The sequence below is a fragment of the Aethalodelphis obliquidens genome, unplaced genomic scaffold (genome assembly GCF_003676395.1).
Source record: "Aethalodelphis obliquidens isolate GAN/ISIS:26980383/991018 unplaced genomic scaffold, ASM367639v1 scaffold12, whole genome shotgun sequence".
Classification (NCBI taxonomy): Eukaryota; Metazoa; Chordata; class Mammalia; order Artiodactyla; family Delphinidae; genus Aethalodelphis; species Aethalodelphis obliquidens.
The window spans coordinates 35,270,994-35,413,851 of record NW_020837956.1 but is presented as its reverse complement, the minus strand read 5'-3'; the positions used below and the strand labels follow the sequence as shown (position 1 = coordinate 35,413,851).

General features: G+C 48.4%; 1 protein-coding gene and 1 pseudogene across 1 annotated transcript; one reads left to right on the top strand and one right to left on the bottom strand.

Annotated features, from left to right (window-relative positions):
- Nucleotides 1-12,817: 12,817 nt before the first annotated feature.
- Nucleotides 12,818-13,626, bottom strand: LOC113624204 (FMR1 autosomal homolog 1 pseudogene; annotated as a pseudogene).
- A 57,947-nt stretch (nt 13,627-71,573) lies between these two features.
- On the top strand, nt 71,574-141,243 carry GREB1 (growth regulating estrogen receptor binding 1). Its single transcript, XM_027113798.1, has 32 exons — nt 71,574-71,746; nt 76,631-76,738; nt 79,141-79,317; nt 84,666-84,848; nt 87,102-87,245; nt 88,614-88,742; nt 92,415-92,528; nt 93,007-93,150; nt 95,805-95,990; nt 98,808-99,158; nt 100,232-100,360; nt 101,080-101,208; nt 101,854-102,051; nt 102,776-102,956; nt 104,689-104,884; nt 106,329-106,465; nt 111,840-112,179; nt 113,986-114,101; nt 115,404-115,603; nt 117,828-117,917; nt 120,666-121,279; nt 123,769-123,871; nt 126,127-126,285; nt 127,575-127,717; nt 129,920-130,081; nt 132,340-132,544; nt 133,423-133,597; nt 135,177-135,395; nt 136,367-136,502; nt 137,698-137,898; nt 138,331-138,469; nt 139,613-141,243. The coding sequence occupies exons 1-32, from the start codon at nt 71,590-71,592 to the stop codon at nt 139,774-139,776; spliced, it is 5,829 nt and encodes a 1,942-aa protein (XP_026969599.1). The 5' UTR covers nt 71,574-71,589; the 3' UTR covers nt 139,777-141,243.
- Nucleotides 141,244-142,858: the final 1,615 nt, after the last annotated feature.

The window sequence follows — 142,858 nt, the reverse complement described above, 5'->3', positions numbered from 1 at the left end:
CTTCCTTCTTCCTTCCTCCCTTCCTTCCTTCCTTCATTCCTCCCTTCCTTCCTCCCTTCCTTCCTTCCTTCTTCCTCCCTCCCTCCTTTCCTCCCTCCCTTCCTTCCTTCCTTCTTCCTCCCTCCTCCCTCCCTTCATTTCTTCTCTTTTCTCTTTTATTCTTTCTTTCCTACTTTGTTTCCTTCCTCTCCACCACCCCCCCCCCCTTTACTTTTTTAAGATAGCAAAGACCTAAGGTTTTCATGTTGATGAGAAGGAGCTAGTAGAAAGGGAAAGCTTGAAGATGCAACAGAGAAAGGGGATAACCCTGAGAATGCTGTCAGGGATTCCATCCAGAGCTCCAGGAAATTGGAAACAAGGGGAGGGCTCCACCTCCACAGTGATGGGAGCAAAGTGTAAGGACAGAAGCAGACAACCTTATAAGGTATTTTTAGCAGGAAGTTGAAGGAGTTCATGCTCTGCTGAAGCCAAGATCATCTGCTGAGAGTCAGGGGAGACGGTAGAAGTGGAGATTTGGTAGACATACCAGGCACTCAGTAAATATGACCCAGCGATTCCACTCCTGGGTGTACATCTGAAAAAAATGACAACACTAATTCAAAAAGGTACAAGCACCCCAATGTTCAGAGCAGTTTTATTTACAGTTGCTAAGGTATGGAAGCAACCTAAGTGTCCATCAACAGATGAATAGATAAAGAAGGTGCTGTGGATATGTACATGTATATATATATATACACACACACATGCACAATGGAATACTACTCAGCCATAAAAATAATGAAATATTGCCATTTGCAGCAACATAGATGGACCTCGAGATTATCATACTAAGTGAAGTAAGTCAGAAAGAAAGACAAATACTGTATGATATCAGTTATATGTGGAATCTAAAAAATACAGCAAACTGGTGAATATAACAAACAAGAAGCAGACTCAGATACGGAGAACAAACTAGTGGCCACCAGTGGGGAGAGGGGAGGCAGTATAGGGGTAGAGGATTAAAAAAAGGGTTATTATGGGACTATAGGAAATCATGCGTGTGAAACTTTTGAAAATTGTAAAGCACTATAGAATTTAAACAGGTTTCATTAATAATAATAATAAAAAGATGGTTTCTAGCAGAGCTGCAATCCAAATTCTTGTCTTTTACTTTCTAGGTCAGTACCCTTTTTAGGAAGGTGATGAGGCACGAGGACAAACACTTGGCGGGAAAGGAGTGTCGTAGAGATGGAAGGATGCAGAAAGAGGAGAGGTGGCACGGAGGAAGGAACAGACGAACCTGGACTGGAGCAAGTCCTGCATCCACCCTTATTAGCCTCACTGGCAAGCATCTTAACCCTTAGGATCCTCAGTTTCTCTGTTTGTAAACGGAGGGTAAACATACCTCCAATTCTGCTGTATTAGAGACAATGGACGTCAAGTCTCTGGTGCATTGAATCCATCTTCAGTGGTAACACAAACTTCCTAGCTTCACAGGGGCTGTTTCTAACCAAGTCTTAAAGCTCCCTACCCCAGTGACTAAAAATGGTTCTAAAATGACATCAAATGGAACAAAGCCGGGCGGCTGACTCTTTGTTCTGAGGTTTTGTTCAGAGTTTGACAAGCTTTCCAGAGAGCTCCCAAGAAGATGCTAGCCCACGAAAGTTGTCATTGGTCCAGATGCACGGATTCAGTCTCTCCACTTAGCAACAGTATTTGCCTCCTGCTTCAGAAAAGGAAACAAAAAAGTAAGCCTGCAGTTAAATACACCCACAAGGGCAAATCCCCATGAAAGCCTGTCAAAAAAGAGCTGTGGGAAAGATGAGCTATTGCTGTACGCCTGGGTGAACTCCAATGAGGAAGCCACAAAGGGGAGGGAGGATGGGCACAGGGGCTTGTCAGTTGCAGCCCCCCAAAGGGTTTCAGCCTTTCCCTCCTCCTGATTCCCTCTGCCCCAGGACTGCCCTCATTGTCATTGTTCCTGGACTATTTTAACTGCTTCCTAATGCATTCGCCTGTCCTGCCATTTCCAAGGGACTCTATACTATCACTGTCAAATTAAACAACTGCCTTTTGGGGGGTGGCTGTTGACCTTTCATTGCAGGAGAAATCTTTCTAAAGCGTGGGTCTGATCTCATCACTCCTCTGCTTAAAAGCTGTCAGTGTACTTTGTCTGTATTATGCTCGAGGTTAGTGGTTTCCCCTGGGCACTGGTCACTTGCCTGCCTAGCTGTCTCCCGCATCACACTCTTGGAGGGAGGGCAGGGGCTGGGTCCTGGGCACTCAGGGGCCCCCACCACCTTATCAGAGCCATTGGATGCATCACTTTCTCTCAGTCACATTAATCTTCATTCAGTTCCTCAAAAGCTTTCCCCCACTGCTGAGTCTTCTCACATCTTGTTTTCTTGGCTAGAACGTTAACCCTTTGACACCTCCCCTATCAAATGCCTCACCCTTAGTTTGCACATTCTCCCCACCCCCCAGAAAGGCTTCTCTGAACCCCCAGTTGAGGCTAGCGCCCCAGCCTCCTTCCCACGTGTTGTCTGATGAGCCCCACCACCTGGACTGATGCCCCCAGTAACCTTTCACCATCCATAGACACATTACATTATAAATAAATAGCATTTGAAAAAAAACTAAACTCTTTACTATGTTGACTTCAAAATGTAAATTCTAAAGCACAACATGACAACCCAAATTATAGAGGTAATAGTTTGTCTTAAATCTTTGAAGCACACCTCAACGCTGGATTTTGTTTTAATTCAGCATTATCAGACGATTAAGTTTAGCAACTTTTATTTTTCCTCCGACTGAATTTTATGATGAATGATACTAATGTTCTTAGTATTTCTTAAATATTGTAGGTTTACGTTAGTTTCATTTTGGGAAAAGAAAATCCATTTTATTCATTGTGTTATTGTGTTATTAATTGTGCTTTTATAAAATCCATTTGTATTAATTGTGTGGAAAGAAGACTCACAATCAGCCAACTTGAAACCTTTTGTTTTCTTTGTTAGGTAGTTACACATCATTTTTATAATGAAAAAGATAAATGATAATACCTTCCCCTAAAAGAAAAGAAAGTTGCCAAATATTGGAGGATAACCACGTTGGTTTCAGACTTCTGATACCAACAGTACAAAAATATCATTAGACCTCTGAGAAATTTTGGACAATGAAAATTAAACAAGAAAACTGTTAATTTTTTGAAGAGGCTCATTTATATGGCTCAAAATTCAAAAGGTACCAGAGTAAACAGTGAAAAATGTCCCTCCCACGCCTGTCTCTCAGCAGCGAAGTCTAAAGTCGTCTCTGAAGCTCACGGGTTTTATATGGATTGTTGCAGAGATATTTTACGCACAAATAGTGCTCTATGTTATTTCCCCAAGCCTTGTTTGCACACGAATAATCATACTATTTCTCGATTTTTTTTTAACCTAGCAAAATATCTTGCAGATTGTTCCCTAACAGTGCAATAAAAGTTTTTCTCACTCTTTTTCATGTCTACACAGTATTGCATGGTGTGTATGTACCATAAATCACCCATGCCCTCTCCAACTCTGGACACTTGGGTTATTTCCAATATTTTGCAACCATAAACAACACCAAACATAGAACAATCTCATTCAGCCTACCTTTCACCCAGGTATGTGTATATCTAAAAAATAAGTGGCTAGCAGTGAATTACGAGGCCAGAGGTGACTTTAATAGATATTGTCAAATTATCCTTTAAAGAAGTTGAATCAATTTACCTCCCCTTTAGCAAAGTGGGAAAAATATGATAAATCAATTTTCACTTGGCCTTTAAATTTGAACTGCTACATTTTATTCTACTTGAATTCTATACAAGCACAATTTAGTTTGTTTGCTAATGTGTTACTGATTGTTACATGTGTCCTACTTAAATGTTCACCTTCCACGCACTACCCCCAGGAAATACATCAGTTGCACCAAATTTGTTTTGCCCCTCTCACTCTTTCCTTTGTTTATCTAATATTTGATACCCAGGCAATGCGATGCTGGCAGCAGGGTTGTAAGCCGACTTACCGTTTGCTGAAGTGTAGCATCTTGACTCTCCACCAGGTGGAGCAGTCTCACCTTAGGGAGCGCATCGAGTAGGGCCGCTGAATCTGGGGTGGTCAATATTCCTGGTGATATGCAGGTGGAGTGAAGTAGAGTGGAATGCGATTGGAGTTGAATTTAAGGTTTCAAAAGAGGTTGTGGCACATCTAGTCCTCAGATGTATTAGTGATCCAGGTGACGTTTAGTATCTCTGGTCTGAACCACCTGTAGAAACAAGTCAAGTCCTACAGTTAGGGGTTGATTTGTGTTCCCCATCCCTGCCTCCTTCCACATTCATACATTGAAGTTCCAACCCCCAGCACCTCAGAATGTGACCTTATTTGGGGAGAGGGTCTTTACAGAGGCAATCGAACTAAAATGAGGTCGCTGAGGTGGGCCCTAATCCAATATGACTGGTGTCTTTATAAGAAAGGAAATTTTGGACATTGACACACAGAGAGGGAAGAGGATGTGAAGAGACAGGGAGAAGACAGGCATGCAAGTCGAAGAGAAAGGCCTGGGACAGACAGATCCTTCCCTTGCAGCCTTCAGAAGGAACCAACCCCCTGACGCCTTGATCTGGGGCTTCTAGCCTCCAGAACTGTGGATGATACATTCCTGTTGTTTAAGCCCACCAGCCTGTGGTCCTTTGTTACGGCAGCCTGAGCAAACCAATATACCTACCCACTCACATTCTGGGAGAATTTAAGTAAGCTGGGTTTAAGCACTTACTAGGCTAGAGAAACATTTCCTCCACAGAAAGTGATAGCTAATAACAGAAACTGGGTTATAGTTTAGAGATATTTATTATAAGTGAATAAACTTGAAGTACCCTTAAGCCATTCAGAAATTGTCTTCACGTAGAAACAAGCGGTACGCTGATAACAAATGACTCTACGCTGCTTGACACGCACAAATGGCAGCTTTTAAAGGCTGCAGCCCATTCCACTCTACCGCATTTTAATTGGGCGCTGTGGTGGATGTGAAAAGAGGAAGCTGTTTTGCTCAGGCACAAAGGAAGGAGATGGCGTATCTACTGGTATGTGTGATGAGCTCAACAAATATACATAAAACTGAAAGTGTGTGAGAGGATGAGTTTGTGTCTGGGTGTAGTCGTGAAAATGTGTGTATGTTACAAAGAAAAAGGTATGAGAAGAGTTGGATTTACAAGAAAGAGAAATATGGGTGTAAGCAGAATCTATGTACCAAGGGGAGAAATGTTTGCGTGACAAGGTGTGTGTGTGAGTGTGTGTGTGAGAGAGTGAGAGAGAGAGAGAGAGAGAGAGAGAGACATTCGGTGTTTGTTGGAGAGAAACGTGTGAGAAGGAAACGTGTATGTATGTGAAGAAGAGTCACATGTATGTTTGAAGTGTGTGTGCATTTAAGGAGGCAGATATGTGTGTAAGGAATACGTGTGCGCAGCACATGCCTAGACGTGTAAGGGGGGGACGTATGTGTGAGGATGTGTGTGTGGGGAGAGAAGAATGTGTGTGTGTAAGCATGTGAGGAGAAGTACCTGCGTGCGATTCTTTAGGATAATGCTGGTCAAAGAAGCAAATGTGCCCAGAAGCCGTGTCTAATTGCCTTCCTGACCCCGTGGCCTCTGCGAACCCTGCTTACTGAATGAACTTAGAGATTGACAGCTCCTTTGTAGGTCTGAGGTTGGCCACCACAGTTTTTTAGTTCAGTCCCATGTTTGTCAACAACATTTTAAACTAGCTTGATTCCCCTCATTTAAGAAAATATCTTGAAATTACTTTTTCAAGTTTTGGTTCAAGTTCAGTAAAGACATAAAATGAGTGGGTCAGGTTCGGTTCAGGAAGAAAAAAGCTAATCATTCGTATTTGCGTGCTGGTGTTTAAATCAATGAACTGGGAGCAGAGAGATGATTCATCCAGCAGGAAAATAATACATAACTTTTTCACTGAATTTCATTTCTTGTCTTATTAATCCTTAATTGATAGAAGTCTGTACATTTCTAAAATTTATCATAGATTAAAAAATGGGATTAAATGGTTTCCCCAGAGTCACTGTATCAATTAGCTAAGGCATGGGACAGCTTCCTAAGAATTTTTCCCTAGCAGGAACCACGTATTCACTTTGATTCTTCTGGTGAATCAAATTATATTTTTGTCTTTATTAAAAGTGACTTCCTTTTTAATGTTGGGTTTCAAGGAAAGGAATTAATTTTTGGAATGACTTTCATATAATGGGGGTTAGGCAGGCTAACTATGGCCCATGGGCCAAATCTGTTCAGCTATTTAGTTTTTTTTTTTTTTTTTTTTGGAGGGGGGTATCCTTTTTTATGGCCCATGAGGTAAGAATGGTTTTCATATTTTAAAAAATATTTATACTTTAATATAAATGGTTATACATTTATACTTTAAATGGTTATATAAGTACTTTTATAATCGAATAGTGTGGTTTTGCCTCTTGGCTGGCAAAGCCTAAAATATTTCTTTTAAACCTTTAAAAAGAAGTTTGCTGACCCTGTTCTGTAGGATTTTATTTGCTTGCTGAAGTGTAAGCTGTCAAAATGTAAGGGAAAAAAAAGTAAGTACAGTGATTATTGGTCTAGCAATTGCAGTAAGGAATCTAAACCATAGAACCAACGTATTGGTAAACGTGAATTCAACACAGCTATTCTGTACATGTGTTTACTGGAGTGGTTGAAAAACTGTGTATTCCCTAGAAACACAAATTCAGTCAAGAATGTTCACTGCAGTCTTGTTTCTAATCATGAAAGACAGATCAACTCAAAGGTCCATCAACAGAAGAATGTCTGTACAAGTTGTGCCATTCGTACGATGGAATACTAATTAGCAGTTAAAATGAATAACCTAGGGCTATATGTATGACGAGATGGCTCTTACAAACATCATATTGAGCAAAACAACATAAAACAAATGACTGGGTTACAGAACAAAACGCAGAATATGATAACACACAGAAAGTGGTAATATTGGAAAACATGCTATAGTTCAACTCAGGCATACGTAGTAACATGAACACATGCATATGTAGTAATAGTATGAAAACTTGATGGGATGTTTTAGGAAAGTACTGGGGGTTGGGTGGGCGGTGGTGGGGGAAGAATTGGGATCAGGGAGGGCTTTCCGGGGGCTTTAACTGTATCGCGATATTTATTTCCTACATGAATATCTGAAGTAAGTATGGCAAGAGGTTAGGATTGGCTGGTTCTTGGGCACACAGAGAGGGGCTCGTGAAGTTACTTTCTCTTGTGTGCGTTTGAAATATTTCATTATAAGACAAGGAAAATGATGGTACTGCCAATCAGAGTACAGGAAATCTACGGAGATTGATTCAGGCAACGTTTTTACCCAGGACCTGTTGTGTGCGGGCACTTGCTGGGGGCCAGACCCTCATTCCCTCATTTCCTCATTTAACCGCCCAGCTCACTGAACTGTGACTGTCTCCCCCATCCTCAAGGACACTGTCAGACTGGCCCAAGGCCACAAGGCGAGTCATGGGGGTGAGTGGCGGTGAGGGCGCCGGGCTGGTCGCCCGATTCCAGCTCTGCGCCTCGCAGGTTCCTGAAATCACAAGGGCTCCTCTCTTGCTTAAAAAAAAAGAAAGAAATACTCCTGCCCTGTGCTCATTGCTTGCTCGGTCTACCTGTGCACCAGCCTCCTGCGAGATCTGCAAAGATTTATCAGAGATTCTTTGGTTCGTTCCGTTCCTCAAGGATTCTTCCCGACACTGGGGCCAGGGAGAGTTGGCTGGGTTCCCCCTGCAGGTGCCCACCGTTCCAGAATCTTTCTCCTCTGTTGGCCTCAGACAGGCTCCCTGGTGGGACACTGGCAGACCCCAGCTGCTGGGGACCCGGGTCCCCCTATCACCCCCTTGCTTGAGCCGGTCCGCTGGGGGCCGGAGAAGGGCGCCCCGCCGACGCGGCCCTCCACAGGGCTCAGCCCGTGCGTCCAGGGGTGGGCGTTCCGGGGCCCTTGGCGTGGAGCCTTTGGGAAGCCTGGGCTGCGCTCCTGCTGCCTCTCAGACCTGCCTTGTCCCCTCTGGGCGTCTGCGTCCCAAGCGACAAAATGACCTCTGTTCTCCGAGGGTTCTTCCAACGTCTGTCCAGACTCCCTTCCCCGCGGAGTCTCCGTTGGTTGGAGGGGCTCCCCGCGTGGCCCTGCGGGAAGGTGGGGAGGTGTGCCAGGGGGTGGGACGGGGAAGCTGGCGGAGGAATCCCTCGGTGAGATCAGAGAAGACAGCGACGTTTCCCGAGAGCAGGCGGCGACCCGAGGCCGGTGCCACGCCCTTCGGGTGAGGAGGTCGGACTTTGGCGAGGGGGTCGCAGGGGCAGGGAGAGGGGACCGGGCACGCGGAGCGAAAACCCAGGCCGGCGGGCGGGCGCGGGGCTTGGCTCTGGCCCTCGAGCCTCCTCCCCTCTCCCGACGCCGCCCGGTCCGGCCCCGGCGCCGCCCTCGCCGCGACCCTTCCTCAGCGGGGTCCCGGGTCGGCCGAGCCCACCGCCGGACCTTCTCCGCGGTCGGCCGGAAGACCCGGAGAAGCGGACTCCAGGGGGCGGCCGGGGTCAGGGGTCAGTCCCGGGCGCGGACTGCGCTCCGCGCTCCTCAGATCCGGGCTTTGCCGCGCGCCCCCCGGCCGGCCGAGCCCGGGAACTGGGGGAGTGAGCGCGCGGGAGGCTGGGCCGGCCCTCCGACGGCGGCGAGCGCACCGGAGCGGGGCCGCGGCGGCGCGAGGACAAAGGGCCGAGGTAGGAGCGGCCGCCCGGCGCGCCGGGGGAACGCCTCGCAGCGCAGCGCGCGGGGAAGCGCGGCCCGGGGAGCGCGCGGGCGGACGTGGGTACTTTTTCGGTCGGGACCCGCCGGGAGGCTACGGAAGTGTCGGGGTTCAGCCTCGAGGGCGCGTGGGGGTGTGGGTACCGCTGCCTCGTGTGCGTGCGCGCATGGGAGTGTGTGTGTGTGAGTGTGAAAGAGAGTGGCCGGCAGAGTTGGATTTAGATGGACTTAGAGCGCGCGCTGAGCGCTTGGCACATGGTGAGCGCTCCGTAGGTGAGAGCTAATAAAAATGACAATGATGGTAATAATCACTGTTCTGAGGGTGTGCACGCGTGCGTGCATGCGTGTCCATGTCTGTGTGTTTAGAGAAGCTGGAGCCGGTGGTGGCGGCCCCAACTCCCCAGCACTTGGAACACGGGAGAAAATGGGGCTTCTTTCCAGAACCGCCCTGGGACTGTCTCTGAGGGGCTCCGCCCCTTGGGAAGGCTGGTTCGGGGGAGGAGGAGGCTTAGTAGCTGGATCCCAGTTTTGGGTCTTGGGAACAAAGGCTGCTTCCCTGAAGTCCAAGAAGGTGCGTGTGTGTGTGTGTGTGTGTGTGTGTGGCCGCCAGGGCGCCAGGCGGGGTGGAGGCGATGATGGCCATTCATGGAGAAGGCTGTTGGGCCATTTTGCTGTCAAGCCTCTTTTGATCCCTGGTCATGAAGACCAGCAAAAAAAAAAAAAGAGGAACTACTTAATCTGTATACTGAAGCTTTTCTTTAAGAAAGTTTTATTATAGAGGTAAGTGTTACTCAGGACTTGGAAGATTTTTTTAGTGTCTCTTTTAAACAATATGTGCATTTTAACTTGATAAAAACTTTTATTCCTAGCGAGAGCATTTTAATTTTTCCAGTTAACACTGCGTGTTAGACATGGGGAAAGGTGGAGGTCTGGGACGGTTCTAACTTCATCTTACCTAAAGCGTTGTTTTAATGTCACGGGGTTTGCAGCACTTTGTAGGAAAACACTCCTGGAAGTTTTAAAGGCCAATTAGACTCCTACCCCTGTCTTAAATCTCCGGGCAGATTTGAAGAATTCCTTATATGCAATCCGTTGCTTCGAGAGTACTGTTTTTGGGTTTGCTCAGGAAAGTTTGTTTCTAGGAAACAAAAATCAGATTAAAAATGTGAAACAGTGAAATGAAACACAGGTGAGGAGATGTTTCTACAAGTCTGTTCATACTGAAATCTGGTTCATTTAAAGTTTACATTGTGATCTGTGACATATTCCATCCCCACAGCAGTGGATGAGGTGGTCTGCTGTTCATTCTGGAGCAATTTTTTTTTTTTATTTAAGTATAGTTGATGTACAATATTATATAAGTTACAGGTGTACAATGTGTTGATTCATAATTTTTAAAGGTTATACTTCATTTATAGTTATTATAAAATATTGGGTATATTCCCTGAGTTGTACAATATATCCTTGTAGCTTATTTTATACCTAATAGTTTGTATCTCTTAATCCCCTACCCCTATTGTGCCCCTTCCCCCACGACTCTCCCCACTGGTAACCACTAGTTTGTTCTCTATATCTGTGAGTCTGCTTCTTGTTTGTTATGTTCACTAGTTTGTTGTATTTTTTTTAGAGTCCACATATAACTGATATCATACAGTATTTGTCTTTCTCTGTCTGACTTATTTCACTTAGCATAACACCCTCCAAGTCCATCCATGTTACTGCAAATGGCAAAATTTCATTCTTTTTTACGGATGAGTAGTACTCCATTGTGTGTGTGTGTGTGTGTGTGTGTGTGTACACCACATCTTCTTTATCTGTTCATCTGTGGATGGACACTTAGGCTGCTTCCATGTCTTGGCTATTGTAACTAATGCTGCTATGAACATTGGGTGTGTGTATCTTTTAGAATTAGTGTTTTCTGGAACAAGTATTCTTTAAAGAATAAGAAGTAAGTTCAGGTTGAAGTTGAAATTCCATCCTAGCCTTTCTTGTTATTGATTAACAAATGGCTTATTTGTGGTTTAAGATGTTTTTAATCCGTGAAAGTAGCCACTTGCACCAATACGTGTAATCTTTCAGTGGGTGGGTAATTTGAAGCTACACTTTAATATCTGTAGTTTTGTCTTGTCATTTTTAATAGGAGAGTTTATAATGTAGAGCCTGTCTAAAGGTTTCTATGCTTAGTATAAAGTTGGTTCATTTAGTAAGCAAGTGACTGAACTATGGCATTACAGATGTTCATGCTGCTACTACCGTTTTATTTGACATCAGAAAACCCCATTTTAAGAAAATCGCGTCTAGTTTGTGGATTCAACATTTGAATTACTTAGTGATTCCAGAGTGTTCAGAGGCAATCTCAAAGGAGAGCTAATAAAAGGTTCATTCATTCAGAATGAAAAGAAGATAGACTATAACTTAGAGAGGCAGACCCCCTGCACCCCGTGCCATGCCCAAGCACAGTGCTCAGAAATGAGCGGAACCAGGACATTTAAACAAAGGCTGTGATATAGACCCTTCACGCATTAAGTGGGTAAAGGGAGCTTGCTTTTAATAATCGACACTTCCCTGTCCAGCATGCTTCAGCGGTTCTGTTCTGTTTCCCCTAGGAAGCCTCTAGGGCTTTTGTGGGAGTAACTGACCATTGGGGCTGGCCGAGGGCAGCTCATGGAGCTCTGATCTGGCCATTGCAGAGGGTCCGTAGACCTCTAATCCCTTCAAAGGATTCTAGTTAATCTCTGCAGTTTGTACACTGCTTAATGGGCACGCTTGTCTTTTTGGTTCAGTTTCTGAATATACAGATAAATTATAGTACTTTAAAGCTCATTGCCCTTAAAAACAAAAACACAGAATGAGGAAGACTGTTGTAGAAGTTATATCTGTGACATAAAACTTAAAAACCTGCAGAAGAGTTAAAAAAAAAAAAGAAGGAAAACTGGAAATCTATGATCCAGATATAATTACTGTTAATACTTTGGCATGTTCTGGTCTTAAAATTAAGTTCTATATGCTTCTAAACATTGGCCAAAATTATATATATATAAAATATATGTCATTTTGTATCTTTTAAATATAAAAGTTGTATTATGAATATACTTATTATTTTGTTTTTTTTTTTGAAGGCAAAAAGAAAACTTTTATTTTGGCATTAATCGCATCAATTTGTTTACATTTATGACATGTTACGTATATTATTATTCAAACAACTAACAAAGTCATCAATTTGGCTTTTATTTTCAAGTTCCTATTTGTTCAAAAGACACCTGTGACTTGAAGATTCTTTTAAAATGAATATTCTCTTCACTGAAATAAAAAGTTGACATTTAACAAGTATTACATTTTACACCTGTAAGTTTTTAAAGTACTGCAGAACTGTACAACTACATACAACATGTATATGGTTTGCTGTCTTCCTAGATATGAACTACTGTAAAATGACATAAAGTTCAAATTATTTACCTTGTCCACACTTAACTTGTGAGTCTGTCAAATAGCAGTTGTTGAGTGTCCAGTAATTAGAGGAGAAAGTAAAAGGAGGACATGAAGATGCTCTTCCCCTTAGGAACTCACTTGCTATAAAGCTAACATACGCCCATAAAGTAACAAAGCAATACTGGGTCGTGTTACCTGGTAACAGAAGTAGATGTTCAGGTAACTATTGCTATATGGAATAGATGTATCCTAAGTTAACAGCAACATCTTATTTGTTAAGTCCAAATCCTCAGTTAATTAAAATTTTATACTGTATCAGCAATCTATTTCCACAATAAATTAATTTTGGTTGCAAGAGGTTAAAATGTAAGTTTCTTCTATTGCATGCTTGAGAGAACAGTTCCCAGTGAAGAATAAATAAGGGGGGAGGGGAATAAATAAGGGAACAATGGCAACAATAAGCCGGTCAATACAGCAGACACTATTAGAGGATTTTCAAACCTCCTTGCCCAGTAACCCTAAATTTAAAAGCAGCAGCAACTGAACAGGTAAAAAGAAAAACGCAGAGGAGTAGGACTGGGAAGTCACATGATGTATGTCTTCTCTGGGCAGCCGTAGCAGCAGCACATAAAAGCAACCTTCATGTTAGCACAGTGAAGCTTAAGGAGCAACTCCATCCTTGACGCTGCAACAAGATTCCTAGGAACCTGAATAAAATCTTCCACAAATTCCAAAAAACCTCTAGCCCTTTTTACAGCATCAGCACTCTCTCCGTAGATTTAAATGTTCCAGTATCTTCATCTAGCTCAATAGCTGTAACTCCAGGAACCTTTCTAGCTTGCTGTATGTTACTGCCGTGTGTTCCTGTTGGCAGGCCCATCCAATGTCCTCTCACAACAAATTCCGCATGAAAAGCTGCTGCAAGTTGTTTTGTGCATTCTAAATGCTTAGTGGCCTCTTCATTTCTGGACATAAGCATCAACTTCGTACGAATGCTTCGCAAATGCACGTCACTCAGAATGTTTACCCTCTTCACGATTGCTTCACTGGCAGACGGTATCATTAGCTGTGTGGTTTCTGGATGGTAAAAAATTCTGCCTGCTCCTGCTGCTTTCTTAAAATCTTTATGTGCATTTTCACTAGCGCACGTCTCTCTCACATCCTCAGGAACATCCACTGTGCATTTAAAGAAGGTATTTTTTTTGACAGTTTTATTTTGATTGACAGGCCGAAGTCATTCCAATGGGACCATTTCATTGTAAGTGGCATCACAAGCAGCATATTGAATGACATAAAATCCTCCTTTCATCATTCGAAGTTTAGCCAGCCACCATCCGCATGGTTCTTGATCATTTGCTCTTGAATACACCTGTGCTTCATCTCCTTCACTAATTTATTTATTTATTATATTTTTGTGGTACGCGGGCCTCTCACTTTTGTGGTCTCTCCCCCTGCGGAGCACAGGCTCCGGACACGCAGGCTCAGCGGCCGTGGCTCACGGGCCCAGCCGCTCCGCGGCATGTGGGATCTTCCCAGACCGGGGCACAAACCCGTGTCCCCTGCATCGGCAGGCGGACTCTCAACCACTGCGCCACCAGGGAAACCTCAATAATTTCTTTTTTTTATATCAGGTGGTTGTGGTAATCTAACTTCATTAAATGGAACCTGGCGTTCCGGTTGCCAGTTGTTCTCAAAAACAACTGTGAGGGCTTCCCTGGTGGCGCAGTGGTTGAGAATCTGCCCGCTAATGCAGGGGACACGGGTTCGAGTCCTGGTCCGGGAGGATCCCACATGCCGCGGGGCAACTAGGCCCGTGAGCCACAACTACTGAGCCTGCGCGTCTGGAGCCTGTGCTCCGCAGCAAGAGAGGCCGCGATAGTGAGAGGCCCACGCACTGCGATGAAGAGTGGCCCCCGCTCGCCGCAACTAGAGAAAGGCCTCGCACGGAAACGAAGACCCAACACAGCAAAAAAATAATTAATAAACTCCTACCCCCAACGTCTTAAAAAAAAAACCAACAACTGTGAGGGAGTCTTCATGAACATCTTTGATAAGTCCCTTGTCAAAAGCCCCGTTGGAGCCGAGAATCTCCACCGTCACCTCCGCCGTCACCTCCGCCGTGTTGGACCCGCAAAGCGATATTGTCATTTTAAATTACAATTTTGTGTTCTCTTGTGTGGATAAATTATAATTTAACTATTACCCTAGCAGACTCTTGGCCTTTTTCTTTTATTTGTGCTTTTGATGTTCTTTTCACTTTGATAAAACATCACTGGTTGATGGTAATACACATTTCTGAAACTTGACCACCCTTAGAAAACGGCACAAAAAGTTTTACTTCAAGGATATACAGTGGGAAAAGATGCAGCCTTGCCTTAGCCCTCTCAGTCTCGTAGCCCCTTCTTCATTATCTTTTATGCCATTTATTTGTCTCTGTAACACAATAATTTGCATTTTCTTTACACCACCAAATTATGGGCTTCTTGAGGACAGCAATTTGTGCCTTAATTTTGTTTGACTCCCTCTAGTGGCCAGCCAAGACTTGGCATGTCACAGATGTTCAAAATATTCCTTTGGTGGGCCGGGGCGGGGGGGTGGGGGGATGGGGAGGGGGTCGTGTGGGGGGAGGGGGGGGCGGGCGGGGGGGGGGGGTGGGGGGAGGGATGGGGGAGTATATTTCAGGGGCTGTGTGGGAACCCAGGTCCTCTCAGAGATGTGCAATGACAAATCTTGATCCAACTGACTCCCATTACCCTTTCATAGTGGAAAACTTCAAACGTCTACAAAAGTGGAAAGATCATATGCTGAGCTTCTGTGTGATCTCATCCAGTTCAACAACTGTGAACACTTGATCAATTTTGCCTCTTCTTCCTCCTCCCTCCCCGCCCTGCAACCCTCCTGGATTACCCTGAAGTAAATCCAAGACATTACAGCATTTCATACCCTTGGATTTTTGATGATGAGTTTACCTCCGAATCCACCGAAAAGGGCATGTTTTCAGGAAGGTGGGCTTGCTGGGAAGCTGTGTAACAGACATGCCAGTGACCTGCCTACCTCGTTCTGCTTTGACCTTGAGAAGGTTGGCTCTCTGGCTCACCTATCTGTCACCTGAGGAGCTGGGCCTAGGTAATCCATGAGCTTCCTTCCAACTTGTACTTTGTTCCAGCTCAGGTCTGCCTTGTAGTCTAGTGTGGTAGTTCTCAAATTGTCGTTGCTGGGCCAGCAGCTTCGGCAGCACCAGGGAACTTGCACAAAATGCAGATTCTCAGGCCCCATACCCAGCCCTACTCAGAAGCTCTGGGAAGGGGTAGATTTGCCAATAATTTGTGGTTTAATAAGCCCTCCAGGTGATTCTGATGAACAGTCAAGCTTGAGAACCACTAATCTGTGAAAGTATACAAGAGGTCTATAAGCTCTTAAAAAAAAAAAAAACGAACAGGGGACTTCCCTGGTGGTCCAGTGGTAAAGAATCTGCCTTACAATTCAGGGGACAACGGTTCGATCCCTGGTCAGGGAACTAAGATCCTATGTGTGGCAGGGCAACTAAGCCCGCATGCCACAAGTACTGAGCTCACGCGCTGCAAACTGTAGAGCCCGTGCGCCCTGGAGCCTGCGTGCCACAACTAGAGAGAGAAAACCCACACGCCACAGCTAGAGAGAAGCCCTCACGCTGCAATGAAGATCCCGCATGCCACAAATAAGACCCGACACAGCCAAAAAATAAATAAAAAGAAAAGGAAACCCTACTGGAAATTGTGCATTCACCCATCATCGAGTTCGATAAGTCAGTACAATGTCAGCTTCTTCCCTTTGTGCAGAATGAGACCAATGGTGGAGTGACTGTGAGATCTTTTGTTGATCAGGAACTCTGATGGATAGTTACAGTTCTTGACTCAAAAAGATTTGGGAAAGAAATGATTAGATAAAATGTTTCTGAACTGAAGTATATGTAGGCAATTTTCATTAAAAACAAAAAAAAGAAAAGGTCGAGAACCACTTCATGGGACACACCACATTTGTCATTACATATTTATTTGTTTGATGTCTTATCTCCCCCGTGGCACATGGTAAGTGCTGTGAAGGGTCAAGTCTGCTTTGCTCACCGTCCTGCCCGGGCACCCAGGACAATGGCTGGTCAATAGTATGTGTTCAGTAAATATTTGAGGAATGAATGAGCTTTGTTCTTTAGGGAACTTACAGAACTCTGGACAGAGCCAAGCCTAATACTGGTAGAAACAATTAGAGAACAATTAAGGGTTCTATTTTGAGGTCTTGACTACAGTGTAGGAGAATTTGAGCCAAAAGTTCAGTTAGTTTTATATTTGTCACATAAAAGTATCTATTATGTGCTTAGCAATAACTTGGCCTCTGGGGAGAAGTATGGAAGGCAATACAAGAAAAGAGTAAAACAAGGAGCTCGTGCTAATACAACTATTTCATTGGTTGGTAACTACCTTGCATTCCAGTGCTTTCAGGCATAAGAGTTAGACAAATAATAATAATTATTAGAGCCACCGCAATCCTTGGGCATCTACCATGTAAAAAGTATTTTTGAGAATCGCCTAAATATCTGTTCCCTGACATGAGCTTATTGGTAAATTTTGAAATTTTGTATTTTAACAAAATAAAAGCTCATTGACACCTTCATTTGTAAAAATTAAAAACGAGGTTAGAAAGTTGTTTCCAAAATTTAAACATCTGCAGACATCATGGTCTGTAAAGGTAACACGAGTTTTAGCATCATTTATTTAATACATACCTATCTATTGAGTATGTACCATGTGCCAAGTACTTGTCTAAGTGCGGGAGATACAGCAGTGAGCAAATCAGGCAATTCCTGCCCTCCTGGAACTTACATTCTAGTGGTAAGATCGGCAGTGAACCTCTGTGCTGTAAGTGATTTTCATTTTCATAGAAAATGTGGTAAAGATTCTATTATCTAAGATCACAATCTGGCCATATATAAGCTGTAATATGTTACAATCCATGGAGACCAAGCAGACAGGTGTGGGCATTCCTGCTAACCCCTCTGAGCTGTGAGATGCCCACTCTTTCCTCATGATACCTTTCCTACCCTATGTGACACATGCATTGGGGGTGGGGAGTGCCAGGGTCGATCCATTACCAAGGCTTAAAGTATTTATGATTTTTAAAGTAAGATGCATAATAAGAAAGATCCAGTATTGCCTTCTTGCACTGCCCTGTATTAGCTTGGGCTGTCATAACAAAATACCATAGACCAAGCAGCTTAAGCAGCAGAAATTTATTTCTCACAGTTCTGGAGGCTAGAAATTCAAGATCAAGTTTCTGGTTGATTTGGTTTCTGGTGAAAAGCTCTCTTCGTGGCTTGCAGGTGGCCACATTCTTGCTGTGTCCTCACATGGCCATTCCTCACCTCCTCCCACAGGAGTGTGGAGAGAGGGGGAGAGAGAGAGAGAGAGAGAGAGAGAGAGAGAGAGAGAGAGAGAAAGAGAGATGGGGCCCTCTACTGTCTCTTCTAATAAGGACATTAACTCTGTTGATCAGGGCCCCACCCTTATGACCTCACTTACAACACACTGGGAGTTAGGGCTTCAACATACGAATTTTGGGGGGACACAAGTCTTCAGTCTATGGCACACTCCAAAGAGTGCCCCCTTAGGTGAGCATTCTCAGTTTTGGAGCCTGCAGTTTTAGGGTTGGTTTGCAAGAGCACACAGGGGCTCCCAGCACTGGTTTGGGGGGTTTAGAGGAGGAACGAGACTCTTCTTCTGAAGTGTGTGAGGCTGGAGCACACATAGGTGACACCATTATTGTCGGTAATCCTTTTTGTACCTGGCAGGGAGACTGAGTGTGTATACCCCCGTGCAGCCCCAGGGCAACACATGACAGGGTACTCACCTGTAGGTGTTTGTGGGTTGTTGGTAGACAGTTCTGGACTGGAAACAGCACACAAAAATTGCTAAGTCCTTCAGAGGGCAAGTTCTTCTGGATTTGAGCCATCAGATGAATTCTCTGCCATGCTAATAAGATCTACCACCATTATTCACACATTTCTTAAATGTCCTGGTTTATTTTGATGTTGAAGGCACACGTATAGACCACGCTTTACAAAGGATTCCGTTTGGCCCTCTCTGCTTCTGGCTTGACAAAGGATTCTGTTCATTTCCTGTGCCTCTGCTTCCTGCTGACATTCTTGTCTTCTGCTAGACTTGAATGTGACTCAATTTAGGAGTAATATATCACGAGACCCATCTGGACCTTGGATTTACTAGGGCTTCCTTGCTCTTTGGAATCCATCATTCCCATGTTTTAGATTGAGAAGCTGTCACAGAACTGGTCAATCGCAAAAGTGGGACCTGATCCTCAAACTCTATCTCCTAGGTAGTGAGGGATGATCTGTGTGCATGTCTGTGCCTTTCTCTTCACCCACATTCACTCTGAAGGTGATTCTGCAGGTGGCCATTCTATTGCATTGCTTTTTCAGTTTTGCCGCCCAAGGGTGAGCCTGTGAGTCAGGGGTTAGAAATAAGAAAATGGAAGCCCAAAGAGGAAACCTGGGAACAGCTTTGAGTAGCTAATTCTGGCGCATCTAGTAAGATTTAAAAATTAAATACCATTTAACTACGCGAAGACATTTAAATAACAGGGTCCTGCAAAGTTAGTGACCTTCATTATGGGCTCCACTGAGTTTGGTTGTATTTTCACATTGTAAGAGTTTCACAGAGTTTTCATGTTAGTAGTGTAAATTTTTTCAGTTGTGATAGGAATATAACTTTGCAGTTATTTAGTTAGGTACATGGAAGTAAAACCCAGTTCCTCCTCTCTTATGATTTTAAGTGGAGTAAAGGCAATGGGAACTAACATTTCATGGCTGTTCTGGCCAGATTCTGAGTTGGACTGATAGCACCTATGAGGTGTAGCTCTTATCATTTCCATTTTATATGTGGGAAAACCAAAGTCCAGAGAAGTTCAGGAACTTGATCCAGGTCACGTAGAGGTGAGATGCTGTACCAGGATTTGAATGCACATCTGTCTGACCACAAAGCTATACAACTGTGAAGCCAAATCTCAGCCCCACGCAAAGAGTCTCTGTCCATTCTGTCACCTGTCCAAACTGTCATCTGTTTCAAGTTAATTTCTACTTGTACTTTTCATTTGTCTGTCATTCAGTCTCCCTTCTCTTAGCCCTGACCCCAGGGCTGGTCAGAGTAACAGCCATATCTCAGGATAAACATTCTGCCTTTATCCTTTCTATCATCTTCCCTGTTTCTTTCCGAGAACCTGCACTTTTTCACAGGCTTTTATGGGGTGTTAGCCTAAAAGAAAATCTTCATTTGGCCCTCTCTTTTGCTAAGAGATTGGTTGGTTTTGTCTAGAGAATTAGGCATTATGATTTCTGTAGCTCTAAGAGAGATCCCTTTGCCTGACTGCATCCAGGATGCTGGCGTGATTTTACCTTCATCTTCTAATTACAATCTTTCTTCTGTTCATTCATGGCTGTTCGCAGCATCTCTTAGACGCAAGTAGAGGAGAGAGATTCTTGGTTGAACAGAAAACCGGAACTACTGTGAGCTCACATCTCTGAAGTTTAAATTGTCTTCCCAAAATGTTAGTTTGAGAGCAAATTCAGTCAGTGTGCTCGATCAATAAATCCATATTAAATGCTCACTGTGTCATTGTACATCGTATTGCATTAGGCGTGGCAAGGGACACCCAGGGGCAGTGCGGACCTTGCCTTCAAGGGGTAGTTTGTAAACTATAGACATATGAAGTATTGCTGCTATCCTTACTAATGGCTACAGACATGATACAAGTTTAGAAAAAGTAGTATTTGGGCTGGTGTGTTTGTGGACAGAGAGGAAGTGAATCTGATTGACAGCAGATGAGAGGAGAAAGGAGCAGGTAGACCTTGACCTAAGCTCGGTTATCTTACATGGGCCATATCACTCATCCTTACTCAGTGAGGTGGAGGGTTGGACCCATTGTAGACATGAGGACATGAAGGTGTGGAAAAGCCAATGGACTTGCTCAAGGTTACATGGGCAGCAAGTGGTGGAAAATCCATTTTTATCTGACTCCAAAGTGGGAGTGAGGCCTGGACAGAGCCAGGCTGATGAGATGGGCTTGTGTATGTGTGTGGGGTGTGGTCTGAGGGCACCCCAACACCAAGCCACTTCCCCCGACTTCTTACCACACAGACTGCGAAGACTTTAGCGTTGTAAGATACCTTCAGGATTCTTGGGTCCCACCCAGACCTTATGAATTAGAATCTTTGATGAATCTGCATTTCAAAAGCCCTCCAAGGGAGTCTTATGCATGCTTCAGGGTAAGAAGCACTGCTCTGTGGAGCTGCTCTATCACTGCCCTGGCAAGCGGTCATTGGAAGGGCTTTTTGGTCTAGAAAGCTGGAGTCCATCCTGACACAGCTTCCTTAGTCAGACTTGCCTTTAGATGATGATGATCCTGCATCTGTTTACATGGCAGTGACCTGAGTGGTTAAGCTAATGAGAGTATACTTAAGAGCTGGTATCTGGAGTCATGCAGACCCAGGGTCACATGTGAACTCGGCTATACTTGGGCAAGTGACCTAATCTTCTCTAGGTCTGTTTCTTCATCTATAAAATGGGGTCAGTGATAATAAACACCTAGTAGAGCAGTGGCAAGAATTCAGCGTGTTACATGTCAGGTGTTAGAATATTGCCTTCTACATAGAAAGAGCCCCAACGCCTTCCCCTCCCCCTCCTTCTCCTGCTACTATTACTACTCCTCCCCATCTTCCACCACTTCTTCCCCTTCCTCGTCATCGTGATGATGATGATGATATTATCACCCACATCCTGTCTCTGGGTCTTAACACAGCGGTGCTCACTTCCCACCGCTGTCCACACCTCTTGCTCAGTTCCTACGGTGATGATGCCGGGTCATCCTGTGACCTCTAGGCTCCCCCCATGTGACACGGCTCCACTTGCATGGGGAACTGGGCCTGTACCATCATCTGCTCATCTCACTTATTTTTCTTTAGCGCTGCTGCCTGTGAGTGGTGTTCTTTGAGCGTCGTAACTGGGAAGCAGTTGGTAGTTTTGCACAACTGGCTGCTGTGGTTTGTGAAGCTCCTACGTCGTGCCAGCATTTTACATCATCCCTGAGCCTCAGCACAGCCTCAGGATGTAGAGTCTGTGATACACATTCTACAGCTGTGTAAACTGATGCCCAGAGGTTTACCTGCTGGGAAGAACCATAGGAGATTGCTATTTTTGTAGATCGAAATAGTATAATGGCCATTTCGAATGGTTTAACCTAATACTTTCATCATACCGCATAAATGTTTTTCACACACTAAAGAAATGGTCCTGGGAGTTCCCTGGCGGTGCAGTGCTTAGGACTTGGCGCTTTCACTGCCGAGGGCCCGGGTTCAATTCCTGATGGGGAACTAAGATCCTACCAGCCATGCGGCTCGGCCAAAAAGGATATTTTCTTATTTCTTCTAACCAGAATATTACCTGAAAGGACACATTAAAAAAATTGTGGTCATGCACTTTTCCAAGCATTTCACAGTGTAACTCAGTCCTCACAACAGCCTTATGAGGTGGGTGCTGTCATCGGCACCCTCGTTTTACAGATGCGGAGCCGAGGCACAGAGACGTTAAGGAGCTTGTCCAAGGCCACACGCCAAGAGGTGGCAGAGACACAACATGGACACAGGCAGTCTGGGCCCGGAGCCTGGGCTCTAAGCCTCCTGAATCTTGGGGTAAGGGGCTTTTTCTCGAGTAAGCAGCATTTTTGCTGCTGTGGACTTTGGACAAGTGGAGGCAGGAAGGGCACGGGCCTCTGTGAGCACCTCCGTGAGCCTGTGTTAGGTGCTCTGTGTACCCTCTCATCTAACTTGAGCAGGAGACTTGTGATGTTTTCCTCACCTCCCATTTTACAGGTGAGGAAAACCAGCTGGATTTCAAGCCTCCTGGTGTCTGACTGCAGAGCTCTGTCTGTCCTTATGCCGGGTGCTGCTTCCCTCTCCTTTCACTCCTCCTGTGGTGGAATTACCGCTGCGACCGTTGTCAGGAATCCGGTTTCTCAACCTCCTGCTCTTTGCTCTGTTGAGACCCAGCCCTGGCCACTGCGCTGCTCTTAACTCTCAGACTGGGATTTGGGTCGCCAATGGGGTCTTCTTTAAACGATTGGATCATCGTGGTAGGGCACAAAAGTGCCTTGTTGGGATTTTACACGGATTTGGGTCCATTTACACGGGTGAAAATGAATAGAATCAGACGGGGCCCTTGGACGTGCCCTTCTAATCCCCATTAACACTGGATAAAGCCTGCAAATTCCCAGAGAGATTTCTCACGTGGAGACAATGGTAAGAAGCAGCAGTGCGTCTCCTCCAGCCTGTGGCCGCACTCGAATGTCTTACGAACAAAGCAGGCGGTCTGGACAAGAGCTTTTCCTCCTGCTCAGGTAGCAGTGTTATGGCAACTTGCTAGCAAGACTATCTTTTGAAAAATGCTGAGAGATATTATTTATTTTTAATTAACATTTTAATTTTGAGGTATTTATAGATTCACATGCAGTTGTAAGAAATAATACAGAGCTCTCATGTGCCTTCTACTCAGTTTCTCCCAAGGGTAACATCTTGAAACTCTATAGTACGATATCACAGCACTGATACAGTCAAGATACAGAATTGTTCCATCACCACAACCATCCCTCATGCTGCTTTCTCGGAGACATGGCTGCTTCCCTTTCACTCCTGCCATCCCCTATCCCTGCCCCCTGGCAATCACTGCTCTGTCCTCTAGTTCTATAATTTTGTGGATTCAAGGATGTTACATAAAGAGAATTATATAGAATGTGATCTCCTGAGATTGTCCCTCCCCACACCCCGCCCCAGCATAATTCCCTGGAGATTCATCTAAGTTCTTTTGAGTATTAATAATTCATTTCTTTTAAATTGGTGCAATCACTATGGAAAACAGTATGGAGGGTCCTCAGAAAAGCTAAAAATAGAGCTGCCGTGTGAGCCAGCAATCCCACTTCTGGGCATATACCTGGACAAAGCTACAATTCAAAAAGATACATGTGCCTCCATGTTCACAGCAGCACTATTCACATTAGCCAAAACATGGGAACAACGTAAATGCCCGTCAGCAGATGAATGGATAAAGAAGATGTGGTACTTATATACAATGGAATACTACTCAGCCATAAAAAAGCATGAAATAATGCCATTTGCATCAACATGCATGGATGGACCTATAGATTATCATACTAAGTGAAGTAAGTCAGAAAGAGAAAGACAGATACCATGTGATATTACTTATATGTGGAATCTAAAATATGACACAAATGAATCTATGAAACAGACTCACAGACATAGAGAACAGACTTGTGATTGCCAAGGGGAAGGGGGGGTGGGGGAGGGATGGACTGGGAGTTTGGGATTAGTTGATGCAAATTATTATATATAGAATGGATAAACAAGGTGTCCTACTATATAACACAGGGAACTATATTCAATATCCTGTGATAAACCATAACGGAAAAGAATATGAAAAAGAATGTATATATATGTATAACTAAATCACTTTGCTGTACAGCAGAAATTAACATTGTAAATTAACCATTCTTGAATAAAATAAATTCAAAAAAATAACTTATTCCTTTTTATTGTTGAGCTGTATTCCAAGCTGTGGCTGGGCCACAGTGTAACCATTAACCTGTTGAAGAATATCAAAATTGTTTCTGGTTTTTGACTATTATGAATAAAGCTGGTGTTGACATTTGTGTACAGGGTTTTGTGTAAACATAAGTTTTAATTCCTATAGTATAAATATCCAGGAGTGCAATGGCTGGGTCTTATGGTAGTTGAACGTCTAATTTTATAAGAACCTGCAAAACAGTTTTCCAGAGTATCTGTACCATTTTACACTCCTACCAGCAATTCATGAAGATCCGGTTTCTCTGCATTCTTGACAACATTTGGTATTGTCACTATTTTCTCTTTTAGACATTCTGATGGATGTATAGTGATATCTCATGGTGGGTTTAATTTGTATTTTCCTATTGGGCTAATGAAGCTGAACATCTTTTCATGACTTACGTGCTTTCTGTTTATCCTCTTTGGCAAAATGTCTCTTTTATGTCTCTTGCCCATTTTCTAATCGGAGTTTTTTCAACTGTTGAGTTTAAGAGTTAAAAAAGTATTACAGGTGCTAGTCTTTTGTTGGATATGTGGTTCGCAAATATCTTCTTCCATTCTGTAGTTTGTCTTTTCTTTTCTTAACAGGGTCTTTTGCAGAGCAAAACTTGAATTTTGGTGAAATCCAGTGTGTCAACTTATCAATTTTTAAGGATTGTGCTTTTGGTGTCAAATCTAAAAACGTTTTGCCTAGCCCTAGATCCTGAAGATTTTTGACTCTTCTTGGTTGTTTTTTTTTTTTTCCTAGAAGTTTTATAGTTTTGTTTTACATGTAAGTCTGTGATCCATTTTGAGTTGATTTTTGTATAAGGTGCAAAGGTTTAGGTTAAGATTCATTTCTTTGCCTACGGGTATCCAATTGTTCCACCACCGTTTGTTGAAAAAGCTCTTTCTCCTCCATCGAGTTGCATTTGCATTGATTTCTTCTAAGATTTTAAGAACTGATATATTTGCCTTTTTCTTATCAAGGCAGATATACTGGGCCACATAAGCGCCTGCGGTTTGTACAATAAATTTGAGTTGCTCGTGTAGCTAATTATAGTCAGGCCATCCACAAGGACATTTCAGCTGAGGGACCCTGGGGGTCAGGACTTGATGGCAGCTGTGGGGGAGTGAGAGTCAGGGCCCGGGGACTCTGGATGGGAGGCTGAGCTTCTCCGGAGTTTTGCTGCTGCTGGGCAGCTGGGCCGCTTCCTCTTCCAGGCAGGGGTGGTAACACCCGGTGTTCTGGATCGGCCTGGGGCACGCTGACCTGCTGGTGGACTTGACCTTGTGGAAAGCATGGGCATGACCGGGTTAGGTTCCCACTTCGTCTCACCCGTCATCTGCAGCCCTGCCTGATCCCTGGTGATCTCAGCTGTCAGCTCCTGTGAGGTTTCCCCAACCCCGACCCCCAGTGCAGCCTCCAGCAGCTGGCGGTTTCAAAACTTGTATCTAGAACACGCAGGACTCCAGTGCCATCTTGGGAGTGTGGGTTTGCACTGAAAAATTTGTGATTATTTTTAAATGTTTTCTATTACACACAGGTGTTCACTAGAGAAAAAACTAGATAGCACAGTTCAGCAAAACTTATCTGTAATCCCCATACCCTGAGATAATCCCTGTGAACACAAAATTATTAATTTTGAAAGGAAGATTTTTTTTTTTCTCATTTCTTTCACCAGCTAGACCATCAAGACACAAAGCTGGTTTGGAAAAAAAAGAAAAGAAAAAAGAAATTGTTCTCTCATTGGCTGCATCTGGAGAGAGGTTTTGGCACTGCGGAGCGTGCCGCAGATGTGGCCTGTGTGTGTGAGGGCACAGGTCAGCACTGGCAAACGCAACTTCACCCAAAGGTGGGGTACCAAGGCCGGTGGGACCAGTGCTGCCAGAATGATCTTTTGTTTCCGCTGCTCAGCTGTCCAGGATCATGGCTGCGGACATCAAAGACATGTCTAAACACTGTTATCTGGCCCTATCCTTTGCCCTGACTGTGGAAGGGGTCTCCCCACAGGGAGCCCTGGAGAGCAGAGCCCCTGCCTTCCGTCCCACTATTAATTCCACGTAAGAGCGGATCAGTAGTATTTGCATTAGCCATGTACCTCTGTCTCTGTTTTGTTCTGAGAAAAAATTTGTTGACTTACCTAATTAAAAGCTTAAAAAGCATTTTCTTTACATTTCTTTACGTTATGTGTATTAATTGCAGAAAAGTTATAAAACACAGAAAAATACAAAACCCCAAACTATAATTCCTCCACCTAGAAATAACCATTGTTTGCCTTTTAGGAAGTTCTTGTCTTTTTCACGTTCACATACAATAGAAATTTTACAAAAAAATGCTATCCTCCTGTACGTAGTTTCCCCGTAGGTGTGCTAGGACTCGTCAACCATGTCATTGCTGCAAACATTCTACTGCACAAATTTTGATATCTGCAGAGTTCTATCATATATCATTTTTACATAATTTCTTTACATTTTAGAATTGTGGCTTAAAAATATTAAGATGGTATTGTTACCTTTTCTGCTTAGCAAACAATTCTTATTGTAGCAACTAAAACATTGTGTATACAATTACCTGCTTCTGTTTACCGTAGGAACTTTGTAGAGGTATGTTCAAGTAATAGATTGGTACTTTGCTAGTTCAAATGGTTCTGGCCGCTTGGGATAAGGGAACCACTGAGACTGACTCAGTTTTGCTGAACAAATAGTGGATGCTTGACATCTTTACAGCAGGGAATGGATTCTGGTCAGACTTCTGAACACATGGGCACCTCTGTGGGGGAAAGGCTCACAAGGGGAACAGCAGATGGGTCCCCGGTGCATTTTCCTAGGCCAACTTTTGGCTAAGAAACATTAAGAGAGAAAGTGTAGAGAGTCCTGGCAAAGTAGTTTGATTTCGGTGTTAGCCTGCGATGTAAATGTAACAGATCATGAGATACCATTTTACTCCACATTTTCATCTATGATGTGACTTGGCCGTGATGCCGGGCTCAGGTTTTTGGTCCCATCTTAGAGTCCTCGGTCAAGCGCTGTGCCAGGCTCTTTGTCCTGACCACACTGCATGTCATCGCCTGTTCACCTGCACCTTCCCTGCATGGATTGCCCAGATTCTGAAGGCAGGAAACCAGGCTCCATCACTCGGGCACCCATGGGACCCCAGCTGAGTGCTGCAGCCTCCTGGCCAATGAACATGTCCAACCCCTTTAATTCAGTGGTGTGCCCTAAGACTTTGCAGTTATTCACATAGGTCCCAAGCTCTTTTGAGTATATTGCCGTGGTAGTGGTGGGGGCTGAGAGGCAAAAGGATGTGACTGAGAGGACGGCATCTTGTTTCCACTATGGGATTCTTTCCATGATGGGATGTGAAGAATTTTAGACAGGTTTCCTGAATTACTGTAACCCAGTTCATTACTAAGGGAAGGTGTTTTAGATACTATTTTATATTATACTTTTACCAAAGGAAAAGATAATTTTGAGATGCTTCTTGTTAGGTTTGCTTTATTTTGTTTTCAGGAATCATAATTTTTTTTTTTGGTCATGCTGTGTGGCTTGTGGGATGTTAGGTCCCCGACCAGGGGTCAAACCCGGGCCCTCGGCAGTGAGAGTGCAGAGTTCTAACCCTTGGACTGCCAGGGAATTCCCAGGAATCATACTCTTAGGGTTCCCTTTCTATTTATGTTTGGGCGGAACTGATTTTTTTTTTTTTTCCACTCATTAGAGCCTGGATTTCCTTGTAAGTTTACAGAACCAGTACAACTTGGCGCCTCCCTCAGTTCAGCTGTTTGCTCCTTTATTAGTGAATCTGAATAAAGGCAATAATAACAAATAGGATGAAAATATTTACTGGCCACAAATATCGTATCAGGTACTTCATCTGTATCTCCATCTACTTTATGTATCGTTTCATCTGTAGCACTTCATAGAGTGAAGGCTTATAGGGGGTTCTAGAGGGCTTAGAGAAGGGCTGCATGATTTAATGCTCCAGCAAGCCCGCAGAGGTAAGTTTTATTGTCTCCAGAGTTGAGGACTAGAGGCTGAGAAAGCCCCAAGGACAGGATCATGCAGCTTGAAGGGGTCAACTGGGATTCAAACTGAAGTCTATGCAGCCTCAAGGCTGTTGTTGCCACTGGGTCGTCCAGTTTCTGGGGCGGGGGACGCGCAGGCTTCATAGACAGAGCTGGAAAAGGAGGGGCAGTGGCGCTGACTGATACAAGAGCTTTCCAGAGGGTTAAGGGACCACCTTGTGGTGGTAGGGGCCTCATCTCAGCCCCCAGCTTGGATAGAGGTTTCACACATGCCCGAGGTCAGAGATGACCTCCCAGCGCAGACACCCTTGTAGTTCTAAGGCTGTTGGACGATGTCATTTACTGTTTTATTGATTTCCTCAGAAATTCTCGTGAGGTACTTCCGTGGGGAAAAAATAATTAAAAAAAAAAAAAAAGGACATCTTCCTAACCTTAGTAATTCCTGATGTGGTAGAAACAGACTCATGAGCCAGCCAGAACGTGTTAGTGTAGCTGCAGCTGCTACTTATTATCTTAAAATTCTCTTTAGATCTTGATATACTTTAGTGGAATGACAATATTTCTTTCCAACTTTTAATTTTGATACAGTGTTCTTTTTGCAGTGATGTAACAAAAACGTTTCCAAATCTCTGTATTATATATAATGAGTTTAGAGAAAGGCACACATTCACCAAGATCACGATCAATAATAGACACGGCACCAGAATATTGATTCTGTCCTTGAGGAAATCCAATAATAACAAATCGATGAATTATAACACATGATGAAAGTGGTTGAACTCACCTGTAAACAGACATTGGGAGGAAAGCAGTAGTAACATATGCTACTAATAACTATTAAATTGGGGGAGATGATGATGTTTAGTGTTGGCAGACACTCAGGGGTGGTGCAAGGGGGCAGAGAGACAGAGCAATTTACTTGTAGTTCTGTGATGAAGAAGTGACAGGCTGGCATCAAAGCTGCCACATTTGCTTATTGCTACAACAATTATTTATTGAACGCCCGCCGTGTGTCAGGCACCGGGGACAGACTGGTGAGCCAACCCCTCCCCGCCCATGGCTCCTGTGTGTATGGCTGTTCAGCTGAGTTGGGGGAGACAGACTTTATCACACGATCCCTGAATGAATGAGGAGGGATGCACTCAGATAGGAAGAAAGTTCCAGAGAGCAGAGAGCAAAGAAACGTGACCTAGATTGGAACTTGATCTGAAGAGGACTTGGCAATAACTGCAGGACCAGGGGGTGTGGTGGTGGGTCTGGAGGAGGTTTGCCCTGACCCAGGAAGCAGTGCGAGCATTGCAGGGCTCAGCCCCCGCGGCCCGTGCCTGCGATGGAGGCAGTGGGGTGGATGTCTGGAGGGCAGAGGTGTGCAGCCTGGGGGGCAGGTGGGGACCTGCCCAGAAAACCTTTGGGCGTTTGTTAAAGATGAGAGAGCTTAACCGTGGAGCGACGGGAAGCTGCTGCCGGGGCTTCAGGCACTGGGGCGGGCCTGGGGAGCCGTGGCCGGGTCGGTGGGCTGCCCCCGACTCTGTGTCCTTTGCGAGATGCCTCTGGAAACTTGACGTTCTCCACGAAGCTTTCTTTGAGGCCTTTGAATGTGACAGCAGATGGAGCTGAAGGGGCTGGGGGGCGTCTAGCCTTCAGTTTTCTGAGCTGGCCTCCAGGTGGTCTTCCAGGGGACCTCCAGTGGAGATTTAGCCACAGGGTTTGGGACTCAGCGGTGAGCTTTTTCAGACAGTAGCCATGATCGGTATTTCCACCGTGTGTTTCCTCTATTGCAAGTCCTGTAACATCGCGAGAATTTGAGGCACTGAGGACCGTTGACGGGGTGATGCCCTCTTGTTTGTCCACACCCTCCCCGTGTGAAAGTCCAGCAGAGTCCCGGGCTTCCAAGAAACTTCCCCTATGTTTGCAGATATTCACTGATCTCTCTTTTCTACTCTGTTTGAAGCTTATTGTCCACCCGATGATTTGGGGGAAAGGTAGCATTAAGTGTAACCGCATCAACACAAGTGAGCCCTAGGTCTTTGATGGCAGGGGAGGAAGGATTTACTCTGCACTTCCCAGCTCAGCACACCTGGGACCCAAAGCACCTGGCAAGCGTCTGTTGTGTTATACACACAGCTGGAGAGAAGCCAGCACCTGCTTCTTCCTTTGCTTTCCTCAACTCCAGGTCTCCTGGCTTCAGCTTCTGTGATGAGTCAAAGGACCAAATCAGAGGGTCTGACATTCATAGATGCTGCAACTAGATTCAGATTTTCTGATTTTCCATCCAGTTCGACAAGAGAGGGAGCCTCTTTCCTCCCTGTCTTCTTCCTTCCCTCTTTTGTGTGTGTGTATGCGTGTGTGTGTCTGTGATAGGTAGGGGGAGGTGGGGGGACATCTGTAGAGTCTCTGAAAGAGGGCAGTCTGGTTCCCCCTCCCATGAGCAGAGGCGAATGGAACAGGGGTTCACATCATTCACTTCCTGAATCCTGTTCCCTGGTGAGTTTCAGGGCCTTGATCTCTGGGCACAGACATCTCAAGATGGATGGATAATTAGAAGATATACATCTGTGCCCTCACCTTTGGGGTCACTTGGTAGATTAAATTCACTTAATCCTGAAAAGGTCAAGTAGGAGAGGTGTATTTGCCCACACATAAGGGCCCTCCTTTCTCCACGAGCCTGGGATGGCTGTGGTGTGTTTAAAAAGAAATTTAGAAATGTCCTTGTATATATGAACATGTGCCATGTACATCATATACATGGAAGAAACTATTTTCTGAAAGTATAACATGAACATGTGTGCTGTGGATGTTCTTATATGTTTGTTTCCCTAAAGTGGCAGGGATGGGAATCAGGCCTTAGGCAAGATTTAGTCACTGACTTCCTTGGGCTTCCCAGGGAAGCTCTTTGGATGGGATTTCCTCACCTGGAAAACTAGGAGATGGGACGAGGTAATGTCGGTCCCGTTCAGCGATACTATCCCCCATGGCCTGGGAGCGTTGTTTCTAACCATGATGCATTCTTCCCTCAGTCTTTGCTTGAGTGAAGATGCTGGGATTTCCTATCCTTTGGAAGGGAGCCGGCTGTGTAAGCAGGTGGTGAACAAGCGGCTGAGCCAGGAAGGGAACTGCCGGGCTGTGTGCAGATGGCTTCCCTGGGGACTGAGTCTGTGTTAATGGCCTAAGGGGAACCAGCCACACTTTCTCATCAGTAAGGCCAATGATGACGGCCCCTCCGGCCCATGAATCTAAGCTTCTCTTCCCATGATTGATGGCAGGCCTTTTTGCACATCCTCCCCAGATCTGTGGTGTTTTGTTAATTAGGTTATGAGAAACCTACTGTGGCCAATGGAGGACGTTAGGGCGTTGTGTGGTGTATTTATTATTTTTCCAGTAGACCAGATGCCTTTGCAATTAATTAGGAATTGGTGGTGGCTTTCCCCAAAGTAAACAGATAGAAATAATCGTATAGTTCTCCCTCTCTTTCCTTTATTCATTTATTAAAAGTTCGTTATGCTTAGATGCTGTGACATGTGCTGGGAGGAAAGAAAGAATGTGGCCTGGGGCTTGCAGCTTGGCTGGTAGAAGAAGGGGGCAAAGTACCATAAAGGGTAATGTGCAGATGCAGGGGTAAGAAGGAGCCCTTTTGGGTGAACATGTCTCAAAGAGCTTCGCAGAGAAAGGTCACCTGAGTTAATACTTTAAAGAGATGTACTCTTGGGTTATGTGAAGGGGAAAGGACATTCCTGGTGGAGGCCCAATTTTTTAAAAAAAATTACGTGTTAACGGAATATCTTCAGTTTAGTTTACAGCCAACGTTAACGGTGCTGAAGTCCTCTGTGGTCTCATTTTCCATACAAAGGAGGCGACTGGACTTGGAGATGATGAAGGTGTCATCTCAGAGCAGGTGTCCGTCCTGAGACAGAGCAGGTAGAACAAGGAGGGGAAGACTAGCCCTGCTGCTGCCGCTGCCACTCCCAGCTCCTGGTGTTTGGTTCCCGATGTGAGCCAGGCATGGCTCTGAGCACCTCCCGATCGCTGTTTCTATTCCTAACAAAAAACTTGAGACAGGCCTTTATCAGCCCTATTTTCCAGGAGAGGTAAGGGAAACCTGGAGAGGTTAAGTCACTGGCTCGAGGACACAGAGTATGTGCAGCAGGTCTGAATCCAGGGCTCCTGACTCTGCATCCTTTGCATGCGTGTGGACTGTTCCAATATTCCAGACACACGGCCGTGCGTTGTGGTGGAATGTGCTGGGGATGTAACACTTTGGTTTTCAGAGCTTTAAGGATCAGAGAGTCACCCCCAGTAGACAGTAGTCTTTTTATTTTTATTTATTTTTGTTATTTATTTATTATTTTTGGCTGCGTTGGGTCTTCACTGCCGTGCGTGGGCTTTCTCTAGTTGTGGCGAGCAGGGGCTGCTCTTCGTTGCGGTGAGCGGGCTTCTCATCGCGGTGGCTTCTCTTGTGGCAGAGCACGGGCTCTAGGCGCGTGGGCTTCAGTATTTGCAGCACTTGGGCTCGGTAGTTGTGACTCACAGGCTTAGTTGCTCTGCGGCACATGGGATCTTCCCGGACCAGGGATCGAACCCGTGTCGCCTGCATTGGCAGGCGGATTCTTAACCACTGCTCCACCAGGGAAGTCCCTGTTTTTTATTTTTGAAGTATAATTGGTTAACAATGTTTGTACAGCAAAGTGGTCCTGTTATATATATATATATATATATATATATATATATACACACACACACACACACACACACGTATATATCTATTCTTTTTCACATTCTTTTCCATTATAGATTATTACAATGTATTGAATACAGTTCCCTGTGCTATACAGTAGATTCTTGTCACTTATCTATTTTACATATAGTAGTGTGTATCTGTTAATCCCAAACTCCCAATTTATCCCCCCCAGCCATTGTCTTAAATGCAAAGTATTTTTGTCACTTTATATGTCTTGTGTGAATTAGATATACTGATTTTGATACAAAATTACACAATAATTAATAATTCATTGAATCAAGAAATTAAAAATATACTATACCAGTTTTGCTGAGTAGGTGATATAACAAGCATCGACATTTCCTCTTGATGAGTCCATAGTAACAACAAAACCATAGTAATAGCAGCAAAAGTGACTGTCTCCTCTGTTCTAGATCAGGTGCCTTACATTTGATATTAAGAAACAATGATGGTGAGTATACATACCGTGTTTTACTATTTTAAAGAAGTTGCCCAGAACTTGCTGTTCTGTGAAATGGGCATCATGATTTCTGATCCAGGAGTCCCCGGGCATGGAGCTCCCAGCTCTACAGGCAGGGGCCCTGCTTCTCCAAGTCCCTCCCCTCTCTGAGGGCTGGGTCGAGCCCCACATCAGCAGTGGTCCACACCGAGCCTGTCCTTTGGCTGCCTCCACTTGAGGCCGGGGTCCTGAGACCCCGGAACTGTTGACTTGTTGCCGCGGTCATCATGCTGGCCTTGGAGTGGGCAGGAAAAAGGCTATTTTCTCCTTTCTGAAATTCTTCTAAGTGGGGACTCTGGCCCTTTAATTCTTTTCATTAAGTCATCTAAACCAGGGCTGTATTGCTTTCCAATAACGTATTGAAGAAATTAATCCCAGGAGGGCACTGTAATCTGGAAAACACAAAACCATGTATGAGAGATGTTTTCAGAGACCCCTGGACGGCTTCTAGGCCATTTCTCCAGTGGTGAAGGTTTGCCCTCTTCTCCAGCAAGTGGAGGGGGGAGGAGAGAGAGGGAGAGAGAGGGATAAAGAGAGAGAATGACCACAAGCAGGCTCCCCCAGGCTGCCTCATTGTCCCCATTGTCCCAAGTCCCAGGCCTGTTCTCCTAGTCCACCTTCCACCCCTAGATCTTCCTTCTCCAGAGATTCTTGGCGGTCGGAATTTCTCTTTCCTTTGGGAGGGAAAACCCCACTCCCTACAACCAGGGTTGTTGGCCTTGCCCCCAGCTGCCCCTCCCCACTCCCTGCATGGGAATGTTTCCCAGAGTCTTTGTTTTCCAGCAAACAGCAGCACCCCACGGGCTCTTCAGCAGAAGAGGCTTTCTGAGCTGGTCTCCCCTCTGTCCTTCACCTTGCCTGGGGAAGACTTGTTTTCCCATCCTCCCTAACATCTTTGATGGCCACTCCCACTTTTGTGGGCCTGAACAAGAACACACAATCCTTCCAGGAACAAACAGTCATTTTCCAGGACAGTGTAGACTAAACCCGTATTTAGAATGGAAGAAAACAAAACAAAATAACAAAACATCCTTTCAAAGCCAACATAAACTATAGAGATTTGGCTTCAACGTGTTGAAGCCCATTTCTTTTCTAGATCTACACCATTTTACACCATCATTTGCCAGGTCAATCTTTCTGCTAACTGTTGCCCACCCAAAATGTCCTTTGAGGCTGTCTTCTGTACCCAGAGACTCTCTGCCTGAAAGGCAAATCCAAACTTTTTCCCTTTCCCTTTGATTTGCCAGAAATGACCATTTCCCGTAAGTCCAAAGTTTCAGGGCCAAATCTGCTTTTTCTCCTTTTCCACCTTTTATTATGGAATTTTTTTTTTTTAATGTTGAGCCTTCTTTTAATTTATTTATTTTTATTTTTGGCTGTGTTGGGTCTTCATTTCTGTGCGAGGGCTTTCTCTAGTTGCGGCGAGCGGGGGCCACTCTTCATCGTGGTGCGTGGGCCTCTCACTGTCGTGGCCTCTCCCGTTGCAGAGCACAGGCTCCGGACGCGCAGGCTCAGCAGCCATGGCTCACGGGCCCAGCTGCTCCACGGCATGTGAGATCTTCCCAGACCAGGGCTCGAACCCGTGTCCCCTGCATTAGCAGGCGGATTCTCAACCACTGCGCCACCAGGGAAGCCCTGGAAAATTTAAACATACACAAAAGAAACAAGAATATTATAATGAACCCCTACATACAGTCTGGCCTCCGTATCCTCAGATTCCACATTCCTAGGATTCAACCAAGCGTGGACTGAAAATATTTGGGAAAAAAATTCCAGAAAGCTCCAAAATGCAAAGCTAGATTTTGCTGCTCCGGCAACTATTTGCATAGTACTTACATTGTATTAGGACTGTAAGTAATCCAGAGATGACTTAAAGTATTTGGGAGGATGTGCGTAGGTTACATGCACATATTATGCCATTTTATATGAGGGACCTGAGCATCTGTGGATTTGGGTATCTGACAGGGGTCCTGGAACCAATCCCCTCTGCATACCAAGGGACAATTGTATGCATTTCCCACCTTAAAAAATTAGCAACACATGGACAATTTTGTTTTGTCAATCCTACTAACAGTTTTCTTTTCCCTGCTGGATTATTTTTATGCAAATCCCAGATAAACTGTTTCACCCAAAAATATTTTTGTGTGTTATCTCGAAAGGTATTCTCTTTTCAAGAAACCGTTATCCCACTGAAATAAAAAATTAACAGTAGTTCCCTATTATCCCGAATATCCGGTTAGTACTCAGTTTCCCCTGATGTTTCATTGACCTGCTCTTGCAGTTGATTTGTTTGTTGGAATCAGGATCCAGATGAGGTCCATGTGTTGCGTTTTATTGATAAGTCTCTTAGGACTCTTGATTGATAACAGTTTTTCCTTTTTCCTTGCCATTTATTTGTTGAAAGCAGCAAGTCACTGACCTTTTGCATTTCCCTTCTTTCTGGATTTTGCTGATTGCATCACTGGGCTGCTGTCTAGTATGTAACTTTGTCCCTGTATAATCAGTAAATTGGTGGTTTGATATAGATGGTTGATCAGATTCAGGTTCAGTGTTTGGCCAGAGGTGTCCGAGTGATGGTGTGTACCTTACGTCGCGTCTCACTGGGAGGCACGTCGCGTCTGAGTGTCCCCCTTTCTGACGTTAGGATTGGCCAGTGGGTTCAGGGATTGCCAGCCTGATCTACCCATTTATAAATTCCCCATCAGCCTTTCAGTGTTGGATTTAGCCACAAGTGACAGTCACTGCCAACTCATGAGGGACTGCAAAATGATGATACGCTAATTTGGAATTCTTTCTTCATTTATTTGGTGGAATTCTTTTAGAAGGACTCTTCATCGTCAGCTGCTTGGCTACCCTGAAATACAGATCACACAGGAAAGGCAGCAGGAGTGCTTAGCTCTTCAACTACCGGTTTTCTGGAGAATGAGTTGGTTCCCTAGCGTCCTCCAAAGCCGACCAATGAGTATTTTTTTACTATTGTTATGAAGGTATTGGCTTTTTAGCATTTTCAGTGGGCTCAGTTCTGAGAAGTAATTATTCTTTCTGGTGCTCAAATTGCCCTCCTCTGGCCAACGGCCCAGGTATGGGGCTCACCTCCCCACAGCAGTCTCTCTGAGAGCAAAGCTTCTCCCTGGTGGATGGCCTTGGGAGCGAGATTTCAATGAAGGGGCAGCAGCAGATCACCCTCTCTTCCCATCAAACATTTTTCCAGGGGTCAAAGCTTTTTTAACGTTACCCCATCATCCCCATCTGAGCTGAGGCTCATGGAAGTGAAGTTCTCCCCAAGATGACCTAGCCAGTAAAGGTGGAACTGGGACTCCAACCCAGAAAATCAGGGAGGGAATGAGAACAGGTGGGGGGATGGTGTTCCAGGTGCAGGGGAAAGATAGGGAAAGACAGGAGGGTGAATTCAGGGCAAGGCCAGCTAAAAGAGGGGCACATTGAGTGTGGAGTGGGAATGGCAAGAGCAGCTAGATCTCGGGAGAACCTGGATGCCTTTCTGAGGAGGGATCAGACAAAATCTCTAGGCGACTTGGGTGGGGGGGGGCGGCTGGGGGTTCACACAGGTGAGCATCTCCTCAGTCTTACCTGTGCTCCTAATACTCTCCCCTGTGGTGCTTCCTCCCCCGTGTCCATTGTCTCCTCTGCTTCCTGAGCTTCTTGGGAACAGGACCCATTCCTAGTTAAACAGCGAGCCCACACCTGTCCTGAAGCAGACTCTCCTCGTAGATGCCCCAAGTCACTTAGATAAGTATTCTCAGCTCCAAGCTGGGGTAACAACCATAGTCGCTTCTCTTAGGATTGTTGTGGAGATCAAATGAGATAATACACCTCAGGTAGTGGCCCAGCACTGGTCCGTAGTGAGGACCTCCATAGACGTGGCCTCTGTTACCGTCAGTGAGACTTTTCTCCCTGCCCGTCACTTTGGCACCTGTGTTCCTAGAAGAACAATCTTGCTTCAGCCTCCCTCGCTCTCTGTCACCAGGGAATTTCTAGCCTGCAGCTGGTGGAATTTCCATGGCACAAGGCGATGGAGTTGTACGTGAAAACAGGGTCAGAAGTGTAAAGGCTTTTTTTTTTTTCTTCTAAATTGAGGTGAACTTTATATGACATAAGGTGGACCCTTTTTTTTTTTTTTTTTTAAGGTGGACCCTTTTTCAAGTGAAGGGTTTACTGGCATTCAGTACCTTCATTTGAAAAAGGGCTCTTTGCCTCTGCCATCTCTAGCAACAGCGTCTTTAAATTCTTTTATTTTCATTTTTAGAAGTTTTGGGAGGGACGCAAATGCTACATTTCTATGGATCAGAATGAAACTTTTGTATTTTTTTTGGCTGCGCTGGGTCTTAGCTGGGGCACGCGGGATCTTTTAGTTGCGGCACGTATGCGGGATCCAATTCCCCGACCAGGGATCGAACCCGGGCACTCCCTGCTTTGGGAGCACGAAGTCTTAGCAACTAGATTACCAGGGAAGTCCCCAAACTTTCGTATTTTTGATATTTTTTCTACCCACTGTTTTTTCCACCTCGGTGGCTGACCGACCTTTGCTTTGCGACCTCCATTTTGAATAACATTCTGTCCACGTTACAAGGCTTTTAGGCCACGCCCCACCCCACCCGAGGCACTCCGTCGACTCCTGGCTCCTGTGGAAGAGCTCATTTCTTAGAACCATCCTTCAGATAAGTAGAACTCGAAAAAAGAAACTATCATTTTTTATGGGGCTGAAGTGGAATTTTTTTTAAAAAATGAAAGAAGCAACTCTTCCCTATAAATACAAATTGATTCACTCAACAGATATTTATTGAGTGCTTACTATGGGCTAAGCCCTGGGCATTTAGTGATGCGTTAAACAGATGTGACTCCTGCCAGGATTTTCTTGGCGACACCAGGGCACGGGGAGATTTGCTGGGTTCCTAAGGCTTTAGAACAAAATTGGTCTTGAGCTTCTAGGCCGCAGGATTGTATTGGGTTGGCCAAAAAGTTCGTTCAGGTTTTTCTGCAAGATGCTGGCAGTCCACTAGCTTGTCCTCTGTTGTGTATATATTCACTACGTTGCTGTCATTTTTTAGATTCCACATAGAAGTGATATCATATGGGAGTCTGTCTTTCTGTCAGACTTATTTCTCTTAGCATAATCCTTTTTTCTTGGGGGGTGGTGTTGAGAATTCCATTGTGTGCTGGGGGGAGGGGGGAGGAGGGGGGAGGTGAGGTGGGTGGAAGGGAGGCATTGCATCTTCTTTATCCAGGGCATGCTTATTTGTGTTCCTGGAGGGAGATATTTATCTTTCTTTTTCCTCTCCATGGAGATCACGGTGGGGGCATACGTAAATAGGCATATGGAAAAAACGATTCTTTGTTCTTTCCCAAAATAAATACTGGGGAAAGTAGAGGAAAAACCGGAATGATCTTTTTGGCCAGCCCAATAGAAGAGCCCCTAGTTTTGACGGGAGGCACAGTGAGGTGAGAGTCAATAACCTGGGACGGGTTGTTTGTCCCATCAGCTGTCATAGGAGCAATGTATCTACCCCTGAACCTCTTTCCTTATGTGATCAGTGACCCGACGTTGGATCTGAAGGGTCCTCTCGAGAACAGAATGAAGGAAATGCTTCTTCCGAACAACTCCCCAGACATTTTGCACAGTTTAGCTAGTTTTATGCTTTACTCGAGCGAATATGATTTAAGTTTTATACACAAAGATAATCGGGTCAAAATGACCCTCCTTCAGTTGCTGGGGCAGCTTGGGTAAAGGAACCCAGGGACTGTGGGAAGATGGCTGTGGGTTCTTTCATCACCCCATCTGCCTGGGAACGGACTTTTTGATAAAGTCAGGACTTCTCTGTTCTTGAGCGGAAAGGAAAAGTTTAAAAATAATAGGCTTAATTGGACCTGATTGTTTTCCTGTTTGTTTTTCATAAATCAGACTGTGTAGGTAGGCAGGGTATGGTTCCAGAAAGCTCTGCAGATTCATCAAATCTTTTTAAAAAAATATGCTTGTGTCATTTTTCTTTGATTTCTTATATCCTAAAGTTTTGCTAAGTTATATGGTTGCAATTGACAGCTTCATATATAGGATTAAAATTTTTTATTGGAGTATATTTGATTTACAGTGTAGTGTTAGTTTCAGGTATATTTTTTTCTGTTTAATTTCCCAAGGAAGGCTATTTTTTCCCCCATCCTTGGGTTCGATTAGGGACCCACAGCTTGTCTCCCTGACAGAGTGCTGGGTCTCTTTAACTTGGTCCCAGTGTGAGAAGAGTAAGGGCCTCTATGTCACTTTTGAGGGATTTCGGTCCCAGAATTGAAGGATGGCCTTCTCAGGGAAGGAAGTTTTAGGTAGCTTGGCCATTGGGACTAAATTTTCCGGGAGCAACATTCAGGATCTCTGCCACAAATTGGACTCTCTGAGTCCCTAGCACAGACCTGGGTTCCTAGGGAACCTCTTATCACCCTTCAAGGCCCACTTCCTTCAGGACGCTTGCCTGGTCCCCTTGGCTGATAGAATTTTCTCCCTTTTCTGAACTTCTGTAGCCCTGGGTTGGAGTTTTGTTCGGATTCACCAGAAACCTAAATGAATAGGAACATCCTATTTCCCAAGAATTCCAATTCATGGAGGGTTCTTGGTCTTGCTTTACCAAAATAGGAACAGTGGCTTCTCTGTAGTACTTCACACTTATTTAGCTTTTATGAAATAAAGCGGTGTATCTGAAGTAACTTCCCAGGCCTGGCTCTTCTTGGTACTGAGTGTGACGTGTTGGCGGGCATTCTGGCTTGGTATGTCCCGCTGCACTCATGTGGGCTACAGCAGGACTGGTGGCAGCGGCACATTTGTGGTTTCATTCAGCCAGTATTTTCTGATTAGTAGCCTGTGTCAGGTACTGAACTGTGCTCGGGGGCTGAAGAGCCGAATGGGTTCTGGTCTCCGCGCTTAGGAGCTCATAGACTAGAGCGGGGAAGACACGTCTCCTTCTAACCCTGACCGAACAGGAGTGAGAATAACTCTGGAAGGTTCAGTTGGGTCAGTGGGGATGGGTGGAGGAAGGAATATTTCTGATCGGGGGCCTGAGCCAGATGGTGTAGAGTTGGGGATCTATACGACCAAAGACGATGGGAAAGGAATGGTGTCTCCAAATCCCAGGACACAGGTGATAAGCAGTGGACATTGAGAGCCACATGTGCACGTGCTGCCTACCGGACCAGGCTTGTCTACTACAGGTCTCATGTAATCCTTTCATCAATCCTACTGTGTAGCTGTTACCATGTTAACCTATTTTGTATTAGGGAAGCCTGAGAATTAGAGAAAAGAAGTTATTTTCCCAAGTTACCTACTGCTTTGTTGAGCTTATAATTCACCAGCTGGAGACTCTGACTCCAAATCTTACACCCGTCCCGTGGGTGTCCACCTCTTTGCTCACATACCACGGCCATATTTCTATTATCAAATGTCAGCGTTGTGTCTTCAGATGTATGTGCTGTTTAACTGCTTTTTCCAGGAGGGGGTTGGCCCACAGAAATGCTTGTCAAGGAAAAGGGAAGGGGTATTGATTGATTGCACGGAGCTCATTAGAGGGGAAGAACCGGAATGAACTCTTTGGAGATTTCAGTTTTGCCAAAGGAAGCCACTGAAGTTTTGGGAAATCAGGGGCCGAATACAGTGACCAAGAGACACTAGTGTATCTTTCAAGACTCAATCTGGACAACCGATCACTATGCTGAGACCATTGCTCCTTCCCTTTGTGATAGCACTTAACATGTATTGATTTAGTAATATGGCATTTTGCCCTATTGGGTTGTGAGTTCCTCTGAAGTTGAGAGCAGGTGCTATCCATCTGTATGAGTCCAGTGCCTAGCACTGTGCTTGGCACAGAGTAGGTACTTAAGAGCTGCTTGTTTAATCTATCCATCTACCCACTCAACCATCCATCCAACCATCCCTCCATCCATCCATTTGTTCATCATCCATACATCTACCAATCCATCCATCCGTCCATCCATCCATCCATCCATCCATCTACCATCCATCGATCCATTCATCCCATCCATCCAGCCAGCCACCGATCTACCCACCCACTCACCTGTTCATCCATCTGCCTCTCCATTATCCATCCATCCACTCACCCATCCACCCATCCATCCATCCACTCACCCATCCACCCATCCATCCATCCGCTCACCCATCCACCCATCCATCCATCCACTCACACATCCATCCATCCACTCATCCACTTATTTATCCATCCGTTCACTGACCTATCCACACATCCATCCATCTGCCCATCCACCCATCCGTCCATGTACCCATCTACCTACCCACACAGCCATCCATTCAACTGCCCATCCATCCATCCATCCATCCATCCATCCATCCATCCATCTACTTATTTATCCTTCCATTCACTGACCCATACACCAATCCACTCGCTCTCTCAGTCCTCCATTAGGTATTCTCTGAAAAGTACAATGTGCCTGGTATTATGGCCAGTGCTGAGGTAACAAGAGATTGAGTCAGATACAGACCATGCTTTCAAAGAGCTCAAGAGTCTAAGGATAATGAGAAGAAAATGTGGCAAGTAGGGAAAAAAATGACTGAATGAAGACCATATCATCTCCAAGCCTGGGACTTTCCAAGAAGATAATAGGTTGCTTCTTTATCTTAAATGACATAGATATGAACGAGGCAACCTCTCCCTCTCTATCCCTCTTCCTTTGTATCTCAGCCCCTGTGAGGTTTTCTCCGGCACCATCTGGGCCCTTGCTCTGCTGGAAGCCCTTTGAGACATGAGGATCTCCATAGGAGCTCCGTGCAGAGGGCAGGGCAGGGGCCACTGATCTGGAGGCTTCAAGGTGGCCGTATCGCCGTCCCCTCCTGTGTCTCCCCGAGAGGAATGCTGCCTAAAAGGACAGAGCAGATGTTCTCTGGACAGAGTGATCATTCATCAGCCCCTCCTCTGGGGACAGGGGGTGACAGCACATTTATCTGAGAGCAGAGGCGAAATCCTCTGACATTATTCTTGATTCATCCATCCTACTAGCGTTTTGTGAAACCCTTCAGACTCCTGAGGGGCAGAGGGCACTTGCTCACCTTCTCCAGCCTTTGTGATCGAGAGGCCACGTGGAGATGCTTAGTTAACCTCGCAGGACCGTGCATCGGGTACGCTTTGGAACACAGCCCCAGAGAAGCCTAGACAGAGCTCAGTGGTCTATTATTTTCAAACTATCCTGGCAAATCCGTCACCTGGGCATTTGAGGTGGAAACGCGGGGTGACCTATCTTGCAGGACTTGGTGGGTTTCCTGACAACAGCACGACCAGTGCTGGCTGTTTTCAGACTTGGGTGTCCCACTCCCTGCTGGTGTCCCCGGCTGCGTGCTGTCCACAACGAACTCCTCATGGCCTCCCTGTCCCAGCTTCTCCTGAATGCGCTGACTCCGTCCCCAGAACCTGGGCGTATTTCCTTGCCTCCACCGCTGGTGGGTACAGCGTGCTGTAGATTTCCCTGTAATCCTCTGTGCGTGCCTTTTGGGGAGGGACCTGCTCTCTCTCTCCCTGTGACTGCTCTGGGGCAGGTCCTCGGTCTCTCTTCTCTGGTCAGGTCTCCGTGGTGGGTCACATTCCCACCACTGCACCCCCAGTGCATCCAGAACACGAGTCCAGTCTCATCACTCGTGGGCTTTAAGCCCTGCTGTGCTCTTCCGTCGGGACTCGGGGGCTGATGCCACCTTCCCCTCCTTACCCAGCTTCCAGCTGCAGTGGATGCAGCATCAGGCAGACGGAGACCAGAGTCTCACCTTCGTTTCTGCCAGGGCTGTTGGCCTGTCTAAGGTGTGAGCCGAAGGCCTGGCTGATTCTCCCTGCCCGCCCCGCCCCTGGCCAGAGCTTGGAGTGGGTGGCTCCGCGTAAGGGAGGGCCTCACATTGGGGGCATCCAGGAAGCTGTGTCTCGGCAGCAGACCACGTGCCTGCTCTTTCCAGTTCTGCTCACCCTCTGCATCTCTTGGTTCAAACGTACAAGAGAGAGATTTGGCCCAGCTACTCCTTTTGAGTCATTCCATGCCAGTTCCTTCTCCCCACTCTGCAGGGGAGGTGGAGTCTCTTATTTGAAATGGGAATCCTACAGCAAAGGCAGGACAGGAGACCCCCTTCTTTGGGGGGCTTGGTCAATAGAATCTGAAAAGTCCTCCTGGTGAAGATAAGGTTTAAGCCATTGCTATGGACTGAATTTCTGTGTTCCCCGAAATTCGTATGTTGAAACCTAACCACAATGTGATGGTATTGTGGTGGGAACTTTGGGGGGAAATTGGGGCGTGAGGGTGGAGCTTTTTTTTTTTTTTTACATCTTTATTGAAGTATAATTGCTTTACAATGGTGTGTTATTTTCTGCTTTATAACAAAGTGAATCAGTTATACATATACATATGTTCCCGTATCTCTTCCCTCTTGTGTCTCCCTCCCTCCCACCCTCCCTATCCCACCCCAGGGTGGAGCTTTCATGAAGGGGATTAGTGCCCTTATAAAGGAGACCCCAGAGAGCTCCCTTGTCCCTTCTGCTGTATGAGGACACAGTGAGAAGACGGAAGTCTGCAACCTAGACGAGAGCTCTCACCAGCGCCCAACCCTGCTGGCACCCTGATCTTGGACTCCCAGCCTCCGGAGCTGACAGCAGTAAATTGATTGTTTATAAACCACCCGATCTGTGGCTTTTTTGTTACAGGAGCCTGAGTGGACTAACACGGTCACTGTACCAGCTTCCCTGGGCTGCCGTAACAGGGTACCACAGACCGAGTGGCTTAAAACACAAAAATGCAGTATCTCTGGAAGTCCAGTTTCAGGGTGGTGCCTGAGTTCCCTCTGGAGCACTAGGGAAGGATCTGTTCCAGGCCCCACATCTAGCTTCTGGTAATTCCTTGGCTTGTGACGGCATAACTCCAGTCTTAACACGGTATTCTCCGTGTGTGCATGTCTGTGTCCAAATTTCCCCTTTTATAAGGACACCAGTCAGATTACACTAGGGGCTCCTCTCCTCCAGAATGACCTCATCTTGACGAATTACATCTGCAATAACCCTATTTCCTGATAAGGTCACATTCTGAGGCGCTGAGGGTTATGGATTTTAGAAGACACGTTCATCTCATGACAGTTACCTTCTTGACCTGAAAGGTGCTTAGGACTTTAATAGGCAGTGACGTGGAAGAAGGGCCTTCCTGGGGTGGGGCATGGACAGCAGGGGCAAAAGCACAGAGGTGGGAGGGGTGCTTCTTCTCTTTCTCCCAAGGCAGTCAACCACCTTGTACTTGATCTGCGGTTCACTTCATCCTGCTGAGAAGCTTGTCTCTGGGATAAACTTGGGCATCGTAATTACATATATTACTTCAGATTTATGGGTCTTCGCCCTGCCTCCTCAGCTGGACCTAAGGACCTCCCCAGATTGCCTGCGGGCGGTGTAAACAGGGTTGGAAACATGGTAATTGAGTGACCCACCCGTTCACCGATAGGAGATGCTCGGCTTCAACTTGGATTTTGCGTTGGCTCCACATTCCGAATTGACCGTCTCTGGTGATCAAACCAAGAGGATATAATCCAATGCCCGTGCTGCTGGGAGCAGAATTTCTTAGGAGCGATGCCGGCATAGTTGAGATCATTTGCCTGAATGGAGAGGGAGCCGGTCAGTGGAGCTGTTCACTCGTTGTGGGCTGTGGACAGACATGGTGGGCCGCGCCCTGCCCCTCGCCCTCAGAGAGGATACATGTGGCTCTGGGCACGGCCCTGTGTGCCTACTGTGTTATCTTCCCAGCCTCCTGGGCTCCTGTGGCCATGGCTTCCCACTTTTCTCCCAGGACCCCGGGTCTGTGACACCGGTCACTTTGCCCTGTTTTTCCTGCTCTTGTCAGCCTGGTGAGCACACACTCATCTTTCACCCCTTTCACCGGCGCGTCCTCATGGCAGTTTTCCCTGTAAACTGGGCTTGATGTGGGACTCAGGCAGTCCACCCCTCGGGGGTCCCTGGAACATTTCTGAGTTTTAGCTCCTCACCTGTAGAATAATCCCCATTGTGGCACTTTCCTCAGGTGGCCCCTCTACCTGTCCCAGCAGGGCTCCCTCTGTCCTCCTGGGGGCCCCAGGCTACTGTCACAGGCATCACCAAGGCAACATGTGTTTTGGAACAGCACGGAGCCCTTTACTAAGACATTATACGGAATTATAGCATATTCGCTCGTCCATTTTTTAAAGTCTGTTCTTCAAGAAATTATCAGATTAGGGCTTCCCTGGTGGCGCAGTGGTTGAGAGTCCGCCTGCCGATGCAGGGGACGCGGGTTCGTGCCCCGGTCCGGGAAGATCCCACATGCCGCGGAGCGGCTGGGCCCGTGAGCCATGGCCGCTGAGCCTGCGCGTCCTGAGCCTGTGCTGCGCAACGGGAGAGGCCACAACAGTGAGAGGCCCGCGTACCGCAAAAAAAAAAAAAAAAAAGAAAAGAAATTATCAGATTAACAAAAATCTATGCATATACGATGTTTTTCTTTTCTGGCTTATGACTGACGTCGTTCAGTAGGTGAGTGGCTTTTCCAACACGTCCCTCTTGTGCTTGCAAACACTTTTCCACTTGCTTCTCCTTTTGGAAGTCCCCAAAACGTCATGGCTCCCTGAAAACTCTTAAAAAATACCTATAAGAGAGCATTTTATTGGAAACTTTCAGGCATTTGGAAAATATGCTATTGTAAATGAACGGTCCGGACATGTCCATTTTGTGAATTTTTTTTAAACCGACGGTGGAGCAGGTGTGCCAGAATATGGAGTCAGTTACACCCTTGGTTCTACTGTCATTTCCTGTGTGTTCCTGTTGTGGCCAGGCTCAGCTTCTCTATCTGTGAAAAAGGGTGACAATGATTATAAAAAAAAGCCACCTTCCCAACTCAGTTATTGAAGACTAAATTAAAGTGCTTGGTGGGGACTTCGCTGGTGGTGCAGTGGTTAAGATTCCAAGCTCCCAATGAGGGGGCCCAGGTTTGATCCCTGATCAGGGAACTAGAGCCCACATGCATGCCACAACTAAGGAACCCATGTGCCGCAACTAAGGAGCCCGCCTGCCGCAACTAAGACCCGGCACAACCAAATAAATAAATATTTATAAATAAATAAATTTAATAATAAAAAAAAATATTTAATAAAAAAATAAATTTTAATATTTAAAATATTTAATAAAAATTTAATAAATAAAATATTTAATAAAAAAATATTTAATATTTATTAAATATTTATTTATTAAATAAATATTTAATAAAAAATAAATATTTAATAAATAAGTAAAGTCAGAATGATAAAATAGCACCATTAAAAAAAAAAAAAGCGAAAGTTCTTGGTAGTTTATTATCACCCAGTATAAGTTGGCTTCCTGCCTTTATAGTCATAGTTCAAAGGGATCTTCATATATATATACAATATATATATATCATATATAAAATATATATATATAATAAAATATATATATCATATATAAAACATACTCATCTTGTTTTATATGTTAGTGTCACTCTAGTGCAGGCCTAGATCCTCTTGTTTTAGTGTGCTAATGTAATTCTTGTTTCTGTTACATTTAATAACTGGTAGCAAAACACTGAGGAGTAATTAAAAGCTGCTGGGAACTTCTCCGGCACCCAGAGAGTTTTCCTAGGAGTAAATGTTTTTCTTTTCCTTGCCTGTGGGCATTTTACTAGAGAAAGTGATTTAGTGCTTTTTCTTCAAGAGCAAAGGAAAAAAAGGAACCAGTCACTCTAACGAAATGGTACACGCATATTTAATCACTGGCAATGGCCCTCTTTTATCTCCTGCAAACAGGGGTAGATGACCTGCCCAGGAAGCAGGGGGCCTCTTTCCAGATAGGTGTGTCATGTCAAGGTCATCAGGAACCGGAGAGTCCGGTTAGGTGGGAGTTTATGACTTTACAGTCATTGAGAGTTGAAAATGAACACTTAATAAATTCAGGGTAGGAGAAAGTCACGCTCATTTAAAGGTAAATTTGGATCGTCCGGGTAAGCGGTGATGCTTTCCTTTCTTTTCAGTAGGATGAAGTCGCTGTTCTTTCTGGGACTCCTCATTTGTGCCTCAGACATTGAGTTGAGAGTTTCAGAAGTCCAGGGTTAGGGCATCGGACAGGATGAGGTTTGTCCACGCTGCGGTTGGGAAGTGGCAGGGGTGTTGATTAATGCACGTCATCTATCCAGTCCGCCCTCTGGCCGGTGTCCTTTATTTCACCAAGGCTAAAACCTACGGAAACAACTCACCTTAGAGGTGATCGGAAGCTCTGCCTGGCTCGGTACCCAGACGTCTGGATGGAGAAGAACAGTGGCAGAATCTCACCCAGCTCCTCAGGCTGGTGTCCAGTACCCAAAAGTTAAACTGGACCAGAGGAAAGGTGGAGAGACCACAGGCTTGGGAGCATGATCGATAGGCATTCAGATGCCACCTCTGCCTCTTACTGGTGTGTGTCCTGGGGCAAGACATCCGTCTCTCTGGCCCTCGTGTTTCCTCTCCTGCTGGTCTCATGGGACTGCATGAGGATGAAGTGAAGTGATGTGTCAAATGCCCAGCAGAAGGGTCCTCTGGGGGCAGTTCGTGTGCCCGCCTTATCAGGTGGATAATCGATACTTAAAGCGGCCACCTCTGCAGGCTTGTAAACTAGCACTTTGATAGTTTTGCCTTTGCCTTGAAGCACCATATCCTGTCTGAACATCCTCTTCTCCCCAGAAGGTCAGCATGACCTCATTGTCTGGGACAGATTTGGCCTTGCTCTGCTTTGGTCTTATCACTACTTTTCATGCTGTGCTTTCCAAAACACATCACACATCTTCTTGTCAGTGGCTGAACAGACGCTGGACTGATTGCAGCCCGTGGCAGACAGTTCTGTCCATCCCTTTCCTTATTCCTGACTAATGGAACCCTGATTTTGTTCAGGATAGCAAAGTGCCTGGCTAAAAACCCAATTTCTCAGGCTCCATTGCAGTGTAGGTGGCCCTAAGGCCAAGTTCCAGCCAGTGTTTTATAAGCAGAAATCTGTTGGGTGGGACTTCTGGGAAAACAGTTGTTTTCCTGGTGAAGAAGCCCTGCTCCTTTTATCTTTTGCTTTTCTCCCTTCTTCCAGTCTGGACTGTGAACTTCAGTGGCTGCCTTCCAAGGCAGAAGGATCTCTGGTATTGAATGTCATTGTCAGAAGGCCACCCCGGGCTCTGGACTAGCTCCCTGCGGGCTTCTAGTTACATGGGAAGAGTGAGCTCCTCTTGGGTTGGGCCACTGTGGTTGGGTTTCTGTAACAGGCAATGAAGTATCGTGATGGGTATGTGAGGTGCTTCCCTGAGTTCACGCTGACATGACTCTGTCCATGTAAATGTGTTTCATGTGACCTTTTAAAAAGTTGTCCTGGTCACATTCTCTTACTGTGACTCTTTCCTTCTGGAATGACATACCCTATAGGTTTACTCTGGCTTCTTTCATTAGCCATTTGGCAAAGACACAGGAGGCTGTGTTCATACAGAAACCCTGTCTCTAGTGCTGAGAGGAAGCACGAGCTGTGGTACAGCCACCTCTCCTCAGGCCAGGACTGCCCAGCCAGACACAGACCAGCCCCTTAGGATGTGGCATGAGATGGAGGCCTGGCACCAAGTCACATAGAGTGTCAGACACTTGCCAGGGTTTTATCGAAGACTCACTTTGATCAGTGCCGACTTAGTTTGTTCTAGTGAAAAGAAGATCCATGGAGGGCTTGAGTTCATGTGGATTAATTACTAATGTAACTCTAGTTTTATGAATGGTTTTAAGCACTGTCCTTCACTCTTCCTCATCTTTGCCACCTTTCTTTACATCCTGTGGTGTTTTATGACACCACATGACTCTTTTTTTTTTAAATTTATTTATTTATTTTTGGCTGCATTGGGTCTTTGTTGCTGTGCGTTGGCTTTTCTCTAGTTGCGGCGAGAGGGGGCTGTTCTTCATTGCGGTGGGCGGGCTTCTCATTGCGGTGGCTTCTCTTGTTGCGGAGCACGGGCTCTAGGAGCACGGGCTTCAGTAGTTGCAGCACGCGGGCTCAGTAGTTGTGGCGCACAGGCTTAGTTGCTCCGCGTCATGTGGGATCTTCCCGGACCAGGGCTCGAACCCGTGTCCCCCGCATTGGCAGGCAGATTCTTAACCACTGCGCCACCAGGGAAGCCCCCGACACCACATGACTCTAAGCTTTCTTCCTTTATGTCACAAGTTCCTTTAATAGGAGAATAAGAGAGAGAACATAATGTAGTAGAAAGATCATGAGTTTTGGATATCAGGAAACCTGCATTAAAATCTGAGCTTTACTTACTAGCTATGCGATCTTGGTTAATGTCTACAAGCCTTAGTTTTCTCATTAGTAAGGTAAGAATTTTAGTGGAGATTAAATAAGATACTGTACGTCGAATACCAATGGCAGTCTTATTCTCCGCAGCTGCCCACTCCTTCCTCCTTATCTTATTCTTGGGAGGCAATAACTTTCAATCCTTTTAACTGATTCTTTTAGTAATTCTCTTGCCATTTCTAAAGAACATACTTTGCTACTTCTCGATCCTTGAATTTTAAATAATATCTATTAACTTCCCAATGTGGAAGAGAAGGTTTTGCCCTCTTGCATATATGCCTCATTCTTCCCATACAGATACACACATCTTGCCCTCTATTCCTATGTAGTTATTTATAGTGTTTGATAGCTCAATTCAATGTATGCAGGAATATGGCCATGTAAACAGCTTGACGGCTGAGCCAGGTATGTACTACTATTAGTTTTATGTTTTTCCTACATAGCTTTTGTTTTCCCTAAAATTAGCCATTACTTATTTTTTGGAATGCATTTATGACTGTTTATCTGGTGATCAGTGTAAAATGGGGAAGTGATAAAGAGTAGTAGGCATATTATGAGAAAAGAAGAGACATGCCACTTTTTCAGGGGAAAGGTCTCCCCTCCCCCATTAAAGTCTTAAATCAATTTCTACTGCGGGACCTCATATAAATGATATTGTGACACAGTGGACTTAATTTGATAGCAAATGCCAAAGCCAGTTCCATATGGCCGTTTTCCACGATGGTGTTGAGAAAAAGCCAAAGTTACAATGTCACAGTCCAACTCTGGGAAGATGACTCCATGAGGGACCGAGTTAATCGGGTTGAAAATGTCTTGTGGTGAAACTTGGTCCAAGAGTAAACTTGGGCACCTGGTGGGTTGGATGGACGGCATGTCTCCTGACCTATCTTTTCTGCTGGTCAGCCTCTCTAAATAGCAAGACTGCACTCATTCATTCAGTTAGACAGCCAGACATGGACTGGGCTCTGGAGAGTCTGTAATCAACAAAACGGATGTGGTCTTTGCTCTCATGGAGTTCATGGTCTTGTGGGAAGACAGATACTGCAACGTGCAGTGTTGGTATCATGAGTGTTGTGAAAGAAAAAGGCAGGATGTGTCACCTAATCCCAATTCCATCAGTAGTTGAACAGAGTCTGCCCCCTTGATCGTTCTGCTGATAAGGTTTCCCCAAATCCCTTAGTTTCCCTTTTCCTTTAACTTTTTTGAAGGCTTATCTCTTTTCTGCATTGACAGGCAAACAGCTATTGAGTAGAGTAAACCCACAAGATTTCAGAATCAGTCTTCTTTCTCAGGCTATAAAGTCAACCTTCATCCAATCCAAAACTTGCTCAGAGAAACAGTGCAGCAGAGATGGGGTTGGACACGCCTGTTCTGGCTGTGCACACTGGGAAAGGGCCCTGAATTCATTGAGTGTGCTGCTGTGTCTGAGGACTGGATCACAAAAATCCAGGGGTCACTACTCTGGTAGAACAGAAGAATGATGACTTTTCAAGGTTGCAGACCTGTCACTTTACATCAAAGTTAATGAGCGGCAGAAATCTCTTTCAAATCCATCCATAAAAGGCAAGAATTTATAAAATGCAAGCACCCTAGTTGAAAGTAGCCGAATTATTTGTTTGGATTAAATGTCCTATTCCTTGCTTTTAAAATGATATACGTTTCTTATTATTAAGGCAGAAGGTTGGACTGGGTGATAGTTTTAAGTACCCTCCAACTGTAAAACCTGTGATCATAGAATATTTTATATAGTTCTTTGCCAAGCAATGCTCTGTCTGCAAACATTAAGTGCTACTAAGTCTGTATTTTTGGGAGAAATCCTTAACACCAATACTCATATGAAATTATATGCGTTTGTCAAATTTCACCTTTTTCTTTGCTAGCTATAGATATTTATTCTAAAATAATGACCAGATAGCTTCTTTTAGATCGGAAGTAATTAGATTCAGTAATTCGATTGGATGAAGAATTAGCCCTTGGCAATTATTTTCAACTGGCTTGGACCATTCTCAACATTCCTCAAATGTGACTTTGGTCACTAGAAGTACAGAATTGTCTTGCAGTATAGTTATTACCTTCAAAAATAATCAGAAGACTCTAAGTATCTTTATTTTCTCCTACTTTATATGTTTGTTTTGCAGTGACTTTGAAAATTCCCGTTTGCCAAGATTCAGAAGATCTTTTTCATTTGAAAATAAAGGGAAGAAACTCTAAAAAATAATGAAATGGCCAAATCTGTATTAAACCTGTGAAGATGGAAGAGTTCCCTTCCCTTACCAGGGAAAACATCCACTGTTCACATTTCAGTGTATTTCCTTCCAGTCTTTTTTCTATGCGTTTTAAAACCTGCAGCTGTAGTAGGTACTAAGGATGTAATATACTTTCTCTGCTTTCTATCATTTTTTTCATGCTTTTTGTCATTTAAATGTGTCATATTAAGTATGGAAGGAACTCTCTTGCTAATGAGTCAACATTAGCCAGAATGAAGTGGGAAAGGTTCATTGACTCCTGGAGAGTTTAGCAACCATCAGATATTTAGGGTCATTCATTCTCTTTTTTCTTACTGCCTATAGGAGCACCTCATCAATAAATACTCTCATGGTTGTTATTTTGTGCTAGGAGCTTGGGAAGCAGATGGGCAGGATAGGTTTCCAGGAGCTCCAGTCTGGAGTATCCATGAAAATTATTCTTGTGTCTAGGAAAATTAAAGATGGAGCATTAATGGCTTCCTCGATGGGGGACTGCTTCTGAAAGGCAGAGCTGATCGTGTCCTGACTCCGAGCAAAAGCCACAAAGGAGCTATCTTTTCCTAAGTCTTTAGTTTTTGTTTTAAGGTTCACCACAGACTTTAGCAGTGAAAAAAAAAAAAGCGCAGTAACTGGGTCAGAATGACCTAGAACCAACCAAAATACTTCTAATTACTGCGGCAGACAATGATGAATCATACCTAAGCTCGCTTGCCGCCTTTGCAGTCATATGTGCTCATCATCAGACTCATTGTTTTGACGCCAGTGGAACATTTGCTCCAGCCTGTTTGGGTCTGTAGGAGGAGAGAAGTTTGCGGACCTTCCCAGCGTAGGATCTGCTCGGCTGCACTAGTACGGCAGGGAGGGGTCTTCGCGTTATCAGGGTTTAAGCTCCCTCAGAGCAGGGCTATGGCTTAGTCATTTTCATCATGATGATACCAATAAAAGCTACCATTTTTGAGCACCGATTGTGTGCTAGACAGTGTAAAACGTGCCTTATGGTCCTTGTGTCATTTAAGCCTTCCAACAATCTTATGATATAGGTATTATTATCCTCATTTTGCTGAGAAAATAGGCTCTGGAAAATTAAGTCACTCAAATACCCAGTGTATGTAAGGTAGGCACCCGGCAAATGTTGAGTGAGTGAATGAATGATTACTCCAAGCTAATGGAGGGGAAAGGCAGAGTACGAGCCACAAACTTGAGATTGTGTACCACCCAGTTATTCGCTTTTGCAAGTTTTAACCTCCAAATTTGAGTAGCAGTGGGGGAGGCGAGAGGATTTCAATGTAGGCAAATAAGATAAGACATGGATGAGGGAATAAGTTTGTGATCAGCAAGAAGATCAGCTTGACCAGGACAAAAAAAAAAAGAGAAAGAGAAGGAAAAACACTGAAGTGTCAGCCACCGTGCTAAATACTTTACTACATTATCTTATTTGAAACTCACAAAACCCCTTTGAAGTAAGCCTTGTTAATCTCCATTTATGGGGGAGGACACCAGCTTAGAGAGTTTAGGAGCTGCCTGAGGTCACACAGCAACAGGCAGGTGAGGGGCCGGGATGGGAACCCAGGCACCAGCTCCATAGCTGCTTCCCCATAAACAAAAGCCAGGAATGGAGATTTCATTAATTATGCTTGAATTTTATTTTGTATTTGATGGAGAGAAAAAACCCATATGATATACAAATTTCTTTTATACTGACAAAACCCAGCAACTGGCTCTACCCCAGGAAGAGATTCCAGTTCAGTCAGTGCAGGGAAAAGGCCAAGCAGCTGATGAAAGTTTTGGGGTTGCCAGAAAGAATGAGCTTGGCGTGACTGGTGTGCAATTCAGCGGTGGTGACCAAATTTTCCAAACCAGAATCGGCATGCCATGCTCTTTGTTTTCCCCCCAACTCCGCCCCACCCCACATATCAGAGGAACTCCTGAAAATGTAGTTGGAATGCAGAAATACAGTCATATGGTCAGTTCTGATATAATGAGACATATGTTTCTAAAAATCACTGAATCATGAAAAGTCGCACAATAAAAACCACAGGATTTGTGGGAAAGATGGGATTATAGGCACAGGACTCAAAAAAATTTCATCAATGACATATTGAAAAAAAAAGGTAAACGCCTAATAGAAAAGGGAAGCACAGTTTTACATATAAGAAATGGTTAAGAAATACACAAATGGTGCAATAAATATGGAACTTTACCTAGAAGTGCAAGATAAATGGAGTTTTGTGTGGAAATGGGCATTGGAAGGGTTGCAGCTGTGAGTTACTGTGAAGTAGAGGAAGGAGGGAGATGTGGAATCATATGGAAAGTTCTAACACCAGCTGTGGATGGGCGTGGCTTGTAATACATGCAGAGATTGGAGGTGGCTGGTAGGTGTTCGAGGTGTGTGGTTCTGTGTATTCCTAAGCAGCTCACTTCAGCCGGGCACCTTTTTTCTGCATTCACCTTAGTGTTTCTTGCAGAGGAAATCACACCTAAGGGCACACAAAATTCACAAAATATTAATCCGTTGGTATTTGTGGTTTAAAAACAAGTGTCGTAGCAGAACTGACAGTGTATAGGACAACATAGCAGAATATACAAACTCTTACATATCAAAATGTGTGTGGCTTCCATACCTGTACCTTTTCCACTCAGCTCTCCAGTTAGGGTCCCTACTAGAGACTAAATGTATGTGTCCCTCCCAAATTCATATGTTGAAACCTGTCCTCCGATGTGATGGTATTAGGAGGTGGGGCCTCTGGAAGGTGATTAGGTCATGAGGGTGGAGCCCTCAGGAATGGGATTAGTGCCATTTTATTTATTTGTTTTTATTTTTGGCTGCATTGGGTCTTCCTTGCTGCGCGGGCTTTCTCCAGTTGTGGCGAGCGGGCGCTACTCTTTGTTGCAGTGTGCGGGCTTCTCATCGCGGTGGCTTCTCTTGTTGCAGAGCATGGGCTCTAGGTGCGTGGGCTTCAGTAGTTGCAGCACACGGGCTCAGTAGTTGCGGCACGTGGGCCCTAGAGCACGCGGCCTTCAGTAGTTGTAGCACGTGGGCTCAGTAGTTGTGGTGCATGGGCTTAGTTGCTCCATGGCATGTGGGATCTTCCCAGAGCAGGGATTGAACCCGTGTACCCTGCATTGGCAGGTGGATTCTTAACCACTGCGCCACCAGGGAAGTCTGGATTAGTGCCCTTTTAAAAGAGACCCCAGAGAGCTCTCTTGTCCCTTCTGCCACAGGGAGAAGATGGTCCATCCGTGAACCAAGAAATGGGCTCTCACCAGATACCAGATCTGCTGGCACCTTGGTCTTGGACTTCCCAGCCTCCAGAACTGGAGAAATAAATGTTTGCTGTCTGAGCCATCCAGTCTGTGGTATTTTTGTTAGAGCAGCCTGAGTGGACTAAGGCTGTCCGTCAGCTCTGAAGCAGAGGATGGACTGGGTCATCTCTAAGAACTCTTCCTCTGTGATGTTTGGGTCGCTCAGTGAATGGACTGGGTGACACAGTGTGGCCCCCCAGTCTCTCAGAGGATAATAATTAGAGTTTTTAAAAAAATTCTTTATGTATCCTTGTTCTTTTCTCAGGTTGCTTTAGTATCTTTCCTTCTCCTGGATGTTCTTGTCATGCTTCAGTCCTTCTTCAGATGCCAGGTGACCCTTGGATTTTCATGTGGGTTTAAGAAAGAGCAAGTCGGCCGGGAGTTTTGCGTTCGTGGGTGGAGCTTGTGGACTGGCAGGTGTTGCTTTTTGGGTGCTCAGGACAGCATCAGCTTGTGTTTTGGAGCCCTCTACATGCCAGGCTGTGTCTATGTTAGTGGCCCTAGTTCTCCTCTGTTGATTCAATTTAATTGATTTCATGTGTTTTGCCAGTGGTGCACATTTGAGTCCTGGAACTCTGCATGTGGCTGTCGGGTGGGAGGTGGAGGGGTCAAGTGCTCTGTACAGAGTATTTCAAAGAAGTCCCCTGTTTGCAACTAACACATGCCAGAGGCCCGAGTCTGGGTTTCTGTAGGGCCAACCGGCTTCCTCTAGTTACTTGCCTTGTATTAGCCACGAGTCCTCTCTTTAGTCTGGTTTCGGGAGTTTCGTTAAACCTGAACAAAGACAGAAGTGCTCAGGTCTGTTTAGGGAGATCAGGTCCATCACACAACAGAAGAGGTGTTTGAACTAGGTTTTGAAGGATGAATAGAAGTTCATATCATGAATGAGGGGTAAGGGCTTTCCAGGCAGAGAGAACACACAGCACGCGCAAAGCACTGGAGGCATGAGCAATCAGCCTCGGGCAGTACCAACCCCTCACAGTTTGTACCAGTAAAGCAGATCCAAAGTGATCTGAAAAACTCTCAGGGAAACATTTTGTAAAAGACAAGTCCTGGGCTTCCCTGGTGGCGCAGTGGTTGCGAGTCTGCCTGCCGATGCAGGGACATGGGTTCGTGCCCCGGTCCGGGAAGATCCCACATGCCACGGAGCAGCTGGGCCCATGAGCCATGGCCGCTGAGCCTGTGCGTCCGGAGCCTGTGCTCTGCAATGGGAGAGGCCACAGCAGTGAGAGGCCCGCGTACCGCAAAAAAAAAAAGCCAAGGCCTATTTGTTTGTTAATGGTAGTTATCACAGTCTCCAGGACACTTTGTTGGACAGGTAGAGACTTTTTCCTTTTTGAAGGTCATCACTTCACGCCTTTGTAGTCACAGAGAAAAAACCAACACAGTTGGCTGCTGGTACAGTGAATCTGTCCATGCTTGCCACATGTAAGGTGGAAGGGACTTGGCCAGGGGGTGGTGGGGGAGAACAGCATTTGGTATGGAACAGAAGAGAGCGAGATAGATATATATGGCAAGGAGATATATTGTCATTGAGCATAGATTTGCAGGTGTAAATTCAGTAGGAAGACTCACACCACAAACACCATCAGAGCTGCCACCGGGGCGAGCTCTGTCTCCTGTGCAGGCACCCCAATGTTATTTTCACATCCGAAGCCTATTTTGACAGCAATGGGAAAGCACGGTCAGTTCAAAGGTATTGTAATACAGGCCTGGTGAAGGCAGTTCCTTCTTTGCTAATTTTCTCCTCGTGATGATGATAATTTATGTCAATTTTAAATTAGCAAACTATGGAAAAGATTAAAGGAGCATTGAAAAATCTTGAATTCTCTCACTTAGAGGCAACCACTGTAGACATTTTTTTTAACCTCTTTTAAGCATTTTATTTATTTATTTACAGGCTGAAAGCTTAGCAATGATAATAGTTGTTACTATTATCATGGCCTATATAGTAAGTATTATATATGTACCATTCACTGTTCTAAGTACCCTCTGCATATTCATTCATGGAATCCACACAACAACACTAAGAAACAGGTACTTTTATCCCTTTTATCAGATCGGGGAAACTGAGGCACATAAAGGTTAGGTAAGTTGCTCAGGGTCAGATGTCCAGTAAGTCAGGATTCAAACCCAAGCCTGGGCCAGACCCAAGATATATCTCTCTTGACGGATCTCTATATAATAAGATATCATATATCAATACATTGTATTACATGTATGTGTATACATGTATTCCTCTCTTTATATTTCTATAACAATTTAAAATCTTTTTCTTGCTGCATGCTGTACCCTAAGGATATCCATATCGTTTAAAAACTTCATGCACAGGGCTTCCCTGGTGGCGCAGTGGTTGAGAGTCTGCCTGCCAATGCAGGGGACATGGGTTCGAGCCCTGGTCCGGGAACATCCCACATGCCGCGGAGCAACTAGGCCCGTGAGCCACAATTACTGAGCCTGCGCATCTGGAGCCTGTGCTCCGCAACAAGAGAGCCCGCGATAGTGAGAGGCCCACGCACCGCGATGAAGAGTGGCCCCCGCTTGCCACAGCTAGAGAAAGCCGTCGCACAGAAATGATGACCCAACACAGCCATAAATAAATAAATAAATAATAATTTAAAAAAAAGTTCCAGTTTCAACCGTCAGCTACTCTTACAAATTCCCACAATCAGAAAAAACAAAAAAACAAAAAAACAAACTTCATGCACAAAGCCACATGCATGTGGATATCAGATATTATATTTTGGATAAAAAGTTCCAATTTCAACCGTCAGCTACTCTTCCCACAATCAGAAAAAACAAAAAAACAAACTTCATGCACAAAGCCACATGCATGTGGATAATGCATGTGCATTAAACCTCCCTTTCCTGTTGGACATTTCTGTGGTGTCCAGTTTCCCACCATTACAGACAGCGCTCTGAGCGGTGGACGGTGATAGGCACTCCATGCAGGGTCACCCCCTCTCCAGTCCCCAAGCGTCCTCAGACCTGAGCTGCCACCGCCCCGCCATGAGTGAAGCCATGCCAGGCTGTGCTTCGACTCCTGCAGCCTCTTTCAAGCAGAGCCACCAGGGGGCGCGGCCCTGCCTGTCTGTGAAGGCCTGGGGGCAGGTTTCCCCTTGCCTTGCTAGGGAGATGGGGCTCAGCCTGGGGAGGAGTAGGTCCGAGACATGGGGCTCTTCCTTCCACCGCATGGTGGTATTGAGGACGGGGACTCGAAACAGCTGAGAACTCTCTTTGCTGACTGGGGCACCAACAAGAATAATCCAGTCCTTTGGGCCTTGGCACAAAAGGCAGATGACGTGGATCTCCCTGGGTCCTACCCATGTCCTCTTGGTGGGCAAGTAAAAGACCGTGGAAAGAAGATAAAAATCAAAGTTAAAGGGATGTAGCACAAATGAAGGGGGCTCCCATGATTTCTTGTCTTCCCTTTTTCAGTTAGGATTTGAGCACGATTCCCGGATTTCCAAATGTTAGTTGCAACAGGAATGTGTAGGAAGGTCCCGACAAGAGCTGGTATTTTCATGATTTCCAGCATGGTAGAAATGACTTAAATACAATAAGTTTAAGAACTAGCTGCTGTGACTCTCAGGGGACTTCTCCTGGCCGGGTTGTGTTCCTTGCTATTCACAGAGGCGGTTGTTTGGAGGGCCACGTGCTTCTCGGGGTCAGTGCCACACCCGCGGTCCTCCCGTGGCCAAGCGGGCTGCCCGATTCCCATGGCAAAGCCTGTGCTCTTCCCTGACCCTTTGTTCTCTGCGCAGGAGGACACGGTTCCAGGCCAAGTACAAAACTTTCATGTTTGAAAAGACACGGTTTAACTGCTGGTGGTTAGACTGACAGATTGGTATGTACCTGCGTGGTGAGCACTTTGACCCGGTAAAACGCTTCAGCGCTAAGATGGAAAACCATGGCATTTGCCATCTGACCCAGCAGGAGCCTGGGGCAGAGGGAGCTCAACTTGGAAAGTCTGCTGCTGGCTTTTTTTTTTTTTTTTTCCCTCCTGGTTGTTGTTGTAGCCTCGGGAGCAGATACTGCCTTTGAAACCTTTCCCCTGGCTGGCTTGACTGCCTCTGCCTCCCAGGGCAGGGGCCAGGGAGCCAGGGTGTCAGGCTGACCAAGCGCTTGGCACTGTTCTTGGGGGCATTAAGGGCTCCCTGCACGATCAGAGGCACAGCCCGGGAGGCAGGGGCTCAGCAAGCGCTCGCCCTTCGCTGGGCTCAGCCTGTTTCTGGCTGGTTGGTTTCTGGTTGCCCGAAATGACCAGCTTCTTGTAAGGTACGGTGTGTTTGATGTTGGGAGCGGAGCACCGCTTTGGGGGGTTGGAGAGGTTGGCGTTGGCGTTCTGGCTGATGATAGAGATGGCACTGGCCCGTGTCAAGCGGAATAATGGCAAAGCATTTGCCTTTTCAGTAAGCCGAGTGAATCCACTTAATGAACTCATTTCCTGATTTTGCTGTTGAAAATGGTATCTAAAGGGGTTAGAACTAATTAGTTTTGCACAAGGCGGACACCAAGCAGAAGCGAGTCTAGTTGTAAATGATGTGCTAAGGAAATACTCTCTGGAGCCTGTCTGGTGGGCTCTGGAGAGGTTTTTCCATAGTTTCTTCTTCCCTGAAAATCCTCCCTGGCTTTATTCAGAAGCTGCTTCTCTCCCATTCAGTTCTCCCTGCAACTGGGGGTGGGGACATCGTGCTTGCTTTGTCGTTCCATTCCAGAGCGCTTAAGGGTGGTCCCAGAGGAAGGCGTCATCTGACCTTGTGTGGACAGATGTCTGGGTGGCATACGGTGCTCTGGCGGCCGAGACAGGACAGTCCCGGTTAGAGAGACAAGCAGATTAGACAGAAGTCAAGCCCTTAGCCCGGCTTTTCAGCTTTTCGTCATTAAACAGCACCTGTGAAGTTTATGAGTTCCTCCGGGGAAAATCTCAGAAATCTACATTAGAATGCTGTTTCCTGCCGGGAGGACCTCAAAGAGTTTGTAGGAGACCATCCTGCCGTCTGAATACGTTTACGGTCACATCATATATTCTTCCTCGTCTCCCAAAGCATCACAGCCATTCCTCATACGCGAGGGCCCACCGTGCCGCGGGAGGTACAGAAGGAGGTTGGAAATGCAGTCTTGAGAGGGCTTTGCTTTTGTTCTGTTTTCCGAAACTTTGGTCTCATAAGAGATAAATCACCATATTTGTGTGTCGGCCGAAGGATTCTTAACTTTTGCTGTAGCGATGTGGGAGAAGGAAGGAACAGGGGTTAGTGGCAGCTCAGATCTGAGCTGGAATTTGGGGCATTGGTGGTTACCTTCCGGGAGGCACTGCGGTCAGCAGGGATTCCGGGGGAGGGCTGTCTCCGGAGAGAGTCAGGTGGGAGGGTCTGAGGACCACAGGTGTGTTTTGGATGTGATTCAGAATGGAGGCAGATGGCAAAGGGAGGGGAAGAGAGACCTGGCGGGGGCTGTGCATGGGTCTTCTCTTTCATGGACTTGAACTCCGGCTTTGACTCCAGGGCATGGACGCTTTCTTCTCTGCCCTCGGTCACCTCTCCAGGCGAGGCTGAGAGGAGACAAAGGACAAAGACAAGTGGGTACCAGCCCCATTTTGCACGTAGCTCAGCGGATGCTTGTGAGGGAACAGATGGCAAGCCAGGGGATGGCTGGAGGGTCCTGAGCACCCGGCGCGCGGGGCGCCTCAGACCTCCCACGGCCCCTGTCCTTCTGCATTGTGATGGTGACACCACCGACTTCCTCCTCTTTCCAAAGCCCAGTCTCCCCTCTTCCTCAGCCTCCACATGAGCCAGTCTGTGTCCTCCTTGAGTCTCAGTGCACTGCAATATTCTCCTATACTCCTTAGGAAGCCTAGGGAATCTCTCTCACAGTCTGATCCAGCCATCTTAAAGTCCTTGCCTGACTCCACAGGGTTAAATCTGAATGTGTGTTCACAGGGCTTAGTCTAGACTGGCCCTCATCACCCTCCTATACCTGCCCCCCCTGCCCCCTACCATGCTCCAGCATCTGGAAGGACCTGTGTTCCCCAGTCACATGTGGGTGTCACCCCCGGGTCAAGCCTGGGTGTGTTGCCCACCTCCTGCCCGAATGCCCTTTCTTGTATTCAGCTGGCAAACCTGTGCTTATCCCCCAGATTCAGCTCTTCTGGGAGTTACCCTGAGATCGACTTGAGATAGAACCTTCCATGCCCATCTCTGTTTCCTTTGGAGCTGCCCTCTTGCCTAAATCCCTGCTAAGGCAACGGTCACACTGCCTTGTTTACCTGCACTTCCTCCCTACCTGTGAGTTTCTCCAGGTCAGGGACTCTGTGTTTTTCACTTTCACCCTTAGCTCCAAGTAGGAATGAAATATTACTGCCATGTCTCCAAATTAGACTATTTAAGCATTTAACTTGAGGGCAAAACCATGAATCTAAGAGGAAGATTCACTGTTTCTCATGAAGCAGAGAACAGGCTCGGAGTTGTCGATTTGTGGCTTAGGACAGACCTAGCTGTATGAACTTGGTTCTGAGACCTTGAAGGCCTCCAGCTGTGTCTTCTCTTCGAGCCTGGGGTGGCCCGGGTGGAGGGCGAGCGGGGTCTCTGGCCGCCTGGGGTAATGAGCCAAGTCAACGGCTGATCCTTTGCCAGATCTGCTCCGAAGAAACTGTTCTGGGCTCCATGGGGATGAATGAGCTTGGCGGCTTCACCCAGCAGTTCAAGCCCCCGAGGAGGGGGGGAAACGCAGGTGTGTGCAGAGCGCTGGGGGTGGAGGAGAGGAAGCCATGAACGTTGGCCTCCGTGGGAGCCCAGGGAAGAACAGGCACAAACAGGGCCCGCGGGGTAGCAGAGTGTTCATGAGGAAAGAACAGAAGTGCACGTCTTGAACTTCGATGCTCACGGGAAGGGGCTCCCCTCTGACCCTGCTTGGGATGGGAAACAGGTGAGTTCAGGTAATACCTGGGGCAGGGAGGCATTAGCTAATACACTTTCTGGAACTGGAACAGCGATGGCATCCTGGGGTCCGAAATGAAAACCTCAGGTGCGTCTACTTGGTACACCTGGGGCTTCTGAGTCTCCATGATGCTTTCACACAGGACCACGCTCCGTTTCTTTGCCGTCCTCACTATAACCTTGAACAGGTGGTCTCCCTCTCCCTTTCCGTCTCCCTCTGCCTCCTTTTAGGAGTTATTATCCGGGACCTGCAGTATTTCTGGGAAATAAAGAAGTGACTAGAATAGTTTCTGTTGTCAAGCGGCTTCAAGTCTTGAGAGAAAGGGGGATAAGCCGTGTGGAAATGCCATCTACTTGCATAGGCACATTGCAATTGGTGTACCCCTAAAGGAAGCCAGTTTAATTATTGCTATCGGAGTACAGTGAGTCAAGTTAAGTCAAGATCTCTGGTTAGCATCTAGAAATTAGAATTAGGATCAGTTAATCCCAATTTAAGAGAGAAAACTAGAGTTTATTAACACCTACTATGTGCCAACAACTCTATATATGTTAGTTCACTTAACCCTCATTACAACTCTGGGAGGTGGTTCGTATTATACTCATTTTACAAGTGAAGAAATGGAGGTTCAGAGAGGTTAGGTAACTTGCCCAAGGCCACACAGCTCAAAAGAAGCATAGTCATAAATGAAGCCCCTGGTGGCCTTATTCCAAAGTACATGCTTTTTACTATCCAGCAGGCAGATTATGAACGCTTTTGCATTTGAAAAATTGTTTGAAGTTGGTGAAGTCCAACTTTCCTGAGGGGTTTATTATCTTATAACTCAAAGGGACCTGCAGGGTCCTCTCTGAGAGTCCTCCTGGTTTTGATCTAAGTCGACACCATGACTGAGAAACCAAGAGCTTGCCCCCAGCACATCACTGGCCTCAGTCTCCACACACAGAGGGACCCAGCCAACGATGTGCGCCTCTGGACGTCTGGAGGAAACGGGATGGGGGTGAGGATCCCTCTACGGGTTAGCAGAGATCCCTCTGGGGGAGGGGGAGAGCCGGCTCTGTTGGGTGAGCAGCAGGGGGAGGTGGTAGCTTTATTTTTATGAGCAGAATGGCCAGTGCGCAGCAGCCAGGGATACACAGAGCTGGGCGGCATCCTTCGGAAGCGAGTTCCAGCCATTCCAGGAACCAATAACTGTTGTTGACAGATGCGAGCTCTGGGCTTAAGCAGAGGTGCCTCCTTACCTGACCGATAAAAGGCAAAACTGAAAGGTGCTCAGAAAGGAACAGGAAAATCTTTGTGGACCCAGAGTTTAGCTGGACACAGAGCTCTTCAGGGTTCCCAGTGAGTGTCAGTGAGCTTTTTAAGTGAAATGGATTTTCTGTCTCTTGGGCAAAACTTTTGATATTCTTTTTTTTTTTTTTTTTTTTTGCCACACTGCGTGGCTTGTGGGATCTTAGCTCCCCGACCAGGGATGGAACCTGTGCCCCCTGCAGTGGAAGCACGGAGTCCTAACCACTGGACTGCCAGGGTATTCCCCAAAACTTTTGATAAGTCTATTCTTTAAAAAAAAGAAAGAAAAAGGAAAAAGGTCACTTCAAGGAGAGGCCGGAACGAGAATGTTTTTCTTTGAAAGGGCTGGAGTCTGGTTTAATCCCTGCTTTAATCTCCAGGAAAGGGCCAGTTGGGCTGTCGGGGAGGCGGACACTGTCCAGGCCCCGGCGGGCCGGCCCGCTGATTATTTGTGTGTTCTGCCTGTCTCGTGAAGCAGCAGTGAGCCTGCTCGCCTTCCTCCCTCGGGGAGACCTGTCTTCACGTAGCATTTTTAGAACGCTCTTGGTTTTCTTTGTCTGGCTAGAAATGTACCTTTTCTTTTTTGCCGTACGCGGGCTTCTCACTGTTGTGGCTTCTCCCGTTGCGGAGCACAGCCTCCAGACGCGCAGACTCAGCGGCCATGGCTCATGGGCCCAGCCGCTCCGCGGCATGTGGGATCTTCCCGGACCGGGGCACGAACCCGTGTCCCCTGCATCGGCAGGCGGACTCTCAACCACTGCGCCACCAGGGAAGCCCTAGAAATGTACCTTTTTAAATGGGGCTTTTCATTTGCTGATGCTGTGTTTTCTTGTCATGGCAGCCCCCCTCTTGGTAAAGTACCACTAAGGAAGAACCTAAGGCAGTCCTCTTCTAACCAAAAGTTTTGGCATGGCCGGACAAGTGAACACCGTCAAAAAAACAAAAACAAAAAACAAGAACTTTAGAAAATGCTCCCTTTTCTGAAGTCATCGACGTCATTGAAAGCAAAGATTCCCTTGCTTTGGGCCATTATTCGACATTCTAAAATTGTCCCAAATGTGAGACCTTGCACAAGTCACTTAATCTCATCCTGCCTCAGTTTCCTAATATATAAAATGAGAACCATGCTATGTGCATTTTAGGGCCATGGTGAAAATGAAATAAATGATAAATGTAAACTAAGAACGGTGTCTGCACAAAGTGGCCCTCGTAAGTGATGACTATTATTTTGATTATTACGTAAAATGTTCTTGGGGTTTCTGTTGCTAAAGGAAATAATAACGATGTGAAGACAATCGATGCTTTTAAACCCCAGACACAGTCTCTTCACCTGCAAAATGAAGACAATAGTACTTTTGTCACAGAACTGCTGGCACAAAGGAGATACTAAACAAATATTGGTTTCCTTATTCTTTCATTCAAACTCGGGTCGCCCCTCATATGTATGTATATATCTGTCTATTGATGCATAAATTGCATACATGGACCGCAGTATATCCTGTATATTATTTACATTATAAAACATACACTGAAAAATAATATAATGATTAGGTAAAATAGATATGAACAGAGGTTTTTATATTTTTTTTTTGTTCACTTTGGACGTAATGCTGTACTATGTATGTAAGTACTATAATAGGGACTTTATAAGGTCGGTCATGTGGTTCAGTGAGTATAGGTAGAACCTTCTCCTATGAATATGAACCTTCTCTCCTATGAATATGAACCTCCTATGAACCTTCTCCTATGAATAATTGCAGCATTAATTGCTGTGTAATAATTGCTGTGTAATAATTGCAGTAATAATAATTACTCCCAGAGTACCAGCGAGAACACTTAGCCTGGGAGGATGTCCAACTTTGGGTGTGTGTGCATGCTTTGTGTCGTGAGGCCGACCCTCCAGTGCCATCCTCTAGAAGTTTTGAGGAATACCATAGCATTCTGTAAAATTGGGAAATGTCTTGACGCGACTGGAAAAAAACACTAGAAGGTAATGGTAATACAAGTTTATAACCTTTAAACCGAGGATGTCTGAGATTTTTCAATTCTACTAGTTTAAACTTCTTAAATACTACTTGTCATGGAAGAGATTCTTGGAGATGGGCTTTTAATTCCAGACCAGGCACTAGCTGTGTGTCATTAGACAGGTCTCCCAACCTCCCTGAGCCTTAGTTTCTTCATCTGTAAAATAAGGATACAAGTAGGGAGAGAAATAATGACCAGAAAGGATTGTTGCTAGGATTAAATTCAGTGATGCTTGTGGAGATGCTTAGCAGGGTGGCCTGCCTTTGCTGTAGGTCTGTAGTTCACCAAGATCTTCAGTTGCTCTCCTACTGAGGTGCTGTGTGATGTCCATCATCCATTATAAAAATGGATATGCATAAAGCCTGCATTTAATTAATTTTTAAAAATGTAACCTTCACCTTTTAATAAACGTAAAAATGCATACAGTCTAAAAAGTTAAATGTTATAAGCTTTAAAATGAAAAACAGTGATCTCCTTCTCACCTATTTCCACTCCAATGCCTGCTACGTAGAGGCAACCATCTCTTAATTCTTTCTTTTCTTTAATTTTCTGGAGTTTACCTCTTTATTTACAAGTAATAACTGATGTTGCACTTTCTTGATTATTCCGAGACCATCTTTCCATTCTTACCGTGGAATGAGAATTGAGGGTTCTCACACCTCTTTCCTCCTCCCCACCAAACGTGTGTGTATCCATCTTTTTCCTTTCCCCATCTTCCAAAATAGTTATAGGCACACCTTGGAGATATTTCAGGTTCAGTTCCAGGCCACTGCAATAAAGTGAATCACATGAATTTTTGGTTTCTTAGTGCATATAAAAGTTATGTTTATACTGTAGTCTATTAAGTGTGCAATAGCATTTTGTTTAAAAAATGTATGTATCCCAATTAAAAAGTACTTTATTGCTAAAAAATGAGAACCATCATCTGAGCCTTCAGTGAGTCAAAATCTTTTTGCTGGCGGAGGGTTGGAAATATTGTGAGAATTACCAAAATGTGACACAGAGACAGGAAGTGAGCAAATGCTGTTTTTATTTTTATTTCTTTATTGAAGTATAGTTAATGTACAGTGTTGTTTCAAGTGTACAGCAAAGTGATTCAGTTATACATATTTATATATATATCTATTCTTTTCAGATTCTTTTCCATCATAGGTTATTATGAGATATTGACTAGAGTTCCCTGTGCTCTGCAGTAGGTCCTTGTTATTTGTCTCTTTTATATACAGTAGTGTGCGTATGTTAATCCCAAGCTCCTAATTTATCTCTACCAGGCCTCCTGCCTCTGGGTCTTCCCTCCAATTTTGTTCCAAACATCCCTGTCCAGCTGACCTGCTTAAAATATCACCTTTAGCAACATAAATCCCTAGTTCTGAAGCTTCAGGGCTGTTGCCTCCTAAAACAGTGTCTAATTTTTACCCTCAGTTTTCGTTTTTTTCCTGTCGTGGTGCCACCTTTACTACTCATCAAATGCACTTATTTTCTTTTTCTAGAGCATGTGTATATTCGTGGAGCTTTCTTGCCTGTGTACCCTCCTGTTTCTTTCCCAAATGCTAGTCCCAATTTTTGGCCAAAAATATCCTACTCTTCCTTTTTGGCCCACTTTGGGTACCAGCCCCTTTGGACCGCCTGAGTTCTCACTGATTCTCCCCAAGACCCCTGCCCCCACCTTACGTTGTAGGAATTATGGACTATAGCACTTTTTTGTCCCTTGTCACTTATGATTTGAAGTTCTTATCTTTTCACACCTGTTCAGATTTAGCTAGAAATGAATGGTCGTGCACTGACTACCAGGTGCTCTGCTAGGCACTTTCACACTCTGTGTCTTCTGCTCTCTGTGATGACCAGTGAGTCCTTCAAAGAGCCCATTTTACAGATGAGAATACCGAGGCCCGGTGAGCCACACATGCTCTCTCCGTCTACTATACCAGGCTCCTGTGCATTAAGGTGAAGGCCGTGGTCTGACCGTCGTCGCTGTGGTGATGGGCACTGCTCCAGATTCTGTGGTTGAAGAGCGTCACACACCAGCATTGGGAGGGGCTGGGCCAGGCCTTGGAAGGCAGGCAGCAGAGTGTGACGTGTCAGGGTGGGAAAGGAATCCCCGCAGTTTGCAGACTTGAGTAACTGCAGCAGGAGATGAGCAAAGGGGCCGAACCCAGGGAGCGAGTGGCAGAACCCAGTCCCGGGAGGTCACAGGTGTCGCCCTGGATCCACGAGGCTTTGGGGAGGAGTTTGGCTTTGGTGTTTTGACCCTGAGCGAGGCTGTCCTCTCTCTGGCTCTTTAGTTCCCCATGTGACAGTTGTGGGATCCTAGCACGCCAGCGGGCCTCCATCTCAGTCTGCTCTGTCTGCCCTCTGAGCCCTGACTCCTCCCTGGCAGGTGGTCTTGTCAGTGAGCTGGAGCACTGCCAGGTGTAGGTAGGAATTTTCCACACCATTTGATTGTGGTCCAGTAGGACTAACAGAAAGGGCCAGAGCATTGTCGTACGAGTCTCAGTTTCCTTCCCCATCTCCAGTTACCAGCATTTACTCAGGATTTCAAATGCCTCATTAGATCGGGAGTGGGGTCATTGTCTCTCTCACTTTTTGCTTCTAGACATTAAAGCTTTGATGTTTGCTTAAGGTTGTAAAATACAATTTCCATTTTTTTTGTTGTTTTTTTTTTGCGGTACGCGGGCCTCTCACTGCTGTGGCCTCTCCCGTCGCGGAGCACAGGCTCCGGACGCGCAGGCTCAGCGGCCATGGCTCACGGGCCCAGCCGCTCCGCGGCATGTGGGATCTTCCTGGACCAGGGCTCAAACCCATGTCCCCTGCATCGGCGGGCAGACTCTCAACCACTGCGCCACCAGGGAAGCCCACAATTTCCATTTTTTTGAGTGTGAGCGCTCTTCTGTCTATGCCCTTCTCCCTTTTGTGTTTCTCCTTCCCTCCTTCCCTCTTTCCCTCCCCTTCCCCTCTCCTTCCCCCCACCTCGAATTCTGTTTTCTTCCAACAAGAGTTCTTTCAGGTTACTTATCATCTCTGAGACTTGGATTTGCCATCTTTATGATGGGCTTCGTAATATCCCTCACACGGCTACCAAGTGTATTGAGCAGGGGGCCTGGCACACGGGAGCCTGACAATATTAGTTTCCTTTCTTCCTCTTTCCTGCTCTGTCCACACCAGGCATTGCTCTGCCTTAACCGCTGGAGCCCTCTGGGCTCAGGGTGCCAATCCGCTGCCAGGTGAGCGGCCCAGGACCTTGGGAAGGGAGGGTCTGGATGCCCCGAGCATTTCTTTCAACCGTTGAGCATCATTCTGCAGGGGCTCCAGGTAAAATGGGCCAGAAGTAGAGCTGCTTTCTGTGCGCGTTAAGCTCTTCAGACAAAGATCTATAGAAACAGGAGGCATTCGTGATGTTATTAATTGGCGGCAGCTTTCCATGGACCACCCTGAATGGAAACAGACACAGGCGTCCCCACATGTGGCCCGTAATCCCTCATTTATGTACTGAAGGAGGCTGCGGGTCAAGAGAAAAGGCAGAGGGCCTGGGAGCCTCTTCTGACTCAGGCTATTAGGTGGCTCCAGCCGCTCCCTCTCTCTTTCAGGAGCGCTTTCTTTTTGTTCGTGCTAATTCCTGAAGCAATCCTCCCACCAGCTCATTTCCCCAGGCTGTAAGCAGGGGCTGACCGAGGGGAGGCCCTGTGCTCGGGAATTATTGCACCAGGCAGGAAGTGTTTAATGGTTTCCATTTACTTTTAGTTGGAAGAAGGAAGCCTGAACCTTTCTTACAACAGAGGCAGAAAATCAACCTGACGACACCCCCATTTTACCCTCAGGAGGGAAACCAGAGCTCCTCAGGGCACCAACGGTCCCATCTTGAAATTGCTTAGCCACCTACGGAACAAGAACAAGGGGAATTTCTTATATACGTCTTAAGTCAGAGTGATGTGTAAGGAGGTGCCTGGGATGTGAAGCCAGTCTCACAACTTGTGTGACCGAGTGTGTGTCACTGTAACGAAGCAGGAAGCCAGTGTCCTGTGGTCACGTCGGGGATGGCATCTGTGCTATTTTTTTTTTTTTTTTTGGCTGCACCGTGCAACTTGCGCGATCTTAGTTCCCCGACCAGGGATTGAACCTGGGCCCTCTGCAGTGGAAGCGTGGAGTCCTAACCGCTGGACCACCAGGGAATTCCCCACCTTGTTCTATTTTGAAGTCAAATGGCACTTTGGACATTAGTAGTAGAGGAGGCATGAAATATATGAGGATGTAGGAAAGTTGAATAGTCTACTTTCATACCTTGAAGAGAGTTTAATCTTTTCTCATATGACAGCATATTTGTAAAAAGCCATCTGGCACCTGTCAAAAAGAAACCCTTAACAAATTTTAAAAGTCGAGTTTTTAAAGGCCACAGTCATGATTATCCAATAAAAATTAGAAATAAATAATATAAGACTAATCCTTCTTCCTCCCAAATTCAGACTATTTAGAAATTAAACCTACATTCCTGGATAATTATAGGATCAAAAAGGGACTCAAAAGGGAGATCATAAACTGTCTAAAGGGGAACACTTTATACTAAACCTAGGGGCCACAGCACAAGAGGCACCCAGAGGAAAATGTATAGCCCTAAATATCTTCCTTATCAAAGCAGTAAGATGGAAAATAATGATGATGATGAAGGAGTCATTTTTAGACGTTTGGTAAAAGTACAGCAAATTAAACCAAAAGGAAAGAGAAAAAGGGAGATCTAAACCAAAAACGAAATGAAATAGAAACTAAACAGAAAACGTTAGGAAGGAATATACATTTAAATGCCCATTCTTAGGAAGCACTAAATATAGGGGTTTAACCGTATGTCTGATCCCAGAGAAATGTCTTAGCAAATACCTGAACCTTCACTCAATGGAATGCGATGCAGCCATTAAACTGCTTCTAACAGCATTTGTAAGAGGTTTGGATGAAATGTTTATGTCAGATGAAAAGAGCAGAATCAAAAATTGTATCATAAAGGGATTATTACCATGTGGATACAGTCTCCCAGCTCCCTCCCGTGCCCCAAAGAATTAAGTCTGGAAGGAATGCATCAAAGTATCAGAGAGAATGGAGTATTGACGCGTGCTTAACACAGAGGAATGGTAAAGACGTTGCGCTAACGGAAGGACCACATACTGTATGATTCTGTTAATATGTCTAATAGACATAACGTAAATTAGTGGCTGCCTATGGCTGGAGGATTGGGGACTTAGGGGTGACAGCCAAAGGGTATGAGATTTCTTTCGGGGGTGATGACGGTGTTCTAAAATCAATTGTGTGATGGTTGTGCCACATGGGAATATACTGAAAACCATTGAGTTGTACCTTTTTTTTAAAAAATTGAGGCATCGTTGATTTACCATGTATTAGTTTCTGGTGTACAGCAAAGTGATTCAGTTATACATATATATCTTCTTTTTTGTAATCTTTTCCATTATAGGTTATTACAAGATATAGAATATAGTTCCCTGTGCTATACAGTAGGACCTTGTTGTTTATCTCTTTTACATATAGCGGATGAATGGGGTGTTAGGTGAATTAGATCTTAAGCTGCTACCAAAAAAAAAAAAAATCACAGTGTTTATCTTGGGGGATGGACATAGTGATTTTCCTCCTGCTTTTCCACCCTCCTGTGTAATTTCCAGATTTCCAGATGTAATTCTGCATCACTTGTCTAGTGGAAACATAATAAACTAAAAACATTTTAGAGGAAGTGTTCATAATTGGCCTTTTAGCAGAGGAGGCAATGAGGGGAAATCTGCTTGCTAGCCTTCCTCCTGAGAGGGTGAGGGGAGGCCGAGTCCCGTAATCCTGAAACTGGGAACTGGTGGTCATGGGTCGCTGCATTGTCAGCCGCCGTCACACACATAAAGTGGCACAGGGCTATTCTTCTTCAAGTCAGGGAAAAGAAAGCGTCATTTGTCTGGGGTCTCTCAAAAGCAGGATCACCACTCAGGGAAAAGCTGGGGGTCTGTGAAACCTGCAGATGACTAAGAGCCAGTTTCTAGTAAGATCTCCTAAGAGGTGTCAGACTCTGCTCTCTGAGTGCTAAATTAGAGAAAGCTGTTACTTATATAACTTCCTGTAATTGCCCGGCAGTAGCCGTAGCTGAGAGCCGTCTGCCCCTCCTTTTGGCTGCGTCGGGGATACGCGGCCCTCTCCCCTCCTTGCAGCGGGGATCCTTTCTACCTTTGGGCTTCACGCTCAGGGTCGGGCTTTTTAACTGAAACTGAAATGCCATTTTAAACAGAAGACTGCTTCGTCTCTCTTGGAGATGGGAAACTCTTACGCTGGACAGCTGAAGACGACGCGGTTTGAGGAGGTCCTGCACAACTCCATCGAGGCCTCTCTGCGCTCCAACAGCCTGGTACCCAGGCCCGTCTTCTCCCAGTTGTACCTGGAAGCGGAGCAGCAGCTTTCCGCCCTAGAAGGTAGGAGATGCGTGCCTGCCTTTCTTTTACCGTGTGTGAGAATGTTAGCAGTGGGACTGGAAACTCTTTCCTCTTCTGAGGAAACTGTAGAAACCGTTAGGTCTGGAAGAACAGAATTATTAGAAAAGAGAAAGGTGCACGTGCATCCCATCCTTACTTGGCTAAGACTAAGGTAAGTTTCAGCCATAAAGTTGCAAGGAATAAAATGGTTCATTGGACTAGTAGGAGAAAGAAAGCCATGCCAGCCTGTTCTGAATTGGTTGTTACTTATACTCTTATTAAAAGGTTTGATGGCTCACTTGGATAAGTAAGACATTTTAACATGCTTTTGACCCTCAGTTATATATTTTTTCTCTTTGTGATTAGTGGCCATATCTTTTTTTTTTTTTTTTTTGGCGGTACGCGGGCTTCCCACTGTTGTGGCCTCTCCCGTTGCGGAGCACAGCCTCCGGACGCGCAGACTCAGCGGCCATGGCTCATGGGCCCAGCCGCTCCGCGGCATGTGGGATCTTCCCGGACCGGGGCACGAACCCTTGTCCCCTGCATCGGCAAGCGGACTCTCAACCACTGCGCCACCAGGGAAGCCCGTGGCCATATCTTTGCAAGGGAGTGTAGTTTTTCTTTGTGATAGCAGTTACAAGAGCCCTCTAGAAACTGTTAAAAACCAAGAACAAACCCTTATAGATTTAACGTGTGCCAGGAATAAATTATCTTCAGGCATGGGGTTAAGTTTAGGGTTTACTTAATTATCCAGAGAATAAACTGGTTGTATTTTTCAATCTTTCGTTTGTTTGTTTTGTAGTCGTGTATTTTCATGTCAAAAGCAACCCACAGCAATCCAAAGTATGAGAGTTACTGCTAAAGGAAGTTCTTTTTGTCACTTTGTCTTTCACGTGAAGTTACCTGCACGCTTCTCTTAGCTTTTGAAGTGAAAGAGGGCTCTGGTTTAAAACAAAAGTTAACAAATTAACGAAGCATGCAGTATGCCGGGTCCTGTCTTGGGGTGATCACGACGTGTGTGTGTGTGTGCAGGGTGAGGATGGTGGGCTGGGGACGGTTGCACGTAAGGGAAAATGAGGCTCAGAGGTCCTCGTGTGATGTCTGAAAGTCCCTTTTTCTAGCAGGGAGGCATTTCTCGTGTCACTATTTAAAACGTCCTTACAAAATTAACCTTGCAAATAGCGATCGCTAAGGACCTAAAGGAACTGGATCTGGGTCTGGGAGAAAGTAGATTGTGATCCAAAGCACGAATTAGGAAGCCCGAGAATTCTCTGGTATTCAAGTCGAAAGTACCAAGGTTTTCCGGCACAGGAAGCATTACTGTGACCTTGGGGGCGTTTGAGAAATTACTGGGGGATCTCTTGTAGATTGTGTGCTTTCAGCTAGCTGAAAGACTTCTGTGAAATATATATCAAATGCTCCTCCTTAACTTCTTGTAGTATTGAAAGGCTTTGCTGCTCATGATAAGTGAACAATCTAATGATAGATAATTTAGTACATTCGAATGGCACCTTAAAATCAACAAAGTGCTTCTACCTCCACCAGTAATTAAATCCCATGATTTGGGAAGATGGAAGATGGATTTGACGTTCTGAAGGATGTTGACCTGGGGACAGGCGGGGAGAAAGCCCTGGAGTTTCCCAGTCAGCTTTTCCTGGGGTTGAAGCTCTCCATAGACAACCTTTGCTGGCCTCTGAACGGGAGACTGCATCCCGAACATTGCCTCCTTGGGATGCCCTCATCTGCCCTCATCATGTGTTGCTTTCCAGGGACAGCTTAGAGGCTTGCGCGGCCCGGGCCCCCCATGTTGAGTGCCGCAGGCTCCCTGCCAGCTGGCAGCCGGCTTGGTCGGCCCCTCATGTTGGTATGAAAACCAGAGCCGGCCCTCTCTATGATTTTCCCATCTGTCTGGCAAACAGCGTAGAGGAATCCTCCGAGACTTTGTTTCTCTAGTACTGGGAGGATGGAGGAGGCGGTTGGTGAAAAGGGGGAGACTCTTGTCGACTTGCTAAATGTCTCCATCAACCAAGCACTGGGCTTGAGCCCCTGGTTTCTGCCTCATAGAACGTGGTGCAGAGGGCTTGTTTTGTCAGTCTGTCTCTCTGTCAGGTCTCTTATCTTAACTGCTGTCCTTCCTCAGACAGCAACATTAAGGATGCTTTTAATGACCAGGGTGCTGGTACCCCAAAACACCCCTTGATCTGTTAACATTTTCTGTATTTGTGAGGGCGATTCAGAGGGCCCTTGTTACTTTGTTCTACGAATTAGGGGTATTACCCCCTCCTTCTAGGGGAGAAATCTTTTACGTATTATTTGTTTTTTAAAGGAAGGCCAACCAAACAAAACAAATACAACCCCAGTATTTGGGGATAAGTATTTATTTATTAAACAAGATGCAGGTACATTCCTGTAATCCTACCCACTCAGAATGTCATACGGTTTCTTCTCATGGAAAGAAAACAAAATTTACTCTAATCATTAAAACACATGCCCTCGTCCTCTATGGGGTGCAGTGCAGCCGTGGAACCCCTGGATTCCTGTGGTTGAGTTTTAAGGTCCTGAGCTCCCAGTCCAGTTGGTTTTGTCTAAGGCCATTTTAAAGCTCTCATCCTGCCAGGAGACCTTGGTAAACAGTCTGGTTTAGTCTGGCCTCGGTTAGGAAGTCTCCTTGGGCTTGTTGCTGGCTGAAGGATCCCATCAAAGACCCTGGAATGTCTGATGTAGACCTTTGACCTTTAATCCTGCTTTCTTAGCAGCCACGGGATTTTGAGCCCTTTCTTTGACTTGCAGAGGCTTAAGACCCTCTCCTTTCATTCTCTCGGACAGTCTGGATTCCTGTTCTTTTCGGTGGAGCAGAGTAACGTGCAGACATTCCTGTGTGTGCCCTCAGAGCGCCGAAGTCCCCGGCTTCCCCTTTTCACTCTAATTGTTGGTGCTTTGCTGTACCCCCACCCCCTCCCCCGAGCCCCTGGAGCTGAGTCTCTGGCTTACAGACTAGTCTTGATTGTGCAGCCTTCTAAGCCACCTACTCCATAGACGGCCAGAGGATGGTTTGGGCCCCTGTGAGGACCCGAGCGGCATGGCTGGCACCTGGGGTCTGGGCGTGACTCGACCTCCTGCTAAAACCGTCCCTGCCTGCATTTAACGGCAGGAAGGAAGCGGCTGAAGGAGGCTCTGCATTTTACCCCTCCAACGCCCTTTATGTTTTTCCCGGGTAAGCTTTTCACAGTCTCCCCGCCACCTCTGTGTCCTCTCGTCCTGGAGGGATGGAGACACTAGGAATTCTTGCTCACTTCCTGCCGTGACCTTCCCAAGGTCATGGGCCTGGGCCGGCCTAAGATGTTAGTTTCTTCTGCCTCTCGTCCTTCCGGCACCTTTAAAATGGTGACCACCCTGAGGTTATGCTCCCAGCACCCTGTACTGATTAAATCACACCTGGAATGTTCTGTGCAACTCTGAGAGCCACATATCCCCACATAGACTGTCACAGCTCAAAGTGACCTTCTGTGACCCCCGCATTTTAAAGATGCAAGATCTGATGCACAGAGAGGTTAAGTAACTTTCCTGTGGCCACACAGACAATGGCAGACCCAAGGACTAAAACTCGAGTTCCCAGATTTCTAGTCGATCTTTTTCTGCTGCGCACAATTTCATCGTTAACCTAAAGCCACGTAACCCACTGGATGGATGGAGAGTGTGAGAGCCAGCTAAGATGAGAGTAGGATTGGCAGCAAAGGGGTCAGCACTAGAGGAGGATACGGAGAAACCAAAAAGGAAGAAACATCTGTCTCCCGGCCTAGGGTATCTAAGGATGCTTGTAATGACCCTATTCCATGAGGAAATCTGGATCCTATTTCTTAAATGACATTTAAAGATAGAAGGATTTTTTTACCCAAAGAAGTTAAAAGAAGTTAGAAGGAGTTTGTAAATTCATTGATGTGAAACCCTCTTTCTCTAGCAGGCTGGGTAAATAAGGTATAACTGTGTGTGCTCAGACCAGTTGGGAAGTAGTTTCCTGCACGAGGCATTCTGCTAGGTGCCTGGGTTACAGAATACGGGCTGGGCCCACACACTCCAGGAACCGAGAGCCTGTGGGGAAGACCAGCTCTTTCATTGCTGTGATGAAGCTCACACACAGGGGGAGTGGGATTTTCCTGGCCAATTCCTGGCTCTCCTGGCTCTCCTGGCCGTTTCCACACTTACCATTACTCCTAAAATACTATTTCACTTAAAAAAACTTTCTTAAAGTCGCTTGGCCTGTTCTGGGATGGCTTCTTTTGGTGAGTGTGGTAAATTCGGGTGTTCGCATTTCCGGTTTGTATACATCCAGTCTTCCCTTGGGGATAAATAAATGTAAAGGTTGTTCCCACCGGACTTTGGGTTCCAAAGCAAGCGATGCAGTTAGTGGCAAGAATGGCAGCTTGGGTGTCGGGTGTAACTGGGAACATACCGGCTGTGCTGCTTAACGGTTTGTTGAACCACTGGGTCTCTCTGAACCTCAGTTTCCTTAGCTGTAAAATGGTCCTTATGTTACACCGTGGTTCCTCCCACACAGATGTTTTTGGAGGGCCTGCCGTGTGCAGGCTGCATGCTCAGTCCTTGTCAACAGCTATGTCTGTGCTGAGCCCTGCTGCTCGTGCACACGTGTGTGGCTCTGGGTGCTGGGAGGTGACGTGGACCTGCGTTTGAAGTCACAAGGCCAGGCTTGGAGCCAGAGTCTGTGACCTTGGGAAGGACTTCCGGTCTGAGTGAGTCTTGGCCTTCACCGCGAGTAAAGGAGGGTGATAATGGCCTCCTTAAATCGTGTGTCTGTGAGGCCTGGTTAATTACTAGCTGCCGAGACCCGCCGTGGACTTACTCATTGCTCTCCTTTCCCACGTCTAGGTGGAAGCCGAGTGGAAAATGAGGAAGAGGAAGAGGAAGGGGAAGGGAACTGTCCCCCAAACCCCTACCAGATGCACCCCCCGCCCGAAGGAAGTTGCACCACGGACGGTGAGATGCCCGCCAGGCTGCGTGCTGAGGGGCCCGGAGGTGCGACCGTGCCCGCGTCGCCAGCAGGCCGTGGCCCGGCGGGCCCTCGCGTCCCGGCGGCACTGGCCACGCCACGTGGGGCCCTGTCACTCTTCGCACAGCCCCACCATTACAAACGCATTCCGATCCAAAAGTTAATTTTTCTCCATCGGCCGTTTAGAAACCAGAATATCCCAGCTGAGGTCAGCGTCCACCGTGTGTTTATATCAGCACTGATGAGTAGGCGTCATCTTTCACATCTGTGGCTGCTTTACCGTTGAAAAAGCAGATCTATCAATACGTTATCTCAGGAACTCCTCACCGTCAGTGAGGTTATCCTCATTTTGCTGTTGAGGAGCGAGGCTTGGAGATGCCAGGCGCGGTGGCACCTTTGTTCAGGGATGGGAGCCTGTGCTCTGCGCTTGAGGGTCTTGGAGTGCACTTCTAGTCTGCTGCTCCCCCACCTGGCAAAGTCACTGAGCAGTTGGAAGTTCACCTGACCTGTCACCATACCAGTCAAGGAGTGTCACTACTTAGTTGGTCAGTTAATTGAGTAAAATAAGTATTGAGGCCCTGCTCTGAAAATATGGAGATAAAAGGTCCAAGAGCTCCCAGTGTAGCAAAGCTATGTGAGCAGACCCTCTGCATGCAGTGTAGAAAGTGCTGGGAGGTTGGGGTGGTCTGGGCCAGCAGGGGTCCGTGGGAGCACGGGAGATGCTTCTGGTGCCAGTAGAGCGTTTGGGGAAAGGCCTCCTGGAGGAGCTGGCCCTGCCTATGGGTTTTGGAGTGTCAGCAGGAGTTAGCCAGGAGACCGAGAGGGCTGGGGGAGAGGGATATTCCCGACAGAAACAGCAGGTGCAAAGGCTTAGAGGAGGGGGAACACGGCCCATCTGGGGAACTGCTACTAGTTTATGTAGGTAGGGGCCTGAGGGGTGGCCAGGCAGGGCTTGGATGAGTGATGAGACCGGCCGTGGAGGCCCCATGCACCCTCCCTGGGGGCCTGGACTTGACCTTGTGCGCGATGGCCGGCAGGGGAGGGAGTCAGCCCTCCCTGGGGCTGCTCTTCCAGGAAAAGGGCAACAGATACAGTAGCTCTTTGTGATATAGGACTTCTAGTGTCCAAGAGCTAAAAGGCCGCCTAATTAAATAAGAGAATGGCAAACTCTCCGGTGGTCACCACCATGATTTTCAAAGAATTTCCAGGTGGGCACAGTGAACATGGACTGCCCACGACCTTTTTTCCTCCAGCTCTTCAGAAGGAAGTGGCTGCTGTGCAGAATGGGAGGGGCCTGGGTCATGGAGGTAAAGACCTGCTGGGCCCTTGACCTCACCTGTGGGAACTGGTTTGACGTCCCCAAGACAATGCAGGGGGGCCGCCCCAAGCTCCATCCTGACCCCCCTCCCAGCAGCTTTGAGCAGATGACTTGACCTCTCAAATGACAACTTCCCAGGGCTTCTCCCACCTGGTGCTGTACACAGTGGGTGCCTCTCACTGCTTCACCCAGGGGCAGATGCGAGAACTCGGAACTAGTGCCTTGTAAATGGTAAAGCAGGTACACCAGAGGAGAGGCTTCTTAAAGTACCGTAGAGTTTTGCAGGGAAGGCCTTGGGGTCATCAGGGTTCACGTTAACTCTCATCGTCCCTGTCGATAACTAAAGATGGAAAAGCCACAGGGCATCCGGCTCCGCGTGCCTTCAGGGAGGGAGATTCCCAGAAAGGGCCCCTCCAAATAGATCTCAGCTGTTTCCCTCTTCTCCATTTTTTTCCTAAATATATTTGGACACTTAAGTTTTAAATAGGAAACATATTTTAAAGCTCTGAAATATGAAAGGTTCATGTGTATAGAGTGAAAGTCTCCCTCTGCTGATGAGGGCCCTGTGAGGCCACCAGCGTCAGCCTGTCCTCAGCCCGTATTCCTGCCACGTGCCCCTGCCTCGTACACATAAAATATAGGGTGGAGAAGACATCGACTCACTCACAGTCCCGTATGGATTTATCTTGTCTACGTTTTAATTTACCGTCACTGGTCTACCCTTCTTTCCTGCTGGGCTTCATTTTACATTAATGTGTATTATACGGTGACACCGATAGTCAGAAAAGCAGCATGTGGTTAAGTGTCATGAGTAATGAATTAATTTAATTTTTTAAATTTTTTATTCTTCCTAATCACTTTATTGTTGTGAATGGTTGTAACTGGCAAGTGAAAAGCATGTAAGGGTAATGTACTTAAGGGTGTTCTCAGAATTAATTTGCAAGTCAGCCGGGTCCAGCGGCACGGTGGTTGCTGACGAGACCAAACTGTTGTCACCCCTTTGCCTGCGTGGATCCTGGCTCCGTGGGAACCACTCGCTGGGCAGCGTGTGAGCCTGTCTGTCCCTCCTAGGGTTCTGCCAGGCAGGGAAGGACCTGCGTCTCGTCTCCATCTCCAGCGAGCCCATCGATGTCCCCGCGGGCTTCCTCCTGGTGGGCGCCAAGTCCCCCAGCCTGCCGGACCATCTCCTGGTGTGTGCCGTTGACAAGAGGTTCTTGCCGGATGACGATGGACACAACGCCCTTCTTGGTAAGTTGCTCCTCTGCTCTTCTCTGCGGCTCCCGCCGCCTGGCGGGTGGGCACAAGGAGAGCTGTTGGTCCCCTTGGGGGACAGGCCACCTTTGAGCCTCTTCATCAGCGTGTCACACAACCCTGTTTATTCATCACTCTGGGCTATTTCTTTGTGGAATGGAATGCAAAGGAGAGTTACTTTTAAAACCTGACTACCTTCCTGTAGAAAACCCATCAGCACTAATTCTTCTTGTACACGTATTCGTCAGACCTTTCCAAAGTGCCTACTGTGTCAGAATTGCGATCCAAACCCTGTCCTAGATGCTCTCGGAAGCCAGCAGACACGAGGCAGGGCGAGAAGAAGGCCGAGCGTGTGGCCCTGCCTCCTGGACGGTCATGTCCTGAGGGACGGCCGGGCACCCTCTGCCGTTCTCTCCTTTGCTCTACCCTTCACCAGCCCGTCATTCTTATCCTGGCTTAACAGGTGTGCTTGGACCTGTTAATGCACTTGACCAAGGGCGCACAAGTAAAGGAACAGAGTCAGGATTCAAACTCAGGTCTTCCTGGTTCCAGATGGTACCCTCTAACTACCACACCCCACCCCGTACCTGGTCGAGGTCAGCCTAGGGAAGCCGTGGCTTTGATCTTTGGACCACCGCTGGCCCAGAGGGTCCCAGCTGCAGTGCAGAGTCGAGACCAAGCCTTATGAAGCCCGGCTCCCCTCTGCTCGGACTTCTATTGAGCTCTTTCTGTGTGCCTGGCCCTGTGCTCAGCTCACTCCCCCATTAGTGGAGCAAAATCAGGGGAGACGTGAGGTTTGGACCGAGAGCCCAGCCAGCTGGCTTCCCCTGCTCCCCAGTTCCTTCTGCACTTCCCACGTGTACAAACATTTAAACCTCGCTTTTGTGCTTGATATGGCCCCCCAAAGCCGAGTAGGTAAACGCACCGCAGTGGATATTTATTGAGGAGGTATTATGTCTGAAGCTCTGTGCAAAGGACCAAAGGGTGGAGGTGGGGAGGGGAGAGTGAGGATCGACCCAGAGAAGAAACAGAAGTGGTTCCTGCCACGAGGGCCGCAGGGACACAGTGGTGTGTAAACTCTGAAACACGGCAGACGAACGCTCACTGGAGGGATGGACATGGCTCTGGGGCAACGACCAGGGGGAGAAAAAGTCGTGGCCAGTACTCCCTTAAGGCAGGTCCATGGGCTTATCGTAACTGGTTTTTGTTTTTTTGAAATTTTTATTGGAGTATAGTTGATTTACAATGTTGTGTTAGTTTCAGGTGTACAGCAGAGTGAATCAGTTATATACATATATCCACTCTTTTTTGTGTGTTTTAGATTCTTAAGGTGGAGGAGGGATAAATTGGGAGATTGGGACTGACATATACACACTACCACATATAAAATAGATAACTAATAAGGACCTGCTGTAGAGCACAGGGAACTCTACTCAGTACTCTGAAATGGCCTGTGTCGTAACTGGTTTGTTTCTTTTTTAAATTGGAGTATCATCGCTTTACAATGTTGCGTTAGTTCCTGCTGTACAATGAAGTGAATCAGCTCTATGTATATATATATATCCCCTCCCTCTGGGACCTCCCTCCCCCCGGCCCATCCCACCCAGCTAGGTCATCACAGAGCACCGAGCTGAGCTCCCTGTGCCCTACAGCAGCCTCCCACTAGCTATATACCCTACCATGTGTAAAACAGATATCGTAACTAGTTTTTGAAAGCAAGAATAATCCAGAAAATTCACTCTACCAAGGAAGCTCACAGAGTCATTGCGTCTCAGATTAATTTGCTTATCGAGGCCGCTTAGGACGAAATGAGTGGGGAAGATGGCCTGGTGACTTGGTTCGCGTTTGATCTGGCCACGGCTGGGGGTTTGCCTGAATGAATTCCTCCCCTTTGTGACTGTAAAGGAATTGCGAGGGTGGTAAATCAAGGAGGCTCTGGGTCTCGAAATGTGGAGACAAGAATCTTTCAGTTCATTCACCACCAGCCCAGGAACAACTTCAGCCCCTCAGGCGGGGAGCTTAGAGGAAGTGGGGTCTTTGTTAATTGCTTGCCAAGAAGCCATCGGAGGTGGGTGACAAGGGCCGGCTGGTAATAACCGATGCTTTCTTCTTTGAAAACAGCTTTATGCTCTCAGCTTGCACACTTAGCGCTGTTTAGGTTTCCTGCAATTAACCCTGATGGCTGCACAGGACAAGGTGGCCCTGCAGCCCTCTGGGGGCCGGGGCTCAGCGCTTTTTAGTGACCCATAAAGTGGAGGCTGTGGAATATCTTGGGGGAAGCCACAGCTTGAGGTGCCTCTCCCCACCCCGTAATTTATAACGAAGGGAGCGTTGTTTTAGTGAGTTTGAATCAACTGAGGGATTTGGTCTGAGAAAGTGAAAACCTAGATGGGTGTTTCAGTTTTTTGATAGTAATTCATCGAAATTGGCTGATAGCTAAGACATAGGAGAAGAAAACATCTAGCTAGATTGTTCATTTCTGCGATGGGAGTAAACAAGCTCTTTGTGCATCTGGAACGCAAATAATTAAGCATTTATGGAATGTATAACCCCAAACTGAAGGGGAACTTTAAATTCAACCCAGGGCCCCAAAGCCAAGTGGGACCTGGGCCTTCCTGGGAGCTCAGGGCCTGTGGGAAGACACGGGCCAACCAGGACTCAGCTCGGAGATCGCACCCACGGCCACAGAAATCTCTGTGCAGCAGGTCCCAGCCTAGGGCTTAAGGCGCTAGAGGATCCCGAAGGACGTGCCGAGTCCCAGGGATGGGAGAGTATCTCAGAGTATGTGGTGATGGAGTTGGGTCATGATAAATGGGTGGATTGCCAGTGGGAGAAAGACAGCAGCAGCAGCAGCAACAAAGGAACCTGACAGCGGCTACTTTCCTGAGCGCTTCTCATGTGCGAGAATCTGTTCTAGTTAAAATGAGGCAGGTGAGTGAGGTGTTACTACCTAGCATTTAGATGTGAAGAAACAGAGGCACGGACAATAGAACGAGGTATGCCTGTCCTTACTATCCTGGTAGGGCCAGGGTTTCCACTTTTATTTCTGAACTGCAAGGAGGAGCCCCTTCTCGTCTGTGGCTCCCCTCCCTGCTTCTGGAACGGAGCACTGGTCCACAGTTCTCATAGGACAAAAGGCCTGTAAGCTATTTAGCTATTTCTGGAAAGGGATGGCGGTGCTGGCCTTGGTGAAGCGCTCCGAGCGTCCTTGGTTTTGCAGTTCTGCTTCTTGTTCATCATCTTTTGAACCCTCAGGGTCAGAATCCCTTCCGGGGAGCGTGGAAGTTTTCTCAGGGCCTCATTCTTAGATGACAGTTGAGCAGTTTATCTCAAGGTGCCCAGGTTGGAGACCAAAGAATAAATAAAAACATTAGATTATAAAGTTAGAAAACATTAGAAACATTAGAACGTTAGAAAACAAAAGCCTGTCAAAATGTATGCGGAGATGCTAAGTGTGCACTTCGATAGTTATCTTGTTTCCTCTCTCCTGTTCCTTCCAGATATTTGCTGCCTCTCCTGTGTCAGGCACTAGTTTGTATACACACACTTACACACACAGACATGGCCCACGCCTCCCCACAGACGTACCGTGCTCCCGGTCCTTTGGAAGCAGGGGGATATTTATGGGGGAAAATACACAAATGTCAGTAACTCTGACACTAAGGAAGAAGGTATGAGAACTGTCAGCAATATAAAGTCCAGTTGGGAATTCGGCATAGTAGCGGGAGGAAGGGGCGATAAAGCAGGAGACGAGGCTGGAGGGCATTGGGGGCAGCCTTGAAGGCCATGCTTCTGGGTCTGCACTCCATTCTCATGCTAGAATCCACACGTCACTCTCTGGATCTAGACACTGGACAACTACTTAGCCTCTCTGGTTCTCATTTCCCAAAAGAAGGTTTTGCTGTCCTGACGGACTGGTGGTCGTGTCAGTTAAGCTGAGTGCCCTGTTTGGGTGACAGTGAATGGCAGGAAGGCTGTTGGTTTTCTCTGCATGGTAGTTTCCTCCCTGTCCCTTTAACAACACGTAAACATAGAGCATGGTGCCGGCATTTCTTCGGTACCTTACCTGTTTCTCTGGTACACAGGGGGCAGGAGTTTGGAAGGATAAACTAACCTGTGCCTGCCTTTTATTCCAAGAGATTTGTCTTTATTTCTAGGGCCTTTTAAGGAATATTAAATTTGCTTCAAATCAGTCAGAGAACCCAGAAGGTTTCTGTAATCTAGATGTCTTCTTTCTCTGTGGAGAGATGTTTTGAACCTTCACAAACTGATGTTATTTTGGACAGTAGCCAGAGGCCTCAGAATTATCCCCTTTAAAGGCAGAGCTTATGCACAGAACCCCACGGTCCTCCTGGCCTGAGTTGAAATGCCCTTTGTAAACTTGTCAGCCAGAGCATACGATAAAATAAGTTAGTCTCAGCTTCAGGGTCTCTCCCGCTGAAGAACCTTGCTCCTTAGAAACCAGACGTACCAGTGGGCGAGGCAAGGTCACAGGGAAGGCCTTTGTGAGATAGTGAAGTTAAACCAGGAGGGTCACCAGATAGAAAACCTAAATCATCACATTTCTCTGGTATTAACCAACAGTTCTGTTGAGACCAGTTTGAATAGACTTTACAGTATGTAAAGGTCTTTCAAGCACATTCTCTGGATTTTAATAGTTCATGGGAGGTGGTTTTGTCATTGCCTCTATAAAGCCAGCCTTCCCAGAGCCTCAGAGCTGAACCCTGTCATCTCCCAGAAAGGCCCCCTCTGGCTTCAGGCAGCAGGACGCTGACATAGACCACCACGTTTTAGCCGAGTGTCTCCACTCCGTGGCTGCTGGGGCCATAGATTTCACTCACCACCACCCTGGCCTTGCGTGGTGGAGCTCTTGATTTCTCCTCTGCAACTCGTGGGATCAACTCACTTGATTCCTGGAGGGAACTTTGGACTCTGAAGAGGACTCCCAATGCATCCAGTCTCAGGGGTCTGATTGCTTTGAGATTCTGTGACTGGCCAGCCCTGAAGGAGATGTGGACACAGCAAATCATTGCAGGTGCCTGGTCAGTGTAGACAGTTGAATGGGACAGTTCTTGTCCTGTGCCGTAGGACGCAGAGGCTTTAAATGTGCCCCTAAGCGAGTTCAGTCTTCCAGGCTTGCCTGGGCTCAGCTCTACGATGAGTCCACTTGGTCCTCCTGTTGGCATCAAGGTCATCTTGACCCCTGTCAGCAGGAGCTGACAGGGACCTTTGCCCCGTGGACTTCCCTACTGGTGTGGTATAGGATGTGAATGCCTAGTGGCCGATATGTCACTTGGAGGGACTTTGGTGTAAGATGGGGATGGTCATGGTTTTTTCCTCCCCAGGTTTCTCTGGGAATTGCGTTGGCTGTGGGAAGAAAGGCTTCTGTTACTTCACAGAGTTCTCCAGCCACATGAACCTGAAGGTGACCACCCAGCCCAAGAAGCAGAAACACTTGAAATATTACCTGATCCGCAACGCACAAGGGGCTCTGACCAAAGGGCCTCTCATTTGCTGGAAAGGCTCAGGTGAGCAGCGGGTGGGGTGTGAGAAGGGGACGCCTCCAAGCGAGCCCGGGGCCTGTCGGCACGACTCTGGGCCGAGACTGCTCTGCAGTAGACGCGGTTTCGGGCAACACGTCAGCCCTGTGAAATTTTTTTTGTTTCGAATTTTATTTTTTTATACAGCACGTTCTTATTAGTTATTTTATACATTTTAGTGTATATATGTCGATCCCAGTCTCCCAATTCATCCCATCGCCCCTCCGCCTGCTTTCCCCCCCTTGGTGTCCATACGTTTGTTCTCTACATCTGTGTCTCTATTTCTACCCTGCAAAACGGTTCATCTGTACCATTTTTCTGGATTCCGCATATGTGTTAATATACGATATTTGTTTTTCTCTTTCTGACTTACTTCACTCTGTGTGACAGTCTCTAGTTCCATCCACGTCTCTACAAATGCCCCAATTTCGTTCCTTTTTATGGCTGAGTAATATTCCATTGTATATATGTGCCACATCTTCTTTATCCATTCGTCTGTCGACGGGCATCTAGGTTGTTTCCATGTCCTGGCTATTGCAAATAGTGCTGCAATGAACATTGGGGTGCAAGTGTCTTTTTGAATGATGGTTTTCTCTGGGTAGATGCCCAGTAGTGGGATTGCTGGGTCATATGGTAGTTCTACTTTTAGTTGTTTAAGGAACCTCCATACTGTTCTCAATAGGGCACTGCACGATTCCGCAGCATCCCTGGCCCCCACCCACGAGATGCCAGTGGCTCTCTGCACTCATGACGATCAGCGGTGTCTCCAGACATTGCCAAATATCCCCTGGGGGACAGAACCACCCCCGGCTGAGAACCTTGCCCCAGATACTTGCCACAAGAAGGCACAGCACAGTGTTGGCCCTGTGTCAGCTTTACTATACTATAAACTAGATGCTACAGTCCTGGGAAATTACAGCGCGACTTTGCACTACGGGCGTCTAGTTTATAGTATCGGCCTAATTGTATGGGAGCTTTCAAAGCTGACACAGGGCCAACACTGTGCTGTGTCTTCTTGTGGCAAGTATCTGGGGCAAGGTTCTCGGCCGGGGGTGGTTCTGTCCCCCAGGGGATATTTGGCAATGTCTGGAGACACCGTTGATCGTCATGAGTGCAGAGAGCCACTGGCATCTCGTGGGTGGGGGCCAGGGATGCTGCTGGATCGTGCAGTGCCTGGGGCAGCACCCCTCCAAAGAACTGTGCAACCCAGAGTCAATGGCGCCGAAGCTGAGAAACCCTGACTTAGAGAAAACTCAGCTCAAATAGGCCCCCTTCCCGCTCCACAGCCTGTTAACTGTGAAGAGAAAGACCAGCTTCCTGGTGCTGGTCCTTGCAGAAGTGAGTGGGCTCCCGCTTTAGGAAAGGGCCACACTCCGCCCTTCTCTCTCTCTCCGTATTCTCATGGCTGCAGTCAGACTATAGGGGCAGAGGGGCTGGATTTCCCAGGCCTAGGTACTCTCTGAGATTCCCCCCCCCCATCCCTTCACAAACAGCTGGGGAGGGACGTGTCCTAGGAGCGGTCTCCGCGAGGTGCCCGGGAGAGCCAGACTGTTGTCCCTCACCTGTCTGCGTAGGTTCACTCTGGTCACCTGGAATCTCCCAGCCAGCTTCTGCAAGTAGAGCAGAGGGCTTCAGGAGGGGCTGGCTCTGGACGTTCTTCCCCTGTCCCCTCCCATCACTCCTCTCCCCGCCCCTCTCCTGTTCTTGCATGGCTCAGCAAATATTTCTTGAGCTCCTACTGCATACATGCCTGTCATTTTCTACGTCCTGGGGAGGCAGTGGTTCTTCCCCTTGTGGGACCAGATAAGAGCCTTTGATCACTTGCTGTGACCAAGTACTCCTGGGGGTTAATCTTCCGGACAGAGAGTGATTTAGGGCTGGAGGATGGTATTAGCTGTTCCATTACCTTTGAGTAAAGCTCTGTTCTTCCCTTGGACTTGAAGGGCGGTCATGGAAGGTTTCGTTTGTATCATGAGTTCCTGTCTGTTTCCCAAATGGTCACTATTGTTCCTGCTCCTGGCAGAAGAGCTGTCCCTCCGATGGATCCCCTGCCTTTGGCACCGAGCCTGGGGCATGTCACATCCCCTCCTTCCCCGGACGAAGAGACTAGGATGGGCTTGGCACCACTGTGGTCATCTCTGTAGCTGGCTCTCCTACAGGACAGATTCCGGTCTAGGAAGTCATCTCACACTGCTGGGGAGGAGCAGTGGGCTGGTTTTCACGTGTGCATTTTCCCCACAGAGCTCAGAAGCCGGCAGGCATCTGCCAGTGCGTGTTCCAGCTCTCTGTTCCCACCGCTGGAGAGCTCTGGGCTGCCAGCTCCCTTCCCCAGCGAGCCTGGTCCTGGGACGACCCCGAGCGTCCCGCTGGGAGCACCGCAGGCAGGTGAGATGATGGAGCAGCGCCAGACGCGCCGGGAGTGGGCTTTAGTTTCCCCAGTGTTCTGACTTGGAAATTGAGGCACAAAGATGCTCGCATAGGATCTCACGGGCAGTAGGATTTGATACAGGCATTTCTGGTTCATGAACTTGGCATTTGCCATGACAAACAGACCTGATAAGCACGACAGCTGTTATCAAGGAGATAGCAGCCTCCTTCCCAAGGCCTCTGGTGGGTTGGTGGTCGTTATTCCTCCTGCCCAGGGGCTCTGCCGAGGGGAGCCGGGCCCTTGCCCCACGTGACTCGTAATCCACAGCGAAGAGGCTGCACCTGGGCTGGGAACACACTGTCCTCCAGAGGCACGGTGTCCCCCATTCCACGTGGTGTCTGCTGTTGTCCTCACTGCGCCCGGGCCGCCTGGGGCCTGTCACACCTTGGTAGCTGGAGGGATCACTGCTTTTGTCGTCAGAACACCTTGGTGTGAGTTCCAGCGCTGCTGCCTCCTAGCCAGGTGATTTGGGGCCACTCATTTTAACTCTTTGAATCTCCGTTTCCTCATCCGTACAGATGGAGAAAATCTTTTCTGTCTAATCTGCAGGGTGATCGTAAGAATTGAGTACGATGATAGTAATAGCAAATACTTTGTGCTTATGACCTTCTGTTAACTTGTGTCGTCCTCACAGTGGCTCTGTGATTACCTCCATTGTCTAGATGAGAACAATGGGAGGTGACGTAAGTTAAGGAAGGTTGCACAGCAAGTACGCAGCAGAGCTGGGGCTCAGACACGGGTCGTCTGGCTATGGAACCCACCCTTAACCCCTCACCATGCCGCCTCAACACAGGAGATGTTTTGTGCTGCTCCTGAGTCTGGAGTGCCTTCCAGATCATTCTGGCTGATGTGGGTGAATTACAAGACCACAGCCCCCGATGGCCCCCAGAATTCTCCTCGGGCCCGGGGAGCCCCAGGCCCTGTGGGCAGCCTGGATCTGGGCGATGGCAAACCTGGCTGCTTTCCTGAGCATGTCTGACATGCCCCTGAACTCAGGAGGGTGAGCGAGAAGGTGGAAGGAGGGTGGAGCAGATGCAGGGGTGCTCCCGGAATCCAGGGGCCCCGTTGGCCCTTCTCTCACCAGGCGTGCTCAGTAAAGCAGGCGCAGGAGTGTGTGTGCCTGTGTGTGCACATACGCGTGTGTGCCTGTCCGTGTGTGTCTGTGCTTTCTCCGGGGCGGGGGGGCGAATCACTCTGGCAAGAGCTCTGCCTCCCGACGGGCCGCATCAGTGAAAGGCTAATTTGTAAAATGGAGGAAGAGTCATCTCCTGCTTGCTGGGCTCACGGAGTGCCCCGCTGTCTCCCCTCTTTCTCTCTGCTGTCAGGACCAGCCCACGATCATGCGTCACTAACCGCAGCCGTGGGTCCGGCTGTTTTCAACGGCAAAGACTCCCCGAAGCACCAGCTGCTGGTGAAGCACAGCCTGTCCGCCGCGCCGCGTCCCTCGGCCTTAGGTAGCCTTGCCTGTCCTGTTCGGGGCCTTACTCTGCTCTGGGTCAAAACGGTGGCGGGGCGGGAGGATGGGGGAGCCCCCGTGCCGAGGCCCCCGAGCCTCCTGGAATTGGGGGGCTTGGAAGGAGAGTCAGGCCAGGTCATCAGGTGCCTCCTGAGTCCGTGGGGCTGTGCTCAGGCCCTGGCACCAGGGGGGGCCCTGGCTTCGGCCCCCGACTTGGGTGGTGGGTGTGTCTGCCCAGCACAGTGGGAGCCCCGTATGGGCGGGTGACCTGTCGCATTGTGGGCCGCCCACCGTGAGGGCTGGAGAGTTCTGGAGAAATGGGGCCACGTGGTGTCATGGGAAGATAGGGGCTCCAGAATCAGATGAACAAGAATTCAAAACCCAGCTCTGTCGGGGGATCAAGTCTCCTGGCTAAACATTCCCTCGTCAGGAGATGAGAATTCTGCTCTGCGGGCAGTTGGAGGTTAGATGAGGCGCTATATGGAAATTCAGGGCACAACTGGCAGCTCACTAAGGGGCGCCATTATCGCCACCTGCATCAACACCATCACTGAGCTGGTCTTTTCAGGGAGGGCTTCCTGGCGGAGGTGACAGCTGAGTTGCAGCTGACAGTTGGGGAAGCATTAATTAGAGATCGTATGGGAGGAAGTGAGGAAGAGGGATGAGGCGGTGAGGGTCCGAGTGAGAAAAGCGAGTGAAGGGGTGAAGCGGGCCTCCTGCTGGAGCAGAGGCTGTGGGTTGAGGAAGGGTCGGAGCGGTCCGGGGACCCCACGTTCAGTGCTCTCCCTCCGTGCTTACCTGGAGCCATTTAATAGGCCAGTCTTACGTCTCTCCTCCCTCGTGCGTGCACACAGCTGAGTGGAACATTAGGACCCGAGAGCTTCACTGGAAGAGGGCCCAGAAACCGTCTAGTCCAACCTGTCTTACAGAGAAGGAAAGTGTGGCCCAGAGAGACACCAGCCTGCGTGCCAGGCCTCCCTGCTTCCGCGACACGGCTGGCGGAGGACTCCCCTGGTGCGGGAATTGTCTCCCTCTTAGTTGAAGGAACGATATCTTTTCTGACTTGGATCTGAGCTTTCGCAGTCCTGACCAGAGTGTCCATTCTGGAGTCAAATCCCTGTAACTTCCCCAGTGTGAGGAACCCCAGGCAGGCACCTGCTTTTCCTCCCAAGACTGTTTCTTCTCGGCTAGGTGCTGAATTTAGGGCGACCAGCGGCTGAGGACTGAGCCTCTGGGGACGGTGACGGGAGACTGTGCTGCTGGTACCTCCCCTCCCTGCACTGAGGCCTGGGTGCGTCCACCCCGGACAGCAGGGACAGAGGACATCCTTCGGCCTGGGCCCTATGAGGTTGGCTCTGTGGACCCAACTGGAGGCTCCTTCTGTGGTGAATGAATGTGTTTCCTTGGAGGGGCATGAGAAATAGAGCCCCAGTTCCCTAGCGTGGTGCTGGAAACTTCCGGAATCTGGCCCCAACCAACCTCTTGAACTCGCTCATTCCCCACTCTTTCTACTTAAGAACTCGTACCCTGGCTGCATTGGGTACAGCTCAGTGCCCTCCCCATCCTGTCTCTATGCCCTGGTCACACATCCGTGCCCTTGAAGGGCTCTCGCCACCCACCTTCTATACGTGCCCTTCAGAGCTTAGCTCAGGTGTCACCTCCTCCCTGTAGGAGGGCTCCCTCCTTGTGACACTCAGGTGTCAGGCTTTGTTCCGCGGCCATTTGTGTCTGTCGGGCCTATGAAGTTCCTGGGAGCAGGGCCGTCATCGTGTCTTCTGGGAGCCCAGATACTCCGCAGAGCCTGGCCCAGAGGGCGTGACGGTTGCTGGCGGAGTGTTGTTGCACCGTTAAGGGCACAGCGGGAGCATCAGAGGTCCTGTGCCTCACGCCTGCTCTGGAGAGAGCTGGAACCAGTTTTAAGAAACTGCTTCTGAAGCTACAAGGAGTGTTTAACCAGGGCTTGGGGGCTGTCGCTCAGTGGTTCGCAGTGGAAGTGCTGCCCCTGCGGGACGGGACGGGGGTAGGGTGGGGGAGGGAGTTAGGAAATGTGCAGGATCCTTTTTTTGGTTGTCCCAGCTCAGGGTCCGGATGTGCAGTGCCTGCAGGAAGTGGGCTATATGATGAAGACTTGTCTCCCCAAAAGTGCCAAATAGGGTCCCCCTCCCCACTACCAGGACACATGGCCAGAAATAGATGGTCCACAGGGGCAGCTCCTGGTGACATCATTTTGGCAGAAATCATGAGCTTAGAGTCCACGTAGAGACAGTTAGTGTTAGCATCCCAAAGGGAGAAAATACCTGTAGATCTTCCATCCTTAGTACCGAGACCCAATCCCATTGCCCTCCCTGCTCTGGTAGTTTAACGTGGTTTTTAGAGGAGCTGGCATCTCAGTCTTTGTGGGAGCTCTTCTTCTGGCTCTTGAGGACAGATATTCGGGGAGGTGAAGATATGATTCTAAATGGAACAAACATAGCAGAAGCTGCCTCAGAGGTTGCGGGGATCAGAGGAGACCACCTGCTGGAAAGCTCTTTGCAAACAAAGAACTTCACGTTTTTAACATTTTATTCACTTCATTTCATTCATTTTCAATTGGTCTAAAGAAGAGGTAAAAATAACTTTGGATTACTTTTAAAAGACTCGAAAGCAATGATCCTCAAACTGCAGTGCGCCTCAGCATAACCAGGGTGCTTGTGAACGAAGGGTTTTCTTTCCCTCCCAGAGGTCTGCTTCTGTAGGCTGAGGGGTGTCCGGGAGCAGACACTTTGAACAAGCTCCCACTGGTTCTGTCCAGCTTTGTCTCAGGCCAGACTTGGAGAAACATTGCTCTAAACCGGCGGTTCTCAACCCTGGTGCAGTTTAGAAACACCAGGAGCTCGTGGGTCGTCAGAAGGCATCTGGGGTTCTGGTTTCCTTGGGATGGGGTTGTATCCGGAAATAGAGAGTTTTAAAATTTAAACTTTAATGTGTCATGGTTGAACGCGGAGCTCTAAATGTAGGGGAACTTTTGTGTTGGATGGGTCCCAAAAAATATGGTAGCCAATTCTTGATACTTTGAATAATCCCAGAACAGAGCATGAGTCATTCTCATGCTGTTCCCTGCCGTGGGCCGGGATGACTCATTAACAGCAGTGGGTACCACCTTCTGTTCCCCATCATTTTGTTAGTCTGAAATTAGCTTATCGAGGCCGGGGGTGGGGAGAGGTGCACAGGTGGATCGGTACTGCCCCCAAGTGGTGAAACTGTGGCGGTAAGTTGAATGCAGTTGCAGCTTGTCTGCAGAAACACGTACTCATTTACTGGAATGTGTAGACGATGATGGTGATGTGGGTCTTGGTGGCTACCATTTATTGGACCCAGACTCTGTGCTTTACGTATATTCTCTTTAGTCCTGATCAAACCACCTTTCAGACTAGGTTTTATTATCCCCCTGTAAAGATGAAGGAGGTAATGCTCGGAGAGCTAGAACTTAGACACTTGCACAGCTTTGGAATAAAACATTTACCAAGGTCGATGGGATATTTCCTTAAGCCTAGATACTTCACTAGATGCTAAAACCCATTGTGAAACTGTGATTTAAAAAGTTACAAATAAGTGTGCTCCAATTCAGGGGAACGTTGTGTTGAAGCTCATCCCTAGTGACACCCTAATCCACACTCTGAATGTGGCCTAGGTATCTTATCGAACTCCGGGCCCCCCAAAAAACGCCACAAAGGATGGTCTCCAGAATCTCCATCAGCTGCGGATGGTGGCCACCCCCAGGGTGGCGGGAACAGAGCTAAGTACGGTAAGTGACGAAATCCTTGCCCCCAGTCCAAGGCTTGGGTACCAGTGGTGGTGGTGCTGCCGGTGGTGTGTGTGTGTGCTTACATGTGCTTTTGTGTGTATTGGTGAGGAAGCTCTAGGGAGGCAGACTTGGGTCTAACAAAAGATTCTCTTTCTCATACATTAGACTTGCTTAACGAAGCCCAGGATCGATGTACAGTATTGACTTCTCTGATCCTAGAGGAATTTTTTAAAAGGCTTGCCTGTCCCTTGGCAGGGATATTGAGAGGAGGAGACTAGGTTGTTTGGTGGGGAAGGGAGACCCAGTGACGTTTAAGATGCTTTTGACCGCAGGAATCTGTGATTCCCGGACTTGGATGCTCCCATAAGCAGGGAACTGGTCAAGTTGTAGCAGATGTGTTGGCCAGCCTGACGGCAGGTCTGCCGGAGGTGGATGCTTTGTCTGACGTGTCTTCCTAACGCTCTCGGCGTGTCCCTAGAGAGCACAGGCGTGACCTGCATGCCCCAGGTTGGCTTGGTGGGACCGGCTTCAGTCACCTTTCCCGTTGTGGTCTCCGGAGAACCAGTGTCCGTTCCTGACAACTTGCTGAAAATATGCAAGGCCAAGCCAGTGATCTTTAAAGGCAAGTACAGCAGTGTGACGAGTGGTGGAAGTCGGGGAGCCCAGGGAACGCACGAGAAACAGGCAACATGACACGTCCTCCCAGTCTGACTCCACACCAAGGGGTCCTCCTGGGAAAACTCTAAAATCCTTTCCGGGACAATGAGAGAACCAAGCAGACTGGTCACTGGGGTAGCCCCTGATCAGGCGCCAGAGTTTCAGAGCTTGTCACCGTTTTCTACGATGAGCCCAAGTGAGACGATCCTGTCCCATGACGACCATTTGCTTGTTCATTTGTTCCTTCAATCAGTCCCTCTCTTAGCCTCACTCGGCTCCTGCCGTGGTACCAGGCCCAGGGCTGAGCACCGAGGGTGAGGGATGGGTCATCAGCCCCTTGCCGATTTGTCAGGCCCCCGGTCTGGCAGGTTGTCCTGTGACCACTAGTATTTTGGGGCCATGAAATCTGACTTTGGGCAAAGATAGCCATGGTATCTTTGGTATCCAGGTATCCAGGTATCCATGGTATCCAGGCAGAAGCATGAAACAAGACGAGATTTGACCTCTATTTTGTGGGCTTACGTACGTGGTTGGAGGTCAGTTTGTGGCTCAACTAAGGAAATTCCTTCCTAATGAAGCGGGAGCCCTTGAAACGTGAGGATTCGGCAGGGCTTGTTTGATGATGGTGCTGGCCAGTGCCGTGGGCTGGCACGGAGTCACACACGCACACACACACACACACACACACTCACACACACACACACACACTCACACACACACACACACACTCACACACATTCAGGTCCTTCTTAAATAAGGGCAGACTGTGGGGGTTTTTTTCATTTTTTTATTTTATTTTTTTATTTTTATTTTTTCTGTTATATTAGATGGCATAAACTTTAAAAAAAATTTTATAGGAGTATAGTTGATTTACAATGTTGTGTTAGTTTTAGGTGTACAGCAAAGTGAATCAGTTGTACATATACATATATCCACTCTTTTAAATTCTTTTCTCATATAGGTCATTACAGAGTATTGAGTAGAGTGAACACTATTTGGTATCATGTTTGTAGGAGTAGAGGAGAGAGGGTGGTAGGAAAGTGGGGAGGTATCTTACTCTTAATTATGAAATAGGAGAGGGTACTCCTTTCTTTATCCTAAAAAAAAAAAAGAACAGGATATTCAGGAAGAAGGGTGCAGGTCTGGGTTTTGAACTGGGCGTGAGGCTAGTTGCAGCGAGCGGGGCCTACTCCTCATTGCGGTGCGCAGGCTTCTCATTGTGGTGGCTTCTCTTGTTGTAGAGCACGGGCTCTAGGCGTGCGGGCTTCAGTAGCTGTGGCACACGGGCTTTAGTAGTTGTGTCTCGTGGGCTCTAGAGCGCAGGCTCAGTAGTTGTGGCGCACGGGCTTAGTTGCTCTGCGGCATGTGGGATCTTCCTGGCCCAGGGCTTGAACCCATGTCCCCTGCATTGGCAGGTGGATTCTTAACCACTGCACCACCAGGGAAGACCCTCAGATTCCTTTTATCTGGGCCCCGTTGTAGCTTCTCTGTGCCTCTTTCATGACAAATTTCACATCCTTCTTTTAATAGTAATTCTTTACATTGCCTCTTATAAACCATAATGTTTGTGAACAATGCTACCCAAATTGTGGTCCCTGGACCAGCAAAGCCAGCATCACCTGGGACCTCAGTAGAGGTGTGAATTCCCATGCCCATCCCAGAATCCGAATCAGAAGCTCTGTGGTGGGGCCCAGCAACCTGTGTTTTAGGAAGCCTTTCAGGGGACCCTCATGCACCCTCAGGTCTGGGAATCAGTTTCCTAGAGGACATGAACTGTGTCCCAGTCCCCAGATCTTCCCCCAGAGCCGAGTGTGAGGCCCGTACATAGCACACGGCAGGCGTCCACTAAGTGTGTGTTTGGTGAATAAGTGGAGACCTTCTGAGTACAAGATGCCACACCCACGCCGAACCACGTTTGATCATCTCAGCAACCACACGAGGGCTCGATTTTCTCCACCCCATTCTACAAAGGTGGAGACTGAGGCTTAGGGAAGTTAAGCTTCCCGCGGAGGGTCACATAGTTAATAAATGGTGCAGAGGCTATTCGGAACTAGCCTGGGCTGACCCGCCTCTGAGAGTTGCCGTCAGAATTAATCTTGTAACGTTCGCTAAAGCATTTGTCAAGTTCTGTCAGTATTCGGAGTCTCTGGTCTGTACAGTGATTTATTTTCCTAACTCAGCTTGTCAGAGAGTTCTGGGAGACTGGGAGGCAGAATCCAAAACGGGGAGCTGGGGAGACTCGGGCTGGCGCAGGCCTGGCAAAGATCTGGTAGGCGTTGCCCGCGTGAAATTTCTGGAGTCAGAGCTGAAGGAGCAGCTCAGGCGATGGCTGTTCAGCTTTGCCAGTTCCCTCTGGGCCTGAGCTTGCTTGGCTCTAAAATAGGGGATTGGACTAAACGAACAAGCAAATGCTACAGCCCCTGTCTGTTCTCAGAGCAGGTGCGCACATCAGCAAGGGCTGGGAGTTCAAGATTTCCTTGGAAAGGAGCACTCGCGTTACCCCAGGTGCAACCGGCCTGCCTGTTTTCACTCCCTGGCATTCAGAGACCGCCCACATGTGGGGACCACGCCTTGTGCCCGAGGCCAGGGGCCAAGCGGGTGCTGTTTCTCGTCCCCCAGGGCACGGGCACTTCCCTTACCTCTGTGGGAACCTGAATGATGTCGTCGTGAGCCCTCTCCTGTACACGTGCTACCAGAACTCCCAGTCCATCTCCAGAGCGTATGGGCAGTATGGGGCCTCCACGATACAGCCCATCTCAGAGGAGATGCAGCTCCTGCTGACCGTCTACTATCTCGTCCAGCTGGGTGAGTCTCCCTCCCATTTCGTGGGAACCACTGGTGGAATAATCGCTAAAGGCGGGAACCGCACAAGCCTGGATCGCTGACCCTCTCTTTGAACCCTGGTGAAGACCGCCTCTGCTATCGGGTCACTGCAGTGCTCTCCACCCCGAGGGGCTGGGAAGGCCTTAAAGTAGGTCAAAATCTACAGTGAGAATTCAAACATGATTTCCCTGCCCTTCTAGGCGCAGAGATACAGCAGGAAGAAAACAATGGCTTTGCCCTCAAGGAGATTGTATCCTAGTGGGAGAGAGAAACAGTAAACCAGTGGAAAATAAGCAGAGGGAGGTGGGGTATGTGATTGTGGGGTTGTTTCAAGTTGTCAGAAAAGGCCTCTGTGAGGAGATGGCGTTTGGGTCGAGACCCGAGTGATGAGAAGGATCCAGCCTTATGAAGCTCTGAGGGAGGCAGAGGCGGGAGGATGGGTGGGCGGCAGGCGGGGCTGGAGCATGGAGCCCCAGGTCAGTGGGAGCCAGGGCGGCTGCAGAGCGAGAGCGTGACAGTGAGGGTGCTGTCAGAGAGAGTGTAGGGCCTCAGGCTAAGGTCAAGAGTTCGTATTTTAGACACATTGAGAAACAATTTGTATTTGTCGGCTCAGGCTGCCGTAACAAAATACTACAGACTGCGTGCTTAAACCTCACAAATTTATCTTCTCACGTTTCTGGAGGCTGGAAATCCAAGGTGAGGGTGGCAGCAAGGTTGGGTTCTGGTGAGGCCTCTCTTCCTGGCTTGCAGACGGCTGCCTTCTCACTGTATCCTCCTCTGTGCATGTGTGTGGGGACAGAGGGTGAGCTCTGGTGTCGCTTCCTCTTCTTAGAGTGCCACCAGTCCTACTGGCTTAGGGCCCCACCCTTCTGACCTCACTTAGCTACTTCTTTAAAGTCCCTATCGCTAAATAAGTCGTATTGGGGGTTAATACTTCAACATACGAATTTGAGGGGGACACAATTCAGTCCATAGCACCACTGCAATGTTTGGGGCAGGGGACAGATATGATCTGACTTTCATTTCAAGAAGACCACATGGGCTGCCACGTGTGGCCAGATGGTGCAGTCGTCCCAGTGAAGGCAGGTGGTGACTTGGACCACTAACGGCCACAGGGGAGAGATTGGGAAGGTCAGGATGGTGGGCTGTCTGTCTGAGGGACGTGAGGGAAAGACGGTGCTTGCATTTTGGCCTGAGCAACCAGGTGAGCCATGGCGCTGGAGGATGAGCGAAAGTCCCGTCTCGGCAATTTCAAGTTTGAGCCGCTGATGGGGCAGCCAGGTGGGCCGAGTCAAGGATCTGGATGTGCAGGTCTTGAGCCCCAGGGAGACGTTGCAGCTATAGGTATACATTTAGGAAACACCGGCTCAGTGACGATCTATATAAAGCTGTGAGGCTGGATGAGAGACTGGGAGGGGTGGTGGATGGACGAAAGTGCCAGGGTTTGAGCCCTGGGACACTCAGTATTCAGGGACCTGGAGGAGATGGAGATGCAGCAGGTAGGAAGGAACCCTCAAGGGTGCTGCTTAGGACTGTCTGGAATCTGGGAAAATGTGCATGTGTTTCTCTTTCTCACTCTTACAATCCACATCCAATCCATCAGTAAGCCCAGCTTCATCCTGAATCCAACCTCGCCCACCTTCTCCATCAACACCTCCCTTGCCCAGGGTACCACTCTTACTCAAGCTAAGACAGCTCAAGGCTGCACAGCTGGTGCCGGGTGGAGCTGGATGGGGACACGTCTTCTACATCGAAGCGTGGTGCTCTTTCCTCCAGCTCACCCAAATATGAAATGTTGACGCATCAACCAGAAAATACCCGTAGGGAAGAAAACATTGAAGGTACTCAGTCTCACTAGTCATCAAAGAGACGCAAAGTTAACACATTAAACAAGTGATGCTTTTCTCAACTAAACTGATGGTAACAACCCGAACGATGCTATCCAGTGGAGCTGAGGGTGCAGCAGAACCAGGGTTATCGCGTGTCATTAGTGTCATGGTACATTGAGACATTTAAACCATCTGGAGACAGTCTGATGATATGTATTAGTTGGCTCTGTAAGCCCAATTTAGAGCATTTAGGCTAAGGAACGTCCTATACGTAAAGCTGTGTATTGCAGAAGTGTTTATAAATGTGCTTATTTGGAAGCAGTACAGGGGTCAACAGTAGATCAGCATTGCTCAGTCCGTGGTGGTGCCTCCCCGTTAGCAGTGCCCATCAGCAGTGCTGTTTATGAAGGCCGTAAACGTCACGCAAGCATGATTGTGCCGTGATGGTGAGGGAAGCAGACACGCCTCGAAGTCATAGGCCCGCAGTCATTATAACGATGTAAAACCTGCACGTGGAAAAAAAAAGATGGAGAGGGGCTTCCCCGGTGGCGCAGTGGTTGAGAGTCCGCCTGCCGATGCAGGGGACACGGGTTCGTGCCCCGGTCCGGGAAGATCCCACATGCCGCGGAGCAGCTGGGCCCGTGAGCCATGGCCGCTGAGCCTGCGTGTCCGGAGCCTGTGCTCCGCAACGGGAGAGGCCACAACAGTGAGAGGCCTGCATACTGCAAAAAAAAAAAAAAAAAAGGAGAAACACACAAAAATAGTAGTGGTTCTGTTAGGATGGTGAGATGAGGGCTGCTTTTATCACCTCCCTCTATTTCCCAGCTGTCTCGCATACCATTTAACGTTAATCATTTAGGTTGTGTTATTTGAGAGTTCGCATTTCCCCAGCACGGCCCGGTTATATTGGCGTGAAGTTGCCGCGTGGGGCAGGTGCTGAAGCCCCTTCTGCCCGCCTTGTCGTTGCCAGCGGCGGATCAGGTGCCCCTGATGGAGGACCTGGAGCAGATCTTCCTGCGCTCCTGGCGGGAGTCGCACCTGACGGAGATCCGGCAGTACCAGCAGGCGCCACCGCAGCCCGTCCCGCCGGCGCCTGGGGCCGTGGCGCCCGTCACCTCGGCGCAGCTGCCCTGGCTGGCCGGCCTGGCCGCCAGCTCCTGCAACGACAGCGTGCACATCATCGAGTGCACCTACTCCCTGGCCGAGGGCCTCTCTGAGATGTTCCGCCTGCTCATCGAGGGCAAGCTGGCCAAGACCAACTACGTGGTGATCATCTGCGCCTGCCGGAGTGCCGCCATCGACTCCTGCATCGCCGTCACCGGTGAGGCCGGGCCCCGCCGCTGGGCTGCCGGGAGAGCAGTCTGGTGGTGCCCAGAAGCCCTCCTTTGCCGTCGCCCCCTTTTGCCTCTCGTGGCCCCGGGTTTGCAGCTGTGCTGGTTAGTAACAGCCGTTAGCGCACAGTAGCCCCTGGTGTGCCCTGAATAGCGCGCTTTGGGAAAAATTCCATTCCTCCTGGCATAGAAGGTGAGCCGTTCCCGTTTCTCTAGAGAGGCTGGGGGCAGGTTTGGATCTGGTTAGATGCAGGGAAAACCTGGGTCCCCCGTGCACCTGCTGGTCTGTGGTTTAATGACTCTGGCCCTCAGCTTCTTCAACTACCTAACGGAGATGAAAAAAAAAAATGGCCTTCTTGTGTTTGTGTGGGTTAATGAGCCAGTTAGCTAATTAATTATAAAAACATGTATTGAAGCCCGACTATGTGCAGCCACTGTTCTGGGGGCTGGGGACACAGGAGTGATGTCCCTGCTTTCCTGGAGCGTGTGTTCTGGTGGGGAGACAGACACCAAACAGCGCAGAATGTCCCGGGGGGAGCGGGGAGGGATGGAGGATTGCAGTAACTCTGCAGCGTCCCAGTCATCTCTTGGCATTCCTTCGTCTTAAACACCTGTGTTTTTAATAAATTCTTTACATTGATTTCAGTAATATCTTTAGTAATAAACCTCGAGCCCCTGCTGTGTCAGGCACTGGGCTGAATATTTTATAAACACTGTCTCGTTTTATCCTCACAACAGTCCTGTGAAGTAGATGGTACTTTTAGCCACGAATTCCAGATGAGGAAGCTGGGTCAGCCTAGGTTACACAGCTAGTTAAGTGGGGAGAGAGTCAGGTTCCAAAGCCCATACTCGGGGATTTCCCTCTTATCCCAGCTACTAAACTGGGCTGGGGGTGTGTACCCTTTATTCATTTCACCAGCAGGAAGCCCTGCTCTTAGCCAGGTGTGGTGCTGGGCTTGCGGGATGGACGGAGAAAGAGATTCGGGCACAGACTCTGCCATCGAGGAGCTCACGTGCTAATTCTAAGCAGAGGGCCCAGTCCAAATTGTTGTTTGTTTTCCAGGAAAATACCAAGCCCGGATTCTTTCTGAGAGCCTTCTCACCCCTGCCGAGTACCAGAAAGAAGTCAATTCTGAGCTGGTTACGGGGAAAGTGGACTCTCTGGGAGCCTTTTTTAGCACCCTGTGTCCAGGTAGGCTTGTAGTGAGACAGGTGCAGATTCATAAATTGATGAGAAAGACACAAAGGGCAAGGTCGTCTCAGGGGATGGAGCCCATCCCCCGTGACCTGCTGAGGCTGGCCCGGATTTACATGTGTGGGCGGCCCTTCCATCTGTGGGGTCTCTGGCTGGCTGTTTCCTGCTCTGGCTGTGGGTTCTCTAGGTGGCGGCTTTGTGGTTTCTGTCCTTTGGGGGCACACAAGGGCCTTGTGCCTGGTTCTCCGTACCTCTCCGGCTCTGTCCATCACCCTCCTGCCTCCCGCTCTGTGTTGCTTAAAGCTTCTCACTGGAGAAGTGTATTCTCTGTGCCTCTTCTGTGTCTCCTATGCCTTGAGTGCCCGTCTCCCTTCTTTTCCTGGCCACTCACCCTACAAGACTCACCCCATTTCCTCCCAGAAACTCGTGCTGGCCCCTCCTTCTCCAAGATGTGCTCAGACCCCTACCTCCTGACCTTTGGCACCTTGCTCTTCTTTCTTTCTGTCCTGGCACCTTCTGGGTCATAATGTCATTTTCTTTAGCACATACATCTGCCTTCCTGGGCTGTGGGCTCCTTGACAGGATGGGACACCCTATCTCTGGTGCCCCAGGCCCAGGACAGTGCCTGATACGTAGTGGGTGTCCCATAGATGCTTGCCGAGTTTCACTGAGACGGACGGAAAACCCATTTCTGTTATTCTCTCTGTTTTGGGCAGAGGGCGACATTGATATTTTGCTGGACAAATTTCATCAGGAAAATCAAGGCCAGATTTCTTCCTCCCTTACTGCCTCCTCCATCACCAAATCAGCATCCCTAGATGTCGGCGGGACACGGGTATGCACAAGTGAGTGATGCCGGGGCGCTGGTGGCCAAGCTCTGGGCTGGTGAGGCAGCTTCCAGGGCCCCCAGGGGCTGCAAGGAAGCAGAGTTAGAGGCACCTCCAGCGGGCAGGGCAGCTCCTTAGAATCGAGTAGACCTAATATCTAATTTTAGTTTTAGTCTTTGACGATAACAGTCTCATTTTACCCGGAAATGTACATCTGTACAGTTTTCCTGAGATAGCACGTTTCTCTGTTGATTTCCAGTTTATCGATGCACTGTTGAAATACTTTATTCATTCTAAGTTCCTGAAGGGCTGTGATAGTCTCCTCCTCTTCCAGAGAACCTGTAACCTCTTCCAAAATCTAATCTCAGCATCAGCTTCCCTGGGATGCCGTCCTTGTCCCCTCCAGGTGGAGTAGGTCACCGCCTCTGTGCCCCCCCCACCCCAGTGCTGTTCATCCTTTTATTTTTCAATTAGGAAAAGGGTGCGAAATGACCATCACGGTGGGTAGCCCGGAGCAGGCGCTCAGTGAATATTGGTGTTTTCCCCATTCCCTCATCCCTTTGTGTGCTAGACGGGGGCCCCCTGCTGGATTCCCTAGCAGAGGGCCAGGGCTGTAGCCATCCGCTGGCGTGCACCTCACCTTGACGGGAACTCTGGTTCCAGGTTACCATCTGGAGCCTCACCGCATCCGGCCCTTCCAGCTCGCCGTGGCCCAGAAGCTCCTCTCCCACGTGTGTTCAATCGCAGATTCCAGCACCCAGAATCTGGACTTAGGATCCTTTGAGAAGGTGGACTTTCTGATTTGTATTCCACCCTCAGAAGTGACCTACCAGCAGACCCTGTTCCACGTCTGGCATTCAGGTACGGGCCTTTCAGGGGCAAGTGTGAAGTCTGTGTGGAGAAGCTTTGATCTGTTTGCATTCAGGTTTGGATTCTAACACCATCTTTACTTCTAAAGTAGAGGGTGCCGTATCAACACCCCAGTTTCATAGCTCATGAAACTGATACCCAGAGGAAGCGACTTGTCCACTATTTTATAATCTGTTAAAGGTAGAACATGACTTGAGTGTTCCCTCTGTCCCACTCAAGTCAGTGAAGTATGTCCCGATATCTGGCGTCAACTTAATGTATTTTCCCTGTGCTTTCAAGGGAAGTAAACATGAACCACACGGAGAGGCAATGTCTTCACTCGGAGGGTTCACTCTGAGTGCTCTAACCTACGGCCTGGTGGCGTTCAGACTGGAGATGATTTGGGTGGGTGAGAGGGGACCTTTGCCTTTCTTTCAGTCACCCACGCTGGGATCAGCTGCTTCACGAAGGCAGCTTTGCTGTGCCCCTGGGTGGGCTGTGTACCTAGCACGCTGGGGAGCAGGCCCACCTCCAGGCCCTGCTCCTGCAGGCAGTGACACAACAGTCGTTTGCACGGGAATCGGCCTCCCTGACTCACACGTTCCGCCTGCATCCCTGTAGCCTCCAGTCCCGGCAAGGAACCTGCCATATGGGAGATGCGCCTCAAGCGTCTGCTGCTGAGTGAGAAGCTCATGACCGTGTTTGGAGTCACGGATGTATCTTCACTGTGTTGCAGGGGTTCTGCTGGAGCTCGGCTTGCAGAAGGAGCACATGACCAAGCAGAGGGTCGAGCAGTACGTTCTGAAGCTGGATGCCGAGGCGCAGACCAAGTTCAAGTCCTTTCTGCAAAACTCCTTTCAGAACCCACACACGCTCTTCGTCCTCATCCACGACCACGCCCACTGGGATCTCGTGAGGTTAGACTGGCTTTGGCACATGGCAGGGCTGGCATTTCCCTTCTTTGAATGGATATGTACGGATAATACCGTGGGTGTAAGTGTTAAGAAGATGAATGGTGTTGGGGGCTTGACATTTGTAGGCAGATGCTGCGGGTGTATTTCAGACCTTAGGGCCGGAACTTACCTGAGGGATCATCTAGTGCAGCCTCTGAAAGGTACCATTATGGCAACGAGAGAAGGGAAGCACCCCGCTCAATGTCGCAGGCTGGGGTGGGGGGGGGAGGGTATCAGTGGCAGAGCCACAGGTGCCGGGAAGGGATCCTGATGGGAGTAGCTCTGCCCAGGCCCCTCCCTGGTGGAGCCCCACTGGCGCTGCAAACCATGGGTCACAGCTGGTGCCCTTCCCAGGGGAGGTTTTACTTTCTCAATTCAAATGAACATAAATCGAGATGAATTTCACATGGTGTCAAGCCTGGAGTCTGGCAGGATTCCTGGGTGTTCACCAGGATTGGTCATGTCCATGAGACTGGCCTTGGGGTTGTGTGTTTAGACACTGCCGCTGACATGGACGAGGGGGGAAAGAAGATTGTGGGTCGGGTATCGGAGGAAGGCTTTGATTTAGCGCAGGGCCTGAAGCTCAGGGCTGGCCGGAGCCTTAAAGTTCGCCCAGTTAAAGGGTTTACATTCTCGCGTCCATGCACGGGCGTGGGGGAATTTGAACATTCTGAAGTATATAAAAAGCTAAATTGTACACATTCATTTGGTGGGCAGGTTTCTCAGAGTGGCTACCTGCCACCCGAAAGGTGAAGCACTGATGTTTTCCTGTCCCCCTAGATTTACAGACAAGAATGCTGAGACCACTGACCCACTGAGAAAGGCTGAGATGCACTTGTCTCCTCGGCCCCGTGTCCGAAATGCTTCCCATTCCTGACCCTATACTTTAAAATTTAGTACAGAATTTACCATGTTATGTCCTCTTTGGGTCATTTCAAGATCAGTAGGAGGGCTTCCTTGGTGGCGCAGTGGTTGAGAGTCCACCTGCCAATGCAGGGGACACGAGTTTGAGCCCTGGTCCGGGAGGATCCCACGTGCCGCGGAGCAACTAGGCCCGTGCACCACGGCTACCGAGCCTGTGCTCTGGAGCCCGCGAGCCACAACTGCTGAGCCTGTGCACCTGGAGCCCATGCCCTGCAACAAGAGAAGCCACCGCAGTCAGAAGCCCGCGCACCGCAGCGAAGAGTAGCCCCCGCTCCCCGCAACTAGAGAAAGACGGCGCGCAGCAACGAAGACCCAATGCAGCCAAAAATAAATAAATAAAATAAATAAATTTATTTAAAAAAAAAAAAGAAAGATCAGTAGGACTGTTGGAGAAAAGGATTTAAGGAGGCAGGTGTACAATCAGATGGGGCCGAGGGAGAAAAGGCGAGACTCATTGACAACTCCTGGGTGAGCATTCCTGTGCTAGAGAGGCGGGTGGATTGTGTATCTTGCAGGCAATCCTTTACAGACACTGTTCCCCCAGCCAAGCTTTAATAAGTCGTGAGTGTTCAGGGGAGCCCCTGACGGGTACCCGAAGTGCAGTCATATTTAAACTTTCATTTTGCTGGTCATGGGCAGAGCCCTAAGCTTTGATTGCTGCCGGCGTTGGGAGGCTCATTGTCAATTGATCCAACTGCTTGAGTGTCATCAGATGACAGGACAGTGCTTGCCATTGCACTTATCATTTCTTCTCCCTCTTCTGCTCCCTCAGTAGCACTGTTCATGACCTCTACTCCCAGAGTGACCCGTCCGTGGGGTTGGTGGACAGATTGCTCAACTGCAAGGAGGTGAAGGAGGCCCCCAACATCGTGGTGCTCCACGTGACCTCCTTCCCGTACGCACTGCAGACGCAGCACACCCTCATCAGTCCTTACAATGAGATACACTGGCCGGCCTCCTACAGTAATGTGAGTGTCCCAGGCTGCTGGGCCCACTGTAGCAATGACCTTGCGCTGGGAGAGATCCTGTTCACTAAAGACTTGACTGACTAGCCCAGTTGAGGGTCCGTGGGTTCCAGCTCCTTGGCTTTGATTCTACCCAGGGTTAGATTTAAACCCTTCTTGGTCTTTAGAAACCTTCCTGTGTGCATTCGTCGGCTCCCTGTCTTAGAGCATGTAATGCAACACAGTCGGTTCACCGTTTCTCTGGCGACTGAAGCTCTCTGAGCAGCGTTCTGAACACCTGCTCTCCTGGTGTTGGACGTACAGCCCTCTAGGGCTGTGGGGATTTGGACTCCACATGGGGTGACTCTAAGTTTGTCTAGAAGCCCTGGAAATGTTCCTATCTTTCCTACCCCTGCATCCTTCAGCAGCGAGGTTCAAAATCTCCTTCGTCAAACTGAACGCACGTCCACAAACCCTGGTGAGCTTTATTTCAGCTTATCACCTGCCATTTCCTCATCAAAATAGAAGACAGCCGTCATTCTGGTAATTTGAGAAATCTGGTGGTTGGATTCCACCTAATTACACAAGCAATAAGTAGACATCAAGTTGCGGACTTTTTCGGAGTGTCTCGGAATCATCCAGGGAACTTCTAAAGGTGCTAATGCTTGGGTTCCTTCCTGCCGATTCAGAATCAGAGGTAGCAACGGCATTTGTTTTTATGTAGCGCTTACCGTGAGCTAGGCAGGCACTGTTCTAAGTGCTTTATCATATGAACTCAGATAAGGCACAGGTGCTAGGATGATTTCTGATTTACAAATGGGGAAAATGAGGCAGAGGGGAGGGGTTAAGCCACTTGCCTAAAGCCATGCAGCTAGAAGGTTCTGGAGCCGGGATATGACCCAGTCCAGCGAAATCCACGGCCCTCATGTTTAACCACTGTGCTACTTGAGGATGAAGTTCATGCCTTTGTAATTTTAGCATCCTCCCACAACTTTGCCGTGCTCTGAAGTTTGATAAGCTCTGATGCTAGTTGGGGAGGAATTTTATATCAGTGTGGGTAAAATTGGTTGGATAAATGCATTTCTTTCTGCTGATTTAATAGCAGCTGAAGGCAAAACAGTTGATTTGTCTATTCCTAAAACCAGCTAAAATTGTTGGAAAGAAGCAATTTTAACAAAGGAAGTTGTGTGTTTAAAAAAAAAAAGAGTCTGATTTTCTTCTTGGCGAAGGAACTGGGGTCAACTGAATGGAAAAGTCTTGACTGACGGGGAGGCGCCGGCCCTTACGCGTGGAGTGCTCTGTGCTCTGGGGCGCAGAGGAAAGACAGTTGTAAAACGTCACCCAGGGGATTGCAGAGTCAGCACAGTTCAGATCAAGATGCCTGTCCAGGTCATCTGTGCGCCCAGCATGGGACCCCTTCAGTCCCCACAAAGGCAGTGTTTGCGTGACCGATGCGCTTCTGTTTTAGGGAGTGGACTTGTATCCTGAGAATAAGAAGTACTTTGGGCTGTCCGAGTTCATCGAGTCCACCCTCTCAGGACACAGCCTCCCCTTGCTGAGATACGACAGCTCCTTTGAGGCCATGGTCACCGCATTGGGAAAAAGGTACCCGTCTCTCTTGAAGTTACTAAAAATGCTCCGTAGTCAAGTACAAGGTGAGGGATGTGCAGCCAGGGAATTCCAGGGAGGGGCCACTGCTCTCCCTTCCTGGGTGACTCAGTCCCTCCGTTAAAGGGATCCTGGTTTATTTCTCATCTTGCATTTTGGGCCGGTGATGTTGTTCCAGAAAATTTGAGAGATGAGAATGGGCAGAAATATGCTAGAATGTGGGATTGCATGTCTGAGACTCAAGGGAGGGCAAGAAAATGGGAGGTGAGATAGCAAAAGGTGTCAAGGAAGAGAGAGTGGCGGTCAGTTGGCTTTGTCTTTATTTCCTTTGCACATCACCTACTGTGTGCTTATTTCTTGCCAGTCACTGTTCTTACTTTCATTATGTTATTTAGTCCTCCCGACCTCTCTGAGCCAGTTGCTATTATTATTTCCATTTTGCAAATAGACTGAGACTCAGGGAGACCCCGTGGCTTTCTCAGGCCACACGTCTAGCGAGTGACAGAACTGGGTGTGAACCCAGAGTCAGTGCTACCTTTTCAGCCCTGTCACAGCAGACCCCTGAGGTGGATATCAGCACTGCCGTCTTACAGATGAGGGAACTGAGGCTCAGGGGGGTTAAGTGCCGACATCCACACAGTTTATACGTGGAAAAGCCAGGCCAAGTTTTACAGACTGTCTGATACAAAACAAAGTGAATGGCTCTGCCGCCAGTTGTGGGTGTTGAACTGAGCTCTGCTGTCTCCCCTCGTGGTACCTCATTTGTCTTGCTTGCTGACAAAGGGATTGAATTAGACGTGTGCTTCCCAAGCTGTGCTCCAGGCTATACTGCTGGATCCTAATAGTTGTTATGTCACGAGGGGTTCCATGGTCATATGTGTTTGATAAACCTTACATTTAACGAAGGATTCTTCTCGCAATGAGAGTCCTCAAAGCCTTCAATGTGCCGTGTGTGCTATAAATCTCCATGGTCTCATGGGATTCGTGTTCCCCAGAGCACCCTTCGGGGAGCTCAATCCCTTTCAGCTCTGATGCTGATGGGTTTAATCAGGCCACTTCTCCAACTCAAGGATCGTCAGCTGAGCTCTCGTAACCTTGCTGAGGGAAGACACCCGCCAAGATTTTACACTAAGGCTGTGAGAACTGACCTTTGTCCTGCCTCTGCTTCTCTGCCTGGCTCCCCAGCTTCTCCTCGTGCAGGAAGCATGTGCTGAGTGCTTAGTGATCTGTAGACGCTGGGCCGGTATTTTCCATTTATTGCCTAATATAATCCTCACAATGGCACAGTGAGATAGGAGACACTGTCATTCCCCCACTTGACAGAGAAAGAAACAAAGACTTGGGTTAGGTCACTTGCCCAAAGTCATGTGGGGGGTTTGTAATGAAGCCAGACCAAATCCTGGTCACTTAAGTCCAAAACAGTAGACCTACTAAGCTGTACGGAGCGAGCTCTCACACTGGTAGAAGGCCAGAGTGATCGTGGCACCATACCTCCTGGCTCTACTCTTCATTACTTTTAACTTTAGGCAAATCATTGAACCTGCCCGAACAGTCTGCTTTCAAGCGATACTGTGCCACTTCCTGTATAAGATTCTTACAATAGTATGTTTCCATTTCTCTCCTCCTAGGCTTTGTGCTTTTGTTATCATACATTTCACTATATATGTTATAAACTCCCCAGTAAATCGCATTTGCTTTAGGCAGTCGGTCATCTTTTAAAGATATTTAAATAAGAATATTTTTTAAGACCTCCTTTTTTATTTATGCACATAGTTAATACTTCCAGTGCTCTTCATTCCTTTGGGTAGATCCCGATTTTCATCTGGCATCATTTTCCTTCTGTCCAAAGGACTTTCTTTAACATTTCTTGGAGGGAAGGTCTGCTGGTGATGAATTCTTTCAGCTTTTATGTGTCTTCAAAAGTCTCTATTTTGCCTCATGTTTGAAAGATATTTTCCCTGGGTATAAAATTTAGGTTGACTTCTTTCTTTCAAAATATTAAAGATGTTGCTCTACTATCTTCTGACATACATTGTTTCAAACCAGAAGTCTGCTGTCATCATCACCTTTGTTTCTCTCTGTGTAATGACCTCTCTTCCCCACCACTCCCTCCCAACCCTGGCTACTTCAAAATGTTTTAAATTTTTCACTGATTTTAAGCAATTTGATTAAGATAGGCCTTGGTGTGGTTTTCTTCATGTTTCTTGAGTTAATTGAATTTTCATCAAATACGAAAAAATTTTAGTCATTATTTCCTCAAAAATTTTTTCTACGTCTCTCCTTTCCCCTTTTAGAGTGATCCAATTGTACATGTATTAGCCTACTTGAAGTTGTTACATAGCTCTCCGATGCTACAGTCATTATTTTCTGTTTCCCTCTGTTTCATTTTAGATCCTTTCTATTGTTATGTTTTCAAGTTTACTAGTGTTTTTTTTCCTGCTCTCAGTCACATCCAGTTTATTTTTATTTTTCACAAAAGCAAAATAGTCATATAACAGGTTCCTAAGAGAAGAAGAAAGACAATATCAGGTAGCACATACATGAAGGTACACACTGACAAATTGATAATAAATTGTTACTTGTGTTTGTTTATTAATAAGGACTGTTCCTTGCAAGTGACTGAAACCCAACTTGAACTACTTTAGGAAAGGGAGAGGAATGCGCTGACTCATGAAATAAAAGGAGAGGTTGAATAAATAAACCACAGAACCAGATGCAGCTGGTTTCAGGAACAACTTAAGTTAGGTATTAAACACTGTCAAGACTGTGTTGTCTTGTCTTTGGTATTTTTCTCTGTGTTAGCTTAGTGTATCTCATCACACACTGGTTTCTTCCATGTGCTGACAACATCATCCCTAGCTGCTGCTGAACTTCATATTCTCCAGCTTCTAGAAGGGGACTGATTCTTATAAATAGTTTGAAAAATCCCAAGAAAAGACTGATGACCCATCCTGGGTCAGGTAGCCATTCCTGAACTGATCCATTGTAGCTGGCAGGGCCGGGCCAAATACCAAGATGGTAGCTCCCATGAGAATTCAGGATCCAGTTTTTTTTCTGTTTCAGACATTTTAGTTTTCATCTCTAGAATCTGAGTCTTTTTTATGTTTCCATTTAAAATGCTCAATTTTTCCTGTATCTTCTTAAACATATGGAATGTAGTTATAACAATTGTTTTAATGTTCTTCTCTACTAATACTGTCATCTGTGTTGTTTCTGGGTCAGTTTCCATTGGTTGATTTTCCCCTTCCTTATTATGGGCTGTATTTTTCTGCTTCTTTACATATCTGGTAATTTTTGAGAGGATGCCAGACATTGTGAATTTTACCTCGTTGGGTGCTGGATATATTTGTATTCCTATAAATCTTCTTAAGCTTTGTTCTGAGATACAGTTAAGTTCCTTGGAAACAGTTTAATTCTTTCAGGTCTTGCTTTTAAACTTTGTTAGGCAGGACCAGAGCAGTTTTTAGTCTAGGGCTAATTTTGTTCACTACTGAAGTGAAACCCTCTAAGTACTCTACAATATTTCATGAATTTTGATGTCTTCCACACTGGCGTTGGGAACGGGAACTATTCCAAGCCCTGTGTGAGTTTGAAGTCTTGTTCCCTCTCATCCTTTTGGATGGTCCTTTTCTTGGCTTTGGGTAGTTTTCTCACATATATGCACGGATCGCCACTTAGCTGAGGACTTGAGTGGGACCCTCTGCGGCTCTCCTGAGTTCTCTTGTCTGTGCAGCTCTCTCCTCTTTGGTAATTTCCCCCATGAACTCTGGCTGCCTTGGTTTCCCTGGACTCCAGATCTTTCCTCAACTCAGGGAGACACTGGGGCTTGCCTGGGTTCCTCCTTCCTGAGCAATCCTGGGAACTCTTTCCGGGTGGAGACCGGAGACTCACCTAATTTCTTTCCCATTTCAAAGGATCCCTGTCTTTCGTTGCTCATTGTCTTGAAACACTGTTGTTTCATATATTCATCCAGATTTTTAGTTATTTCTGATGGAAAAATAAATCTGGTCCCTGTTACTCTGTCTTGGCCTGAAGCAGAAGTCTCTGCTTGTCCTTTGAGCAGAGTGGAAAGCGGATGTTGGACGTGGGGAGAAGAGTGTGCTGCTCCCTAAGGGACACCTTGCTCTTCTTACCTTGCTCAAGGTGACAAGGGGCCACCACAGCTGGGGCAGTGCTGTAGAGTGGAGACAATGCATTTTGCACTCTGCTCTCTTTCTTCCTGGGCACTACTTGGCCAGTGCACCAGGGGCAGGGTAAAGCAGTGCTTGGGCCACTGGTCCCCTTTGTGTCAGAACCTGCAGACCCTTAATGCCTTCCCAAGACGGCACTGGTATTGGCAAGTCTGCCAGGCCAACTCTTCAGTTCATAGACGCCACAAAGTAGTTGAGTGCTAAGGAGAAAGAATGAACAAAAGTATAACGATGGGCAGAAGATATCAGAGATGCTGTTGGAAGGTGAGCTGGCTGCCCTGATAGAACTCACAGGGTGACACGGGCCGTGGGAATGTTCCTGTCTTTGTAGGTCAAGAAACTACTTTATCTTTGCTCCAAAAAGCCACTGAGTCAAGGGACTCATTCCATCTAAATAAACCGCCGAGAGCATTGCCTGTAAACGGAACATCAATTTGTCTATTCCTACTGGAAACACAGAGCGACATCCAGTGACTTGGGTTTTTCTGGTGGTGTTCTGGGGTCTGTCTCTGGCACAAGGGTCAGCGCTGTTCTGGCAGTGCACGTAGTTGTGGGACGGGTCTCCCCCTTCGTGTGACCACAGCTTCTGAAACAAAAACTGGGATTCTTGGTTTGACCGGCTGTGTTTGGATTTGTAATTCATCTGTCCAATTAAAATCACATTAGTTGCATTTCTGATAACTCACTGTACATGAAATGAATGATATGCCTTTAGGATGGTCCCCCAAATCTGGGGTAAGTGGTAGCTGCACTTACGTACTGATTACTGATGGTTCTTCTATTGCCAGTGGGAACCTGGGGCAAATTACCTAACTCATGGAAACATAAATTAAGCTGATGATGGGCATTTATTTTACTCATTCATCTAGTCATTGAACAGATCTTTATTGAGCAGCTAGTATGAGCCAGCAGCAACAGCAAAACTTTGCTTCTGTTTCTCAGCTGGAAATGATAAAGCAGTTTTTGACTTGACTTCTAAGAAAGACTTCAATTTCGGGTTGTAAACAACCAGCTTCAAAAGGCAGCACCACTTGTTTGTGATCCAGGAGTTGCCTGTGCCCGAGATGGCAGGTGTCTGGGTCACTTGTTTGCCCCGGGAAGGCCTTTCTGTCTCGGAGCTCTCCCGGCATCCTTGGGGGGTGCAGCCCTGGGTCACGACGTGGTCTCTCTGTTCCTTGCAGGTTCCCCCGCCTGCACAGTGCGGTGATCAGGACCTTTGTTCTCGTGCAGCATTACACGGCCGCGATGATGGCCGTGAGCGGCCTCTCTCAGATGAAGAACTACACATCGGTGGAGACGCTGGAGATCACGCAGAACCTCATCAACTCCCCGAAGCAGTGCCCCTGCGGCCACGGGCTCATGGTCCTGCTGCGGGTGCCCTGCTCCCCACTGGCGGCCGTGGCCTACGAACGGCTGGCCCACGTGCGGGCGCGGCTGGCCCTGGAGGAGCACTTTGAGATCATCCTGGGCAACCCCAGCTCTGGCATCACCATCGGGAAGCACTTCTTGAAGCAGCTCAAGGTGGGACAGGAGTGGGGATAGACTCCTGGGAGGGCAGTGGGGCGGGACCACCAGGGGGAGGGGAGGAGAGGGAGTGGGGTGGCAACAAACTCCTTAAGGTCCCATCCCGGTCCATAGGTCCATCGTGGCCTCTGCATACCGGGCCACCCCTCCAGCTGCCTCTCTCGCCACATCCCTACCTGCAGCTTTCAGTCCAGCTGCACCACATTACTTATAAAAGCTGCACCCCCCAAAAAACACACTGTCTTGCTCTTTCAAACTTCTGGGTTGTAGCTTGATTTTATTTCCTTCTGGGGATTCATTTCCTCTTCTTCTTGTTAATTTAGCTGATGCCTATCAATCTGCAGAATTCAACTCAGTGTCTTTTTTTAAAAAAATTCTTATTTATTTATTTATTTTTGGCTGTGTTGGGTCTTTGTTGCTGCACGCGGGCTTTCTCTAGTTGTGGTGAGCCGGGGCTATTCTTCGTTGTGGTGCGCGGGCTTCTCATTGCGGTGGCTTCTCTTGTTGCGGAGCATGGGCTCTAGGCACGCAGGCTTCAGTAGTTGTGGCTCATGGGTTCAGTAGTTGTGGCACGTGGGCTTAGTAGTTGTGGCATGCAGGCTCAGTAGTTGTGGCTCACGGGCTCTAGAGCGCAGGCTCAGTAGTTGTGGCACAGGGGCTTAGTTGCTCCGCAGCATGTGGGATCTTCCCAGACCAGGGCTCGAACCCGTGTCCCTGCCTCGGCAGGCAGATTCTTAACCACTGCACCCCCAGGGAAGTCCCCAGAGTCTTTTCTTCTTTCAGGAAGCTGCCCTTCCCCCTACTTGTCCCCCTGCGCCCCCCAAACCGGGGCAGGTTCTGCTTTCCCTGCCTGTCATCTTGCTCCTCCCCCAGCAGAGAAGGGCAAGGACAGCCTCACACATCTCAGACTCCCAGACTAGCACAGTGCCTGGACCATAATTGCCTTTCACTAAATGTACAGGTGACGGAGGATGCAAAAGGATTAGGGTGAGAATACTGAGAGAATAATTGGGAAGGCACTGTGAAGGCACAGCCCCACAGCGGAGAGAACATAGTACCGAATGTTAGGCAGTTGGGGATATACTGTCTCGCACCGAATGTCAGGCAGTTGGGTATATACTGTCTCGCAAAGAATCAGTCAGGGGCTTCCCTGGTGGCGCAGTGGTTGAGAGTCTGCCTGCCGATGCAGGGGACATGGGTTCGTGCCCCGGTCCGGGAAGATCCCACATGCCGTGGAGCAGCTGCGCCCGTGAGCCATGGCCGCTGAGCCTGCACGTCTGGAGCTGGTGCTCCATAACGGGAGAGGCCACAACAGTGAGAGGCCCGCGTACCGCAAAAAAAAAAAGAATCAGTCAGTCTGTTGGCAGATATCTCTTGAACGGCTGATGAGTGCTAGGCAGTGTTCTATGTGGCTGGGCGTCCCGTGGTGAAGCCAGTGGTATGCCTATTTGCAGTTTAAATTTGATAAAAATCCAGCGAGGCATTGCAAGGGCTTTAAATCAGCAGAAGGACATCAAGGTTCCCTTGGAGCTGGGCTGGTTGGAAAGTAAGAAGTCTTACAGCTTTCTTTTTTTTTTTTTTTTTTCCGGTACGTGGGCCTCTCACTGTTGCGGCCTCTCCCGTTGCGGAGCACAGGCTCCGGATGCACAGGCTCAGTGACCATGGCTCACGGGCCCAGCTGCTCCGCGGCATGTGGGATCTTCCCGGACCGGGGCACGAACCCGTGTCTCCTGCATCGGCAGGCGGACTCTCAACCACTGCGCCACCAGGGAAGCCCACAGCTTTCTTTTTAATTACCTGCAGATGTGGCAGAAGATTGAGGATGCGGAGTGGAGGCCTCAGACGTACCTGGAGTTGGAGGGCCTGCCGTGCATCCTGATCTTTAGTGGGATGGACCCACACGGGGAGTCCTTACCGAGGTGAGTGGGGAGGGACTGTGTACCTGGGGGTCTCTGAGGAGCCAGTTGCCTGGGCTCGCCGCTGGGGGCTTTGCCAGGTCAGGCTTCCCCTGCCCGACTCTTGGGAATGCATTCACATCAGAGTCATCATAGATGTGTATCTTCATGGTGACCGTTTTCCAGCAAATGTCAGTGAAATGCGTCTGAGGCCTGGGCAGCTTTTCCTAATTCTCGGACAGGCACCCCCCGGGCTCGTGCTGGTGGATGTGGGGACTCTTGCCGGGCTCCATGGGTGGAGGCCCGGTAGCTGATGAGGAAGCTGAGGTTTACAGAGATTAAGCCAGTGCGCTGCATGGCGGACACCGGGGCCTCCCGGCTCCTTGCCGTTTGGCCACACGACACTTTCGTGAGGGCCACCTTGCGCCGCGTACTCACGGGCCGGGTAAAAGTGTCCGCACAGGGTTCAACCTCAGTTGTTGCCGTGTCACGGATCAAGTCTTCTATTCCTCAACTCCGTAAGGGCTAAGACAATGCCTTAGTCTATCTTAACGTTGAGCAAGCATTTACTTTTTGTATCAGGCACTGGGCTAGACTTTTAATCTAGCATTTGCACCTTACGACCATAGTATTACTGCCCTGTTTTATAGATGAGCAAGTGAAAGGTCATTTGCTTTAATAAAAGCCTACCTGCAACCCCCATCTGCCTCTCTCCAAGCCCTTTGCCGTTTCCCCCGCGCAGCTCCGAGCCCTGCCCCAGCCTGCCCTCTGTGCCCCCTCCTCCACGTGTGTCGTGACTCATTGGCATGTCTTCCCAGGCAGACTCTCGTTTCCAGTATGGCGACCCCTTGATGACCATCCTCTCCCTTGCATGGGGCATAGTCTTGGGCACATTTTAAATGTTGATGGAATCATCAAATATCCACTTATTACATATATTTCTCCCAGCAGTGCACGTAGATGGTTATTAATATTCACGGCCGTCTTTCATTTGAAAACAATCTGAGCCTCCAAGACGTTGCCCAGCTTGTTGAGGGTCTGTCGCCAGGAAGTGGCAGGGCTGGGGTTCAAGCCTCCTTTTTGTCTGACCTGAAAGTCAGTGTTCTTTTGATTCCAAGCAGCGGGGGGCTAAATCCACGGCAGGGGCCCCCAGAGACTTGCAGTCAAACAGACTGTGTTGCTCAGGGGTCGCAGTGATGCTGTTTGCTTCTCCGTTTGCATGAGTCCTAGGGGCCTAGCGAGGAAGGCAGCGTGCTGGTCCCCAGCGCGAGCAGTACCTCCTCTGTAGAAGGCAGTCGATAGAGCCCTTCTTCCGTTTCCTCCCAGGTCTCTGCGGTACTGTGACCTGCGGCTCATAAACTCCTCCTGCCTGGTGAGGACGGCACTGGAGCAGGAACTGGGCCTGGCTGCTTACTTTGTGAGCAGCGAGGCTCCCCTGGAGAAGCGGGCCCGGAGTGAGGCCTTGGAGAGCGACGCCGAAAAGCTGAGCAGCACAGACAACGAGGATGAGGAACTGGTGACGGAAGGTGCGGAGGGCCGGGCTGGACACCTGTCCCGCGCGCGGCGCAGCCCTGGGCCCACCTGCTGGTCAGCAGCTCCCGATGAGAGACATCTACATACGTCTTTGGGGGAAATCCCTCAATGATTTCAGATTTTGCTTTCTCCCCCTCATTTTTGGTCATGTGAGAAAATGGAAATCCCAACAGGTTCTTTGTAGCTCTAGAATTCTTAAAGAGTAGGAAGAAAAATGGACATTTCCTAGGCTTTAAGTTCATGCCTTGTTTGAATTGCTGGTGGAATTACTGCCTGGTTTAAGGTTCACTCGCTTGTTTCCTCTACGTGAATTAACAGGACCTGTCCCTTATTGAGATTTATGAAAACAGGCTAGTTTCGTTTGCAGACATCGAAGTTCAACGCCACGTATTTTTTTATTTATTTTTTATTGCAGTACGCGGGCCTCTCACCGCTGTGGCCTCTCCCGTTGCGGAGCACAGGCTCCAGACGCGCAGGCTCAGCGGCCATAGCTCACGGGCCCAGCCGCTCCGCGGCATGTGGGATCTTCCCGGACCGGGGCACGAACCCGTGTCCCCTGCATTGGCAGGCGGACTCTCAACCACTGCGCCACCAGGGAAGCCCAACGCCATGTATTTTAATAGGACACATAAATCGGAGCAATGCAAGGCATTTGGCTGTCGTCAACAGGATAGCGAGAGAAAATAAAAAGCTGCTACTACAAATATGCAAGGCATTCGTGGGGTTTGGTGTAGCAGAGAGAGAGAGATGGAAGGAGAGCTGGAAGATGAGGACTCTCTTCCCCCTCCATCTCTGGCTGTGTGGCTTTGGACAGGTCATGTCACCTCTCCAAGACTCAGATGACTCATCTGTAAAGTGGGGTGGAAGGACCCGCCTGGTGCTGTGGGAACCTTTCGCAGACGTGAATGGGACCCTGACATGGAATTGCCCGTGGAGTGAATCCACACTCCTGGAATCTCCCGACCCACCTCCTTCCTTTCCCCATTCGTTCCTCTTGGCTTCTGGCCCCTACGCCGCACCCCGGGCTCTTGGCCACACTCATCCCATGAATGTGCTCTGCTCTGTCACCTCTGGGCCACACAGGCGTTCTTCCGTCCACTCGAGTCCCCTCTGCTCCGTGCTTCACCTGGAGATCCCTGCTGGCCCTTCAGAACTGGGATCAGGGTCACCTTTCCCAGGATATTTCCCTGTTCCTACTTCTCCCTGCTGGGTGGGCACCTGGCCCCTGGGCTCCTCCCTCTTTGCTCTCCTTACTCTGTCCTGTAGCTGTGACCCCTGGGCAGGAGCCTCACTGACCCACCAGTGCCTCACTGGCCTGCTCTGACTTCTCAGTACTCCCTCAGAGGAGGCCTGGGAACGTGGATGGATGGAGGGATGGATGGATGGAGGGATGGAAGGATGGATGGATGGATAGAGGGATGGATGGATGGATAGAGGGATGGTTGGATGGATGGATGGATGGAAGGATAGAAGGAGGGATGGATGGAGGGATGGAAGGAGGGATGGAGGGAGGGATGGAAGGAGGGATGGATGGAGGGATGGAGGGATGGATGGAGGGATGGATGGAAGGAGGGATGGATGGAGGGATGGAAGGAGGGAGGGATGGATGGAAGKAGGGATGGATGGAGGGATGGATGGAGGGATGGATGGATGGATGGATGGAGGGTGGATGGATGGATGGAGGGATGGATGGATGGATGGAAGGAGGGAGGGATGGATGGATGGATGGATGGTGGATGGATGGATGGAGGGATGGATGGATGGATGGAAGGAGGGAGGGATGGATGGATGGATAGATGGATAGAAGGAGGGATGGATGGAGGGATGAAAAGAGGGATGGATGGATGGATGGATAGATGGATAGAAGGAGGGATGGAAGGAGGGATGGATGGATGGAAGTAGGGATGGATGGAGGGATGGATGGATGGAGGGATGGATGGATGGATGGGATGGAGGGATGGATGGATGGATGGAAGGAGGGAGGGATGGAGGGATGGATGGATGGAAGGAGGGAGGGAGGGATGGATGGAGGGAGGGAGGGAGGGAGGGATAGAGGGAGGGAGGGATGGATGGATGGAGGGATGGATGGGTGGGTGGGTGGGTGGGTGGACAGATGAGAGATGATATGTGTGAATGCACTTTGTAAACTGTGAAGTGCTGGGGGAACGTACAGGACCATGATTACGAGGCCTCTTCAGTGTGTGTGTTTTGAAACAGGCTCCACATCAGAGAAGAGGAGCCCCGTGAAGAGAGAACGATCCCGCTCCCATGACTCTGCGTCTTCATCCCTCTCCTCTAAGGCATCCAGTAAGTCTCCAAGGGGTAAAGATCCCACAATTGGACCGTTTTTGTTTTTTGAGATTTCAAAGAATGAAAAGAGATCCTTTATTTTCAACTAGAACTGGAAAGAGAAGGGATCTACGAAGAACTGGCCTTTCTAGAGAGTACGCGTCTTTCTGGACTTGGGCGGGGAGTGGGGGGTCCTTCCCGGGAGGAGGTCGTGGCCTCTGCCCCTGCAGGGCCTGTGCCGGGTGGTGTCAGAGGGCCCTCCCTCTGTGCTCTGCAGGCAGCTGTTGGAATCAGGGGAGAGGAGCTGGGTGAGTGTTCTTGTCAAGTCTGAGGGCAGAGAGAAGTGGACACAGAAGACTTCACTGGGGGAGAAACAACAAAATTTAGCAAGTGTCACTGACCCCTGGACCTGGACCACACTTTGGTGGAGGGGGTGGGGAATGTGGATGAAGTGCTCCAGGTCTCTGCTCTGAGGGATGCCTCGGCCTCAGGAGCAGTCAGGACGGGCACACGTGAGACAGTGTGGCACGTCTTCCCACCACAAGCATTTACGGAGAACCTACTCTCTACCTGGCTCAGGGCATTGAGAGACCAATTAGATACGGACCTGCTCTCAAGGAAACCATTGTTCCTTTGGACCAGGTTATGTTGCAATAGGGGCTGCTGTATTTTTTCTGCACACATATTCACACCTGTGAGGTGTTACGGTTATGCATATGAGGAAGGAATTCATTTTGTCTCAGGTGAGGCAGATTTAGCGGTAGGGTGTGATCCCTGCAGGTTTCAGAGAGCAGCTGGCCTTTGGGCCTTGCAGGAGAAGGCTTTCCAGTGCAGGAGAAGGTATTCCAGGTGGAGGAGACTTCACAGGTAGAGGAGGCTTGGGGCCTGAAGGTGTGTGTGGTGCTTGGGTGCAGTGAGTGGTCCCAGGGTTACAGCTCAGGGTCAGGGCATGGCTGCAAAGGTCAGAGCACATCAGGGGGTTGACTTGGGGCCTTCTTTGGTTTCCTTTCTCCTTCCCCCTCCCCACCTGCCCACGGATAATACTGGGCCAGTGGTGGGGCTCTCCCTCACAGGTGTGCACAGAGGGAGTCAGACGAGGCCTCCTTAACGTGAGCCTGGTCTCTGTGATAGAAGAAAGGTCTGATTTAGAGGCTGGAGTCAGAAAAGCCAAATGCTACAGCTTGTCATCCTCCTGCCCCAAGCAATAGAGGGAGCCCAGGGCACCAGGGGGGCATCTGTGCCGTTAGAATGGAGAGGTGTGGTGCTTCGTTCTTCCCTGATCCTGGGCTGACAGCTTTCTAGAAGGTTCTGGGACACGCAGGTCTGTGCAGTGTCTTCAGGTGGAGTAGGATGCCCAGGCTGCCAGCCAGCCTCCTCTTCCGGTGAGGTGGCTTTTTGAAATTCCTCAGAGCGTCCTGGGATCTTAGGGGTCTCTGATGAGATGCTTCCTGTGGCCTTCAGTGTAACTCCCACGTTTCAGGAGGTCCAGGGAGAGGAGACTTGGCCACAGGAGTCAAGAGCCGGGGGCGGGGTCACATGAGTCAGCCTGGGAGGGGCTGAGTCCCTCTTTTATAGACTGACAGTCCCCCTGGATTCAACCGAGGCAGAATGACTGAGGTCAGGGCGGGTGGATGGAGAGAAACATCAGTGTGGGTCTCCGTCCTCCGGGTCCTCCCAGTCTGGGCTTCACGACCTGGGACATGAGTGAAGACATTTGGGTCCCCGTGGTCTACTTTTGGAACCTCCTGCCCCTTTCGTGTGCTTTGTGTCCACCTGTCCCTCCCCCGGGCCAGATGCCCAGGTCCTCACAGCGTCCCCGACCCTGGTCCTTAGCTCCTCTGCTGCCTCTGAGCTGATCCCCTCGGGTGGCTTGCCCGGGGAAGAGGCATTTTAGCAGGAGTCAGGCCTTTAGCCCAGGGGGACAGGCCGGTGCTGCCTTTCCTCTGTCCACGAGCAGCCTGTAAGCAGCCTGCCAGGCTGCGGGGTTGAGTCAGAGCCTTGCTGGGGAGCTGGGATCCGGTGGGGAGGTTAGCTGAGCCATGTGGTGAGCAGCGCAGGCTGAGCCAAGTGTCGTGGGGCGGGGTCTGGGGAGGGTGGCCTGGGAAGCAGCTCCCCTCGTCTCCAGGAAGACAGCAGAGCTAAGATGGAGATGTGGTCCTCGGGGTTGCTCAGAGCTGGCCCGCCTGCCCCGGGCAGATGCGGCTGGATTGATGTGAAAGACAGACAACGCCGCCCCTCCGTGTCCAGGGACCCACACTCTTCTTGCCTTTCAACATGGTCCACGTGGGGAAAAGGGCGAAAGAAACCCCGTATTTGGGTAGCTGCTGTGCATACTGCATTTTCCGTCTTGAGTTCTTCTAGAAGCTAAGTGGTTGTAGCATTAGTCAAGCCTTTTCAGTCCTGTGAGTTTTGCTGCTTTGAACCAGAAGCACCGCTATGCTGTGCAGAGGGGAGTTCAGAGCTCCAGGACCCACCCGCACAGAAGCAGGAGTGTAGGCTGGGCCCTGAAGGTGAGGGTTCTGGAACAGATCGGGGGGGGGGGTGCCGAGGAGAGGCCTTTGCGACGTGTGTGGGGCCAGGGAGTGGTGCTGGCTGTCTCCCCGCAGTGCCTCTTGGCTTTGTCAGAAGGACAGAGGAGTCTGTATTTAACCAGAGGTGGGATGGCATTGACGGAAATTCCCAGTCGTCGCAGGTAAGGGGAGTTGGTGCTGCAGAAGCAGGAGCGGCGGGTGCGGGGCCCTGACTGACGGGACCCTCTCTCCGCAGGCTCAGCGCGGTGCGGCGAGTCCCCGGCTCAGGCTCAGCCGGCGGGGCCCTCGCGGGGGGACCGGGCCCGATCGCCTCAGCCCTGCGGCCCCGCGGAGGAGGGCAGGGCCCTGGGAGACAGACAGTGGCCCCGGGCAGGGCGGGGGCCGCCGTCGGTCATCAGCAGGTGCAGCCCCGGGCTGGCCCCCCAGCCGGAGCCCGGCCTCAAGACCGGCCAGTGGAGCATCCAGGTGTCAGTTCCCTCATCGTCCTCCTCGGGCTCGTCCGCGATGCCCGCCGCTGGCCCGCTCGTCCTGCAGGCCGCGCAGTGCTCCATGACCAAGACCTGCCGGCGGCCGCCTGTGGTCTTCCTGCCCAAGCTGGTGTACGACATGGTCACGTCCACTGACGGCAGCGGCCTGCCCAAGGCCGCCTCGCTCCTGCCCTCGCACTCGGTCATGTGGGCCAGCTCGTTCCGGCCCCTGCTCAGCAAGACCATGACGTCCACAGAGCAGTCACTGTACTACCGGCAGTGGACGGTGCCCCGGCCCAGCCACATGGACTACGGCAGCCGCGCCGAGGGCCGCGTGGACGGCTTCCACCCGCGCCGGCTGCTGCTCAGCGGGCCCCCCCAGGTGGGTGCCGCCCCATGCGCCCGGGCTCCGCGGGGCTTGTGTTTGCGCCCAGAGGCAGGTTTGGGGCTTATTCACACCTGCCTTCCCGTGGTGGAATCTCAGACGGCCCTAAGTGGGCAGGTGGACGGCTGGGTGACCTCCATCCTCTGACCCCGGTTTCCTCCTCTGCGTGATGTGTGGGTGGAGTTCTCTGCAGGTGCTTGTTGCTCCTTCAGACAATGGTTCTGCATTTCCCACACTATTGCATTCAGTCCTCACGGTCAGTCTGCGGTTCCCTCCCACTCTGACAATGGAAGCCAACCCCTGTTTCTGCCCTGCAAGATTTTGGTGAAACTGAACAGGGAGATGAGAAACCTGTCACCATCTCCCAGCTCTCTGTGTTTTTCTGACAACAAAAGACCGTTTCACCTGTCAACATGGCAGGAACCTGGGCGGTGTGAATGTCAGGTGTCGTGAGCGTGTGAGGAGGACGCACGAGGTTGCTTTGGGGTCTTGGGAGGGGGCTCGGCCAGACAGGGCAGGGCTGGAGGGTGGGCCCTACAGTGAACTGCCTGGGGTTGGATTCGGACTAGAACATCACCTGAGCCCTGGGCCGGTTCCAGCCTTCTCTGTGCCTCACTGTTCTCATCTGAGAGTGAGGAAGATAATAGCCTTGTGATAAACTCTATCACAAAAACAGGAGTGTTAAACAAGAGAATAATTGTAGGGCGCCTGGAACATGGCCTGACCCCTGGAAAGCACTGTTATTGTCACCATCATCATCACTGTCCCAATTCAAGACGTGTTTCCTTTTCACACCAAATGTTCATTCCCCTGCCAGGTACCTACCCCAAGAAACCCAAACCCACAAAAATATGTATAAGAATGCTCATTTTTGTATTGTTTACAGTAGTTAAAAAACAGACTGGAGACAACTTAAGTTGCATTGGGCAAGTTCGGTTGAAAACATTTGGGCACAACAATATCATGCAATTCAGCCACAGAAAGTTTGAACTATTCAATAGCTCTTTATATACTGACGTTGACATTTCTCTAAGATATTTACATTTTACAGATCAAGTTGCAGAATAATATATACGTGGTGTCATATCAATTATGAAGAAAATCAGTGTATGTGTCTGCGTGTGTGAAAATATCTAAAAACTCCCTGACAGGAGAGCTTGGAGGCAGCAGGGGACTGGAATTTGTGACCATTCTACTTTATTATTGATCTGTATTTCTTGAACTTTTAAATGAGTATATAGTACTTTTCATAATTTAAAAAAATAGGAAAAAATAAAATGTTTTTTAAAAAGGATTCCTGGTTTCTCCATACCCCTCACATTACTGAATGTTATCAATCTTTAAAAGCTTTTGCCTTTTTGATAGGGGAGAAATAGTATATTTCTAGTATAATAGTAAGGGTGAATATATTTTAATATATTCATTGGTCATTGGTACTTCTTTTACAGTGACTTTCTGGTTTTGTTTCTCTATTTTTCCTTTAGTCCATTTGACTTTTATTCTTTTGCTTTGTTCTTTAGATTATAAATTTTAATCGTTTGTCAATTATATGTATTGCATATATTTTCTCCAAAGCTCCCCCCAGTTGTGTTTCATATTTTCTTTTTAAACGGGTCAGTTATTTCCGGGACTTCCCTAGCAGTCCTGTGGTTAGGACTCCGCGCTTCCACTGCCGGGGGTGTGGGTTCCATCCCTGGTCGGGGAGCTAAGATCCCACATGCCGTGCGGCAGTGCCAAAAAAATAAAAATAAAAAGTTAGTTATTTCCATTCATCAGCATTTGTCGAATACTTGCTGTGAACTGGGCGTTGAGCTAAGAACTTGGAGAGCACATTCTTAGCGCACCAGGTTGGAGGGAGGCGAGGATAGCCCACAGGTACCCATGTAAACAGTTGTGACCTCAGTGAACTAAGACCAATAGTATACTGGCCTGGTGCTGGGCTTGAGGGGGCAGGGGATTTTCTAAAACAAGAAGAAAGAGAAGGAAGAAGAGAAAAATCATTTTATTTCTTTTCCTGGCCTTAGGAGGAGAGAAATGTGATGCCAGCCTTTTATGTCCCGCACAGTGAATTTCGTTGTCTTACTACAGCCATATCAGTTAATATAAGATAGCAATTTGCACTTATGCAAGACTCTTAAGACATTATTGAAATGTCAGTTCATTCTTTTTTGAAGCAACCTTTGTTCAGCTCCTGATGGAGTCCTACTTCTAACGGCTTAAACCATGTGGCCAGTTAAAATCTGGAAAGACATTTGCAATGATTTATAAGCAGGTGGGTCTCCTGCCCACCGGAGTTCATCTGTCTGCCTGCCATGCTTCTTCAGGCCACATTTTCCCTCAAATATCTTTGCATCCCCCCAGCCCTCCTTTTAATTAGGTGAGATGGTTAAAAGAGGTGGCGGCGTGGAGGCACGTCAGGTGCTCGGTCAGCGCCCGCACGTAGGCAGGGCGTACTGAGGCTGCCTCCTGTTTCGCTGTCTCTACAGATCGGGAAGACAGGCGCCTACCTGCAATTCCTCAGCATTTTGTCCAGAATGCTCATTCGGCTGACGGAAGTGGATGTTTACGATGAAGAAGAGATCAATATCAGTGAGTTATCTGCTGATGACGCTCGGGCTTGGAATCATCTTTAGTCGGTTTCTCAAGTGACTTCCGCTGTATCTTTTACTTTGAAGATGGAATTCTCAGATTAATGATCTGACTCCTCCCAAGGGCCTTGTAGGGCTGCTTTTATCTTGCCCTTGTAGCCATTTTGCTCAGTCCTAGAATAGTGCCTGGGAGGCCTTGGTGGGAGATAAAATTACGATACTAAAAATACCCGCTGTTTACTGCGCACCTTCCAAACGCCAACCACTGTGCTAGATGGTGTACGTAAATCACCACATTTCGTTTCCTATGCCACACCAAGAGATGAATACTGTTATTCGGTTCCGGAATAACATGTTCAGGAGTCCAGCTGGGAGGTGGCAGAGCTGGAACCAAACTAGATTTCGCTGCTGCCTCTAGAAAGCGGGGTTGTCCATCAGGGGAGGGTTTCCCTCTCAGGCTGCTGAGCACATAGGTCAACATCTTGGGGCAAAATGGAAACATATGCTATGCAGGGAATAGCCCTTTCTTCTCATTCACAGAACAGAATTTACCCTGATTAAGGTAAGATTCTTTGAACAGCTGGTTCATGCTTATTGTAGAACATCTCCTCCATTTCCTCTTCCAGCGCCCCTGCAGTGGCTCAGAAACTTGGTCTGGTAAAGGAATCCATTGCTTTGGGAATGAAGATTTGTGTAAGGAGTCGTGTGTTGTAGAGAAGGGGCCCCAGTAAGCTTGTAACAGCACTTGTATTATGTACGTTTAAGCTGTACGGCTGGCTGATTTGATACACGTATACGCTGTGAAGTAATCACCGCAATCACGCTAATGAACACATTCGTCACCTCACATAGTTCCCGTGTTCAGCAGCATTATTCACGGTAGCCAAGGTATAGAAACAACCGTATGTTGTCCATTAATGGACAGACGTCCACCAGCAGTTGCGTGGATAACGATGGGGTATGTACTGGCGATGTACTCAGCCTTGACAAGGAAGGAAATCCTGTCATTTGGATACCCAGAACTGTTTTAGATGCTCTTGCTGTGTTTAAGTTTTGACTTGGAGAAAATTTAGGACCAAGGAAGCCCATCCAGCCCTTGGTCTTTCCTTTGAAGGAGAAGGGAAAGAGGCTTTTCATCGAAACTCTGAGCTTTCCACCATTTCCCCACAGTTTGAAACCATTTTTCAAATGAAAGTCAACAGGTCTGCTGAGTTTCTGTCTCCTCATTTTGTTGGATATAACAATGATAAAGATAGGGTTTGAATCCAGTTTGTTAAACTTCAAAGCCTTACTTTGTTAAATACTCTCTTATTGCCTTGGGTTTCCCTTTGGCAAAATGTGTGTAATTCCTGTTTTACAGGATGTTGTGAAGATGAACGGATGTTACGCACATGAAGCACTGAGCACCTATTAAATACAGAATAAACGTTCCTCTCCCTCTTCTTTCCTTAGTTTTTCTGTTTCTTATGGACATGTACTCTGCCTGTATATATATAGTAGGATACACTGATATAGATATATATCAGTATCATCTATACTATATATATGTCATATCAAATATGTAAAATCAATATGATGTAAAATGATATTGATCAATTGATGTAAAATCAATATGTTACATGAGTTTGAGTTGGACCAACTAGATTTTTTTACCTTTTAGCCAACAAGCATTTAGTGAGCCCTGTAGACTACACCAATTATAATGTAGGGTGATACACTGCACTTGTGCAAATGTGGGTCGGGCCATGAGTAGTGGTGGCATTCAGAAGGAGAAACCAGTGTACCTGAGCGTTCAGAAGAGGCCTTCTAGAAGTGAAGTGATAGGAGTTGGGCCTTACTGGCTGGGTAGCGTTTAGATGTAAGAGCAAGAGAGAGAACTACGTTAAGTTCTGCCGGTGGTGTGGACCAGTGTGGTGTATTTGGGGGACGGTGCTGGGGAGAAGCCCAGAGCCCAGGGGTAGGTATACTGCCAGGAGTGGAAGTTAGTGTAAGTTAGAAGAGCAACTCCATCCCATAGGAAACACAGCATAAGGCTGTTTGTCTGGATAGAGATAGATCTGAATGCACCTTCTTGCTGAATTAGAACAATCCTGAATATGGGACGGGTGCCAGAGTATTTGAGATCCAGTGGAGTTCCCCAGGTAACCTGTAGACTCAGTACCAGTTCCACTCCTACCATCATCCTTGTGCACATTTGACATAAAGCCTTCTCACTTCCTGTTTTGTCATCTATCTGTGTTTCTACTGATGCTGTAGACCTCAGAGAAGAATCAGATTGGCATGACCTCCAGCTCAGTGACCCCTGGCCGGACCTGGAGCTGTTCAAGAAGTTGCCTTTTGACTACATTATTCACGACCCGAAGTATGAGGATGCCAGTCTGATCTGTTCACACCATCAGAGCATAAAGAGCGAAGGTCAGATTTTTAAATCTCTTGCTGCCACCTTCTTCCAGAGTACATGGGAATAGCCTCTCAAATGGATGAGCTGAATTTTGTTAGTGATGAACTCATCTGGTGGTGGTGGGTGAACCGACAGTGCCTGGTGGAGAACTGAGGTCGCCACCTCACCTGACTGGCAGGGCTCTTCACAGACCTCACGAGGGAAGGCTCGGTTGGTGCTGAATAACAGTGAGGACCCTCCTGGTGGTTTTTCATGATCGGAGTATTCTGAAGGTTCTGGTTAATAGAGGAAAAAGACGTGTATGTTTCTCTATGAACTTGGATTGTAACAAAATGCACCTATTTCCCTTTCGCCCTTGGTCTCTCATTTTCTCGCTCCTTCTTCAGAGACTGCTAACTTCCACAGTATTATGACCCTGCTGGGTTTCAGGGTCACTGGCAGCAAACATCGGACATGAGTGGCCAGTGTGATTACAAGCACTGACTAGGGAAGTTTGGTGAATGCTGCGTGAGAGGAAAATACTCACCGGTCTCCTTGTCAAACCAATCATTTTATCTTCGTCGCTCTCAGAGCAGATCACTTCTTTTTCTTTTTTTTAAGATTTAATTAATTAATTAATTAATTAATTAATTTTATTGGCTGCGTTGGGTCTTCTGTTGCTGTGCGCTGGCTTTCTCTAGTTGCAGCGAGCGGGGGCTACTCTTCGTTGTGGTGTGAGGGCTTTTCATTGCAGTGGCTTCTCTTGTTGTGGAGCACAGGCTCTAGGCACGCAGGCTTCAGTAGTTGTGGCACACGGGCTTCAGTAGTTGTGGCACATGGGCTTAGTTGCTCCGCAGCCTGTGGGATCCCCCCGGACCAGGGCTCGAACTCATGTCCCCTGCCTTGGCAGGCGGATTCTTAACCACTGCGCCACCAGGGAAGCCCAAGCAGATCACTTTTACTGAAGGTTCCTTCACATAGTAGACCTTCTCGAATGGAGGCTGACTGTTAAAGTCTTAATTTTGCTACGTCATTTGAAAACCTGGAGGTGATTCATGTGCTTTACAGCACTTGCATATTACGTAGCGAATCCTTGAATATGTTTAGGAACCATGCATAGGTGCGTGCGTAAGACGCCACGTGAACGTAGCCTTCAGTTTATCCCCCTGAGACTCTGTCCTTTCTGACCAGCTGAGTCACCTTGGGGCAGACAGGTGAGAGGTGATCGCACAGAGTCCTGTTACCGTGGTGCCCTGTGGGTAGGCAGGGGAGAGAACGTGGGCTGGGCCTCGTGCTGCTCTTTAATGCTGGGGATTTCGTGCAGACAGAGGGACGCGCCGGAAGCCAGAGGACGTCTACGTGCGGCGCCAGACGGCGCGGATGAGGCTCTCCAAGTATGCGGCCTACAACACGTACCACCACTGCGAGCAGTGCCACCAGTACATGGGCTTCCACCCCCGCTACCAGGTAGGACGGAGCCCCCGCTCCAGCGGCAGTTCCCGTTTTACACTTAGTATTTCTTTTCATCTCAGACCCAGACGGGGAAAGAGGAGGAGGGGGCGGCAGGAGCTGATGGGAGCCAGTCAGACACCTGTGCGGCCAAGTTTTTTTTTTACATTCTTCCCCCCGTAAATTATTATGTACTTCGTGCACCGTATGTACATTCACGTATACGAGCACATACGCCTCATATCGTACACGATACGTAATATGTATAATCGTGCATTACTTACCCCATGCTCATACGCATTTACATTAAGTCATTGGTATTACATAGTACATATATTTATTAACTGTAAATAGCTCATTAAGTCCAATCAATTCCAGTCAACATGCACCTCATAATGATTTATTGACAGTTCAGCCACCACCATATTATCACTGTCACACGCATGAAATAAAATACCCATCATCACACATCATCACAGCCCTTATTCTCACTGTTATCCTATCAGTAGGAGGCCTTCCACTGCTGTCAGGATTTACACGCAAATGAATAATCATCCAAAAAACAACAAAAAATAACATCGTTTTACCTACACTGATAGCTGTTACAGCGTGAGTTAATTTATACTTCTCTATACGACTTACATACTCATATATACATGAGTGGATGCCCCAGAAAGGCCCAAAGGTGGCGAGAGCGCTGGCTTGCTCTGTCCGTCCCCTCTACAGAGGGAAACAGCAGACGGTAGCTTTAATTTTCCCGAATCTGCTCGGCCTTGAGCTCAGCTTCCACTGAAGTAGCACCTGTCTTCTTTTAGCACAGATTTTTTTAAACGATGTAATTTTACTGTCGACGAAATTAGAAAATACATATGAGCAATTTTTCAGAGGATTAAAATAATCAGAAATCCTATTTGCTGCAGAATAATTCTCCTAACATTCTTTCCCTCGGAGATGAAGCTTTTCTTTCAAGGCAGAGAAACCTATAAGTGAAAACATTGTCTTGATTTTGAAATTTAAAGATCTGGAGAGACTCAGAGGGTTCAGTCCCTGGTCACTTCAGGGTCTGCAGTGAAGGAAGGAATGAAGCATGGGGGGAAGGAGGAGGGCGGGTTTGAGCTCTGGCCGGCGGGCCGGGTCTGTGTGTAGGCGCGCGGGTCTGGGGGGCTGCACTGGCAGGGGACGTGAAACCAGGCCTGCGAGGAGCACTGAGGGGCACACGCTGGCCCCCTGCTGGCATTTCCCTGCCTCTACTTGTCCTGTTCTTCCTTCATCGCTCAAGGCTCCCTGAGAGGAAGTCTTAGGAGACTCCTCAGTTACGGCCCTCTGTGTTCCCTCCCCAGGTCAGAATCTGTTTCTGCCTCATCTCTGCTCTCAACGTAGAGCCACAGTAGGACCTCACAGCCGGTGTGTCCCGGCCCGCATCGGCCCTCCCCCGGCCCCCGTGGTTCCCGGGAGGGCACAGTGCAGGCTAGCTGCACGTCTGCAGGAGAGGCTGTCAGATGGAGGGTGAGGGTCAGGGAAGACCCCTCTGTGGACGCCTGAGCTGAGAACTGGAGGGGGCATGAGCATGGCCTGGGCAAAGCTGGGCTTGGAGGTCGCACCAGAGAGCAGTGCGGGCACGGTGACTGGGTGAGGGAGGGCTCCTTGGACAAAGTGACTAGAGGTGAGGCTAGACTGGGGATCGGAGTGAGCCCAAGACCCGTGGGTGTCACTTTCCACATCCACCAAGTGGGGGTGAGGACATAGGGTTGTTAATTGCTTCGTAGATGGTTAACTTTAATGCCAAGGGGACGGGAGGGGGCCTGGACATGGTGCGTGAGATAGAAGCGCACAAGTTCGCAGTTATTGTCTTACTAATATGCTGTTACACATGTTACCTACGGTGGGAAAATAACCTTTGTTACAATTTAAAATGTGATCTGGCACGTGAATGCTTTAGTTGGTAACCCAGCGCACCTCTGGGTCGGGTCCAGCGTCGGGAAGGGCTGGGCGGCCGACGTGGCGTTGCTGGGTGAAGCACGGTCAGCACCGGGACGGGAGCGGCCGCTGGCCCAGTGGGTGTGGCCTCAGGTGTGGGCGTCCACACTGTGTCCTGGCGTCAGCCTGGGGCAGAGGCGGCAGCGACCTCTGTGTAGTCACGGCCACGGCGGGCCTGGGTTCTTCCAGGAAGTCAGGCCGGACTCTGATGACAAGCTCTGTCCTTTCCCCCTCGCACCTCAGCTCTATGAGTCCACCCTGCACGCCTTTGCCTTCTCTTACTCCATGCTAGGAGAGGAGATCCAGCTCCACTTCATCATCCCCAAGTCCAAGGAGCACCACTTCGTCTTCAGCCAACCCGGAGGCCAGCTGGAGAGCATGCGGCTGCCCCTCGTCACAGACAAGGTACCGGCTTCGAGTCCCCGGGGGGCAAATCAAAGTGGCTGCAAGGGACCACCGAGCTGGAGACCCAGAGACTGTGGTTCTTGATGAGTCCGGCACATGGGGCGGGGTGTGGCGGGGAGAGACGAACATGGTGACTCAGCTTGGAGGGGACTGGGGAGCACAAGGGCTTTGTGGCCACTCAGTCAAATTTGAGTCGAGTTTGGCGTCATACTGTCACTTGATGCCTCTGAGCCTCAGTTTCCTTATCTGTAAGCTTTGGGCAATAATAACTCTTGCAAAAACTTGTGGTGAGAATTGTATGGAATAACCAACGTCAGGCACCAGCACGGTACCTGGAAGATAACAAGGGCCAGTAAATGTTCGTCCCTTCCACTATCTTTTCTTTCATGCTGTCTCTTATGGAACATTTTTTTTTTTTTTTTTTTTTTTGCGTTCGCGGGCCTCTCACTGTTGTGGCCTCTCCCGTTGCGGAGCACAGGCTCCGGACGCGCAGGCTCAGCAGCCATGGCTCACGGGCCCAGCCGCTCCGCGGCATATGGGATCTTCCCAGACCGGGGCACGAACCCGTGTCCCCTGCATCGGCAGGCGGGCTCTCAACCACTGCGCCACCAGGGAAGCCCTCTTATGGAACATGTGAAACAGGCTAAGACGGCAGAATAGTATCATGATTCCCCCGGGGCTGCTTACCCAACCTCAACAGTTATGCACTCAAGGCCACTCTTGCTTCATCAAGCCATCTCTCTTCATCTGCCTTCCTGTGTTACTTGGAAGCGAATCTCAGACATTGCATCATTTCATTTGTAAATATTTCAACGTATATCCTCTAAAGGAGAAATTTTCTCTCTTCCGAGGAGATTGTTCCCAATGATCCATCGTCTCTCTGGCCGCCATTTTTAGGGGCGGTTGGTTTGACAGTTCCAGCCTGACAACCTCAGAGTCAACCCATTGCCCCTTCCCCAGCCCCAGCCCCAGCCCCACGGACCTTGTGTACAGCTCTGCTGTTCCTTCTCCAGAGGGCCAGGCATGCCCAGAGCTGAACCCAGCCTTGCAGACCCAGCAGGCTATTATCAAGAATGAAAACATTTGTAAAGTGGCAATGAGGCCTTTACTATAAGGTGCTTGAGACTTTATCAGGTACTGCACTAGCTTTTCCAGGCGGTTCCCATCAGAACTGGTTATGAGGGGCTTCCCTGGTGGCGCAGTGGTTAAGAATCCTGCCAATGCAGGGGACACGGGTTCGAGCCCTGGTCTAGGAAGATCCCACATGCCGCGGAGCAACTAAGCCCGTGCGCCACAACTACTGAGCCTGCGCTCTAGAGCCCGCGAGCCACAACTACTGAAGCCCGTGCGCCTAGAGCCCGTGCTCCGCAACAAGAGAAGCCACCGCAATGAGAAGCCCGCGCACCACAACGAAGAGTAGCCCCCGCTCGCCGCAACTAGAGAAAGCCCGTGTGCAGCAACAAAGACCCAACGCAGCCAAAAATAAATAAATAACTTTATTAAAAAGAAAGAACTGGTTATGAGCACCAGCTGTATGCACAGCTTTGTAGCAGGTACTTTGAGGAATCGAGAAGGAACAGAAGACGTAGCTTGGCCAGCGGAACCTATTGTTGAGAAAAGAGTGAAAGAAAACACAGTTATTTATATAAAAGATTCATAGCCTGCGTGTATGAGTATGGCTGTGATAGAGGGATTTAAGTCATACAGGAATAACGTGTACTCAGAGCACGATATTAGGTGCTAATAGGAGAGGTTAATGAATTTGCGTAATCGATATACGCCTGTTAGTTTTGCTCACCTAACAAACCATTTCCGAACACGCATGTACTTAGCTTCCGATTCTGTGGGCCAGCAGTTTGGACTCAGTTCTGCTGGGTGGCTATCCTGGGGTGGCTTGCTCTCATTTGTGTCCGAGGTTAATTACCAGGTTGGTGGGGGGCCGGCTGGGCTAGGGATGCCCATGTCTGTTCCCTGCGGCCTCTCCTTCTCCAGCAGGCTAGCCCGGGCTTCTTCCTGGGAGGGTTCCGAGAGAAGGCAGAATGTGTCAGGCCTCTGGAGGCCAGGCTCGGAACTGGCGCGCTGTCATTTTAACTGCATTTTATCCCTAAAAGCAAGTCCCAAGGCTGAGCCAGATGCAGGGAGTGTGGAAATAGATGCCATCTCTTGATGGAAGAGGCAGCAAAGTCACATTTTAAAGGGAGGGGAATCGTTGTGGCCGTGCTGACAAACACTTGCTTCTTCATGCCCGTACTCTCCAGAGTCATGAATACATAAAGAGTCCGACGTTCACTCCCACGACGGGCCGTCACGAGCACGGGCTCTTTAACCTGTACCACGCGATGGACGGTGCCAGCCATTTGCATGTGCTGGTTGTCAAGGAGTATGAAATGGCGATTTATAAGAAATACTGGCCCAACCACATCATGCTGGTGCTCCCGAGTATCTTCAACAGCGCCGGAGTCGGTAGGCCTTTGTAAACGTGCCCTACTCTGTAATATTTCTGTGCGTGGAGACTTGAGAGAATGTTCTAGATGTCGACGCACAGCGTGAGAGTTGTGAGTTAAGTTTTATTTGGGGCAAAGCGAGGACTAGAGCTTGGGAGACGACTTCTCAGATAGCTCCGAGGAACTGCTCCAATGAGGTAAGGGGGGAGGTCAGTGTATATGGGACTTTGGTGGAGGGAGACGCGTACAGTCAAGCACACATGTTGGCAGAGGGATGCTGCTGGTCACTGGGAGCAGATATCTCTGTTGATGATTTTAGTGCTTTTCTAGATAGGAGACGATGCAAGAAATTGGGCTCATAAAATCGCCTCCTGAAAAATCTCTAACTCTCTGAAGGCCTGTTCTGCCAGTTTTGCCCAGAGCACAGACTGCCTCCTTCCTGATCGCCACCCTGACCTCCTTTCAGGGTGTGCTGAAGGTCAGCGACCGCCGTGGCTAGTGACCGCATCCTTGTACAGGCAGATGGCAAGAGACAGTTTATGTCCGCGTAGAGAGGAAAGACCTTTTTCATTAAGCTTTTTGGCTTTTAAAGCTATTTTGATCTGACGGTTCTTTTTTCTTCAATGTTTGGTTATTGATTTATCCATGTTCTCAGCTGTTAGAAAAGCAAGGATAAATCGACGTGTGTGCAAATTGGAGAGGAGTGTTTTCTGCCCTAGAATTCTACCAAGTCAACAGCCTATGGTGGGTGGGTGAGGGCTGCAGATCAGGACCCCCAGGAGCTGGCGGGGCTGGGGCCTCGATGGGCTTTCATCAAGTTCTCTTCTCACTGGGGCTTTGTCCTGGGTGGTCGTCGGCATAGGACTGGCCTGAGTCGGGGTCGTTTGCCCATTTCAGGTGCTGCCCATTTCCTGATCAAGGAGCTGTCTTACCACAACCTGGAGCTGGAGCGGAACCGGCAGGAGGAACTGGGGATCAAGCCGCAGGACATCTGGCCCTTCATCGTGATTTCTGATGACTCCTGCGTGATGTGGAACGTGCTGGATGTCGACTGTGGTGGGGAGAGAAGCAGGTGAGAACCCACAGACTCACCCCACCAGTAAGACAAGTGCACGTGCTCTCTTCTCAGTGGGGGATTCTCGTCCACCCTTCGAGGACCCCAGAGTGCGCCTCACGCTAGAAGGTGTGGTGTGCAGTGGACAGAGCCCGGCGTGTGGTGGGCTCACGTTCCAGGCTTTACTTTGAGTTCTTAATTTAAAAAATGTTACTGAGGTGTAATACATACAGAAAATAATGCAATATATATTCAACATCAAATATATACGAAAAGGAAAGTATAATACATATCCAGGTATTTTCACAAACAGAACACACACGCTTGACAAACTCCCTGATGAAGAAACAGACCATCACTGGCACCCCAGAACCTTCCAGTCCCTCCTCCCTCCCCCCAGCCTCCTCCTAACGTGAAGCTGTATTTTTATTTGCTGTGTGACATTAGGGAAATGACTTTTTTTGGGGTTCTAGATTCCTCATCTTTCAAAGGGCACTTAAACTTGTGCTAGAAGTTTGTTACAAGGATTAATTAAACCATGAATTGTGTGCCCGGTCACGGGCAATGGAGCAGCGCAATGTAGGAAAGGCTCAGTAGATATGGCTGCAGCTGAGCATCGTGGGTAAAATATTTCTGTGTGGTTTCACCATGAGTGTTTCAACTTAGCCTTTATTTCGGGCTTGATTTTTTTTTTTTTTTTTTTTTTTTGAGAAACAACTTGATTTTTTGGCTTGTTTTTGTGAGAGGCAACTTTTGAGGTTGGTTCACCTCTTCTGTGTTAGTGAGTCCTAATGTAACAATCACCAGTAACACCACTACTCTTCTGGAAAAAACTGTTTTCTGTCTTATAGAGCTGCACGTGCATGGGGACAGCAGTCACCGTGCCTTCAGTGTTCTCACTGTCATGCTTCCCAGGGCAAGAGCTCGGCCAGGGCAGCAATGAGGAAGAGAACCAAGCTTTTCCCTCTGCCTTTCTGAATTTCATTCTTCAGCAGACGTTCAAGTCCTGGCACATCAGAGCTGGCTGGGGCCTTAGAGAGTTTAGTTGAAGCCCCTCAGTTGGGGAAAAGGAAGCTGAGATGCAGAGAAGTTGAGCCGTGTCCCTGGGTCTCACAAACAGAGCTCTCGTCACCCCAGCTCCCCGCCCTGGGGTTACTCCCTTCAGCAGCCCTCCCTGGCCCTCGGGTGGCCCCCACTGTCTTCACGGACTTCAGTCACCGGCAGGGTGGGGTGGGAGGTGTTTACACGCTGCCTCCTTCCCTCCCCCGCACCTCGCTTGGAATTGACACTGGAAACGCAAGGTGGCCTGGCAGATGCAGAGACTGTGGGCTCCGGAGACAGACAACAGCGTTCAATCCAAGCTCTGTCACGTGACACTGGGCAAGTTATCCAGAGCCTCTTTTTCCTCATCTGTAAAATGGGGTTGCTATGCCTATGTCATAGGATTGCCGCGAGGATCAATGACAGTGAATTTGAAGTGCTGAGCACGGTGCCCGGCAGGTTCAGGGGAGAGCAGCATCCCGGCCAGCCTGGTCCAGAGGCCCTTGCTGTTGTCTGCATGCCAACCGAGGGATGTCCATCTCCTTCCTTCGAACAGGGAATTTTCCTGGTCGGAAAGGAATGTTTCCTTGAAGCACATCATGCAGCACATCGAGGCTTCCCCCAACATCACTCACTACGCCCTGATCGGCATGCGCAAGTGGTCCAGCAAGACTGGGAGCCGCGAGGTGCGCGAGCCCTTCTCCCGCTGCCACGTGCACGACTTCATCATCCTGAACGTGGACTTGACCCAGAACGTGCAGTACAACCAGAATCGGTGAGCTCCTGCGCCGTCTTGGCTGTCAGCTCCGCCCATGGTCCCAGGGCCCTCCGTGAGGGGCAGCCTTACTCCTGGCAGGGGCTGCTCTGTCCTTGCCCTTCAGGGCCAACGAAACCAGAGCCTTTTCACCCATAGCATTGGCCTGGTCCCTTGCTTTCAGCCCTCATGGGTTTTTCTGGTATTTTTGTTGTATAATTTTAGGGCAGATTTGCCTAAGACCATTCAGCTTCCTTCCTCAATTCACATGGTACCTTATTTAATGACTTAAATGCTACTGGGTGTTGTTTCTCTTTCTTTTTCTGCTCCTTCTCTGAACACATCACTTTTTAGGAGCGTTAGCACTGAAGGAAACTGTAATTTCCCTGTGTCACTCTCTACAGACCTATGCAGAAACGCTCACGTCACGAGAAGAATCTAATCACTAACGTTTATTGAGCCCTCGACGTGCCAGGCCGTGGGCACACCCCCGAGAGGGCCCAGGCAGGAGTGTCAATTCTGGAGCCAGACCGACCTGCCAGGAATTTGGGTTCTGCCACTGTCAGCTTTGCAATTTCGGCAGATGACTTGCCGTCTCTGAGTCTTGTTTTCTCCAGCTGTAAAAAGTGGCTAATATTTTTACTTTGGGAGGCCGGTTGTTTTCTTTTCAGCAAATAGATGAAGTGGTGTTTGTCGAGTCCCCCTCACGGTGCCGGGCGTGTCGTGCCTGGTCCACAGGTGGCAGTGCTTCTGTAGTGTAAGCCTGGGGTGCACCCTGCTTTCCTGGTGCAGGCGCATCACAGCTCGTCCTGTTTTCCTTCTCGGTTTGCCTTCTGTACCTCCCAGAGGAAGGTCTTTGGCGCAGGAACGAGCCTGCTCCACCTTCCCAGCCCCCAGTACAGGGGTGCACACTCCACGTGTCTGGTAGGGGCGTGACTGGGGTGTGTGAGCTGCCTCCAGTCCGACCCGCCCCCTCCTCTGGCTCTGGGCAGGTTCATGTGTGATGATGTGGACTTCAACCTGCGGGTGCACAGCGCCGGCCTCCTGCTCTGCCGGTTCAACCGCTTCAGTGTGATGAAGAAGCAGATTGCGGTGGGCGGGCACAGGTCCTTCCACATCACGTCCAAGGTGGGTGTGGCCGTGTGCCTAGAGGGGGCTGCTGTCCGTGGTGGGAAAGCTGGCAGGGAGGCCACCCGGGCGCCTTTGAGTCAGTGGGGTGGGCTTGACTGCTGGGAAGTATTAGTAAAGGTTTTCGGTTGGGAGCGCTGGGAAGGGAAAGACTCCATCAGGTTTCCCTTCTGATCTCCGACTCTAACTGGTTTCCTGTGTGTCCCCCGCAGCACACACGCACCACCAGCCCTCCTGTGCGCCCTTGCCTGCCCGCACTCTCTCTCCCCATTGGTTTCCTGAGCTCATCTCTGTCACTGTCTTTGCCGTTCACTTGTCCGGCTTTTCCGCTGGACAGAGCCCCTTTGGGGAGGGGGCAGGTGCGGTGCCGTGCTCTTCTCGGAGCCCCTAGGACAGTGCCTGCCAAACACTGTCTGAATGGCTCTGACGGGCTAGCCTGATGGCTGAGCCGGCCTCCAGATGGGCAGAGACGTGATCTGCTTGTGTCGGTCCTGGCCGGGCAGACCTGGGCATTTCAGATGCGAAGTCACGGTGAGCCTTCGGAGATCTGTGTCTTCCAGGAACCCATACGGAGTCGGCACACCCCTGCCTTGAAGGTCCCTCCGATCCATGGGGCAGAGTGTCAGAGATGAGCTGGAGAAGTAGGCAGGACCTTATCTGCTGTGGGAAGGTTCTAGACTTTTCTGTAGGAGTAACGAGAACCCATTGAAGGGTGTGCAGCAGAGGGTTTGATTAGCATGACTTACATCCACAGTCTCTCTGGCTGTAGCATGGGAAGTCTGTTGGTGACGGGACGTGAGATGGTGGGCCCAGATGGCCGGGCCGTGGAGAGCAGGGGCCACGGGACTGGACTGGAGGCAGATAGGGTCTGGGGACCAAGGGGAGATTGGCCGTTCCCAGAGGTTTGCATCCCTGGATTTAGGGGAACGTTCCCAAGGTCCATGGATTCCCTTATTTTTTTCTAGACCAGGCAGCCAGTTTTCGGCGTGGAATGGTCAGTGTCTACGATTCTGATCGATCACGTGATCAGTTTTCACATGTCCCACTTCGGTTAAACCTAATTTTTCTTAATGGAGAACTTCACAGTGGAAGTTATGTGTTCTCACATCGCTGCTCCATGACACAGCCTTCCACGACGGCTGGGTCCCTGCTCAGGGTGGCTGGGAGTGGCTGACACCCGCCCTTCCCCACGCAGGTGTCTGACAGCCCCATGGCCATCGTGCCGGCCCAGTACATCTGCGCCCCCGACAGCAAGCACACGTTCCTCGCAGCCCCTGCTCAGCTCCTGCTGGAGAAGTTCCTGCAGCACCACAGCCACCGCTTCTTCCCGCTGTCCCTGAAGAATCATGGCCACCCCGTGCTGTCCGTCGACTGCTACCTTAACCTGGGGTCTCAGGTAACTGTCAGAGGGGGCGCTGTCGAGTCCATAAATCCGGGAAATTCCTAAACATGCGCGCCAGAACCCAGCACTTGGAATAAGAACCACTCCACTACTTCCGCTCCGGTATGACCCCACTTTACAGCTGATAAGATAAAGGCTGAGAGGACTGAAGTGGTTTGGCCCCGATATAAGAAGTTAAGAATAGAAACCCACTTCTGATGCTAAACATTTCTGATTCTCAAATGAATTAATGAATAGATAAATCTGGATAAGTCTTGGAGTTGAGTTTTAGGATATAGATTTGGAAATAACATTAAATACTGTCTCTGTTCCTCCAAGTCTGAGCTTGACCTGGCGGTTAGCATTTGCTAGATGCCAAGCGCTAACACAGTGTCGTGGGGTATTTCACGGAGAATGACGTTTTCTCTTGGATTCCTTTCTTTCCAGATCTCTGTGTGTTATGTGAGCTCCAGGCCCCACTCTCTGAACATCACCTGCTCTGACTTCCTGTTTAGTGGACTCCTGCTCTACCTCTGTGACTCTTTTGTGGGAGCTGCCTTCCTGAAAAAGTTTCATTTTCTGAAAGGTAACTTCCCGTACTCTTACCACGGACCTTGCCTTGAGTGGCTGTCGCCACCTGGCGCCTCTGCGGAGGTGACCTCTGGTCCTAGTCCTTGGCAACGGGTGGACTGAGGCTCAGGGCGCATGACTTCCCCGACCATCCAGGGAAGCGCAAAGAAGGCTGGGATGGGATCCCAGGGCAGCTCTTTCCTCCTCTACCTGTTTGCGTAGAGACAAGACACAGCCCCTTTCTTTTCGGTGATTAGCAGATAGTTTCAACTTTTCTGTTGCTTTCCAATCCAGGCTCCTAGCCTAAGCTCGCAGATCCCCTCAGACATTTTTCCTTCTTGGTGGGTGAGTTCTTCTTCCTTGTCTTGGGGCGCCATGTGCATCTTCTCTTCTAATCTTTCTCCCTCTGTAGGTGTTTTCGTGCTAGAGTGGTTGAGAGTGAGAGACATTCATTCTGTATGACTTAAACACATTCTTCCCAATCCAGCTGGGACCCCTAATCGAGCTTCACTTTTCCTTGGCTGGCCTTGACTCTGACCTTCTTCTCTACCAGGTGTTTAGTGAGCACCGACATTGCATAAGCTTTGGGGAACTAGTCAGAGGTTTCCACAACCTTCTCTGCTCTTGGGAAACATTTCGTCTCATAGGAGGATAGGATGTGTAGGGAGGGAGGGAGGTAGCTAGAACGAACACCCGTGATTGCCGATGAACGCTAGGCGTCGAGAGGCGGGAGAATCCTCGTTGCCCAGCAGAGGAAGAGTCAGGAGGTGTGCGGGGCCTGGGCGGGTAGCCGGCTGGGATGGCTGGAGGGGGAGGGTTGGGCTGGAAGGACCGGGGGAGGGCGCCGCCCAGCAGGGTCTGGAGCCGAGGATGTTGGTTTGTGGTCCTGTGAGTCTGTCTCCTTCTCCCCCTCTGCTCGCTTCTTTGCCAGTGCTTCTTGGTTCCGTGTTGTCGCATCTGCCAGACCTGCCCAATCACAGTCTCACTGTCTTGCTAGGATTAAGACGCATCCCCAAGGCACCGAGAGCTCGCGCGGACACCCGGTCCTTCCCTTCCAAGCAGCAGCGTACTTTGTTCTTGCGAATAGCCGCCGGGCGGTACCTGTCCTTTGGAGAAACTCCCCTGTTTTCTTCACATGTCTCTGCTGTCATCCACACAGGTGCCACCTTGTGTGTGATCTGTCAGGACCGCAACTCACTCCGCCAGACGGTCGTCCGCCTGGAGCTGGAAGATGAGTGGCAGTTTCGGCTGCGAGATGAATTCCAGACCGCCAACGCCAAGGAGGACCGACCCCTCTTCTTTCTGACCGGACGACACATCTGAGGGAGACACACCTGAGGGTGGGGCCTTCAGAACCTCAGGCTGCTGAGGCTAAAGGAAGAATAGGAACCACGGAGCGTCTGGACTGGGGCAGGACCCAGAGGTGTCTGTTGGCCACCCCCTCACGGTAGGTGCCAGGGAACCGAGGCCCAGAGGTGGACCGAGACTTACTGAGACCCACGGGGATGAGTGAACGGTGAGCAGGAACTCAAACCAAAGGCCCCTAAGTTCCAGGGCAGACCCCATCGCCCTGGCCTGTGTTGAAGTCCATCATATGAAGAACAAAGTTTTGCCTGCTGTCACATCGTCCATATGCTTCCACGGACAGACTTGACTTCTCTTAGCTCTGAAGGATCCCCCCTGGCTTATCTTGTACAGGCGCCAGCGTTTCAGATGATGGATATGATGTTGGCTATGTAGGTTTCTCTATAACCTACTACAGAGCAATATTCCAAAAGAACCTTTTAACTGTAAAGGCTGGAGACAAGAAAGAATGAAGTAGGTTCACTTAATAAGAATTATGTAAGTTTACTCTTTTAGAAGCTAGCCCAAAGGCATCAACTTTAATAAAGTAAAACAAATAGTTTCACTTCAGAGCAAATACGATTCTATTAAAATAGCATAGGGTAAATACCCTACCTCTTAGAAAGGGCAAAAGTGAAAAGAAACTTTTTTAAAAACTACAGGGGTTTCAGGAAGGAAGTTAGGGTTACAGAGATTGACCTTGAGAAATAGAATTTGCCTTACAAAGGAAAGAGGACCAAATGGCTTACTTGAAACAAACAATGAGAACAACTAAAGCGATGTGGAAAACAGTTGATAAGAACTAGACTTGTGACTGTAATTTATTGAAGCTCAGTTTTTAGTTCCTTGAATCGCTTGTCTTCTCTTACGAATGTTTGGTCCCTGACAGGAGAGGAAGGGGGACAGACAAGGCAGCAGCGATGTTCTGTGATGCGCCCACACTCTGGCTTGTGCTGGGATGTTTTTTAAACCAGCGTGTTAGAGGGCCCCCTAGAGGCTGGGCCTTGGGCCAGGTGCTTTCACAGTTACGATCTTGCTTAACCCTTCCAGCAGCCCATGTGCGTGGAATTATTCTTCCCATTTCAAAGATGAGACAGTTGAGATGTAGAGAGCGCATCTCACCAAGATCACACAGCCGGAGAGAAGCAGAAGCAGACTCTGGGGTCCGTCTCCCCACCACGCTGCTTGTGGAGTGGCGCGTAACCAAAGGAAGAGTTTAAAGGTCATCAGAAACGAATCAGCAGAATGCACTCTCATCCATCCATCTTAGACGTTTAAAGCACTCTAATGGATAGCAATCCGAGAAGAAATTCTTTTCAAAGATGATGCCAAAGAGTTAATGTCAATCTTTTCTTCCTTAAGAAAAAAAGTCCATGAGTATAAAAGATATAGATCAGTGTTTCTAAAATGATCACTTTGTATATGTCATTATTCCTACCTTGGAATAAAAACTTACCTTCTTTAGTTCTACTTGTCTTTTGTAAATGGTGGCTTCTGGTGGCTTCTGGGCTGCTTTCCTCATTTGATTGGTTAATTTAAACTTGGGAAAAAAACCCAAACGAGTATTCGTATTTGCTCCAGCCTTATTATAAATAGAATTTGTGATGCGTGTATTGTTGCTTTGCTGGGAACGAGTTGCATTGCTTTGGGAGGAAGCAGTGTGGCCAGTGGTCCTGGGGGGCTAATACCTGCTTAAAATCTCAAAGAATGACAGAAGGACAGTTTTGGAAAGGAAAGAAGAACAAATCCATAAAAATAAGGGTATATTAAGATGTGGAGGAATCCCTGAAAGAGAAAAGACAGGCAGAAATGGAAGAAACAATGGCCCAAAGCGTGCAAAGAAGCCTGCCACACAGGAGGATGGTTTCCTCCTGTGCCCTGAGCTTCCGAGTGACTAAAGAAGCAGGCGGGGCCTGGGCGTTTGGCAGGGTCGTTCCCAGGGGAAGTCGCTCGGAGCGGCCATGCTCTTTGGTGCCTCGCAGCCCTCCCTGCCGCGCTCTGCACCCCGCAACCAACCTGGGCTGAGCAGCTGATTGGGTTGAGGCTCAGGCCCGGAGTGTGGAGCCCCAAGCAGGGGGGCGGGTCCCCAGGCCTTTGTGAAGACAAGCTGTCGGCACCCCGTCGCCACCGCAGTGTCCTGTGCCCACAGTCACTTGCGGCAGTAGATAGCAAACAGGAGCTCCCTAGTACGGAAATAAACGCACAGCTAAAACTCATAACAAAATACAGGAAATGTTATAGAGGGAGAGGTGATAAGCTCCATGAAGAGTCAATACAGCAGACGGGATCCCACCAACCAAGTGTAGTTAAATTCAGGGAAAAAGAATATACCGCATCCAGAACGAAAAAAGATCAGGTACAGATCTCGGAAATTCAAGCCTCTGTAGGCGGATGAAATAGACCAGCTCAAGAGTGAAAGAGACGTGGGCTTCCCTGGTGGCGCAGTGGTTGAGAGTCCGCCTGCCGATGCAGGGAACACGGGTTCGTGCCCCGGTCCGGGAAGATCCCACATGCCGCGGAGTGGCTGGGCCCGTGAGCCATGGCCGCTGAGCCTGCGCGTCCGGAGCCTGTGCTCCGCAACGGGAGAGGCCACGGCAGTGAGAGGCCCGCGTACAGCACAAAAAAGAAGAGTGTGAGAGACAGCTGGAAGGTGCAGTTGAGAAAGTCTCTAAGAAGGCAGTACAAAGGGATGTTCCTGACCTCTGCTGACCCTTAACTTCTCCCTTTGCTTACTGCGTGTCAGCTGCCTGGCCCTCCTGGACCACCTTGGCCACTGCCAGGCCAGCACCCGCCTCTGCCCGGAGTGCTTCTCCCTCCCCTCACATCCGCTTGGGTCCCTCCCTCATTTGCACTGAGTCCTTACTACTCAAAGGCCACCTCCTCAATGAGGTCATCCCTGATTGAGAGTACCTACTAACAGAACACAGTTTGTTTAGCCGTCTTTTGTTTTTTGGGTCTTTCCCCACAAGAGCAGGAATTTTATGAGATAGTTCCACTGCTCTGTTTCCAGAGCCTTGATTATGCCCAGCGAATTGTAGAGATGCCCATTGAATGAACGAAT

Bases quoted from the DNA above. Each gene is read 5' to 3' on its own strand.
- GREB1 (XM_027113798.1), top strand. From the start codon at position 71,590: ATGGGAAACTCTTACGCTGGACAGCTGAAGACGACGCGGTTTGAGGAG. The intron at 102,052-102,775 runs GTACGGGCCTTT...ACTGTGTTGCAG, and splicing joins GTTCCACGTCTGGCATTCAG to GGGTTCTGCTGGAGCTCGGC. The intron at 114,102-115,403 runs GTGAGTGGGGAG...GTTTCCTCCCAG, and splicing joins CACGGGGAGTCCTTACCGAG to GTCTCTGCGGTACTGTGACC.